Source organism: Cibotium barometz, chromosome 22 (genome assembly GCF_041138505.1).
Source record: "Cibotium barometz isolate CiBa-2024 chromosome 22, ASM4113850v1, whole genome shotgun sequence".
NCBI classification, from domain to species: domain Eukaryota; kingdom Viridiplantae; phylum Streptophyta; class Polypodiopsida; order Cyatheales; family Cibotiaceae; genus Cibotium; species Cibotium barometz.
In genome coordinates this window covers 26,907,608-27,051,786 of record NC_141067.1, presented here as the reverse complement: position 1 = coordinate 27,051,786, position 144,179 = coordinate 26,907,608, and the positions used below count along the sequence as shown (strand labels likewise).

Sequence of the window (144,179 nt, the reverse complement as noted above, 5' to 3'; positions counted from 1 at the left end):
AAATCACAAGTACTTAGTGGACCTGGAGAGTCCTCTAATAATGGATCCATTGTTAGTCCATGGTTAATAGGAAGGTTGAGGATAGATGTAGGTACACATGTATCATGCAAATGGAAGAAAAAGGTAGATCTACCTTTTATGCTTGATCTGTCATCATCAGTAGGTCACTCGTGTGTGGATGGTGAATATAGTGGCTCTAAGAAGATCCTTTGATGAGGAGCTTGGCATTCTATCACTAGTTACCCCTAGTGTAAGGAGAACCAAAGGACACCTAATATAGTGATTTAGGTGTATGAAAGTCTACAAGGGTTAGATACCCTATTGACAGGCTGAGATATGATGGATATACAAACCATCATTTTGCTTACATAATGAAAGTAATACAAGAGTTGGAGCCCACCTATTTTGAGTAGGCACTTAGAAATTAAAAATGGGAAGATGCCATGAATGAGAAGATGGCAGCATTGGATGCAAATTGAACATAGGAGTTAGTGCCTTTGCCTAAGGAAAAGAAGGTAATTAGATGTAAGTGGGTGTATAAGGTCAAGCACAATGCAGATGGATCAGTGAGCAAGTATAAGGCAAGATTGGTTGTTACCAAGGGTTATGCGCAAACCTATGGCATTGACTATGAGGAGACATTTAGCCTGGTTTGTGAGAATGGAAATCGTGAGAGCTGTTGTTGCTATGGCTATAGTAAAGAATTAGTCTTTACATCAGATGGATGTAAGGAATGCTTTCTTGCATGGTGATTTGTAAGAAGAAGTATATATGATGTAGCCACCACCAAGTAGTGATGCACACCCAGATTTTGTGTGTAGGTTGTGCAAAGCCTTGTATGGCTTGAATTAGGCACCTAGAGCATGGTCAAACAAGATCGGGGAGTATCTTGTTACCATTGGATTTTTGATATCTAATGCAAATTTTTCACTTTATGTGAGAAAGACAGATAGAGGGATCATGCTATTAGTCAATTATGTGGATAAATTAATTATCATTGGTGATAGTGATGCTGACATACATGATGTCATGAGATTTTTGAAGAAAAAGTTTGAGATGAAGGATTTGGGTGAGCTGCTGCGATATTTCTTGGGCATAGAGGTGGTGAGATCACCTCATGAATTTTTATTGTTATACAGGCAGTATGGCTTGGACATGTTGTCCAAGTATGGTATGATAGGTTGTAAGGCTATTTCAGTGCCATTGGAGCAAAACACAAAGCTTTCCACAAATATTGATGAGCTTTTGGAAGATCCCACTATGTACAGGTGCATAGTGGTAGCTTAATCTACATGACCATTACTAGGCCAGACTTAAGCTATGTTTTTGGACTTGTGAATCAATTTTTATGCAGGCCCCCAGGAAGCCACACTTGGATGTGGCTAGATGGATTCTCAGGTACATAAAGTCCACTATTGATTATGTACTTTTCTATGAGATTGGTATAAAGATATAGCTACATGGGTACACAGACACTGATTGTACTGGAAAGTGTCACACACAGGAGATCTACCACAACGGCTTTATGTTTGGGAGTGCTATTGTGATTTGGAGTAGCAAAAAACAACCGATAGTTTCTTTATCGACGACGATGAGTAAAAAAGCAGAGTACATGAGGGCTGCTATGGACAGCTTGTGAGATAGCTTGGTTTCAGAAGCTACTTGGTGATATGGGTGAGCCCGTAGGGCTATTGTCATTTATTTTGACAACATGAGTAGCATAAAGTTAGCCACTAACCTAGTATACCATGTTAATGAAGCACATTGAGGTACATTATCACTTTATGAGAGAGAAGGTTCTAGCAGGTGATGTAGATCTAGTATATGTCAGCATAAACAAAGGCACTTGGGATAGAGAATCTTTATAGTTTTAGGAGCTTACTTAGACTGCAGTGTGTGGAGTTGAGCTCAAGGGGGAGTGTTAAGATATCAAGCTCAAATAGTGCCGGAAATCTGCTTGCTGTTGGGTGATAGCTTCCACACTTATGCCCACCACTGGCATGGTTGGTGAGATTATGGTTGGTATGTTGCCAATGGGATGACAGGCTATGTGGCAGTTTGGAGTACTAGAGTTATGGCATAGTTATATAGTGCCAGCACATATAGTCGAGTTCACACTAATGTACTGACCATTGAATGTTATAGTAGGAGAGTACTTTTCCTTATAGTATGTACTGTTATCTCTTTATGTTAATGGTTGTAGAGATAGAAGAAAATTTAGCCATCCATCTCTCTCTTATGTGTGTGTTTGCTTGCAAGAAACTTAAGCTCTCCCTCTCCCTTGCATTCTCTTTAAGCCTCCCTCCTCACTAGAAACTCTCTCCAATACATGGTCTCTATGTATGGGAGTAGATAGTGATCACTTCAATGGAATTGCCCTTTTTATTTAATGTTACAACGCACTATGCGTTTTTATTCTTCTTAAGAATTGGGATAATCACTAGCACCCATTCAGTATGTTTACTTTTATAAACAATAACACCCATCAAGTATGTTTAATTTTATAAACAATAGCACCCATTCAGTATGCTTAATTTCATAATCACTAGCACCCATTTAGTATGTTTAATTTCATAATCACTAGCACCCATTCAGTATGTTTAATTTCATAATCACTAGCACCCATTCAATATGTTTAATTTCATAAACAATTGCTACATTGATGAGCTTGTCTAGCTAATATTTGACCATTTGTTTAGAATTAATGGAGCAAAATCTTTGTTTGAATGGATTTATACCTTCCATATAATATATCTACCTTCAATATAAAAGGGGTGATATGTTCCACCATTTCCAGAGTACTTCTGTCCATATTGGGATGGTGTGCTCCACCAATTCTGGAGTAATTCACTTCATATATGTGTATTTTTAGGCAAAGACATCTTGATATTCGCCAAGTAGGGCTATTAAATTTCTCTCTTACTCTAGTGTGAGGTCTTTAACAATGAATATTGGCTTAGGTTCTCCACTCGAGCTATAAGGCTTCTGCTTGGGCTTCTTTGAGCTCTTTGACCATGTTCCACTATGTCCCCAATATTGTAGGATGGATACTTGCATCCAATATTCTTCTTAAGGCTCACTGAGCTCTTTGAGATTTACTTCTCTTTTTGCTTCTACCTAAAGCCTATTGAGATTTCCTTTCTCCAAGACACTAGACTCTTTGTCCCACTTGATGGCCGCTATCTTACTTGAAAGTGTGACCAAATTAAGGCCTACTTTCCATTGCTTTATGTAGGTATCATGAGAGCCTATAGCCTTGACGTAGCAAAGCCAATGAAGGTCCATTTCGATGGGGAGGACATACTTCTTATGCTTTCTACTTGGCCAAGAAAAGATAGGGTTTTATTCTTCTATTGATGAGGAATTTTTTTTTGAACAACCGCTAGCGACCCCTAATTAAAAATCATAATTAGTTCCCAAAAGGATGCTATGCACAAGGATGTATCTTGGCCCCATGCAAGGAAAATACTATCCCAAGATTTTGTGGGGCAATATTCATGCCAAGATATGAATCCAATCCTCAATCATTAAGCTTTGAGAGTAGCTCATACTCTAGGCTCTCATCTTCATTATCTAATAACAATACGATTGGCAAACATTGAAGTGAAGCTTCTGGTCATAAGGGCAATTATCACTTTATTAGGAAATCTTATGTTCGTGGAAGTATGAAGACTTCCATAGACATATAAGTGTGTACCCAAATCCATAAAAAGGACTTCCACATCAAATGTTACAAATGCCCACCTTTCATAATAATGATAGGATTATAAGTAGTACTTCTACACGAAACGTCGTCTCAAATAAGTTCACTTTCACAAGCAAAGAAGTGGTACTTTTATAAGCATGGAACTGTGACTTTTATTGGCAATCTTATCTAACAAGTGGCAAATTTTTATTAGTAAAAAAATGATTTAAAATACTTGATACAGTGTGTAGCCATTTATATTGTAGTGATGTGTGGGCATAGGCTATTAAATGGACCATGACAAATTTTCCCTCCTTAGGAGGTTTTTTCCCCTGAGCGTGTATATGCACTCTTATAAGTGTGTGAAGTTACCTTATCATGTCACTTCACTTGTGTATTTTGCTCACTCTCATCAATCTACTTTGAGTGTTGTGCTTTTCTCCATCTCTCCTTGCTTGCTGCATTTGTTTGTGTGTTGCTATCTTTGTCCACTCCAACATTTGGTATCAGGAGTAGGTTCTCTTGGTCCTATCTCAGATTAGCTCTCCTCTTGAGTGGAGAAGGTATATCCTATAGTTTACTCATTTTGGGCTGTTAGTTTACGGTGCATTTTGGGGTGAATTTGCATGCTATAAGGTTTTCACAAACATCTTGGGGAAGTGTCAGTTCGAACTATCTTTGTTTGATTTTACATTTTTTGTATTACTACATCTACATTTGGTGTATAGATAGTGTCGTTCATCACCGTTTCATCGAATTTGCATCTTCAAGCTCATCACCAACAATAACAGCTTTGTCATCATCATTATCATTGTCATCGAATTTTTCATCCCTACTGGTAACATCTCTAGACTCTACCAAATTTCATGCACTTTGTAGAACTTTGTCATCTGTGATCTATTATAGGCATCTTGGTTGCATTCAATAGGAATTAATAGTACCTGCACGTTGTTGGGATATTTAGATTTTATGTCAAAGATTCACTATTTGCAAGCTTAAATGGCAAGTAGTGATGTATTTAGGATGCTTCCGCTAAGGATAAGCTTGACAAGACCAACTACCCATTGTTGTCCTATATGATGTACCTTGTATTGGTTACTAAAGGGCTTTGGAATGTTGTTATTAGCATTTAGGCACACATATCCTATCAGTGCAATATATTATAGGTTCTTTGAATGGTCATACTAGTTTAAATGTAATTATGGCATCCGCCTCTACACCTCCTATAATAGAACAAGCTAGGGAGATGGAAGGGATGCACAGGCACATGCATTGGTGGCACTTTTCATGGAAAGAAGCATTTTTCCTCATATTTTCTCATGTAAAACTATCAAGTAGGCTTGGGATGCACTTTCTATGCTTTGTCAACAAGTGAGTAACACAAGTAGGCGCATGAGTGGCCTACTTGTGCAAATAGTTAGATGCCAAGCATATGAATGAGGGAGACTTAATGAGTTTGTTGGAATAGATACAAAGGTAGAAACACACACACACAAATGCATTAAGCAAGGAGAGATAGATGAAAGCCCACCAGTCAAAGCACATTGATGAGAATGAGTGAAGTACAATTGAAGTGACATGATAAGGTTGTTTACACACACACTCGGGGGAAAAAACCTCATAAGGAGGGAAAAAGCACCCCGGCACATTATTAGCCTACATCTATCTATCACTACCATATAAATGGCTACAAATCTCCCTTGTAGTAATGATGTGAACATGCACAAGGATCATGTGGCTGATTAATCCCCAAATCATATAATAAGCCCAAAGATTTACAAAAAACTTTGAGCTTCTCTTGTGAGAGAACTTTCACAAACACGTCTGCCACATTATCCTATGTAGAGACATAAACCGTGCTAATCTCTATTGTAATATGCCTCTCCCTAGCATAATTTTAATGCACCCCAATGTGCTTTGTGTGAGCATGAAGTACTTCTAACAACTAATTCACCGGTTAATTCACTCTAGTTGTCAGTGAAGATAGAAGTGGGGGACTGCGTCGTCCTGCTAAAAGGCATTTGAGCCACATACACACTTGACTATCGCTGTAAAATTTGAGCCACACACTCCAGTGTCGTTGTTGTAAAATCTGTTATACACACTCGTTCTCGCTAAAATAATATGTCATGTAATTTAGCTTCAGAGCAGCCACCATTGGCTACTTCATCCTGAGCCATGATAACATGAAAGCAAAAGCCACTAGTGGTGGACACTCGTGTGGTGATAACATCCATAGCCCAATCAAAGTCACTAAAAGCATGCAGCTAAATATCACCCCCCTTGGTTTCTTCATGCTAATCCATGATGTACATGAATCACCAAGATGAATGCAAAAACCACTAGTAGACATTCGCATGGTGGTGTCATAGCAACCACCCCAATCTAAGTCACTAAAAGCATGCAATTGAATATCACCCCCTTAGCATAGAATAGCCCAAGGGACTAAGTGCCCCTGTAAGTATAGGAATACTCACTTGGTAACTTGCCAATGCTTACTTCTGGGACTGTGCACAAACTTGCTCAACTGGGAGACCCCAGACTAAATGCATGGCCTAGATACATGAGGCACCCAAAACAGCCTACGATAAAAGTGATGCATCAAATGCTTCACCTACATCCTAGAGATTAAGCCTAGCACATGTCTCCTACTGGTGTAGCAACATGCTTACATTGTTTAAAACCAAACCGTGTAAGAAATCTGTGTGTACTTTTTAACTACAATATCACAATACCATCATCATGCTGCATAAATTGTAGAGTAGCAGTCATCAACATATGAAAGAATGACAAAAAATATATTTAATCCTCTTTACATAGAGGGTACTATTTGTTAGACTGTTCCAAAAACCTTTTGCAACAAAATGTGCATTTATCTTCTCATACCATGCTTTAAGAGTTTGCTTAAGGCCATATAAAGATTTGCTTAACCCCTGACACCAACTAACTCTCTCTTCTTCTCTCTCCTCTATCTTGATCATGTTTAATCAGCATCTTGTTCTTAATCAAGATTAGGGTTGTGGATCAATACAGCAAGGCTTTCATGTATGCAACAGAATGGCAGCCATACAAGCATCCAAAAGTATGCTAAAATGGATGTGCAAACATTACAGGATACCAAATTGCCTAATCCTTTACCTAGGAGGACACATGCATGTTTTCTCTTCGTGTATCTTATTCTTTTGTGGATCATGTTCCTAATGCTAGTATATATAATGAGGAGAAATCTCTTTCCTTTGAGGAAGCACATGAAAATAATCATTAGATGCAGGCCATGCAAAAAAATGAGTACAACTCAATCGTAAAAAATGACACTTCGTATTTGGCAGATTTACCTTATGGTAAAAAGGCCATTGATATGAAGTTGGTTTATAAGCTTAAGTGTAAAGTTGAGGGTAGTGTTGATTGCTACAAATAAGGCTTGTTTTGCAAAGGGATATTAACTTAAGTGTAAATTTGGGGGTAGTGTTGAGATTACTACAAGCAAAGCTTGTTTTGCAAAGGGATATGATCAAGAGAAAGGCATAGACTATGATGAGACCTTTGTATCCACATCTCATATAACTATAATCAGGTGTATTATTACATTGGTAGTGCATCATGGTTGGAATATGTACATCAATTAGATATCAAGATTGCCTTCTTGAATGGTGATTTGCATCAAGAGATTTATGTATCTCAGCCTTGTGGTTTTGTTGAGAAGGGACAAAAGTCTAAAGTGTGGTACAAAAAGTGACATGAAAGTTTGTACATGGTCTAGGCCATTGGTCAACCCCAAAGCCCAAAGGGGTGACTTTTGGCCTCTTCTTCTATATGTTAGATGCTGGTGTCTAACTTTTGCAATGCTGAATGATGAGTGAATCAATTATATGCCAATGATTGTCTTATGCTTATATATTCTTATGAAGTGTTGATCGGCCTACATGGACTGCTGTCAGGGCTAGCTTTGGACAAAATATCCTCATAAAATAACTTGATAAATGTTATGCTTACTACCATGTTTGTCCAAACCTGCTGGCTGACTGGATGATGCTGGTTGCCTATTGCCTAGGTTCCCTTAATGGCTACCATGGCTGCTTGTGCTGGATGCTTCTAATGGTTGCCGACTGGGTTTCCATGCCATCCATACTACTTATGATGATGACGAAGCGCTAATGATGGTGCTTTTAATGTTATCCTAATTGTTGTGTTAGTCGAAGATTATGATGGTCATGCTAAAGATTAGTCATGGCACAAGCATGCACATGACATCCCCTCCTACTAAACTTGATGATGGGGTGGACACTCTGTGTCATCCTTCCTCCTTGGACTTCTAACTTTGACCTTATATTTTTGACTTTGACTCCAACTTTGACACTTTATCTGAACACCTTCCACTTCTGATCTCCACTTCCAAGTCTTGCTGAAGAACTAAACATGTGTTCCACTGTTGTCCCCATGCCTACTAAGCCTTTTTCTTAACACAGCGGGTCTTGGTAGGTCACCTGCCGAAACTGATCATCACATCCCTATTTCTAGGCCTTTGGAACTGATCAAAGAGCTTAATGATGTATTGGTTCTGAGTATATACCCTCAGAGAATTCTTTCCCTAGCTTTGCATGTTGTATATCACTCCATATGCTACCCTGACTATATTCTTATGTTGGATCTGTGCACCTCCTTAGGACTATGCTTCTGATTCCACTCCATGATTGTGCATCTGTTTCCAATGTTGTCCCCTTACATTTATATCCTTGTCCCTGAACGCACCAACTTATGATTGATGATTGAGGTTGATGAAGGAACCTAACTGAGGCTGCTCCTCCTGCTCTCAGGAAGCCTTTGAGGTACTTTTTTGAGGACCTAACTTCCATGGGCTAAATGATGAGGATTCACCTAATGCATGCCTAACCTTCCTGAATCCTAATGCTTCTTAACTGCTTGTGTTTACCTTGCTTAGACCTATACGCCCCTTATGACGATTTCCTTGAGAACTGTGACAATGCCCTTGTGGTGCAAGTATGATGCCTCTAGGGTGGAAGTCGGTACTCACACAACGAAGGTAGGGTAGGTGTGGCTACTAGTCAAGGAATGACTACTAGTCCGAGTATGGCAACTTTACATATTTTGGGGTGGAGCTGTGGGACCTGATGCTCTGATACCAACGTTGCATGCACAGAAGCCTTGTTGTATTAAGCCACAACCCTAAGCCTGATTAAGAACAAGATGCTGGAGAGAGAAGAAGAGAGGGTTAGTTGGTGTCAAGGTTTTTTGTATTTATATGATACAAAAAGGTGACATGAAAGTTTGTATGTGGTCTAGGCCCTTGGTCAACCCTAAAGAGGTGACCTCTAGCCCCTTCTACATGCTAGATGCTGACTTCTAACTATTGAAATATACAAGTGAATAGGGTGTGTGCGGGAACAAGCCCTTAGCAAGAAGCTATAAAAGAGAATCTGTAAATGTGAGAGAACTTGTGAAAAGGTGAGAAGTATCTACTGGGAGAGAATAAAGGGTAGCATGAGGAGATTTAGGAGGTGTGGAGATATTCTGGGAGAGGTGGAGAGAATCAAGCAAAAGAGGTGGAGTGAATCAAGGAGAAATCAGTGGGATTAGATGCTTGGATGTAAACTCTATAAATTGAGGCATTGGCCTAATGAGAATTTGTAAGTTTTTGATTATCCATGCCTACATTAAGCTATCAGTTAATTACTCACTAATCACGTCTTAATTGCTCACTAATCACATCTTAATTATCGTCTAATCTCTTTGTTAATGATGTTGATTCTAGCATTTGATCCACCATAGCTCATTACATTGCTGCAAATTTAACATGGTATCAGAGCCTAGTCTAGAATCCATCAAGTTTATGAGCCCATTATCTTGCTAATCACTTGGCTAATTAGGATTAGTAGATAATTAGATTTTTTACCTCTTTTTCAACTAACCTCTTCACCCCCAGCTGATGGAGAATCTCCCTCTCCCTCTAGGCTCAACATTAGCTCAAAAGCTTTCAGCCATAGCTAGCCATACTCATTAGGCTCCAGCCCATTCAAGAATTTTGCCAAACCGCCAAGCGCAGCTGCCATTTTTTGCTATTTGCAGGGGCCATTTTTTTAGGGAAAAATGATATCTCTTCTTCTCCAGTTGCAATGGGTCTAATTCCTCTTGGCCCTAGGGGTTTTCAAGGGTGCTCTACAAGCTGGTGAAGACAGATTTGGATTTGATCAAGTCTACAGTGAGATCCAAGCTCTTCATCAAATCTGTAGGTGACTTTGGTAAAACAGAGATTAAGTATTCAATGTTTAGTCAAATCTTGTGTTTCTTGGCTTAATCCTCTACTAGACTAATTGCTATTGATGGCCTTGAAAGGATTTGAGCTCATTTAAACTCTAAGGCCTCATATCTGGACTCCCCGCATACTCTGTTTTCTACACACAAAACAAAAGATTAATTTGTTAATCAGTGATTAATCAATACTAATCACTATTTTTTGGTGCAATTGAGGGTTCAAATTAACCATTAGGTATCTGATACAGATCTCTTTAACTTTAGATTGCAATTCGAAGATGGTTTGATACTCCAACCATTCCGTACAAATTTGTTACCCTTGGTTTAATGTAATTTCTGATGATTTTATGCTGATAAATCTGTTGTAATCATCTCCTAAACACCAGATTGAGTTGTAAAAGGGTAGGCACTGCCCTTGAATCTTGAAATTTGATCAAGAGTTAAGACCCCCTTCACTATCATCATGAGTACGGCACAAGAGAGCCAAATTTAATGGGGAGCAGTTTTACACATGGCAGACCAAAACCATGTATCTGCTCATGAGGAAAAATCTGTGGGGGCTAGTTGAGGGAAGAGATGCATACCCAGAGGTGAGAGGGAAAAATGAGTGGAAGAGCAAGAATAAAAAAGCATTGGGACTTATCGCACTCAATTTAAATGATGAAATCATTCATCACATCACAGGGATACAGTGGGCAAAAGATGCATGGGATGAACTCAATAAATTATTTGGCACACAAGCTAAAAATTCAAAGATAAATCTGTTAATACAATTCTACAAATTGGATATGAAGAAAAGTGAACCTTTAATCACACACTTGAACAGATATAAAAGCATTAAGCAACAACTGGCAGCTATTGGCAAAAAGGTAGAAGATGATGAGGCACTAGCAGTGCTTCTGACGAGTGTGGACAAAGGTGAATATGAAAACATTGTAGCAACACTAAAGAATGTACCTGAATTGAAGCTACACGAGATAGAAGGAGCTCTACTAGAGCAAGAGACCAAAGGCAAAGAGAAGAAATGGCTGGACTCAACAGCAGGAGAAGAAAAAGCATTCTTCACCCGAGGAGGATACGAGGAAGAGGCAGAGTAGGAGGAAGGACCTTCACTTGCCACAACTGTGGAAAGCCAGGACACATGGCAAGAGACTGCTACAGCAAACCCAGTGGAGAAGGAATGACATCGGCAAACTTCATGGAGGCTCCTAAGGAAGTAGAGTCAGATCATCTTTTCTAAGAGAGAGAGAGAGAGAGAGAGAAAACCCACAACCCAATGTAACCTGCCCTAACAGAGTAAAACCACCTCTGAGCCACCGATGATGTAGGCCATGTGGTAGATGTATGTGTGAGCACTTAGTCAAGGTCACGGACCCTTGTAGTAGCCTTGGACACATAGAGAGAGAGTGTGTGTCAAGGACTATGAGTTTAGGGACTTGAGGCACTGGTCGCGGACTATTAAGTAAGAGGAAAACTTGGTATAGGGTCCAGGCGTGCTAGGAGTATTCACTTGAGGGGAGGTGTTGAAATATACAAGTGAATAGGGTGTGTGCGGGAACAAGCCCTTAGCAAGAGGCTATAAAAGAGAATCTGTAAATGCGAGAGAACTTGTGAAAAGGTGAGAAGTATCTACTGGGAGAGAATAAAGGGTCGCATGAGGAGATTTAGGAGGTGTGGAGATATTTTGGGAGAGGTGGAGTGAATCAAGGAGAAATCAGTGGGATTAGATGCTTGGATGTAAACTCTATAAATTGAGGCATTGGCCTAATGAGAATTTGCTCGTTTTTTATAATCCATGCCTACATTAAGCTATCAATTAATTGCTCACTAATCACATCTTAATTATCATCTAATCTCTTTGTTAATGATATTGATTCTAGCATTTGATCCACCATAGCTCATTGCATTGCTGCAAATTTAACACTAACTTCTACCAACGTTGCATGCACATAAGCCTTGCTGTATTGATCCACAACCCTAAGCCTGATTAAGAACAAGATGCTGATTAAACATGATTAAGACAGGGGAGAGAGAAGAAGAGAGAGTTAGTTGGTGTCAAGGTTTTTTGTATTTATATAATACAAAAAGGTGACATGAAAGTTTGTACGTGGTCTAGGCCCTTGGTCAACCTTAAAGGGGTGACCTCTAGTCCCTTCTACATTCTAGATGTTGACATCTAACTTCTACAATGTTGAATGATGAGTGAATCAATCATGCCAATGATTGGCTTATGCTTATATATGCTCATGAAGTGTTGGTCGACCTACATGGACTGATGAGCCAGTCTCATTGGATGCCAATAATGACCGCATACCAATGCACCCTTCGTCTCTAAGCCTATATAGAGACATTACCAACCCCATCGAGTTCATCAATTATCAATTATCAGTATTAACTTTTTTTTTCCATACAACTTTGCATCTCAATCTTTCTGAATTAGCTATCAAATCTCCCTTCATACGAGCACATGGGTGTAGAACTTGGCTATCTACTATTATATCACATCGATAATACAATATTATTGTCTCTATCTCTATTTTTTTACAATTTGAGTTTGAAGTTGTGTTAAAAAGGATCCTATTTCTTGTGACACAATACCCAATGTATTCTCTTCCAATTTAGAATCTGCAAAGAGATCCTCGATATGGATATCTACGCATTTTTGGTTTACACTTTTTTTTGTGTTACTTACCTAGGGATTCCAAATGGGACTCGGACTAGGACTAGAACTACCTTGCGAAGAACTTAACATAACTTTGGCTAGTTTAGGAAAACCTATGGGGAAACCTTATCCACCATCACTCTCTTCCTCCATCTTTGCTCTAATACAAATAAAAGTGAGCATTTTTTTCATTAATGGTATGCTAAGCCATGACTATAAAAAATGTAGAATTTGACATGACTCTAACATCAAAAGTTTCTTTTAGCTATCATTCCATGTTTCCCAATAGAGGACATGAACTCAAACACCACCACCTAATATGAAATTTTATTCTGAATAAAAGCTACAACTAAATTTTCTTAAATTTTGCAATTTATTGAAGTTGAACATTTATATGTTGCACATGAAAATGAGAACCTTACAAGTGCATTGTACATCACTAACCTAGCATTCCATATGGAGATATAGAAGTCAAAAGCCAATAAAATGGGATTCATAAGTAACAATACATTTGAGTTGTAATCAAATGTATTTTCTTATGTAGAACTTTATGGATGGGTATAGAAATAGCAAAGCCTTGTTTTGTGATGTAAAATCCCATCTCCAATGAGCCTCTAGAAGTGCACACACAGATGCTTTCATGTAGCAACCTACCCTAATAAAACTCATCCTACTGTACACTCATAATCAATTGCTTGGGGACAATGTGCAAGAGATGGACAGTAACTCACACACACATTCCTAACTGAGCTCGAAAGCACGTGTAGAGTATGATTTGATGGTGTGGCATTGTGATCCTCTTCATTTATCAAAGGTGGAGAATGACTTGCATGTTTTTTTATGCATTTATTTTTTTGACAATTGCTTTACTCAAAAGTACTTGTGAAGAGTATGATTTGATGATGACAGCATCATGATGTGAGCATCGTGAAGTGGTGATGTCCGTACTCATTTCTCTTCTTTTACACTTGCAACGACCCCAGATTGCCAATGAAACAATCAAAGGGGATGGTCAGGGTAAGCACATGAATGGCTGCTTACACCATGTAAGATTGGTTGCATGCTTGGAGGCAGTATTCTAAGTTCAACAAGGTCTCTCTTTGACTTAGCCTTTGGCCACCCATGCTTCTTAAAATGTATTGGGAACGGTCATTTCACCGACCTTTAGTAGGCTGAGGTCCCTTAGTTTCTTGAGCAATAGCTTGTTAATGATCTTGATCACAGCATCTTCATAGTTCTTGGTGTCAAGACTTCAGGCTTTCTAGAGGCATCAACAATAAGGCACTTATTGCCTTTACCTTTGATGAAATTCATGAAGATCACGCTGGCCTCGAAATTTCAAGCAAAGGCAAAGAAATGGGCTACAAGTATCCTCTGATATGCATCTCTATTTTAAGATAATTCTCGCAGATATGCCCCAAACTACAATCCTTGTAGAGCGGATAAAAATCTTCATATTAAGCTCTTTTGATGGGACACAGCCACATAGTAAAGCCCACCCATATACAAAATGTGTGTGGATCGTTTGAATCCATCACGAGAAGGGAACTGTAAGCTCTTAGTTTCATATGTGCACATTCAAAAGGGGGAGATTAACCGGGGCTTTTAAACCCCCCTCGTGCATAAGATATTGTCATACTATGCAGCAGTCATCAGAGCTAGAAGGGTGACCTTTGGTACCTGCATTACATGGTCCTTGATCACAAGCTTTCGATCTCTATAATTTGATGCTCTTTCATAATTGGAAAAAAAAAATTCCTCCAATTTGGTTATTTACAATGCAGACTTAATTCCACAAAAGGTGTTGATAGCTTTATTTTACAACTCGAAGGCATCTTCCCCCATTCTTTATATGCAATAAATCAGGGTGACTTCATATGAAAATAAACAATAATCATCTGTAGGAAGACCAGTAGCCCTGAGCACATGCTCAAAAAGATACTTCATGCATATGCATTACCTTCCAAAGAATGTAAACACACCCAATGGTAATTAATTAAATTAAGGTGCCCACAGTACCTCTGCAGTGATGTTTGCAACCTCCGCATCATCTTGCATGACCTCTTTGATCTGCCTCAGAAACTCTCGCTTCAAAGCTCGCCTCTCCCTTTTCCTTAAGCCTATCCCGATCGCCAAGTTCAAGGCAAAACTGGTTACGGCATTCGCAAATATGAGGCTTGTAGTACCACCGCCCTCCTGCATTTGGGTAGTTGAAGCGGGCGGCCTGTTGCCATCTGAATCATGTGGGCCTGCATCCCTTTCTTGCTTAGCATACTTCTCGCAGTCTAAACTCTGAAGATCCCCGGTTGCCACATTGGATTGCTGCAATCTTGCGAGTTTCTTAACCACCTCCAGTTCAAACATTTTCTCTACCACCTCTACCCTTCCATAGTAAGCCAACTCAAACACGCAATCCATTGCTGCATGCTGCAACGCTTGAGAATTGTGATCCAAAAGATCTACAATCTTTGGGATCCCATGTTGGGAGTAGATCTCATCGACAATAATTGTATGGCCGGCTGAGAGCATGCTTTTGAGCACAGACACCAGGACAAAGACATGTTCATCAGACTGGGTGCTCATCAAGCCAAGTATGTTCTCCACCACTTTTGCCATGAGAATCAAACTCAAAAATATGTCCTTGTTGAAGTCCAAGAGTGCCGACAGTGCAAAAGCCACTTCCTTCTGTACTCTCCATGATGCAGTGCCTGGCTCTAGCAATGCTGCCAGTTTTTCAACTAATCCAGCCGACAAGATGGTCTCCTGAAGTACCGAATCATACCCTTTACGGACCACAGTCTTGAATGAAGAAATGGCCTTCACTTGTGCATCCTCGGAGACCTTGCTGATGACATCGGTGAGCTCCTGGACACTTTGTAGATCTAGATATGACTGCAGCTTGGATGCCATGGATTGTCCAATTCTACCCAGCTCATGGCCAAGCACTTTGTTTGAGATACTGGCCAAATAGTATTTCAAACCGCGCATGCAGGTGGCTTTCCGCGCCCTCTGCACCTGTGACTCTAAATACTGGATGAGGTTGTAGAGACTCTCGAGCTTTTTCCGCACCTCAGGCTTTTGGGGCATGAAAGCATAGGTCTGCCTCTCTTGGAGGAGGAGATGCTTCAACCTGTTGATGAGATTCTCCACCCCGTCGACACTTGCAGGATCCTCTTGCAAGCGTTGGACAGCCCCCAGCAAATCCATTACAACTTGAAACACATCTGATTTACCCTCTAGATTGGATGTGTCCTCTTCTGGGACACCCATGCTGGATCCAGAAAAGGGCTTCTTTTTCAAAAGTGAAAATGGGTCAATGGTACTGAAATCCTGCTGCTTCTTCAGGAAATGGGCTTCTTTTGTTTTCTTCAACAGCTAAATCATGATGGAAATTTCTTCAAAAAAATGAATTATGATGGCTAATGGTTCTGATAGTGGGGCAGGTTTCTGCAAATTTGGTCTTCTTTTTAGAAAAAATGCAGCCCATTTCTGTAATAAAGATCATGCTTTTTAAAAAAAACAAAAAATAAATAAAATCTGTCAACAGCAGAAGAAAACTAATACAGCAAAATTAAAGCTCCTGGGGAAATTTTTTTGGAAAGGTTAAAAGATTATAATAATAATAATAATCTAGCTATGCCCAATGCTACAAATCGAGCAATCAAATTTACTCAAAGCAAAAGTAATACACAAAATTAGAATATTATCAACAATTCAAAGATTAATTTCAGAAAAGGAAATGGGGAGAGAAAACTCTACCTTGGTGAGAGATCCGAGGAGGAGACCCTCCCCAATTCCAAAAATTCAAGCATTAAGCTAATGAGAGATCACGATCTTTTACTGTTCAACCTTCTGCGCGAGATAGCTCGCAGAACTGGGCAGAAACATACAACGAACAGTGGTCAAGACTGTGTTCTCAAGACGCAAAAATGTGACACACAGAAAATTTCATTAAAGGCATTTGTCGCAACGTATTTAAACACGCGAACCTTGCCCACACCGATATTGTTTCTTAGAAAATTGGAAAAGTTTGTTTTTTCTTTTTGTGAATTGATGAAAAAATGGGTAGATTATGTATATATATGGTATCTACTCTCGCATAAGGTTGATGGTGTATATTCACTCTTTTATTGATGGTGTATTAATTAATGCCCTCTATGCGCAGGCATTAATTAATAAACCATCAACCTTACCTGCTACCCCTCACATAAGTTTGTTTTTTCTTTTTGTGAATTGATGAAAAAATGGGTAGATTATGTACATATGGTATCTACTCTCGCATAAGGTTGATGGTGTATATTCACTCTTTTATTGATGGTGTATTAATTAATGCCCTCTATGCGCAGGCATTAATTAATAAACCATCAACCTTACCTGCTACCCCTCACATAAGTTTGTTTTTTCTTTTTGTGAATTGATGAAAAAATGGGTAGATTATGTACATATGGTATCTACTCTCGCATAAGGTTGATGGTGTATATTCACTCTTTTATTGATGGTGTATTAATTAATGCCCTCTATGCGCAGGCATTAATTAATAAACCATCAACCTTACCTGCTACCCCTCGCCGAAGCCTAAAGCCTTCCCCCTCTCGCCCACTTCACGGACTCGCAGCCCACCTATGACCCTCCCGGCTCTCGCTCCCTCTCGCCGGACTCGCCGCCCGCCTACACTCCTCCCCCCTCTCACCCACGTGCACCCTGAGAAGGGCAAGAGAGATACATAACATCATGACAACTAAGGTGAGAGAGAAAGAGGAAGACAGGGGGGTGGGTGAGGAGGAGAAATAGCAGAAGAGGGGGGTGACGACGACTCATGAGAGGAGGAGACTACTCCAGCAGCGCACAAAGCCAGAATCATGGTTGTGAGGACATCGGCGACATGAAAGTCGTTGCAACAGCTTCGCCAAATCATTTGAAACAAAAACAAGCACGCTTAAAAAGACCAAGATACTTTAAAAAGAAACTTCGAACCTTCTTCATTCATTTCCTTTTTGCTTGTCGTAAAATTTTGCTTGCCTTAACCTTAATAAACATTAGAAGATTTTTGCTGCCAACTAATTAATTAATCACCAAAAAAAACGTTTTGGGTGCATATTAGTGTTTGTATATAAAAACTTGCAATAATTTTGATAAAATTGGGTGCATATTAGTGTTTGTATATAAAAACGTTTTGGGTGCATATTAGTGTTTGCATATAAAACTTGCAATAATTTTGATAAAATTGGAAAATGGGTAGCTTTTTGTTGCTGAATTAATGAGAAATGGTCAGATGTAGTATTATATATCTACATGGTAGAGGAATAGTTTATGATGGTGTTTGTATATATACACATTTACAATAATTGCGATAAAAGACCCGAAATCTTGGATAGGTAGAGTCTAGAGCTGCTTGCCCATCGATGCCAGAGCAAACGATGACCCACCCTCACCATGCCACGTTGCAGCTTGTCCCCAAACAACACAACCCCCATGCCCCAAGCTTGATTTCTCTTTCGAGAAAAGGAAAAAGTATATTAACAAGTGGCCTCAACCCGCCGGTAATTGTTAACCCGTGTAAAGCACTCTACACACATGTTTGCATCCATGACACATGCAAATGTACATAGAACACATGCACGTAAAATACGTGTTTGTGTCTATGACACATGCACATGTACGTAGAACACATGCGCACACACATAAAGCACATGCACATGCACATAGAATACACATGTACATAGCATAGGCATGCACAATTATGAAAGAAAGACATTTCTCAAAACTCAACATACACACACACAAACATTTCTCAAAACTCAACATACACACACACACACACTTTATCTCTTACAAAAGCATGTATGTGTCAACAACAGCTTCTAAGAAAAATAATGATAAGCACATCTTCTTCAAACCAAGGTCATGACATGATCTATACCTTATAAACAAACAAAAGAGCTAATTAGTCAATGTTCCAACTTATAAAAGGATCAATCTAATTGCCAATAGCATAATGTAGCTTGCACTTTTGAGAGCACTGCACTATGGGAAATATTACATACTTCGAAGCCAAAATAATAATAATCAATAATCCAAAAAATGAAAGAGGTAAATAGTCGATGGCCTAAGCCATAAAAGTATTAATCTAACTACTATGAGAAGCATAATCTAGTTTGTGCTTTCGAGAGCATTCAACTAAGGGCAATGCATCACGTCCAACAACATAAGGTGATGATGCATCCCCATCACCATCAAGTGTAGACATCTTTTTCTTTCTTAAAATATTCTTTTATAGACCTACACACAAACACATAAGTATTAATAAAAAGACATAACATAAATATTAAGGAGCATACATGATGATTAACCTTACCAAAAACAAAAGAAGAGTTTGTCGAAGGTGCAACAGGCGCTATATAAAACACAAAACAAAACCCAAAGGTCGTGTATGAGCTATGTCAAATCGAGTACCCCTTAAAAGACATGACACAGGTCTCATGGTCACTAACACTCCTAAAAACGAACTCCTTTCTAAATAAGTTGACACCATCCTCAACCTCATGAGAAATGACCCCATACATTTGAATGGCCTCATCAATGACTTGTTTCACCATAAAGGAATCCTAAAATAAAATAGAAAACGGTGAACATATATAACAAAATGTATAAATATTCATAATCATATGATTTATGTATAGTTTGCTTACCCATCTTTATTGCTGTCAATCATGATGCCAATGATATGCATGTGAAGTAAATGTGCACACCAAAGTGGTAGCTCTATAGAAAACCAAGGTATATAATGCATGTTTCAAAAGCAATTTTAGCTTTGAATAAATAGAGAAATTAAATACAAAAATATTAACCTAGAATGTTACTCTCTCGAATATCTAATGTGAATATAATATGGGACATAATTCTTCCTAAATTGAAACAACAAATTAGTAAACATCGACATAAAAGAAATAGGCACACAACCACACACATTCGTACGTAAACACACACATAGACAATAATGTAGTACACACAGAACAATCCATAAAATGAGAGACCATTAGCATATATTATTATTTTAGATATCTGTCTCCAAATAGCATATAAACAATCTCAAATGCCAACACAAAAGAATAGACCTAAAACTACACACATACACATTAATAAATACATGTGTGTGTGTGTGTGTGTGTGTGTGTGTGTGTGAGAGAGAGAGAGAGAGAGACCTATTGGCATTGTTGTGGAAAACTTGAGCACCCTGGATAAAGCACTGGATAAAGCACTAGAGCACCCTGGATAAAGCATTGGAGCACCCTCGATGAAGAAATGTTTGGAGCATGGAGAGCAATGTGCACTGGAGCACCCTCGATCGGAGCAATGTTTGGAGGATGAAGAGTAGTGTGATGTGATTTGATCTAACATGGTCACCTGATCATGAGAAGGGTGAGGGTCAAGCATGAGGAGCACACGGGAGGGGTGCCACATGGTAGGTAGATCATGTCACTTAATAAAAAAAGGGGGAGCTACCACATGTGGTACCTGGGACCTACCATATGGCACTCTCCATCCTTCATAGATAGAAGATAAAAGATAAATATAGATATAGAAAAAAAACCTATAAAAATATTAACCTTCAACTCTCGACTCCATCATATCCAAAGTGAATATGATGTTATGCATTTTCCTGTTTTTAAAATAAAACAAAACTTTTCAAATTACGTACACAAAAGAAAGGATAAAGTGCCATGTGGCCTCATATGGAGGCCCCTTTTAGCATGCAACCTCCTCTTGTCACATGCGAGGGGGAGCTAGCATGCTTAATAGAATAGATATATAAGCATACAAAAAGGCACACATATAAAATTAGAACTGCTTTATATATTAGCTGAGTATTATATGTTTTCCATATTATTTACACTATTATATGTTTTTCATATAAAGTTATCTTATTTCCTTAAATAAATCTAATATATTCTTAAAAAATGATACTAAAAACAATGTCACATACTCTAAAAAGGCAACAAATTGCTTCTAGGCTACTCTTATTTCCAAATGCAAAACTTCCTTGTATACAACATTTGCAATACAAGCCATTTTTTAAGCCCTCACATTGGTCTCACATGCATTATCTTGAAGGAATACCCTTGATAGCATTCAATAATTGTACACATGAGAAAGTAACATACAATTGCCCATAACTAAACACCGGTGTTGCCAAGTATAATCCTACGAGAGATATCATTTGGTCTTGTGATTTTTTTTATTGTCATGCCAAACGCAAGTCGGCGGGATAGGGAACTCCCTTTGTCTCATATCGAATGGAAGCTGCAATGTACTTGGAATGAAAGTTATCCGAAAAATGAACACCTTGTCTCCAATATGGGTGCTGGTAATAATTTTGGCCACACCTTTGCGTGAAACTCCTTATATATTAATTTAGTTCCATTGCATAATCCCTTTGGGGATTTAGACTACACAATAAAATTATTGGAGCATTCCTTTTCAAAACCAACCAACGAGGTGGATACACACCACCAAGGTTAAGGTACTTTAGATACGCTATTGTATACAAAAAAGAACCTTCACCAGTGTCATTGACTGAATCAGCACTCATGTACTCCTTGCTCTCCCCAAGCATAATATTTAGTGTGGTGCTATTGAGGTTGATTGCATCAACCTCAAGGTTTTGAGGTGAAAGAATAGCAACCTCTATAAAATATGATGCATACTCTACAACACTTGAAAGTCCCCTACACACCCATTCAATCAAGTCTTCCATAGACCGCCTCTCTAAAAGCATTTTTGGTGGAATTGACACAATACCTTCTTTTACCTACCCCCCCGGTCTACTCTATTACTACCAATGTTTAGAACCCACTGTATGAACAAATGTGCAATCAAAAAGATAAAGACATTGTTTTAGATGTATAGAATTAGAAAGAGACACTATTTCAGAGTTGTCGGACAAAGGACGAAATTATATATCTTTAGTTGGCATTTATTGCAAGCTTGTGTGTCTTGAAAATACGTGATTGAAAGCCAAAACTTCATCATGTATTTTTATTACATACGTTGGAAAAAATTAAAAGGCACTTTGGTTCCACTTGATTAAGAGGCAATTGGGCTCCACTTGCCTAAGATTTGAATGAAGATAATAACAATCCTATAATAGAAATTTGGTTGGACAATGAGTTGGTGATAGTTATATCCTTGATGTGAGAGTATTTAATTGAACATTGAACAATTAAAAATTGATCCTCATAATGAAGATGAAGTTGAGTTACCACAAGGTAATATTTATGTTCTTTTCTCTTTTTGTTGATAAATAATTTTTGTTAATAAACTAACTTTTAAGCTAAAATTTTGACATTTTTGTTAATAAACTAACTTTTAAGATAAAATTTTGACATTTTAGATACCATTAATAATAAAAGAGAAGACTACAAAATGAAAATATATACTGAATGGCATTGTCCTTCTAACATGATGAAACAAATCCAATTTTCATACATGAATTTTACATATCAAGGTGTTAACTCCATTTTGGGTTTAAGAAAAGTGCTCTCTATTTTCTCTTGTGTATGTGAGGAATGAGGGAGAGTTGAGAGGAGATACTTGACTAGTCTTGGCACATGTGCCTCTTTATACATTGTGTGAGAGAGTGAGAGAGGTGTGAGAGAGTGTAGAGAGTAAAAGAGGTGTGTCTTGTTTTTGCAAGGAGGTGCAGCAAACCCCTTCTTGACAACAAGAGGAAGGCTTGGAAGATTGGGGCTAGCTACCACTAGTGAAGCTTGGAGGGCATAGAGATCCAAAGCTTAGAAGCCAAGTAATTGTCTCCATGATAGTTGTTGCCCATTTCCATTCCTTACTGAATGAGAAGAGTTTTTGAGGGAGTAGAAATGGGCTATAATGTTTTTGGCACTGCTATCATGGAGGCATTCTTGCTTCTTCCTTCTTCTTTGAGCACTTAGCTCTTTCCTTGAATGTTTCAAAAAATCAACATTTTCAATTTTGGTTAAGTTTTAGGTGAAGGCATGTGTGGATAAGGTTGTTGCTATGTGGTGAAAGTGTGATTTTTTGTTGTTTTTATTGAGGGATTGAGTTGTAAGTACTTGAGAAGCCTGGAGGAAAATACATCAATCATCTTACATTTGATTTTTACTATTCTAAGTATCCTTACTTGCTCACATGAAAAGTAAGGTTCTTGTTATTTTTTGTTTTTTTACAATAAAACATAAAATCATTTAAAAAAACAATGATATTTGAGTCTTGCTAAAGGTAACATCGCTTTAGCTTTTAGGCAAGAAGGCTCAAACTACACTTTTTGAGTAGGAAAAAACAAGTTAAATCCAAGGCTAAAATTGATTTTTCATGCCATGAAAAAAGCCCCCAAAATCATACCAAGATTTTAGAGATTTCTATGCTAAAAAATGAAAATCTTATCCCCTCAAAATGTATCCTCTTATCCAAAAAGATTCTTGGCTTGAAAAACTAGAGAGAAATTCACATGTAACTATCCCAAAGATATTCACGTGATGAATTCATTAAAAAAATCATGCCAAACTTTTCATCTCTATTAGGATTGTTAAGGTGATTGAGTGTTAAGGTTATTGGGATTGTTATGGTGATTGAGTGTTAGAAATTAACTATTAAAGTTCAATCTGAGAGATTTTGTACTCAAAAGTCCATTGGTTTTTCATGCCAATCTAGGGTTTTTTGGGAGTGACTATCTCAGAGCTATTCATGCCATGGTTATCTTCTAGACAAGATCACTTATGGATTGTGCTTGACCTAATCAATTTGTGAGAATAGTGGTAGTCCCTACTATCACCTTAAGTGGAACTTACCCCTCAAGTTTAAGTTGACTATTCATGCCGTGGTTATCTTCTAGACAAGCTCACTTGTGGATTGTGCTTGATCTAATCAATTTTTGAGAATAGTGGTAGTCCATACTATCAACTTGAAATTGAAGGGTAAATGAAGAACTTGCACGTTAAAAACGAGGCTTATTCATGTCATGAATAATCAACCCTTAGGCAAGACCAATAAATAAAGAAAAATTGGGTCCATGAAGTAGGATTTGGCCTAAACACCGAGTCATAAAAAATTAGTACGAGTCATGAGTTGTCATTTGCAAGGGCTCATCCAAAATTTCACAACTTAGAAAATGGCCACTTTTTCGAGCATGTAAACCCATTTGTAGTAAAGAGTTGCAATTTTATTTTGAAAAAGGCTAATTTTTTAAAGTAAAATTTTATAGCATTACTTGATGGTTTCTCTGTCTCGACAAACAAGCTATTTTTCTAACGAAAAGACAACACAGACACCACCTACAAAGCTCTGTTTCCAAAACTTAGCAAAAAAAAAAATGAGCCTTTTCAATCTCAATTAAATTTGTGACGCTAACACAACAACTTTCATGGTTTTGACGCTTATGTAGCTAGGCATTCAATGAATACGCCAAAAAACTTTAAGAGATATCAAGAAACTAGGCCTGCATGCATGCAATCTCCAAAGAAGCTTGATGAATTTATAACTCATGAATAAAACTAGCTTAAGAACAATTAGATCTCAAAACGTAAGGTATCAATGGATTCTATAATCCAAAGCAAAAACAAAAAAGAAGTGCTAGAAATCAAGCCAGTATTTGGTTATTAAAATCCTAATCCTTCAAAAAAGGGGGGTCATTTTAAAGATTCTATAAACTAAATCCATAAATGAAACACAAATAAAATTTCCCTTCGGATTCTAGAAACCAAAGCCACATGCACACAATTAAAAAATGGCATTGTCTTGGGATTCTAGAAGCCAAAGACACAACCCAAAAGACATCAAAGTTTTCCTCAAAGACCATGGTGGATGCACTTGAATTTTAGACATGTTACTAGAAAAGAGAAATAAAAGGAAAGATAAACAACTCACTGTGTTACCAAATAACGTGAACTTCTCCCCAACACTTGGGGTTTGCTTGAGTCTAAATGGTAGAGCATTACCTCATCCCAATTAGAGCAATTCAAATTTTCAATCATTATTCTCTGCATATGAAGAATGGTTTTTGCCTAATATGACAACCAAAGAAATTAGAGCTGATGAAACAAGTAAAACTCCTCAATTTAACAAACAAACCTTTTAAATTCTTCTCCCATTTGCTCTAGAGAGATGCTTCCACCCTTCACGCATGAGAGAACCGCAATGATCAATGATTTCTCACCAATTCCTTGAAAATGTCTCCACATTGTTATCTTCATTTCTTTAAGAATGGGCTAGCACGCCATCACTTGAGGTACCTTTGCCTTTGGAAGTTACAGGCGACTTGCTTAACTTTTGACCTTTTAATGTTCCCTGCTCATGTAGATTAAAAATATCTTCTTGTAGATCCCAAATTTCTCCATCTTCACGAAAGGCAAGTTGAAAATAGTTATATTGTTTCACATTGGGCTTTTGACTTGCTCCACGACCACCTTTCTTTTCCAATTCAAGACCACACTTTTCACAAAGTGCAACTCAAAACGTCTCATCAATTTTCTCACCACGCTTCAAGGAATCAATCCACTCATAATGAAAGAACCTTATCTTTTAAATGAAAGTCATTTCTATTCGAAAGTCTGAGTCAATATTTTGGTCAAGGGCAAGATGAGCAGAGTAAGACTCGCTCGCCATTTTGAGAGTCTTTACTTTCCTGATCCTCTTGAGCAACGTCGGTATGTGTGGTTCTGTGGAGGACGGTGTATTAACATCGGTACCAGTCAGCGTCAGAGGCTCAAGCAAAATATTTCCTTGGCCATGATTCTGATAAGACTAGGGCTTGTTCAGCACGTTCTACTCTGTGATCATTCACCCAGGAACTTCAGAACTTCATGCTGATTGTGATTAAGGTTGTGGAGACCTAACTGATAAAGTTGCAATAGCTGACGGAGAGTCAACGGAGGACGTCTCACGTAGCATGGTCGACCGAGGTCTTGATCAGCCTCGCTTCGATTTAAATGGTGAGCTTCCGATACGGTGGATGAGGGACCAAGGAAGCGGCCTATGAGTGAAGCACTAGGTGACCTGCGAAGAAGGATCCTAGAGGGTGCTGACCATACGGTGCTCGGGCTCTAGGTCACCGAAGATACCCACTCGTGCATCGTGGAAGATATTGGAACAAGGAGTAAGAGTTTTTTTCTGAAACCGGGCATGGATCTGGTTGATTGACCTTGCTGGTCCTCAACGGATGAATCCATGGCTCTTTTATATGGATCTATTGGTGGTTGATCTTATTGATCTTCAACGGAGATTCCATCTTGATTTCCACAGTTGTGGCAAGTGAAGGTCCTTCCTCCTACTCTCCCTCTTCCTCGTCCTCGAGAGAATCCTCCTCGGGTGAAGAATGCTTTTTCTTCTCCTGCTGTTGAGTCGAGCCATTTCTTCTCTTTGCCTCTGCTCTCTTGCTCTAGTAGAGCTCCTTCTATCTCGTGTAGCTTCAATTCAGGTACATTCTTTAGTGTTGCTACAATGTTTTCATATTCACCTTTGTCCACACTCTTCAGAAGTACAGCTAGTGCCTCATCATCTTCTACCTTTTTACCAATAGCTGCTAGTTATTGCTTAATGCTTTTATATCTGTTCAAGTGTGTGATTAAAGGTTCACTTTCTTTCATATCCAATTTGTAGAATTACATTAACAGATTTATCTTTGAATTTTTAGCTTGTGTGCCAAATAATTTATTGAGTTCATCCCATGTATCTTTTGCCCATTGTATCCCTGTGATGTGATGAATGATTTCATCATTTAAACTGACTGCCTAATCTCTGCCTGAAAATTCACATGGCCAGAAGTTGCCGAAGGGGCATAAAAGTTGAGGAACCAATGCAGGAGAGCCTTTTTATAAGTGATTATATTGCCGGGTACTATGAGCTAGGAACTATTGAAAATGCCCCTGAGTGGACACGTGGTAAGCGTTCTGGTTACCACTGATGCCATAGATACTCCGATGAAGGAATGATTGGAAATTAAGATTCAATCGGATATTTTGGAGGATTGTGATCAGTGATACTATGGTTTCATTAAATGATTGTTTTAAAGATGGCTGAATCTGTGAAAAAGGTAATTTTATATTGGGAGTGTAAGTGGCATGACTAATGTTAAATTTGTATGAATATCCGGCTAGGGGGCCTGGGAACTCTTTTCCCTGGTACCCGAGACAAAACCTATTTCCCTGGTACCCGAGACAAAACCTAACCAAATTCTAAACTAGATTCCATCACTACAGTGGTTGGGCAGTTGGCTAACCCATAGGACTGGCTGCACTGATGGATCCCTAAATCTGAGACTCAATTCTGTTTTGGTACGTTAGATAAAGTAAATCCTGGTCAAAAATTGTTCTATGGAAAAGTATCAATGGCTGTGCCTCTCAATGAGGAAAAAAGCGTTGATCTCTATGATCCAAGTGCAAGTTTCTTCCTTGATCTGACCAAGTGACTTTAGGTTCGGTCGGATCAGTTTGGTCAGTAATGACCTTGTCTACGTTAGAGTAAATTTTTATCCTAGAGGAATCGCCTATGCTTTTTTTCGAGCAAGGGAAGTTTTTCCGAGTTCGGTTTTGGAAGAACCGAGGACTTAGTCACCTGTCCGAATATCCGTGGGGCGAGGCCTCAAGTGTGGGACCCTGCCCTGCGCAAGATGTGCTACTTCCGCTGCTAGCACCTCGAATCCGTTTGCAAGGTGGGGACGGGGATCTCACAACTGGTATCACAGCAATTTGACTAATAAGGATCAACCAAAAAGCCAAAAATGTCAAAAATTTATGAAGTAGCAGTATAAGATCAGAATTGTGTGATGAAAGTCATACAAATTATTATTTGAACTGAAATTCATAAATTAGTAATTAGGTCTTCAGATGGAAGTACCACAATTGCATGGAATCCTTGACTTGCTTGAGGCCTAGACATGATGGTCTTAACCTTATAATTCCAAGGACCGTGACTACCCGTATATATCGAGGGTATAACTGCAGCTCTTTACTGGCAGTATATACGAGTAAATCTAAGACTTGAAATTATAAGCATTAATGCTATCCAGATGATGAATTCGAATGTGGTTGATTTGATTTTTAAATTCTGGTTGTGAACTGATGAGTTGATTTGGATTCTGATTGAAAAATGATGATTCTTGAAATTTGGTTGAAATGTAATAAGCTGAGCAAAACCACAATGAGGATGAACTGGAATGACGTTAATGACTTCAGCAAATCACTATGAGATTAGTGGATTGTGCTGGCAGATTACTACTGTTAACTTTTGATCATTGGATCAAGTTAAGGGTTGATAAATTAAAAATCTAAAAAATTGAAATCCCCATGGAGGACTGTTCAGATGGAAAAATTCAGTCTGATGGACCATTGTTGTGTTAAAGATATGAATGAGATATTCTGAATGAATTGTTATTTGATAATGCATTCTATATGAGTATCTTTACCCCATGATTATGTGGGGAGCCGACCTATTTAAAGAACCCCAGAATCAAGTGAATCAAAAATCGGATTGAATCATAAATAAAGAAACTTAACAAGAATTTTCGTATTGTGATAGGAACATGGATCGAGGTCGTCATGGTAGAAATGTTAACCCCCAACTCGATGAAGAAGAGCTCGACCTGGATGTTCATAAAACTCTTCATAGTTCGCAGCCTGGTCCCTTCAAGGGTGAAGGGGAACAGTTAGGTGAAGGGGAACAGTTAGGTGAAGTTGTAGAAAATTGGATTGAGGCCATGGAGGAATACTTTGATGTAACTGGCTACAATGAGAGAAGCAAGATGGCTCTCGCCAGGTTAAAGATTGTGGAAATGGCCAGGGTTGCATGGAGGAATCACTGCGAGGAGACAAACCGTCTCGATCGAAATACCCAAACCTGGACTGATCTCAAAATTTACCTAAGAACAAGGTTCTGTCCTCCCGGCTTTTTAGGAACAAAGATAAACGAATTCTTAGAGTTAACCCAGGGGAGTAGAACTATTGAAGCATATCACCAAGCATTTGCCCTCCTCCTCCTCAGATACTCGCCTCCGCTCGATGAAGAACAGCTGATGGCCAGGTTCATTCGGGGACTGAACGAACCTTTGAATATCCTGCTGAAGAATGCCAAGCCAGTTTCCATGGCCGAAGCAGTTCGGATGGCGAAGGATTTCGCCAAAGCCTTTGATGTCAAAATCCCGCCAAAGCCAGCACCATCACCTTTCAAAAGGTTTTTATTCCCAGAATATGATTCCAACCTTCCTCCGCCTAAGAGATATCAGGGTCAAACCCAGGATATGGGAAGTTCAAGAATGGAAGAAATGTCCTTTTCCCGAAATTCAATCCCCTGGATTTCAACTTCAGAAGTTCCACCCTTGAACAAGAGAGTGAAATGCTATAACTGTCAAGGATTTGGACATCGCAGTATAGATTGCCCAACTCCTTTTGGATCAGGGAAATCAGGGATCAAGATTCTAGACTCCAGCCCCCTTCCTTCCAGAGTAATCAGGGTTCTATCCGTTCCTTCCAGAGTAATCAGGGTTCTATCCGCCAAAATCAGGGAAATCCCAGAGGTAGACCTTCTATCCAACACCTTCTATCCAACCTACAGTTTCAATCCAAAGTAATGCAAGACCTCCACCTCAGAATAGGGGAAGTCAAAGAGGAATGAATGACGGCATGTGAATCGGATGTGAATGGATGATGTGGTTTGATGTGTGAATGATGTAGATTAATGTAGATTGATGTATGGATGATGTGGTTTGATGTGTGAATGATGTAGATTAATGTGGATGGATGTATGGATAATGTGGTTTAATGTGTGAATGATGTGGATTGATGTAGATGGATGAATGGATGATGTGGATGTGGATGTATGGATGTGGATGTATGAATGTGGATGTGGATATGGATATGGATGTATGAATGTGGATGTAAAAATGAATGTATGGATGTGGATGTGGATGTGGAAATGGATGTATGGATGTGGATGTATGAATGTGGATGTGGATGTATGGATGTGGATATGGATGTGTATGTATGAATGCGGATGTGGAAGTGGATGTATGGATGTGGATGTATGAATGTGGATGTGTATGTGGAATAATGAATGCAAATGTGTATGTGAAATGATGTGACGTCGATATGAGTGAATGGATGAGATATGATGACATTTTAATTGGGATGTGAATAAATGATGTGATTGGATGAGTGAATGGATGGGATGTGATGACATTTTAATTGGGATGTGAATAAATGATATGTGATGTGAATGAATCTGATGTGATGAGATGGAAAATGATGTGATTGGATGAGAATGAGTACACATATGAATGGAATGTGGACTGATGAGGGATAATGTGGAAACACGAGAGTTCATTATAGAAACTGTATTTGTGACCTGTTTGTAAATGACTCTTTTATGTCAAGACTGCTGGGAAGCATTTTGACCGTCTTGTGATTAAGGTCATGGAGACCTAACTGATAAAGTGGCAACAGCTGACGGAGAGTCAACGGAGGACGTCTCACGTAGCATGGTTGACCGAGGTCTTGACCAGCCTCGGTTCGATTTAAATGGTGAGCTTCCGGTACGGTGGATGAGGGACCAAGGAAGCGGCCTATGAGTGAAGCGCTAGGTGACCTGCGAACGATCCTAGAGGGTGCTGGACCATACGGTGCTCGGGCTCTGGGTCGCCGAAGATACCCACACGTGCATCGTGGAAGATATTGGAACAAGGAGTAAGAGTTGTTTTCTGAAACCGAGCATGGATCTGGTTGATTGACCTTGCTGATCCTCAAAACGGATGAATCCATGGCTCTTTTATATGGATCTGTTGGTTGATCTTGCTGATCTTCAACGGAGATCCCATCTTGATTTTTATAAGTGATTATATTGCCGGGTACTATGAGCTAGGAACTATTGAAAAGGCCCCTGTGAGTGGATAGGTGGGGTGAGCGTTCTGTTTGCCACTGATGCCATAGATACTCTGATGAAGGAATGATTGGAAATTAAGATTCAACCGGATATTTTGGAGGATTGTGATCAGTGATACTATGGTTTCATTAAATGATTGTTTTAAAGATGGCTGAATCTGTGAAAAAGGCAATTTCATATTAGGTGTGTAAGTGGCATGACTAATGTTAAATTTGCATGAATATCCGGCTAGGGGGCCTAGGAACTCTTTTCCCTGGTACCCGGGACAAAACCAAACCAAATTCTAAATTGGATCCCATCACTACAGTGGTTGAGCGGTTGGCTAACCCATGGGACTGGATAGGGTTATGGATCCCTAAATCTGAGACTCAATTCTGTTTTGGTACATTAGATAAAGTAAATCCCGATCAAAAATTGTTCTATGGAAAAGAATCAATGGTTGTGCCTCTCAATGAGGAAAAAGGCTTGATCTCTATGATCCAAGTGCAAGTTTCTTCCTTGATCTGACCAAGTGACTTTAGGTTCGATCGGATCAGTTTGGTCAGTAATAACCTTGTCTACGTTAGAGTAAAATTTTATCCTAGAGGAATCGCCTGTGCTTTCCGGGCACGGGAAGTTTTTTCGAGTTCGGTTTTGGAAGAACCGAGGAATTAGTCACCGGTCCGGATATCCCGGGGTGAGGCCTCGAGTGTGGGAGCCTGCCCCGCGCAAGATGTGCTACTTCCGCTGCTAGCACCCCGAATCCTTTGCGCGGTGGGGACGGGGATCTCAAAGCTGGTATCACAGCAATTTGACTAATAAGGATCAACCAAAAGGCCAAAAATGTCAAAAATTTATGAAGTAGCAGTATAAGATCATAATTGTGTGATGAAATTCATACAAATTGTTATTTGAACTTAAATTCATAAATTCGTAATTGGGTCTTCAGATGGAAGTACCATAATTGCATGGAATCCCTGACTTGCTTGAGGCCTAGACATGATGGTCTTTACCTTATAATTCCAAGGACCGTGACTACCCGTATATACCGAGGGTATAACTGCAGCTCTTTACTGGCAGTATATACGAGTAAATCTAAGACTTGAAGTTATAAGCATTAATGCCATCCAGATGATGAATTGGAATGTGGTTGATATGATTTTTAAATTCTGGTTGTGAACTGATGAGTTGATGTGGATTCTGATTGAAAAATGATTATTCCTGAAATTTGGTTGAAATGTAATAAGCTGAGCAAAACCACAATGAGGATGAATGGGACGAGTCCCTATGATGATGTTCATAACTGGAATGATGTTAATGACTTCAGCAAATCACTATGAGATTAGTGGATTGTGCTGGCAGATTACTACTGTTAACTTTTGATCAGTGGATCAAGTTAAGGGTTGATAAATTAAAAATCTGAAAAATTAAAATCTCCATGGAGGACTGTTCAGATGGATTGTGCTGGCAGATTACTACTGTTAACTTTTGATCAGTGGATCAAGTTAAGGGTTGATAAATTAAAAATCTGAAAATTTGAAATCCCCATGGAGGATTGTTCAGATGGAAAAATTCAGTCTGGTGGACCATTATTGTGTTAAAGATATGAATGAGATATTCTAAATGAATTGTTATTTGATAATGCGTTCTATATGAGTATCTTTACCCCATGATTATGTGGGGAGCCGACCTATTTAAAGAACCCCAGAATCAGTTGAATCAAAAATCGGATTGAATCATAAATAAAGAAACTTAACAAGAATTTTCGTATTGATAGGAACATGGATCGAGGTCGTCGTGGTAGAAATGTTAACCCCCAACTCGATGAAGAAGAGCTCGACCTGGATGTTCGTAAAACTCTTCATAGTTCGCAACTTGGTCCCTTCAAGGGTGAAGGGAAACAGTTAGGTGAAGTTGTAGAAAAGTGGATTGAGGCCATGGAGGAATACTTTGATGTAACTGGCTACAATGAGAGAAGCAAGATGGCCCTCGCCAGGTTAAAGATTGTGGAAACGGCCAGGGTTGCGTGGAGGAATCACTGCAAGACAAACTGTCTTCAACCGAAATACCCAAACCTGGGCTGATGGAGGAATACGTTACAATGAGAGAAGCAAGATGGCCCTCGCCAGGTTAAAGATTGTGGAAACGGCCAGGGTTGCGTGGAGGAATCACTGCGAGACAAACTGTCTTCGACCGAAATACCCAAACCTGGGCTGATCTCAAAATTTACCTAAGGACAAGGTTCTGTTCTCCCAGCTTTTTAGAAACAAAGATGAGCGAATTCTTAGAGTTAACCTAGGGGAGTAGAACTATTGAAGCATATCACCAAGCATTCGCCCTCCTCCTCAGATACTCGCCTCCACTGGATGAAGAACAACTGATGGTCAGGTTCATTCGGGGACTGAACGAACCTTTGAATATCCTGTGAAGAATGCCAAGCCAGTTTCCATGGCCGAATCAGTTCGGATGGTGAAGGATTTCGCCAAAGCCTTTGATGTCAAAATCCCGCCAAAGCCAGCACCATCACCTTTCAAAAGGTTTTTATTCCCAGAAGATGATTCCAACCTTCCTCTACCTAAGAGATATCACGGTCAAACCTAGGATATGGGAAGTTCAAGAATAGAAGAAATGTCCTTTTCCCGAAACTCAATCCCCTGGATTTCAACTTCAGAAGTTCCACCCTTGAACAAGAGAGTGAAATGCTATAACTGTCAAGGATTTGGACATCGCAGTATGGATTGCCCAACTCCTTTTGGATCAAGGTTCTTAGGGCAGGGAAATTAAGGATCAAGATTCCAGACTCCATACCCTTCCTTCCACAGTAATCAGGGTTCTATCCGCCAAAATCAGGGAAATCCCAGAGGTAGACCCTCTATCCAACCTACAGTTTCAATCCAAAGTAATGCAAGACCTCCACCTCAGAATAGGGAAAGTCAAAGAGAGTTGTTCCCAAATCGGCCGTCCACTTCCAAGGCAGTAACGCTGGAAGTGATTAAAGAAGAAGAAGATGAAAGAGATCATACTCCACCTGCGAGATGAGGACATCTCGAGTTTTTTAAGTAGGGTAGAATGTAAGATTCGATGTCCAATATCTTCCCCTGTAGTCAAATCCCTCTTCAGAAATATAAAAGATCTTGTTTATACATGTTTTGGCCTAGAGAGTGAAAATCTTCTAGAGAGAGGTGATTCAGTTATTAATTATTTTTAGATGGAAAAATATCTCATCTTATTAAAATAATTTCCCCTAAAACAGAAGTTTTCAAAAAGATTTTCAGAAGGTGCATTAGAAATCAAGTATAATCTGTTCAAGAGGCCTTATCCTAGGGGTCCAGATTTTTTTTGAAATTTTAAATTAAGGTTCCTATGGACCAATAAGATTCATCCTAATGTAGGGAGGAGATAAATGGAAGACTAAAAGGAAAATCCCCCAAAAATGAGTAAATACTCACATAAGATGAAGAGTTGACTAAGGACAAGGTTAATAGTTAAAAAAGAGAGATATTTAGAAGAAATGATGCATTTTTGACACCTCAGTATATGGGGGAATTCCCCTCATGAAGAAGGCACCTATTTCACATGTGTGGGAGAGTTTTAAACTCCCAAATAATGAGATATTTTTATCTCTCCTCTCTCCTATTTCAACTAGATCCAAAAAGTGTTACTCTACTTCTCCCCAGAGCCAAAAACTGTGAATTTACTCATAATTCATTAGTTTTTGACCTTTCCCTCTTCTAAAGATTGGTAGCCACTCTTATTCAAACAAGAGTAGATCCCTCAAACCATCAAGCCAAAGAAAAGCTCTCAAATTCTTCTTGTAAGTTAGAGATTCTTCTCTTTTCTATTTCATTTTATGGTTTTTTATGATTTTTGTCTTCTTTAAAGTGAATAATGATGTTATGCCTCATTAAAAAGGCATTCCCCTCTCTTCTTAGTAAATCCAACCCTTCTTTATCCTAGATGAATGATTAATGGATAGAATCAAGTTTTTCATAATGTTTTTCTTAAATAAGTAGAAAATATTAACATTAGAATGATTTAAATACTCTTGGTGAAATTCTAGTTGATTTTAGAGAGTTAAAAATTGAAAAATGGTCAGCCATACAAAGGAGGTTATGGCAAAATTTTCCCTAAAAATTGTGTAAAATAAGTTTTACCTTTTATTATTCAAAAAGAGTAATTCCCATCGTATATGTATTCTTAAAGTGTTATTTTTCATCCTAGGTATAAAAAAAAGCATACTAAAAATATTTTATTAAAAAAGTGTTACTTTCTTTAGAATTAAATTCTATGCATAGAAGGAAGTGTTACTTTCTTTAGAATTAAATTCTATGCATAGAAGGAAGCATATTGAAATTTTTATTTTGATTATAAAAGTGTTATTTTCATCATAAATGGATTTCTATGCATAAAAGATTTCTTTTTATATTAAAAGTGTGATTTTTATCATAAATGATTTTTATGCATAAATGGATGCATAAAAGAAATTCTTTTATATTAAAAGAGTGATTTTCATCATAAATGATTTTTATGCATAAATGGATGCATAAAAGAAATTCTTTTACATAAAAGAGTGATTTTCATCAATTTTGATTTTATGCATAAATAGATGCATAAAGAATTTTATTTTTAATTCAAAAGGGTTATTTTCATCAATTTTGATTTTATGCATAAATAAGATGCATAAAGAATTTTATTTTTAATTCAAAAGAGCTATTTTCATCACTTTTGACTTTATGCATAAATAGATGCATAAAGAATTTTATCTTGAATTCAAAAGAGTTATTTTCATCAATTTTGATTTTATGCATAAATAGATGCATAAAGAATTTATCTTTAATTCAAAAGAGTTATTTTCATCGATTTTGACTTTATGCATAAATAGATGCATAAAGAATTTTATCTCTAATAATTCAAAATAGTTATTTTCATCAATTTTGACTTTATGCATAAATAGATGCATAAAGAATTTTATCTCTAATAATTCAAAATAGTTATTTTCATCAATTTTGACTTTATGCATAAATAGATGCATAAAGAATTTTATCTTTAATTCAAAAGAGTTATTTTCATCACATTTGATTTTATGCATAAATAGATGCATAAAGAATTTTATCTTTAATTCAAAAGAGATATTTTCATCAATTTTGATTTTATGCATAAATAGATGCATAAAGAGTTATTTTCATCAATTTTGATTTTATGCATAGAAAGATGCATAAAAGATTTATTTTTATTTCGAAAGTATTATTTTCATTGAAATTGATTTTATGCATAGATAGATGCATAAAAGATTTATTTTTATTTTGAAAGTGTTATTCTCATTAAAATGGAATTTATGCATAGTAAAATGCATAAAAGGTTTATTTTTAATTCGAAAGTGTTATTTTTCTTAAAATTGAATTTATGCCTAAATAGATGCATAAAAGGATTTTTATAAAAGTGTTATTCCTACTAAAGTGGTCTTTATGCCTAATTAGATGCGTAAGGAATCTTTATATCAAAAAATTAGAATTCTCTTACATTCTATAAATAGATATGATGAGATATGATAGGAATCAGATAGATGTAAATGGATGGATGGAAGTGATATGAGATATGATAGGAATCAGATAGATGTAAATGGATGGAAGTGATATGAATCAGATAAATGAAAATGGATGAATGGATGTGATGTCCTGTGAATTAGGATGTGAATGAATGGTATAGGATGTGAAGGAATGTGATGGCATGTGAATCGTGATATGAATGAATGATAAGGGATGTGAATGAATGACGGCATGTGAATCGGATGTGAATGGATGATGTGGTTTGATGTGTGAATGATGTAGATTAATGTAGATTGATGTATGGATGATGTGGTTTGATGTGTGAATGATGTAGATTAATGTGGATGGATGTATGGATGATGTGGTTTGATGTGTGAATGATATGGATTGATGTAGATGGATGAATGGATGATGTGGATGTGGATGTGGATGTATGGATGTGGATGTATGAATGTGGATGTGGATATGGATATGGATGTATGAATGTGGATGTGAAAATGAATGTATGAATGTGGATGTGGATGTGGAAATGGATGTATGGATGTGGATGTGGATGTATGAATGTGGATGTGGATGTATGGATGTGGATATGGATGTGTATGTATGAATGCGGATGTGGAAGTGGATGTATGGATGTGGATGTACGAATGTGGATGTGTATGTGGAATAATGAATGCGAATGTGTATGTGAAATGATGTGACATCGATATGAGTGAAATGATGACATGTGAATTGATGTGACATCGATATGAGTGAATGGATGAGATGTCATGACATGTGAATTGGGATGTGAATAAATGATATGTGATGTGAATGAATCTGATGTGATGAGATGAAAAATGATGTGATTGGATGAGAATGAGTACACATATGAATGGAATGTGGAATAAGTAATGTGGGAACTGATGAGGGATAATGTGGAAAGACGAGAGTTCATTATAGAAACTGTATTTATGACTTGTTTGTAAATGACTGTTTTATGACTTGTTTGTAAATGACTGTTTTATGTCAAGAATGCTGGGGAAGCATTTTGACCGTCTTGTGATTAAGGTTGTGGAGACCTAACTGATAAAGTTGCAACAGCTGACGGAGAGTCAACGGAGGACATCTCACGTAGCATGGTTGGCGGAGGTCTTGACCAGCCTCGGTTCGATTTAAATGGTGAGCTTTCGGTACGGTGGATGAGGGACCAAGGAAGCGGCCTATGAGTGAAGCGCTAGGTGACCTGCGAAGGATCCTAGAGGGTGCTGACCATACGGTGCTCGGGCTCTGGGTCGCCGAAGATACCCACACGTGCATCGTGAAAGATATTGGAACAAGGAGTAAGAGTTGTTTTCTGAAACCGGGCATGGATCTGGTTGATTGACCTTGCTGGCCTTTAACGGATGAGTCCATGGCTCTTTTATATGGATCTGTTGGTTGATCTTGCTGATCTTCAACGGAGATTCCATCTTGATTTTTATAAGTGATTATATTCCCGGGTACTATGAGCTAGGAACTATTGAAAAGGCCCCTGAGTGGACAAGTGGTTAGCGTTCTGGTTGCCACTGATGCCATAGATACTCCGATGAAGTAATGATTAGAAATCAAGATTCAACCGGATATTTCGGAGGATTGTGATCAGTGATACTATGGTTTCATTAAATGATTATTTTAAAGATGGCTGAATCTGTGAAAAAGGGCCTATTTCACATGTGTGGGAGAGTTTTAAACTCCCAAATAATGAGATATTTTTATCTCTCCTCTCTCCTATTTCAACTAGATCCAAAAAGTGAGCTAAACTGATCTAAAAATGGTCAAAAATTGACCAAACTGATCTGGAAAATTCTAGAATCAGTTTGCTTGGTTAGAGGCTCACTTTTTCCTATAAATAGAAGCCTTCCCCTTTGTTGAAGCTTAATAGTGTTTTTGCACTGTTACTCTACTTCTCCCCAGAGCCAAAAACTGTGAATTTACTCATAATTCATTAGTTTTTGACCTTTCCCTCTTCTAAAGATTGGTGGCCACTCTTGTTCAAACAAGAGTAGATCCCTCAAACCATCAATCCAAAAGAAAGCTCTCAAATTCTCCTTGTAAGTTAGAGATTCTTCTCTTTTCTATTTCATTTTATGGTTTTTTATGATTTTTGTCTTCTTTAAAGTGAATAATGATGTTATGCCTCATTGAAAAGGCATTCCCCTCTCTTCTTAGTAAATCCAACCCTTCTTTATCCTAGATGAATGATTAATGGATAGAATCAAGTTTTTCATAATGTTTTTCTTAAATAAGTAGAAAATATTAACATTAGAATGATTTAAATACTCTTGGTGGAATTCTAGTTGATTTTAGAGAGTTAAAAATTGAAAAATGGTCAGCCATACAAAGGAGGTTATGGCAAAATTTTCCCTAAAAATTATGTAAAATAAGTTTTACCTTTTATTATTCAAAAAGAGTAATTCCTATCGTATATGTATTCTTAAAGTGTTATTTTTCATCCTAGGTATAGAAAAAAGCATACTAAAAATATTTTATTAAAAAAGTGTTACTTTCTTTAGAATTAAATTCTATGCATAGAAGGAAGTGTTACTTTCTTTAGAATTAAATTCTATGCATAGAAGGAAGCATATTGAAATTTTTATTTTGATTATAAAAGTGTTATTTTCATCATAAATGGATTTCTATGCATAAAAGATTTCTTTTTATATTAAAAGTGTGATTTTCATCATAAATGATTTTTATGCATAAATGGATGCATAAAAGAAATTCTTTTATATTAAAAGAGTGATTTTCATCATCATAAATGATTTTTATGCAAAATGGATGCATAAAAGAAACTCTTTTATATAAAAGAGTGATTTTCATCAATTTTGATTTTATGCATAAATAGATGCATAAAGAATTTTATTTTTAATTCAAAAGAGTTATTTTCATCAATTTTGATTTTATGCATAAATAAGATGCATAAAGAATTTTATTTTTAATTCAAAAGAGCTATTTTCATCAATTTTGACTTTATGCATAAATAGATGCATAAAGAATTTTAACTTTAATTCAAAAGAGTTATTTTCATCAATTTTGATTTTATGCATAAATAGATGCATAAAGAATTTTATCTGTGGGCGAGGCCTCGAGTGTGGGACCCTGCCCCGCGCAAGATGTGCTACTTCCGCTGCTAGCACCCCGAATCCGTTACGCGGTGGGGACGGAGATCTCACAGTTGGTATCAGAGCAATTTGACTTCTAATAAGGATCAACCAAAAAGCCAAAAATGTCAAAAATTTATGAAGTAACAGTATAAGATCAGAATTGTGTGATGAAATTCATACAAATTGTTATTTGAACTTAAATTCATAAATTAGTAATTGGGTCTTCATATGGAAGTACCACAATTGCATGGAATCCCTGACTTGCTTGAGGCCTAGACATGATGGTCTTTACCTTATAATTCCAAGGATCGTGACTACCCGTATATATCGAGGGTATAACTGCAGCTCTTAACTGGCAGTATATACGGGTAAATCTAAGACTTGAAATTATAAGCATTAATGCTATCTAGATGATGAATTCGAATGTGGTTGATTTGATTTTTAAATTCTGGTTGTGAACTGATGAGTTGATTTGGATTCTGATTGAAAAATGATGATTCTTGAAATTTGGTTGAAATGTAATAAGCCAAGCAAAACCACAATGAGGATGAATGGGACGAGTCCCTGTGATGATGTTCATATATTAGATGGAAGAAGAGGGCTTTTTTAGCTAGACTGGAGTAGGATCTTTATCAACTATTTTTGGGACAAGACTGCAAAAAGGCATGGAGGCCTTTTCAGCACCCACTGACCCATATCACCTCGCTGAACATATGGAGCCAGTATGCCGCCACCCTTTACCATATCCCGGATCAGCCACCCCTCCCATACCCACTAGAGGCCCGTCCTGAGACTTCCACCCCCTTACATTTGAGTATGGTGTGGGAGGCTATTGATAGTTTGCAAGCAAGAAAAGCCCCAGACCATGATGGATTAGTTGTCGAGCATCTTTCCTATGTGAGAGATACGTTGGCACCTCTGTTAACACATATATTTAACATGGCTACTTGTGAGGGCTTTCCCATCAACTGGACTACCCATCCTGAAATCCGACAACCCAATGGATCCAAGTCTACTGCACCATCATGATTGGTCATATTTTAGCCAAACTCTATGGATCCATTCTTAAGTATAAGCTTAGCAGGTTGGTAGAGAGCCAGGGCCAACAAGGCTTTTCGACTTTGGACCATATCCTCACATTGAGAGACATCATTGAGGAGGGGAGAGCACATGGGAGGAGGATTTACTGCTACTTTGTCAATCTTCATAAAGCTTTTGACATAGTACCACAATCCAGACTTGTGGAGAGGCTGCAAGACTTGAGAGTTTCCAATGAGATGATTTGGGGGATCATAGCTTTATACGAGTCTGTAACATGCAGAGTGTGGACACCATAGGTGTTGAAATATACAAGTGAATAGGGTGTGTGCGGGAATAAGCCCTCAGTAAGAGGCTATAAAAGAGAATCTGTAAATGAGTAAGAAGCTGTGAAAAGGTGAGAGGTATCTACTGGGAGAGAATAAAGGGTAGCATGAGAAGATTTAGGATGTGTGGAGATATTCTGGGAAGAGGTGGAGAGAATCAAGCAAAGCATGAGAAGATTTAGGATGTGTGGAGATATTCTGGGAAGAGGTGGAAAGAATCAAGCAAAAGAGGTGGAGTGAATCAAGCAAAAGAGGTGGAGTGAATCAAGGAGAGATCAGTGGGATTAGATGCTTGGATGTAAACTCTATAAATTGAGGCATTGGCCTAATGAGAATTTGCTAATTTTTATTATCCATGCCTACATTAAGCTATCAGTTAATTGCTTACTAATTGCATCTTAATCATCATCTAATCTCTTTGTTAATGATGTTGATTCTTGCATTTGATCCACCATAGCTCATCACATTGCTGCAAATTTACCATGGTATCAGAGCCTAACTTAGAATCCATCAAATCTATGAGCTTATTATCTTGCTAATCACCTAGTTAATTAGGATTAGAAAATAATCAAGTTTTTAGCTTTTTTTCAATAGCCTCTATACCCCCAGCTGGTGGAGGGGCTTGATCTCCCTCTTGCCATAACATTAGCCCAAACCCTTCTAGCCACATCTAGCCATACTCCCCACGCACTAGCCTATCATCTCAAATCGTCGGGCTGGCTGCTGCTGAAAATCGTGAATTTACAAGCGCCTGTTTCTGGAAGCAAAACTGAGATCTTCTCTTCCACAGATACAATTGGTCTAATTCCTCTTGGCCCCAGGGATTTTCAAGGGTGCTCTACATGCTGGTGATGTCAGATTTGTGAAATTCCTCAAGGATAAGTGGAATCAAGCTCTACATCAAATCTGCAGCAGGTGACTTTGGTAAAACAAAGATTAAGCATTCAATGTTTGGTCAAATCTTGTGTTTCTCGGCTTAATCCTCTACTAGACTAACTGCTATTGATGGCTTTGAAAGGAGTTGAGCTCATTTGAACTCTAAGGCCCCAGATCTGGCCTTCCTACATACTCTGTTTTTTTCACACAAAACAGAGGATTATTTTGCTAATCAGTGATTAATCAACACTAATCACTGTATTTTGGTGCAAGCAGTTTTATACATGGAAAACAAAAACCATGTATTTACTCTGATGAGGAAAAATCGATGGGGGCTAGTTGAGGGAAGAGATGAATGCCCAGAGGTGCAATGCTTCTGAAGAGTGTGGACAAAGGTGAATATGAAAACATTGTAGCAACCTTAAAGAATGTACCTGAATTGAAGCTGCACGAGATAGAAGGAGCTCTACTAGAGCAAGAGACCAAGGTCAAAGAGAAGAAATGGCTGGACTCAACAGCTGGAGAGGAAAAATCATTCTTCACCCGAGGAGGGTTCTCACAAGGACGAGGATGAGGAAGAGGCAGAGTAGGAGGAAGGACCTTCACTTGCCACAATTGTGGGAAGCCAGGACACATGGCAAGAGACTGCTACAGCAAACCCAGTGGAGAAGGAAGGACATCGGCAAACTTCATGGAGGCTCCTAAGGAAGTGGAGTCATATCATCTTTTTTGAGAGAGAGAGAGAGAGAGAGAGAGAGAGAGAAACCCCACAACCCAATGTAACCTGCCCCAAGAGAGTAAAACCACCTCTGAGCCACCGATGATGTAGGCCATGTGGTAGATGTATGTGTGAGCACTTTAGTCAAGGTCACGGGCACTTGTAGTAGCCTTGGATACAGAGAGTGAGAGTGTCAAGGACTATGAGTTTAGGGACTTGAGGCACTAGTCGCGGGGGACTACCAAAAGTAAGAGGGAAACTTGGTATAGGGTCCAGGTGTGCTAGGATTATTCACTTGAGGGGAGGTGTTGAAATATACAAGTGAATAGGGTGTGTGCGGGAACAAGCCCTTAGCAAGAGGCTGTAAAAGAGAATCTGTAAATGAGTAAGAAGCTGTGAAAAGGTGAGAGATATCTACTGGGAGAGAATAAAGGGTAGCACGAGAAGATTTAGGATGTGTGGAGATATTCTAGGAAGAGGTGGAGAGAATCAAGCAAAAGAGGTAGAGTGAATCAAGGAGAGATCATAGGGATTAGATGCTTGGATGTAAACTCTATAAATTGAGGCATTGGCCTAATGAGAATTTGCTGGTTTTTTATTATCCATGCCTACATTAAGCTATCAGCATCACTAATCATGTCTTAATCATCGTCCAATCTCTTTGTTAATGATGGTTATTCTTGCATTTGATCCACCATAGCTCATCACATTGCTACAAATTTAACAAGAGAGGGAGAGTTAGATTTGATACAGAGCACCATTAGGGTGAAACAGGGTTGCTCGCTCTCTCAGACCTTGTTTGGATTATACATAGATGAGATCTCTGATTTCATTGACCAAGGAGGTGGACAAGCAGCACCATTGGGCAGCATGAGTATGGATACCACTCCTTTATGCTAATGACATATTGCTCATTGTGGACACTTTGGAGGGGATACAGAGACATTTGGAGATATTACAAGACTTTGTGTGGAGGCAGATGGAGAGAACATTAGTGATGATGATTTCTAGACTGATCAGTGCCACATGAGATCATATTATGAACAGAGCTAGGAGTTGCACCTATATTCATAGAGGCTATCTTCCAAATAGTTACCTATTTATAGTCTATGGGGTCAGCCATGGAGTCCTCAAGATAGTTGGTAGAGTAGAGAGGAGACAATAATTGCTGGTATGCCTAGGCCACCACATGGTTTGGGCTACACAAGTCCACATGGTTTGGGCTACACGGTGTGATAGTCATGGGTGTGATGGCCTCTATAACACCACCAGTAGCCACACAAGAAGAAAAGATACAGGGATTAGAACTGGGAGACTCCAAAATCCCAGCTCCAAGGCACCAATAAACTCTGTTGTTGTTGTTAGTCTCTGTTACTCCACTAACATAACTAGACACTTGACCACCTTCTGTCTGAATCTACTAACTCCTCAAAATATCCTCCCAGGTCAGATATAACCTCCTACAATCCTGATCTTCCACCCTAGCACCCTAGCTGACCTCCTCTGAACATCTACTGACTTGATCTATCTCCAACTGACTTCTATCTAACACCCAACTATGCTGACAGTTTCATACTTTCAATCTATCTCTTGTCCTCTAGACCCTCAGACCTTCCTCTAAATCTAGCAGACCTGAAATTCCTTGCCTTAGAACCCTACTGAACATGTCAGCTGTCCTCTGTCGACCTCTTGTTGACTCCTACCTGAATGAATCCTGACAACTAATTCTATTGATCCAATTGATTCTAACTTCCTCACCTCTATGTCCTTTGACTCTTCCAAACTCCCAAACACTCAAGATCCTACAAAGATTTTGCTTAGCAGCCCCTAAACTCATAACAACGGGACACTAAAAGCATCCAGCCCACATCTGTCTGACTGACCCCCCTCAATCCTCTAACTGACAGACTTGACCCAGAACAACTTCCTCTCAACCCAAACAGAACATATCTATCCCTCTACCCCTTAAACTGCCTTCCTCTTTGACTCCAGTTGATACTATTAATTTTCAACTAACTTCATATCTGACTCAGCCCTGACTCTTTAGACCTCACCTTCACCCACAACTGATTTCTCTCAACAAATTCAACCAAAACAACATATCTAGCCCAAACAAAGAATCACATCATAAAACTTTATCATCCCATACACAACAGACTCAAGCCAAACTCTCTATTGTCTCCAAACTTGCAAAACAAGACTAGTTTCAACATCCCTAAGACATTAGTCTCAAACAAGAGGAAAACAAGACTAGTCTCAACATCCTTCTTCTTCAAACACAAAGGAACAGTTGAGCAAAGTTATGGAAACCAAGTTCTAACAGAGTTACTTATTACAAAGATCCTAGGATTTCTCTACATCATAGGTAATCCTCTGCCTCCCTTTGCACACCCCTTGCTCTAGATTTACCCAAACTTTCTCACATTTCTTGCTTCTTGTCTCTCTATGCGCTCTCGTGTCTTTCTTCCATCAGATTCTCTTTATCACCTCTGGAATCCTCAGCTTAGCCAAACATTACAGGACCTCAAACTTGCAAACCTACAAACCTCCAAGCCTATGCAGACCTCCAACTCTATAAAACCCTCAAATTGTCACCCCACACTCGCCTCTCATAATGGCTTCTTTCCCCCCTCTTCAACAAACTCGCCACCACCACCAAAAAGTGGAGAAAAACATGCATGCTAAGTAAGGAAACATTGAACCTCCTCAATTATAGATGGATGATAGCAGCCTTTTGTTGGTTTGGCAGCTAACCATCATTCTCCTGCCACATATATTTCCATGCGATCTACAATTGAGAAACACACAACCATGCAACAACCTCATGCACAACATCATCATTATGTCATCCTCCCTAACCACTCTATCATGGGTTCACATACCATCCCATGTCTTCTACCCCTTCCTCCTTCCAAGTCCATCCAAACCACACCATCTTTCTACACTTTGTCTTCTCCTTCTCTAGGCTTGTCCATGTCTTGACTCCATTTGTCCCAAAAATTCCACTCACAACGGGATCCGCATGGATGCACTACCCCCATTTTAGTATTCTATTGAGGCTCCCTCCTTTAACCTCAGTCAATCAAAGCTCAATAGAGTAATCAGACAGGATATTATTGTACTGGACACTTAGAGGACATGGAGCTCACCTACACCTTGGGTACAAAGATGGCCTTCTACCGAGACCATCTTCTACATCTCACAGAGGACGCTTCATAATCCGACCGAGATATATGGATACCCCACCTATCTCATGGGATCCGATGTGCGATCTACTAGCTCCACACCTCTTCCCATTAGTTGAGGATTGAGACAGTGAGGGAATTTTCAGCTCTCACTCTAGCTATAGCTAGCTAGCACTACAAGAAGCAGAATGAGATCGGGTATATAAGGCTCTGACTCTAATTGACCCTCCGCTGACCTACAAAGCTAACTATATCTGATTCAACTAACAATAGCTGGCTTCTATCAAATTCAGCTAACTGCATCTAACTTCTGTCAAATTTCACTCCTCCAGACTTTCATATTTTTCGGAAGACTGCTTGTTGACTCCTATCTGACTCATTTAACCTGCTGTGCTAATGTAGCTGATTCAACTGACTCGGACCTGACTACTTATGTGTCCTCTAACACTCACAAACACTCAAATACATTAAACTTCACAATGATTCAACCTCACAATCCCTAATCTAATATCAACTAACTTCCAGCTAACTCTGATGTCCTCCAGCTCACGAAAACTGTCTGAGTCAGACTGAACTCTAATTGTCAGATCTGACTCAAACCAGTTCTCTGTCATCCCAGCAAGATTATATCTACTTTTTTACACCTTCAACTAACTTCCTCTAACATATAGTTTTCTGTCATGTCCCCTAGCACACAGAAACTATGTGATTGAGTCAAAGTGACATCTGATTGTCATATCTGATAGACTAATCCAAAATAGCTTCCTCTCAACTTAGAAAGATTATATCTACTTTCTTGCAGCTTTAGCTAACTTCTTCTGATAGTCAACTGGACCTATCTGACATCAACTGATTCAGTGCTGATTGAGCAAAGATCAGTTCTTTGCACATAATTGATTTTCCTCTCAATAATTTCATTCAAAACAACATATCCATCATAACTGAACATCAAATCACAAATTCTAACATCCACTCATAACATACTCAAACCAAAACACTCTGTTTTCTTCATATTTACAATATAACTCCAGTCCCAACAACCCAATATGAAAGAAGAAACAACATAGAACAAAGGAAACCTAACAAATAGCTTCCTATGCAACAACTCTTCAAATCCTCATCTTCATCTCCCGCAACATCAAGCCTCTCTATCAAATTTTGTAGCTAACATATGCAGATTTCCTTTCTCTTTCTTACTCCCTCTCACAGTCATATTCTTCAAACACAAGCACTTCAGCTTATGATCCTTTCTTTCTCCCTTGTCTGCCTGTCTGCGGCGCTGCTACATATATCAATCTGCATTCCCTCTTCCTCTTTGATGTGACTTCTAACCAAAGTCTTCCCTATAAAAAAAACAAAATCTCCTTCTCTCACCAAAGCAAAAGGCCTCCCAACCTTTTCTTACCTTCCTTCATAAAAGAGGGACTTGCCCTGCAATCTCTCCTCGCTTCCCACCATGACCATTTCTTTTTGTAGTAGGAGAATGGCCTTCACATTATCGACCCATTATTAAGGTCGTTTGTGTTAGCTCTTAGCACCACCCTAAAGAGAGAGAAAAGGTTTTTTTTAAAACCGCATCAATGGCGGGTTGCTATGGGCCTAGTAGACTACCACCAGAGGAGTGCATCGGGCATCACTTGGAGCCCAAGATAGAGGAGCACTACATATGTCGATGCCCCGTATACTACTACGAGATCAAAGGGCAATTTCATTGTCTTTTCAAAGAGGGGTTCGGACCTCTGTCCAAGATCATGGAGTTCACAAATCAGAGATGCTTGGGGCTTTCCTATTAAAGCTTTGCAAACATAGAGAGTCTCTCATATGAGGTGGCCTAGCTAGAGGATCATCACAAAGATAACTTATAGACTTCTCCAACAGAGATGACCGAGGTCCTACTAGCCTACCAGGGACCACCAGTCATGGCATGAGAGGGATGATCCCATGTAATTACCCAAAATATATGTCAACTGCTGCAGGCCAAGAGGATGGCTTCTACAGGAGGAGGAGAAGGAGGCACCCGAAAATTGGTGGGAAGAAAAAAGGGACTAATGGCAACAAAGGTAACCTTTCTGCATAGAAGTCTACATAGAAGCTAATTTAATATAGTAATTTATTTTCATTATCTTAATAAATGGGTAACACAAGTGACATGCCTTATCTTATCTGCATTTATATGCTCTTCTTCACCAAAAAATGTATTCTCAATTCATAGTGCTCAAGTTAAAGACTTGAACCTTGGAGAGGAACTTGATGTGGAGCATGAATTCATTCATGATATGTATGTATTTAGTTTCAATTATCTTCGTTTCTGTCAAGAGTTTGTTTAATTTTGAATTTGTGTATGTACTTAGTTATCATTATCTTTATATTCATTATGTAGTTTGATTTTGAATGATAATTTATTGAATCCCCAGAGTTCCTCTTGAAGATTTGGTCAAAAGAAAGGGCTCTTCTTGGAGAGTTGGTTACTACAAAGACCAAAAGTTCTACAAGTATATCATTTCATTGTTCAACAAGCTTGGGGATACTGTTGTGGATTTGTTCTATGGAACTGGGACACTTGGTCTTGCATAGCAACACATATGAATCACAATGTGATATTGTTAGAGAAGGATGAGCGCATTTACAAGCAACTATTAGAACCCTACTCTGCTAAGGTCATAAGTATTTCCAAGCTTAAGTAAAGTTATTCCCACTAATATGCATTGAAATATAATTTCCTCTTGTTGAGCAAGGATCAATGGAGTGAAGCTATTGTTAATGCAGGTTGAGAGAGAGGAGAGACAGAGACACAGTATCTGGTGGTACTAAAGAGTACCTTAATAATCTTTTAGATAGGTATATAATGCATGTACAGCCCAGCCCTTAAGGGCGGGCATGGGCACTACACTGGGCACTGCCCTTTATCCCAACAACCTCCCCCCTAAAGGCAATGTGCCCAAAGGTAGAGGAAAAGAATCAGCTAAGTTTAAGTATGTACAAAGCTGAAGAGACTATACCTATCCAATACCCATCATCTGTCTGCAATGGTCAAACCGCTCTACTGGAAGACTCTTCGTGAGAAGGTCTGCAGGGTTATCATCAGTGTGTACCTTGAGCAGCTCAATGCTCTTGATGTCAAGTACCTCCCTGATGAAATGATACTTCACCTGTATGTGTTTTGTCTTTGCATGAAACACAGGGTTCCATGCTAACATGATAGCACTCTGATTATCACAGTGGAGGATAGGAACCTCAGTGATACCAAGCTCAGCAACCAAACGTGACAACCATAAGGCCTCTTTGCATGCCTCAATGGTGGCAGCCACATACTCTGCCTCTGTATAGTAGACAGTGCAACACACTTTTGCAGCCTAGATATTCAAGAGATAGATCCCCCTGTGAAGGTAAACACATACCCTGAAGTGGACTTCCTGCAGTCCACGTGTGGACTTCATGCAGTCCACATGTCCTGCATAGTCTGCATCCATAAAGCCAACGACAGATGCCTTCTGCTTACCAAAGCAGATGCACAAATTCCTTGTGCCCTTGAGGTATCTTATAATACCTTTCACTGCTTCCCAATGCTTCTTGCCAGGGTTTGCCATGTACCTTACTAACCACTCCCACTACAAAGGCAATATCAGCACGTGTAGCAACCATGGCATACATCAAACTACCAATAGCTGAAGCATACAGAATCTTGGCCATTTTAGCCTTCTCATCAGATGTAGGGCCGTCCTCTGCACTGAGTTTCACATATGGAGGCAATGGAACTCTGATTGCTTTCCCCCCTTCCATATTGAAACGCTGTAAAATCTTGGATACATACTCCTGCTAAGATAAATAGAGTAACCCCTTTGACCTATTTCTGAGTATCCGCATTCCAAGAATGTGATTTGCATCACCAAGATCCTTCATGTCAAAGCTACCATGTAGATTCTGTTTCAATGAATCCAAGGCATGAGCATCCCTGCTAGCAATCAGCATGTCATTAACATACAAAACCAAGATAATCAGGTTGCCATCTGCTGCCTTCTTGGTGTACAAGCAGTGATCAACTTGACTCCTTTGATAGCCCTGAGACTGCATGAAAGTATCAAACTTATGATACCATTCCCGCAGTGCTTGTTTCAGCCCATACAAACTCCATTGAGTTTACAGACCATCTTCTCTTTTGCCCTTAGCAATAAAACCCTCAGGCTGCTGCATATATATGTCCTCATGCAGATCACCATGTAAGAATGCAGTCTTTACATCCATATGTATGAGCTCCGTATCTTCAGCTATGCAACCAAGCCCAAAATGGTTCTTAGAGTAGTCATCTTGACTACAGGAGAGAAGATCCAATCAAAGTCAATTCCATGTTCCTCCTTGTACCCCTTTGTAACCAATCGTGCTTTGTACTTTGGCGAGGAACCAGAAGTGACCTTCATCTTGTAAACCCACTTGCATGGAAGGGTTTTTTGCCCTTTAGACAGCTGGACCAAGTCCCAGGACCAAGTCCCACCAAGTCCCTTTAGACACAGCTGCACCAAGTCCCAACAAGTACCATTCTTTTTAAGTGATTCCATTTTCGAAAGCATGGCCTTAAACCACTTCTTGCTGTCCGATCTAGTCATTGCTTCCTGGAAGCATGACAGCTCACCACAATCAATAACCATGACATAATCAGCAACATACTGCGCACCAAGAATAAACCTGTCAGGTGGCCTTGATGGTCGGGTCGACCTACAGAGCGAATGATCAGCATTTGCAGGCTGTGGAACTTGCAATCCTGCATTTTCAGCTTGCTGTCCTGAAATTTCAGTAGCATGCTGTCCAGCCCCTGCTGGCTGTCCTAACTGCATATTCTCTTGCTGCAACTGTGAGACATCATGGGCAATATCTTGCTGGTCATTTCCAACACCATTTCTTGCATTTTCAGGGTCATTTATAGCAGGTATACATTGTTGTCCACCACTGGGCACTAACTGCTGTCTAACAGGTACATCCTCCCTGAAAACAACCTTTCTAACCTCCTCAGTCTTCTCGGGCTACTTATGCATGCGATCTTCACAAAAGATGACATCATTTGCTGCATACTATCTTTCTTTTTTCGGGATCCCATAGTCTGTACCCCATCTCACCCTCGTCACCGTATCCTAGGAATATGCATTTACAAGACTTTGGTTCCAGTTTGTTGCGTTCTTCTTTCCGTATGTGCACAAAAGCCTCGCAGCCAAAAACTCTTAAATGAGCATAAGAAGGTGGCTTGCCCGACCACTCTTCTTGAGGGACTCTCCCCCCCAAAGACCTGTTCAGTGACCTATTGATCAGATGAACGGCTATCATAACAGCCTCTGCCCAAAAGCCATGGGGTAATGTAGCATGAGACAGCATCGTACGGACCTTATCCTGTATGGTCCGATTCATGCGCTCTGCAACTCCGTTTTGGGGTGGATTATGAGGGGCAGTGAGCTCCCTCTTTATCCCCTTACTGTCACAAAATGCCTGAAAGGCTTTGGACACATACTCCCCACCATTGTCAGAGCAAAGACACTTAAGTGTCTTATCAGTCTGGTTCTCAACCAATGCCAGGAATTTCTAAAACTTGTCAAGCACTTCGTTCTTGCTACGAATAGGGTAAACCCATACCTTCCATGTAGCATCATCGACAAAGGTGACAAAGTATTTGTTTCCCCCTAGAGATGACCCTGGCATCTGACATACATCTGAATGTACTAACTCTAGAGGCAAAGATTTCAATGAAAGAGACTTTTTATGAGACGTCTGTGCATGCTTACCATAAACACAATGATCACAGTGCTCAAAATCAGCATAACGAAGACAAGGCAAGTAACCCAAACGAGAAAGTACTTTCATTCCTGTCTGACTCATATGTCCCAACCGGCCATGCCACAAGGAAACACTTGGCTGCTCAGTCACGGCAACAACATGGTCACGCACACTAGATACATGAAGTGGATATACAAGGTATCACTCTTGCAACCGCGCTGGCAATAACCCTAGATCCCTTAATAGATCTTCCATTTCCCATCGCCAAAGGTGGTATGAAAACCATCATCATCTAGTTGCCCAGTACTAATCAAGCTCTTCTTGAGCTGTGGTACATGCCTTACATGCTGAAGAGTGAAGATAGATCCATGTTGAAACTGCAGCTGCACACTGCCAATGCCTACAATGTCACATGCATGATTGTCCCCCAAATGGACAACACCATGTCTGCCCCCACCAGTGTAGTCTGAAAACCACTCGCGATGAGGGGTGACATGAAAAGAGGCACCTGAATCTAAAATCCAAGTGTGCATGTCATCATCCGTATCTGCAATCAAGGCATGTGCACTGAAGCAAGAAGAGACAAAGAGTACATCACTCCCACTGTCGCTCTCATGGGGGCTAACTACATTCACTTCTTTGATCTTTACACTGCTCTTCTTAGCAGCTGACTCTCTTTCTTCTCTTCCTTGTTACTGTCATCCGTCTTCTTGCCCTTTCCTTTCTCTTTCTTCCATCTATAGCAGTCACGCTTGAAGTGACCCTTCTTGCCACAATGATGGCATTCAACATCCTTACCCCACGAGATTTACTGCATCCCTTGCTATTAGATTTCCCTTTCTGCTGTGATCTGCCTCTAGTATGCAAAGCACTGGAAGACTTAGTAGATGCATTATTCTATCGATTCATTTCTTCCATGAGCAGAGAACTCTCTACATTAGAGTACATCAAGTACAGCAACATAGCATTCGAGTTGCTCATAGCTGTTTTGAAAGTATCCGAGCTTTCAGCAGGTAGAGTGCATAACAGAAAGGTAGCCTTGAACTCATCATCGATATTGAACTTCAAGGCAGCCAACTGGCTGACTGAAAATAGAATTAAACTCACTGAGGTGAGTAGACATGGTAGTGCCCTCTTTCATGCACAAATCCATGAGTTTCTTCAGCCAATAGACTTTACTTGCAGCACTCTTCTGAGCATACAACTCTTCTAGTCTCGTCCACATAGCATAGGCAGTGTCCAATCCCTCTATGTTAAATAACAAAGTCTGCAAACTAATAGTTCAATGGTAGAGCATGCAAGCTCATCCAGATCATCCCAATCGTCATGTGCTATGTCGACTGGTTGTATTCCCTTCGCCTTATTAGGCTTCACCTTCTTCTTCTGCACCAGGATGTTGTAGCACTGCTTTTGCCAAATTGCAAAGTTATGTGCCCCTTCAAGCTTCTTGATGTGCAGTAGATTGCTGGTATCACTGCTACCAGCCATAGTTGCAGCCCAAAATGACACAGATGCAAGCCAAAAAATGTCAAGACAAGTGACCAAGAAGAGCTATAAATTTCAACTAGCAAGAGATTCCAAAGTCTTTGATTCAGTTCAGTTTACTGATCATATCCCAGCATATCAATGGCATATGGACTCAGTTCAGTTTACTGACCATATCCCAGCATATCAATGGCATATGGACTCAGTTACATACATCAGTGGATATCCACATTTGACAGTTCCATGTATGACCTGTCTCTGCAGACAAGACCTGCTGTCAACTGTTTACAACTTCAAAATGTGTGCAAGAACTGATGCATTTCAACCCAAAGATGACATATAAAGCATGTCCAATCATTGCCCAGAGTGTATGCGGGTGATCCAGTACCAAAACAGTGTCAACCAACTCAATCGAGAAGCACAGAGTTCAATTAAAACTCTCTCAGATTTGTCCCTGTGACCTGCAATTTTATGACAGTCAGAAGCAAGATTTCAATCCCCTAAAACAAGCACAAGACATTCACAATGTCATTTCCAGGTATGTGACATCAAGGTCCAGCATCAATACATGATTTAAAATGCTCGAGATCAAGTTTGGAAGCAGGACATAATGCATAAATCCTCAAAATGGCATTCAGCCCTATTCATTACAGCCAACAAATCCTTGTAAAATTGCAGGCTATAATCAGTGTATTCCAGTCACACATATGTCTGAAACTGAGCCAAATCTTTGCCAAGATTAGCTCCAAATGGCCTCAAGATAATGCCACATGATCCCCGAGACATCCAACATCAAAATACATCCAAAAGACCATCACATAAGCATCAACCACATAGAGGTATGTGCTGCCCTGTAATTTCAGACCTGTGAACAGTGTATTTCAGCCACTGTACTGAATATTCAGCAGCTCCAATGAAGATGTAACACCTCAATGCTCAATGCTAGACATTTGGTGTAGTGTCGGGAGCCCAAACATGATGCCAATGATGCTTCTTGAAGGAGTATGATGTTGCCAATGATTAGATGTTGCTGTTCATATGCCTACAGCAGTAGGCATATGAAGGAGTATGATGCTGCCAATGATTAGATGTTGCTGTTCATATGCCTACAGCAGTAGGCGCAAATAGCGTGATGCTGTCTTGGGTCCTACTGTGTGTGTTCAAATGGGGGGGCTCAAGGAAGGCACCAGAGGTGGCCAAAGAAGGCCCACACAAAGCCTAAACAAGCTTTGATAAGTTGCACGTAAGATAGGGAGAGAAAAGCTCCAAGAAGTATGAGCTATGGCTGCCCACAACCTGTGAAGTTTCAAACAGACTTGTTCTTCCTGTTGCCAAGTTCTAGCTTCACAGTGCCAAGTTCCAGCTCCCGAGTCTCGCGCTCTGATACCACTTTGTTGAGCAAGGATCAATGGAGTGAAGCTATTGTTAATGCAGGTTGAGAGAGAGGAAAGACAGAGACACAGTATCTGGTGGTACTAAAGAGTACCTTAATAATCTTTTAGATAGGTATATAATGCATGTACAGCCCAGCCCTTAAGGGCAGGCACGGGCACTGCACTGGGCACTGTCCTTTATCCTAACACCTCTAACTAACATATATATTTCTTTTGTATACTCTAGAACAAAGCCAAACAACTTAGAATACCATTGATGCCTTCTTGTTTGGAACATCATTCCATGTTTTGATTCTTAATATGTTTGTTTATTTAGATTCAGAAGCTCCTCTTACACTTAGAGCTTCGAACATTATGGACATTATCTCACTTTCACTATTGTAGACATTTGTTTACGATCAATCTAGGTTTCTTGCTTTTGTTTATTATGACTAAGAAGCTCCTTTTACTATTACAGCTTCAAACATTATGGGCATTATCTCGGTTTTGCTATTGTGGACATTTGCTATGATTTAAGTAGATTCACGATCTTAAACATTGCTTATTTGAGAATGTATTGTCAATATTATTACATTTTATAACTTCATTTAATTTTATGCCATACATTTTTCACATTAATGAGCAGAAAGTGGTACATGGTTTGTGAATTAATTTGTTGAATTCACTATTAACTTTGGAATGTTACTTAATACTTCTATTGGCATTCTCTTCTAGAAACTTCATAAAAGAGTGTAATCAATCACAAAACTCAAATATGCTTGCTCACAGACCCAAACCATTTTTAAAAAAAAGGAAATCTGCTCGCTGAATTGTGCTCGCTTTTTAACCATCCCCCCGTATGAGTAACTTTTGGATGGAACAAAAACCTGGCCACACCATCAGAGATGTGTCTCAATATGTTCACATATATCTATGAAAAGATACAGGGGAGAAGAGAGCTTGAGCTCTTGCAAGCACACACACACTCACAAAACCCTAATAGAGAACACACAAAGTGAGAGGCTGAAAATCTTCTTCTTCTTCACTCAACACTCAACACACTATATACAAAGATAAGAGTACACAATATGAAAAGGTACTCAACCAAATACATACTAGGGTTCTCTATACTGTGAACCCAACTAAAATGAGCTGGCGCTATAACTATGCCAATCTCTAGAATGGCTGTCACAACCAAATACATACTAGGGTTCTCTATAATGTGAACCCAACTAAAATGAGCTGGCGCTATAACTATGCCAGTCTCTAGAATGGCTGTCACACAGCCTGTCATCCCACTGGCCACATATCACCCATGATCTCACCAACCATGCCAAAAGTGTAAGTGTGGGCGGGTCATCAATGTCCACCGCATCACTAGATGAGCTCGATATCTCAACACTTCCCCTCAAGCTTAACTCCATCTCATGTACACCAAGCGAAGCCCTGAATCTGTGGAGCTTCTCTGTACCCAATGCTTTGGTGAAGATGTCAGCTACCTGATCCTGTGTGCTGACATAAACAAGGTCAACGTCTCCAGCCAAGACCTTCTCTCTGACAAAATGGTAGTGGACCTCTATATGCTTCGTGCGAGCATGAAAAACTGGGTTCCTGGCCAACTGTATACTGCTAATGTTGTCACAAAAAATGACAACTTATCTATCCAACTGATAGACCCAAATCTGCAAGTAGCTTTCTCAACCAAGCTACCTCACATGCTACCATAGCGGCACCTCTGTACTCGGCCTCTGTACTGAGATACTACCAGCCCAATCAGCATCTGTGTACCCATGTACACATATCTCTGTCCCAGTTTCATAAAATAGTCCACAATGCAGAGTAGACCTCACATACCTCAGTATGCGTCTCAATGCATCCAAATGCGGCTCAATGCATCCAAATGCGGCTTTCGAGGAACCTGCATAAACTGACTCACCAACCCAATAGCATAGCTCAAATCTGGCCTGGTGATCGTCATGTAGATCAAGCTTCCTACTATGCACCTATACATAGTAGGATCCTCCAAAATCTCTCTCACTCAACTTGCCATTCTGATCCAATGGCACTAAGATAGGCTTACAGCCTATCATACCATACTTGGACAACATGTCCAAGCCATACTGTCTCTGCAGTAATCCAATACCGTGTGGTGACCTAATCACCTCAATGCCCAAGAAATATCTGAGCTCCCCCAGATCCTTCATCTCAAACTTCTATCTAAGCAAGATCTTTACATCAAAGATCTCTGCATCATGGTCCCCCGTAATGATCAAGTCATCTACATAGATGACAACAAGCACAACCCCCTCTATCACCGCGTCTCACATACAGCGAGAAATCTGCATTGGCTACATGAAAGCCAATAGTGACAATATATTCAGAAATCTTGTCAGACTATGCTCTTGGTGCTTGTTTTAAGCCATACAAGGCTTTCTTCAACCTGCAAACATGCTCAGGGTGACTCACATCCTCATAACCAGGTGGCTGCAGCATATACACCTCTTCCTACAAATCCCCATGCAAGAATGCATTCTTTACATCCATTTGATGTAAAGACCATTGCTTTGACGCAACCACTGCAAACATGCTCGGGGTGACTCACATCCTCATAACCAGGTGGCTGCAGCATATACACCTCTTCTTGTTGCAAATCCCCATGCAAGAATGCATTCTTTACATCCATCTGATTTAAAAACCATTGCTTTGACGCAGCCACTGCTATCACAACTCTCACTGTTGCCATCCTGGCAATTGGGCTGACAGTTTTCTCATAAATCAATGCCATATGTCTGCGCATATCCTGTGGCTACCAATCTAGCCTTGTACCTGCTTATGCTTCCATCACTGTTATGTTTTACTTTGTACACCCACTTGCATCCAATGGCTTTCTTGCCTTCAGGCAATTGCACTAAATCCCAAGTCTCATTTCCATATAATGCATCCATCTCCTCATCCATAGCTTTCTCCCAACACACATTTCCAACAGCCTCATCAATGCATGTGGGCTCTACAACCTACACAACCTTTGCCATGTATGCATAGTGATGTGCCACATAACCATCATAGGTAAACCTCTACACAGGATTCTTTACCCTCCCAGATCTTTGCAGCTTTGCATTCATGGCTTCCATAGCCTTCTTTACACCAGGTGTTCTCATAGCTGGTATCCCAAGCTCCTCATCATCAAGGCTCATCTCTGAGCCACTAGACTCTCCATCAACATGAGAATGCCTTGCAGAAATGTCAGGCATACCAAGGGGCTCAACCACTTTCTCTTTTCCTTTATGTGATGTACTAATCACATTTGCAGTCTATCAACAACTGAACCACTAGATGAGGACTCTCCTCGTCCACTCAAAGACTGTGATTGCTGACTTGTATTCTGTGCAACCACATTTCCACTTACATCAGCCCCAATAGCTTCTTTTTTAGCAGCATACCAGCTACTCATCTCATCAAAAACAACATCCTTGCTTACCCTCAACTCACGTGTAGCAGGGTTATAACACCTGTATCCCTTTTGCTCAAGGGAATATCCAATAAACACACATTTTTTAGCTTTTGGATCCAGCTTAGTTCTTAGCTCATCTAGCACATGCACATATGCAATGCATCCAAAGACTTTCAGATGAGACAAATCAGGTTTTCTGCCATAGTAAACCTCTCCTCTGGAGTTACATCATGTATGGCTGTAATTGGAGTCCTGTTCATGATGTAAACTGCTGTAGAAACAGCCTCAGCCCAATAGCTATGCGACATATTCTTCTCTTCCATCAATGCTCGCGCAATCTCAGCAATGTGCCTGTTTTTCCGCTCAGCAACTCCATTTTTCTCTGCGGAGTGTATCTGCATGTAAACTGTCTCTCCGAATACCATTCTTCTTCAAAAATTCAGAGAACTCATTAGAGAAGTACTCTCCCCCTCCATCTGACCTTAGGCACTTTACATATTTCCCTATTTGATTTTCAACCATAACTCTGAAATTCTGAAAGTGAGTGAACACCTCATTGGAGAACTCATTGGAGAAGTACTCTCCCCCTCCATTTGACCTTAGGCACTTTACATATTTCCCTGTTTGCTTTTCAACCATAACTCTGAAATTTTGAAAGTGAGTGAACACCTCACTCTTCTCCTTCATGAAGTATACCCACACTTTCCTTGTATGGTCATCAATAAATGTCACATAATACCTGCAGCCTCCCATAGACATGGTCTTCGTAGGACCCCATACATCTGAATGCACAACATCTAGTGCATTTCTGCTCACATATCTGTTACATGGAAATACATGCTTGGTTTGCTTTCCAAATTGGCATGCTTTACATATTCTCTGCATACCTTCAACTTTAAACTTTGGCAGCCGTGTCACGATTTCGTTAGTCTGCATAGACTTCATTCTCTGCACATTCACATGTCCAATTCTTTTATGCCAAATGTCTGTGTCTGCAACAATTCCTGAACCATTTGCAAACATTACAGCACTCACTTCAGGCATGTTTACATTCAACGTAAACATTTTGCCCACTCTGTTGCCTTTTGCAACCAACCTGCACTTGTCTTTAAAGTCTTCAACATAACAACGATCAGGGTTAAACCAAACCTGAAAACCCTGCTCAATCATCTGGCCAACTGAAACCAGATTCTTTGTTATGTTCGGAACATGAAGTACATCTGCAAGGTACTTCACTTTGCCATCCTGCATAGATAATGGCACATCTCCAACATGGGCAATTGGATGAGCAGTGTCATCCCCTCCACAAAACCTGGTCTTTCAAGGTTTTTCATCTCCTTGAACCACTCCCCATGACTTGTCATGTGGTTCGAAGCACCTAAATCAACGTACCATACATCATCTTTATGTGCTGCTTCAACATTTTCAGACATGGCATTAACGACATGCTGCATAACAAACAACCTTTCATTATCCTCATTGTTTCTGCTCGAGGATGCATAGTTGTTTTGCTGCAATTTCCCATTTTGCATGTCAGCTTGCTTCTTATAACAATCTACCTGCACATGTCCAAGCTTACCACAATAAAAGCATCCACGTGTATCATTATACTGCCTTTGCCAATTTCCACGACCTCTTTGACTCCCCCTGCCTCTGAATTGGCCTCTTCCACCTACGTGTTGTTGTTGTTATTGTGAATTCTGGGACTGTTGTTGTTGTTGCTGCTGGCCATAATTCTGATTACCTGTTCGACCACCTCCTTGACCGCGTCCATGGCCTCCTCTACCTCGTCCTCTTCCTGAACTTGTGTAGAAGGCCTATTGCTTTGAACTATTTTTGTTTTGTGAAGACTGTTGGTCTTCACCCAAGCTCTTCTCTTCTATAATCAACATAGACACCAAATCTGTGAAATTGGGAATGTTTTTCCGTGTCTGAATAGACGTCTTGAACACCTTGTATTGTGGCCCGAGTCCATGTAGACAGACTTCCACCTTGTCATCATCATCTACTGAAACGCCAATAGATGCAAGGGATTTCACAATACCCTTGATCTTCAATGCATAGTCATTCACAGACATACTCTTTTTCTCCACAGTATGAAGTTCATTCTTCAACTGTATCTTTCGTGCCTTGGTATTTGTTTCATAGAGTTTTACCAAGGTGTCCCACGCCTCCTTGGGGGACTTGGCATCCTGTATGTGCCCAATCATGGTGTCATGTATACTGATAGAGATCCAATACATAACTTTTCTGGCTCCTTGGTTCCAATCCTTGAACTCTTTCACATCTGCAGTAGTCGAATTGATGTCCGGTATCTCCGGTGCCTCTTCATGCTCACCTTCTATGTAGTCCCAATAACCCTTTCCCATTAGGAAATTCGTCAACCTGAACCTCCAAGCATGGAAGTTGTTCTTATCAAGCTTCTCAGCAACAATCTGGTTTATGCCATCATTTGACATCTTGCCAGACACACAAATTTACCAGAAACAACACTCTGGTTTGTCCTGCACAAACTACTGTATTTTCTGCACAACGATACTGTAGTACACTCAAATGTCACAACCAGTGACCTCAATGTGCATACATACACCCAATGGCAACTGTTGACCTCCTTGCATAGCTTACACAGTGTCTGCACAACCAATCTGTCTTCCTGCAATTCAAGTCTCCTTCTAATTATATAATCTTTCTTTATTACATAGTGTAATGAAAATCATTCCTTTTGTTTGCAAGAAGAGACATCTATTAAGTCTCATTCTAATTATATTTTCTTTATTACATAGTGTAATGGAAATCTTTTCTTTGTGCTTAAGCTTGATGAGGCTTAAGTTTTTAAGCATCAAAAGATGGAACGAATAAGCATTCCATTAATGAATATAGCTTTGGTTTACTCCAAATACAAGATTGATTTTCTTGGGTTTAGTGTGAAATTTGAAATGAAGCTATGGCGGATAGCATCAGTTCAAGTGCCAAATGAGAGTCACGATACCCTCAAATGTATATTCTAATGCTTTGAGCATTGGATGCTCAAAACAGAGGTGAGTTATACAAGTGGAAGGTATAGGGACCTTCATAGTAGAGCGGCATATAAGTGCAGCTTTAAAAGGCTTGAAATGTATGTTTGGCATATCTAAAGGTCCAAATACAACACACCCTTGCTTGTATTGAATGGAAACTATGGAAGACACAATCAACAAGTCAAGTTGTATGATGGCTCAAGAAAATCCTCTAACTAGAGATAAGATGAAGCTTTATCTAAGAAGGTCTATCTAAGAAGAAGAAAAAACCTTTATTTTAAGTTTTTAAAACCATCAAATTTTTACTAATCACTATAGAGGAAGTTCAAACCATATCTTGCAGCACACGGTGATGTGTTTAAAGGGTTGGATGACTTACAAAACTTAGAATCTTCTCTGCCAATTTAAAGCTAACGGAAAAAATTCTGTTGATCACAATAAAAGATGACAGTGCTCTTTTCCTTCTCCATAAAAGGTCCATACTTACAAACCTAAATCTCTAAAAGCAAAGAAGGTAAGCCATAATAAGAGGAGGATTCCTGGTCCCCCCGAAGAGATAGAGCAACCACAAGAGCCCCACAAGAGAAACTATAAAAGCAACCAAATAAAAAGCAAAAAACTACTTCTACGGACAAAGAATCTCCTCAACAACAATGGGTGTAAGGCCAAGGAGTACAAGAACCTCCAAAAGATACCATAAGGAGTATAAGAACCTCCAAAAGAGACCATAAAAAAGGTACCCAAGAAAGGAACAACGAATGGAGAACAATGGGAAGAACCATTTCCACCACACAGAGTGAGAAAGAAGTCCCTTTCGCCCAAGAAATTCTCTTAAAAAAGACAGAAGAAGCCTACAAAACCTCCACAACATAGAGTAGAAGAAGAAGTTGGGCCATCTAGGCCTTGGGGAAAAGACAGCTTCAAATTAAGAAGCTAACAATTACACTTAAGGTGAAGCTACTAGCACCCCCAACATTTAAGAATAATCAAAAGACCAAGCTTGTGTATCAATGCACTTAGGGAAATAAGAAAAATGTAGAAAACTTGTTAGTTACATTAGAGAGCACCTTTCTAATGTGTGGTTTGTGAAATAGCTCAAGACTAAAGTCTTGAGATAAGGTTCATCCCAGGTACACTAGAGGCTATGCAAGAAGTTGCAGAGCATATATACAAGCCTTTTTGAAGATACCAACTTATGCCATCCATGGCCATAGGGTAATAATAAAAGACAAAGACATGCAACTAGCCAAGAGAGTTCATGCTTCATTTATACTTTGTAACCCTTTGATTTTAATGAAAGTATTGCAATTGATTTGGTCTCTTCAAAATCTATACTTGTATACATTTGATTTGATATGAAGTATAATTTAAGGTCGCACCCTTTGAGGGGGACCAACAACTTAAGCTACCATGTCCCTAGTCCCAACACGACCAAGGTTGTGCTGGTGAGGTAGGGAGTAATTTAATAATTTAAATTTTTTTTGTTAATTTTCATGATATAATAATAACAACAAGGTCAGTAGAGTCACATAGGTCAAACCATATAAAAAAAATTACAAACACACCCCCAACTAGCATGGCACAACTAGGGCCAATCCGGTACTCCATATTAACTTTGGTCATGCTATGTTGTTTGGGGGTGGGGTGACTCTTCAAACTTAGTACATGCCTCGAGGATAACAAAAAATAGCTTTAAAAGTTTAAAAAATCATCCCAAACTAGTCTTTCACTTCAGTTAAGTGAAAAAATATTTAATTCTTTTTTTTTTTGCTATTTTTGTGAACTAGTAGCTCTTCATACAATCTATCCTCCTTGTGTGCCATATGCATTTATGAGAAGCATTATATAGTTGTATAAAGTTACAGATGCATGTAGACTTGTAGAGAGAGAGAGAGAGACAAAGAGACACACGCGCGCACACACACACACACACACACACACACAGAGTACAAGTCTACACATCTCTCTCTCTCAATGGGGTGACTCACATAGGAAGCATAAAGAAAACGCATTCCCATTCCTAGTTGGAATTTCTTATGTGCCCAATACCTCTTTCATAACTCTTCCAAGAGTGGCCTTGGAACACACACATAAGGCATATATACCTCTTGTGGAGTAGCACATTTCGATAAATAAATAAATAAAAATTTTAAAGACCCCTCCAACTAATCGTAGAGTTACCCCACAGACATTCCGAAGCTTTGTGTTGGTTGGAAGGTTGTTTAAGCTTTTTTTAAATTGTGTTTGACATATGCTAGCCCTAGTTGCTCCATGTTGGTTTCAGGAATGTATATAGGCCTTATGTGTGTAAAATAGTGTTAGGTTAGATATTATATGTATGAGAGAGAGAGAGAGAGAGAGAGAGAGAGAGAGAGAGAGAGAGATGTGTGTAAACTTGTAAGCTCAATGGTGAGACACACATAGTAAGCATATAGAAAAGATCATTCCCATTCTAAGTTGAAATTTGTTATGTATTATTGCCATTTCTAATTGAAAACTAACAACCACATCATTATTCTTCATAGGCAACTGTGGACTCCACATAGGATAGACATTGGAGTGAGGACATGGAAGAATACCCCAATAACTCTGTCCCAACTCTTCTAAGAGAGTGGACCTCGAATACACATTATTTCTTATGTATTACTACCATTTCCAACTAAAACCTAACAACCACATCATTATTCTTCATAGGCAAATGTGGACTCCACATAGGATAGACATTGGAGTGAGGACATGGAAGAATCCCCCAATACCTCTTTTCCAACTCTTCCAAGAGTGGACCTCAAACACACATATAAGGCCTTTATACCTCGTGTGGAGCAGCACGTCAAAAATTGAACAAAAACAAAGTTTGAACAACCCTCCAACCAACACAAAACAACCCTCCAACCAACACAAAACAACCCTCCAACCAACACAAAGCAACCAGGGCCATTCTAGTGACCCTAGTTGCTTTGTGTTACTTGAAGGGGTGTTTAAACTTTTTTTTTTAAATCATTTGGCATGTGCTACTCGACAAGAGGTATATATGCCTTATGTGTGTAATATTATAAGATAACTCCCGCACCCTTCCTTCATTCGAGGTAGGGAGGGATCTCATTAGTAAGTAACACCCCAAGATTTCTTTGAAGATCGCCTAATTGAGAGCCAATCCTTGATTATTTGATAGACAAATACATTCATGGTATTGGGGGTCTTACCTAATATTTATATTTCACTTGGAAAGTACCCAACTAATCGGGTCCACCCTACTACCCACTTTCTAGATTTAGAATACAGTCATCCACACGAGGTTTTTTAATTACTAAGCACATTGTTAATACACATGCATCACATAACAATGTTCCTTAACTTCATTCTCTTTACTAGTTCCTTTATCCTTTAATGCTAACAAATCATTTAGAAAGCAATACATTTATAATCATGAACTTGAATTACAACCTCGGTGCACCGAGTTACATATAATCTAGGCATTACGACCATCGTGGGCGATAAATTCTCACATATTAGTAAGGTGAAATGTCTGCTCATTCACCTACACTAACATAAAACCTATCAAGCTAGTGTTTGTAATGCCAGAAGGAATCCTCGCCCTGCCTTGTGGTGGTGGGTTAACCATCATAGGCAGTTGCTCTAACTCTGTGAATACTTAAGAGTTGGTTGCCCTTGGTGGGAGAATACCTAGTTGCCCTAGACTGATCACTTTGGAATGGTTATCCCCAAGAGAACACATCCCTTGGTTTATTTTATAATGTGTGTTTTACTGTTGAGAGGAGGTTGACAGGAGGGTGAGTGCGGGAGAGGGAGAGTATGTGAGGGAGTGGCTGGCGAGGGAGTCGTGAGAGGGAGGGAAGCCGTAGGTGGGGTGTGTTTTACAATTGAGAGGCGGGGCTGTTTTTATAGGATTATGAGGGGCTAGGGTGTGTGTGTGTGTGTGTGTGTGTGTGTGTGTGAGAGAGAGAGAGAGAGAGAGAGAGAGAGAGAGAGGGAGGGAGTTAAGGGAAAGCAATGTGGCTAGTGTGGCCAGTGGGAGAAGAAGACAAATAAGAGAGCAGACGTGGTATCTAGCTGGGGTGTGAGTGAGTGCGAGAGAAATAAGAAGGAGTCAAGAGAATGGGGGGAAGTAGTGCGGTTGGTGTGGACGATGGGAGAAGAAGACAAACGGGAGAGGAGACGAGGTAGCTAGCCGGTGGGAGAAGAAGACAAGTGAGAGAGGGAATATCTGCACAACATGGATGGTAGGGAGAAAACCACGAGGGAGAATGATGTGGGGGAGTTTGTAAGCTAAAAAATAAAAAAATAAAAAACTTGAGATTTAACATCATTTCCCCCTTAAAGAAATCAAGATGTCCTCATCTCAAAAATCGAGATGTCCTCATCTCAAAAATAGGTAAGAAAAATCTTGATACAACTTAGCTCATCTTCCCAGGTAGAATCTTCTACTAGGAAGCCTTTCCACTAAACTAGATGTTCCCTAATGACTCTATTTTCGAGAGTCCTTTCTCTAAAACTAAGGATTCTATTTGGTTAAATTTCCAAAGTTCTTTAGGATGGCATAACAATTTGTTCATCATATAGGATATGGTCAAGATGAAATACATAGGCTTACATGGAATACATTATGGATTTTTAAATGAGGGGGTAGCAATAGCTCATAGGCTTAGTCATTGATTCTTTTAGTAGTGACATAAGGACCACAATAGCAAAGGCTCGGATTTTTGTACTTTCCTAGAGATATAGAGCTTCTTTTTGGATGTACTCTTAGAAAGACTGTATCTCCTTCTTTGAATAATCGCTAAGTTCTTCTAGCATCTACATAGTGCTTTTGTCTATGCTATTGATCTCTTTCTGGATAGCTTTCATTTGTTGATCCATGTCATCTAGAACTTGTTTGGAGGCTTCTACTCTATTCATTAGATCAGACCATTTAATGGTGTTATATAATCTTGACCATATAAAGCCTTGAAAGGGGACATACCTATACTCCTATAGGCTGAGTTATGGGAAAATTCTACAAATGGTAGGTAATGAAGCTATAGGTTTGCCTCATGATTCTAATAATCCTGAGTATGTCTTCAATGACTTGATTTACCCTTTCTATCTAACCATCTGTTTCTGGATGATAGGCTATGTTGAAGTTTAATTGAGTTGTTAAACATGCCCAATGTACTCATCTAAGGCTATTTTGTCCTTCACTTCCATAAGAGTAAAGGGTTACCTAGCATAGAGATTGCAGCCACAAAGGACTTCTGACTCAATGCATTTGTCTATATTTGATTTCAAAATCAAATTCTGATTTATCTTTGCCATGTCTGTATTTGATTTCAAGATCAAATTCTAATAAGATCTCTATTCTACGCATTTGCCTCATGTTGAGATCTAGCTCGGTAAAAATCCACTTTAATGGTCTGTAGGTAAGAATGAACTTTTTGCCGAGTAAGTAGTGTGACCATAGCTTAAGATCATGAATTATAACCAAAAGTTTTAGATCATGAGTAGGATAGTTTCTCTCATGATCCTTGAGTTTCCTTGATGTGTAAGCTACCAGTTTCCCTTCTTGTGATAGTACTCAACCGATCCACTAACATTAGTGACTACTTCAAAATCTATATCAAAATTTGGTAGTTGAAGGATGGGTGCAGTTGAAGGATGGGTGCAGTTGTGAGATCCACTAACATTAGTGACTACTTCAAAATCTATATCAAAATTTGGTAGTTGAAGGATGGGTGCAGTTGTGAGATCCACCTTGAGTTTGTCGAAGTGTTTTTTATGCTCCTTAGCCCAAACTACTTTGCATTCTTTTTAAGTAGCTTGGTTAAATGTGTAGCCATCTTCACATAATCCTGAATAAAGATACAGTACCACGCTGTGATACCAAGAAATCCTCAGATTTCCTTGATGTTGGGACACTTGAGGCCATTCCAAATATCTTGTACCTTTGTTAGCTCTACTAAAATTCCATCTTTGGAGATAATGAATCCCAAATATTCCATTTTATCTGCAAAGAAAGTATACTTACTCTTTTTAGTAAAGAGTTGGTGCTCACTTAGGATTACTAGAACTTCTCTAACTTAGGTTTTGTGCTCTTTCTCATCCTTAGAGTAGATTAGAATATCATCAAAGAACACCAAGACATGATTGTCTAGTTGCTTCTCCTGAATATATCTTGCATAAGCTGTTGAAAGTTGCTATGGCATTAGTTAACCCAAATGTCATCACGGTGTATTCATCATAATGCTCGTATCTGGAGTTTAATGCTATCCTTGGGATGTCTTCTTCCTTGACTCTAATCTGATAATAACTAGACTTCAAATCAATATTTGTGAAGACTTTGGCTCCATGAAGTTGATCTAGAAGTTCAGAAATCCTAGGGATTGGATACTTATTTTTCATAGTAAGTAGGGTTTTAACGTCTAGAGGTAAATACCTTTCCTTGACTCCCTTGTTCCCAGGTGAAGGTGCTTTCTTGGACATCCTTTTCCCTACACCACTCCTTCCACCATAGCTTAGTATTATTAGTTAGTCGAAAACAGCCAACATATATTGGTTGGCTTCATTAGTGCCAACAAGAGAGAAATAGTCGGTCATGGTCTCTATCCACACCTCAACATCTTTGCAACATCTTTTCCTTCCCATGAGAAGGAAAAGGGTTGCATCTACTTAAGCATGAATTTTCTTTCAGCTTCATCGTCCTGTTGGTGTGAAAAAAAGAGAGAATAAACTTTAATGCCGAAGAAGTGCAAAAGATAATATTCACTTTTTATTACGTTTTGTGGACAAAGATTGCATGCTAATTTATAATACTTTCTCAGAGATTGTTTATCCCTAGGACAAACTTGGGAGGCTATTTGGTAAGATCCGGGGCATAGATTTTTGTGGAATCAGTGATCCCAAAAAATCCGACTACAACAATGAATCCTACACTTAGAGTGATCTGATTGGGATGCATAACAAGTCTCCCCATTCACAACTATAGTTTGATCCTACGACAATGAATCCTACACTTAGATGTGTTGGGATGCATAATGAGTCTCCCCATTCACAACTATAGTTTGATCTGGGGAAAGAGTCCTATAGAATATGAAATATTTTAGTACACTAAGCTTCTCTAAAATTTAAAGGATACATACTGGCGAATATATATTTGGGAGTAGAGGGAAATTGTAGAAACTTTATTCTCGATGTTGATGATCAATAGAAGTCTAAAAAGTAACTTGCCCGAGCTCTTCATTTGTCAATTGTTTTGATCATTAAGCGATCGAAGGTTAACTTGACTATTTCTACTCATCTGAGGTCATACCTGTAATTTAATTATCAAATTTAAATTATCTCTCTACTCTCAACCTTGCTTTGATAACTTCCATACCCTTCCTTCATTCGAGGTAGGGAGGGATCTCAGGGGGGTAAGTAACACCCCAAGCTTTTTATGAAGATTGCCTAATCGGGAGCCATTCCTTGACTATCCAATATGTGAATACATGCATGGTCTTGGGGGTATTACCTAATATTTACTTATATTTTACTTGGAAAGTACCCGACTAATTGAGTACACCCTACCGTCCACATTCCAAATTTGGAATACGGTCATCTATGAGGTTTTTTAATTACTAAGCATGTTGTTAATACAGATGCATCACATAACAAGGTTCCTTAATTTAATTTCCTTCATTGGTTCCTTTATCCCTTAATGCTAACAAATCATTTATAAAGTAATACATTTATAATCATGAACTTGAATTACAACACAGTCTAGAAAAACATCCCTCGATGCATCAAGTTACATATAATCTAGGCATTTGCGACCATTGTTGGCGATAAATTATCACATATTAGTAAGGTAAAATGTCCCCTCATTCACCTACACTAACATGAAAACTATCTCAGGTTTGCAATCCCAAAAGTAACCCTCGCCCTGCCTTGTAGTGGGTTAACCATCATAGGTAGTTGTTGCCTCAACTCCGTAAATACTCAAGAGTTGGTTGCCCTGGGTAGGGGAATACCCAATGGCCCAAACTGATCACTTCGGAATGGTTATCCCCAAGAGAACATAGTTTATTTTATAATAACTTTAGAATATATTACCGAACTTGTCTCATAATCTTGCATCCATATTTCATGGAGCAATCCATGCAATAAACATTCTCATATAAGAAAAATAACATTTTCTATCTTCTCTTTATTTAATAAAAAATTCCCTAGTTAAATGCATCAGACAATTCTTTCCTAACCACAAACTTCTAGGGTTTGGTCCCACCTACATGACAAGGTGGAGGCCCAATAATCGTGGTTTTATGGGGAGGTGAGTCGGTCCTCCACTTCCTTGGGAGTGGAGGACCAACTTACATGACAAGGTGGAGTCCCAATAACCGTGGTTACAGGGAGGTGAGTCAGTCCTCCACTTCCTTGTGATTTGCGGCTATCATCACTTGAGATCTTGTTGTCACCTCACCATTGTCCTCCTCCACTTCCTTGAGAGTGATTTGCGGCTACTATTACTTGTGGTCCCATTGTCACTTCACCATGGTCATCCACTCTTGAACAACCCCTCCCACCTTGCTTCGCATGTCCACCACAAGCCATCCCATTGTGGTCCCATTGTCACTTCACCATGGTCATCCACTCTTGAACAACCCCTCCCACCTCGCTTCGCATGTCCACCACGAGCCATCCTCTAAGAACATAAACCGAGCGCTTTCTTGTTTGGGTGTGGATCTCCTCTTAAGGGCAGAATCTTGGTGGGAACCCTCTTGCTTATTGAAGAGTTAATCACCCCCATTAAATATATTTGATATGAGAATTAAATACTCCACTATCAGGTAACTTTGAAAGAGAGCCTTTTATTTTACGCTATCTTACATGGTGAAAGGGAGAGGAAGTGATATGAGGGAAGAATAAAGAGGGAGAAAATCCCGGTAAAGGAGGAGTGTGGGAGAGAGATAGAGGGAGGGGGAGAGAGCGCGAGGAGTGTGGGAGAGAGACAGAGGGAGGGGGAGAGAGCGCGAGAGAATGAGTAAGGGAGAGGGAGTGAGTGAGAGGTTGCGAGCAAGTGAGGGAGGGCTATGAGGGAGTGAGAGAAGGTGGGCGAGGGAGAGGAAGTGAGAGGGCTAGTGAGGGGGAGAGAATTCAAAAATAAGAAATATTCTAGAAATTATTTTTAGAAATCCTAAAAATTGGTATTTATACAAGTATTTTGGCAAAATTAATTGCTTTTTTTTAAAAAAAAATATAGGTTTGGAATGCCATAAGATAGGTTTGGTGGAATTCAAAATTAGGGATACGCACCAACACCTTCTTCTACATAATAATAAACCTTGCCATCATTATGGCATTCTAAAAAAAATTGATATCATATGTGCACATTTGCATACTCTACTAACATCATTAGTATACGATTAAAACTAAGAGTACCCTTAATTTCCTAAGGAAGAGGATCTGCATGCCCTCCATGATTACTTCATGCAAGACACAATCCCCTTTTATACTAATTGAGTTTAGTCTTATCTCCTTGCTCTCTTGTGTCTATGGTGTCAGAGAGAGAGTTAAGAGGACATAGAGCTTCATTCTTGGTGCATGTTCCTCTTATACTTGTTGTGTTCATGATTGTGAGAGTAGAGAGGAGTAAGTATCCTTGTATGGGTAGAAGCAACCTCTTGGTGATAGCTTGAGGAAGGAGGCAAAGGAGTGGAGCTAGCCACCACTAGTGTAGCTTGGAGTCTCTAGGGATATAAGCTCAAATGCTAGTAAGTTCCCCATGACATTTTAAGGTAAGCATTATCCGTTGCATTTAAAGAGGGATAGTGTAGCATGTAACATTGGTAGATGTATGTTTATGTGGGCTGGCTCACATATAGTTAGAGTATAACAGGTTTTACAGTAGTACTGTTGTGTTAGAGATTCTGCAAGTTTATTGTAAGTGTAAAAGTTTTATAAAAGCACCATTTGGTAACTTGCTACAAGTAATCATGTCTGGCAGTCTATCCCAAATTGTGCGTAAGAACCTAGACAAGAATAACTTCCAAGCATGGAAGGATCCCACCTCTTAACAAGTGTAGGCATATAAATAAAGCATGGCATGAAAGAGCCAAAAAGGTGTTGTATTGGTTGGCTATCAATGTGATAGATTTTATGATTGTGTATATATAGGATGCAAAAAAATGCCTAAGGAGGCTTGGGACACCTTAGTGTACAGTACAAACACCCAAGCTTAGAAGATGCAGCTAAAGCATGGCTACATAATGTGAGTAGAGGAATGTGAGTAGAGGGGAGCTAAGCATAAATGATTGCTCAGTGAAGGTTAAAGGGTTGCCCTTGCTTCTATTGATCACCAGTAGATGACGATGATATGGTTTCGATGACCTTGAATGATCTTGGCAAGGAATATAGCCAGTTTTAGACCTCTACCATTGGATTTTGAAAGAATTTTCTTGATTTTCAGAAACTCTCCTCATCCCGCGAGAGATGAATATTGGGGGAGGTTCATCCTCTGGAAATTCACATGATCATGCCTTCTACTCAGATATAGGTAGAGGTAGGCACATCATCATCATCTAGAGACTTGGGTGTAGGCAATAACATGAATCTAATGTACAAACATGTAGAAGAGGCCACTCTAGAGACAGGGGGAGCCAGAGAGACTGAGCTGGTTGGCAAAGAAATCAAAATGTAAATAGCATACAGTGCTAAAACTGTGGCAAACCAGGGAACATAGCAAATGACTACTATAAAAAATAGAATGATATTAAAAGTGGAAAGTTACAACAAGGTAACTATGTATGATTAAGTAAACATGGTAATTAGAGTGATGACAAAAGTGAACAGGGTAATCAGAGTGCATGATTGAGTAAACAGGGTAATCAGAGTGATGACAAAAGTGAGCAGCTATTTGTGATGCAGCACATGCTCAGCTCCATGATAAAAGACGTGTCAAGATCAAGAGATATTTGGTATATGGATTGTGGTGCAGTCTTGGTTAGTCTCCATACATCACAATCCATATTTGGTATATGGATTGTGGTGCAGTCTTGGTTAGTCTCCATACATCACAATGTATAACATCCCAATGGCCTTGTACTAATGTGCTTTTCATTCGAGAAAAGCATGTTTGGCATGCTTACCAAGCTAGCATGCTTTACATACTTCGTGCATGCCATTAACCTTAAACTTCAACAAACCTACAATAATATTTTGTGCCTTCATAGACTTCAACTATTGTATATTCACGTGAACAATGTGCTTATGCTATATGTCAATATCTATAATGACACCTGTCCCTTACGCAAACATGGTTGTCTTCACCTCAGACATGTTAACATCTAAAGTATATATCCTAAAATTTATGTTACCTTTACAACCACACGGCACTGATTTTTGAAGTCTTCCACAAAGTACCTTAAGAATTGAACCTCACTTATAGACCCTACTAAACCATCTATCCAATAGAAACTACGTTTTTTGTAATATTAGGAACATGAAGTACATCTGCCACGTACTTCATTTTGCCGTCCCTGGAGAGATCATGGTGCTTTACCAACATGCATATGAGTGTAGTATCATCACCTGTTTTTCCTAGTTTTTTCATTTTTTGCATATCTTTAAACCACTCACCCCATGACTCGTCATGTGGTTAGAGGCGCCAAAATCCACATACTAAATATCTCCCAATCCTAACATATCTTTTGTCGTGGGAGGAACTGAGTATGTGTTGCATCACAAATAGCTACTCACTTTTATCATCACCTTGTTTACTCAATGACGCATGGCTGCCTTGCTGCAACTTTCCACTTTTGATATCATTCTACTTTTTATAGGTGTCCTTTGTAACGTGCCTTAGTTTGCCACAATAATAGCACTCCATTGCTATTTGCATTTTGATTTCGTTGTTGCCAACCACCTTGGCCTCTTTGGCTCCCCCTACCTCTAGAGTAGCCTCTTCCACCTGTATAAGACTGATTTTCTTGTTGTTGTTGTTTCTGGTTTTGATTTCCAAATCAACCACGACCACCGTGTCCTTTAGATGGTGCTCTGCCTCAGGGTGTGAACACTGCCTCTCAATAAACACAAGTAGAAAAACAACAACATAAGCAGGCCAGGTCGTTTGTTATGCTACTATCATGCATACCACCACCACTTGTTGCTAATCCAAATGCCATAGATGACCACCATAATGGCAAGTACATCTCAAAATCATGACCGAGAACTTGAAGAGGAGTCTAGAACCAAAGAAGGGACCAAAAGAAGAAGATATGTAATTAGACATGAAAGGTTAAGCTACCAAATCTGCCCACTAATCCATCATGTGGATAAACTACCCGCTCATTTCACTGAAGACTTGAGATTTGCATCTAGAGTGATTAGGGTGTGTAGAAATGAATTAAACTCATTACCTTAGCATGCTAGAAAGCAAGAAAGAGATTAACACTAATGCTAATGCTGATGATAAAAATGTCACCGAAGACTTAAGATTTGCATCTAGAGTTGATGAGGGTGCGTAGAAATGAATTAAACTCATCATCGTAGCATGCTAGAAAGAAAGAAAGAGATTAACACTAATGCTAATTCCAATGATAAAAATGAAGCATAATGACAATGACAAGAGGTTTAGCTCAAAAGCTCATATTTTTGATCCATTAGATAGAGTGCCTTTTTATAAGCTTAAGTACATCTCCATTAGCCATAAGCTTAAGTACATCTCCATTAGCCATTAAACATGGACCATAAGCTTGGTTAACCTACTTAGTCGTCCATTCTTATTAACATCCGTTGTTAATAAGAATGGATGTTAGAAACATACCTAGTTAGTCATCCATTCTTCTTAACATCCATTGTTATATCTACTAACTTTGTTAAAATTTGAAGGCCTACAATGTTTGAAAACAATAATTACATCCTTTCTCACCTCCTCATGATGATTTTCCGACTAACCCTCTTGACCCTGAGGAAGAACTAACAAGGTCAAACCTAGAGATCCTTGGACAACTCCAGTTGTACCAATCACCCTGACCATGACAGATTCCACGTGGAGATCTCTGAAAATGGATCACACATAGTGGCAACCAACTTCAAATTTACGTGGCATAGTTTCCCTTTAGCGAATGGGCTAGGTCCAAGTGGTCAGACCAATAGGTTCAAATCTCACAAAATAAGAGTAGCTGCTTGATTTGTCTTTATGTGACTTTTTCGAAGGTGTCCATGCCGCTTGGTCAAAGGTTTGAGGTTAGGAGCGTTTTGGAATCCCAGACATCTCTCTGACATGCAAAGCTCGTGAATGAGGTTGCGCAAGTTTGTAGTTTTGCAAGTAGGGCTCTATCTTTTCTAGGAAGGTCTCCCATGAAGTTGCCCTTGGCAAAGATGGGCAATTTTTTCACTTTGCCTTTCATGAGATGGGTCATCATAAAGTTTCCCCTTCATAGTTAAACACTACACGTAGACGATCACAAGTATTACTTGTATTTAAATCTATGATCCACTAACTTAATGTCATAAAGAATATTTAGTATTCATAACCCTTTCATCTCACAAGAATTGAATCCTTGATTTCATTAACTTGCAACTTATTACTTAAGGTATCCCATTTCATGTGCAGAGTCCAGAATCTAGCCGCTAGCCTCCAGGTTTCCCTTTTGAAAATGAGCATATATTTAAAAACCTTATATTATTTAATATTAATTAATACTTTTTTTAAAAAATGAGTGTCCTTCATGTGCAAGGTTCACCCTTTTGTGGCCTTTCAAATTCAAGGGCAAATTTTTTCCCCCACACTTCTCTAGCAATACTTGTATTACTATGATACTTCTATTGCAAGTCAAATTACCTTTACAAGGGCTCTGCAACCTTCAAAAATAAACCCTAGGACTCCGACTCCGTCACCGTCGCGCCATCTCACGTGTAGATGGCATGACATTTTGGGCTTAAATTTCAAGCTTTCCTAGTGTGTAACGAGCATTCTCATGCTCACACACACACATATACGACATCTGCGATGCGGTCGGTCGCAAGACGTAACGTGTAGATGGCATGACATTTTGGGCTTAAATTTCAAGCTTTCCTAGTGTGTAACGAGCATTCTCATGCTCACACACACACATATACGACGTCTGCGATGCAAGAAATGCCCCTCTCTCACACACTCTCTCTCACCCACACTCTCTCTCTCTCTCTCTCTCTCTCACACACACACACACGCGCGCGCGCGCGCGCACCACCGCGTCGGCGGTCGGCCGCAACAAGCTTGACTTCCATGTGGTCGTACCGCCGTAACCATGCGTTTTTCCAAAGCTCCTGGTCTAGAGTTATAAGCAATCGCTTCATTGCAACCGTGCAGGCATACTTTTATGCCCCCTTTGCGTGCCTATGGAACGCCAAGAAATTGAAGCTCTAGTTTCAGAGGCTTACAAAAGATCCCCTTTGAGCGTTGATCTGGTCGTCTCAGCGTTCTTGCAAGCCCTTCACAGCCATAGACGCCCTTCTGGTAAGTACTCTCGTGTGTGCGAGCATATGTATATATGTGTCTTGTCTATGTATGCTGAGAGAGCACGTGTGTGTACCCATGTATGTGCATCTGCATGCTTATGCATGCATCATTGTATGCTTATGCATGCATCATGTCCGTGTACCTGTATATGCATCCTGGATGTGTCTACATATGCCCTACTGTGAATCTGGCTTGTCACTTGCAGAATTTCTTAACATTTCAGTTTTTTTGTTCCAGTTTGTACCCCTTTCCCAACTTCATTATTCAGCAAACATGGTGAGAAGGATTTCGCCGCAGCCGAAGCTGCAGTACAGCATTTTTCTGATATTCAATTGCACTTCTGTGGGACGGAAGCAGGACCTTCACATGAGCCGGTGGATAACATAAACCGCTTCGCCGCACTGCCTGTGGAATCTCTGGAGCTGCTGCAATGGTTGCTAAGGTTTCGGTTCAGTGTGCAACTGGTGGTAGATCCAGCCCTTGAGCTGCCAAATGAGATTTCTGACAAATTGTATGGATCCCATGGATTCATGGCTGCACGCGCAGGACTTTTACCAGATTACATTTTAAAGGTGTGTTCACTTGCTCTTAAACACATTAGAGACTTTTTTCCACCCTTCAGAATGGCAAGACTGTTTGCGTAACAACACGGATGCTACGAGTACTGGTGGGACAAATTTGAGGTTGATCTCAAACACTGTTTGCTGCAGGCACATTTACCTCAAGTGTAACATGCATGCGAAAGCCTGCGTAGATAAACCTAATTAAAGATGCTGATTAGATGCTGCTGCAAATACACAAATAGACCAGAGAGTCGACCTAATCTACTCTGTATATTGCAAAACATGAATATTCACAATGATGAACTTGGTTCTAGACTCATATCTTGACGCCTATCATGCAAGCGTTAAGCTCCATGCATGAACAAAAGGTTTTTGTTGTCTCCGGACTTGTGCATGGCTGAGATCCGCACTTTGCAGCTGCCTTCTTGCTAATCTAGGCACTTACACTGCTGCATATGACTTTGGCTTGGTAGATTTGGTAGGGAATGCTCTCACGTGACCCTTAGCTGCCTATTTATATGCAGCTAAAGGGTTGGTTGTCGCCAGATTTGCTGGCTATCTGGGTGAGGATCATGACTCGAGATAACTATGCATGTGAATCTTGTGTTTAATGACTCTAGGTCATTTGGCCAGACTCCAGGCCGGGCTTATCTTGCGATAGTCTTCCTCGACACATGAAGCCTCCTTGTTATTCCATCTGTTTCATGCGGTGTAAATCCCCAAAGGGCCACGTGATACACAGGCTAAACACACAAGGTTAGAACATATAGAAGGGTGCAAGCAAAATCACCGTCCAACCATAGATTCCATCAGGAATCTCCCGCGAGCTAGAGGCTAGGGTTCTACTCCCCTAAGGCCAGGCCAACGTCCCATACCACGAGAGCTTATATTAAGGGACCTTCGGCAAGACTACCTGTGAACCGCCATGTCCATGGAAGGAGTTTGGTCTAGGCACAGACCATTAGCCAAACACTATGATTGTAGGAATCACAACCCATAAGTCACTTATAGAGTGACTATTGCCGCTATAAATAACAATCTAGCTACTATAAATATCTAGCAACCATGATTATCACTAATAATGAACCCTAGTCACTTGTAACTTGCTTGTGGCCCTCCCCTAATCCCAAGGCTCTCCAACCTGACCAAATTAGGAACTAATCTTGAGGATTAGTGTTAGGTACATAACATACTTCCCCTCCTAAGACCTTTTTTTTATAGAAAACAAAATCAGGGAAGCTTCTTCAAACTAGCAATTGTCTCCCAAGTTGAGTCCTCCATAGCCCTTTCTTTCCACTCGATCTTATACTTAGGGATCAACTTATTCCTAAGCTTCCTCTCTTTGAAATCTAGTATAAGCTTTGGCTCATGTGGAACAAAGACAACTCCTCAATCGCTACCAGTTCTTGAGGTGTAACAATGTTATCCTCAGCTCCCAGTTTCTCCTTGAGTCTACTCACATGAAAAATTGGATGAACTTTTACATTAGGAGGCAATTCTAATTTATAAGCCACTTCACCAATCCTTTTTAGGATCCGATAAGATCCACAGTACCTAGGGAACAACTTCCCAACCTTCCTCATCCGCAACATCTTAGAACTCTTGGGTATTGTCACATGCGGAAGCTCTAGGAGTCTTCTTTCAGTCCTAAACACCATCCTGGAACATGCTTGATGCAAAATGCTAGAGAAGAGAGAGAGAGAGAGAGAGAGAGAGAGAGAGAGAGAGAGAGAGAGATAGCTGAGTTTCAGTATATTCATATAGTACAAAAAGGTGTACAAGTCTTGGCCAGCCAGGCTGCCTTCAGAAGTTAGAAATACCTAGTCTAGTCCTAAATCTAAGAGCTAGTCCAAGGAAGGACTGCATGCCTAAACAATGAGCTAGTGTGCCCCTTTTATAGGGCATGAAATTCCATAGGGACTGACCGACTTGCTGTTGGCTAGGTCCTGGACAAATGCCCCTTCAGTTGCTGCAGCCGATAGATGTATATTCCTCATATAACTGACAGCGTCCTGACTCTTCCATAAGGTCTTTCTGCCCAAATTAGCAGCACTAGCTCCTAAATCTGGTCCTAATTTGACTCTTTTTCTGTTGCCTCTAGGGATTAGCCCTGGGGTCAGCCTGCACATGTCTTGTACATGACATCCTCCTCTGCTAAACTTGATGATGGGATTCCAACTTCGGTTCTTGGATGACTGTCATCATCCCATTATCTATTCATGGAGGCCCAACTTGTCATCCTTCCCTTCCTGGCAACCTTTTCACTGAAAACCCTGCCTGGTCTCCAAATCCACTCTAACTCTGATGAAGGTCTATGCATCTGTTCCATCTTGTCCCTTTTTCCTTCGGAACACTTTCTATGGTCTTCTTTTCCTGAGTATTGAGTCTGGCACTCTCACTCCATCCCTTTGGAGGATCATCCTCCCTTGGAACCGTTGCCTAAAAGCCTTTCCTGGAGTGCCGCAAGTGGCACTCGACTCACAGGACTGCCATTCCCCTTGGATGTTGTGGAACACCACCAACCAACCTAGTGGGAACTTCTTCCATGTCTTGTGTTCCTTTCCTTGGATTGTGCACGTTCATTTGGGACTGAATCAATGTTTAGCCTTGTTGAGGGTAATGCTCTGATACCAATGTCACATGTGGAAGCTTTGGGAGTCTTCTTTAAGTCCTAAACATCATCTTGGAACATGCTTGATGCAAAACGCATACAAAAGATAGAGAAGAGAGAGAGAGAGAGCTGAGTTTCAGTAAATTCATTTAGTACAAAAAGGTGTACAAGTCTTGGCCGGCCATAGGCTGCCTTCAAAAGGTAGAAATACCTAGTCTAGTCTTAAATCTAAGAGCCAGAGTGTGCCCCTTTTATAGGGCATGAAATTCCATATGGATTGGCCGACCTGCTGTCGGCCAGGTCCTAGACAAATGCTCGTTGAGTTGCTACTGCCGAGAGATGGATATTCCTCATGGAATTTGGCTGACGGCCTACTAACTCTTCCATAAGGTCTTTCTACCCAAACTAGCAGCACCAGCTCCTAAATTTGGTTCTAATTTGATTCTTTATTTGTTGCCTCTCCAAGGATTAGCCCTGGGGTCAGCATGTGTTAAGACATCATCCCCTACTTGCTGGCTTCCTATTTGGTGTCCTATTTTAGCCTCTAGGGCTGACCATGTTAGTCTAAGGGGCTGGTCACCCCTCACATATACTTTCCCATATTTTTTCCCATTTATGGAGTCCTGGGTATTTTCCTAGTCGTGTAGGTATTTTAGCTTCAGTCGGCTGCCTTCATGTAGAGGTATATATAGCCGGCATGCCTCCCTCATATTTCACTGCTTATCATTGCTTGTCTAGCTTGTCCAGCTGCAGTCCCTCACTTACGGGGTTCTCCCCTCTTGCTCGGGACAATGTATTCCTTTTGGTGATGATATTGAGAGCAGGTTCTCACTTGTGTTTCCACTTTCCCTTCGTCCGCTGCACATTCTATCATGGTATCAGAGCGCCGGTGATTTTCAGCATAGGATGCTCCCTCCTCTACCACTTCAGTTCTGTGTTTTTACTGCCCATGGACAGATCTGCGTTTTTGTGTTCATGCGTTGAAGCTTGCGTTTCTTCAAGGGCTGATTGATACCCATTCAGTGGGCTGCAGTTTCCTCTCTTCAGGGCGTCAGTTTGCAGCTTCTAGGCAGCCTGACAGGGGCGTTTTTCTGGACAGCATACCTTCCCATCTTGGCAACACCTTCCAGGGGTTCTCAGGCGGTTTTTTTTTTCAGGTCTGGACAGCAACATAGCTGTCCCAAACAGGCTGCGTTTTTGGCCTGTTTGGGCTTGCTTTCCCAGCCCTGATCTTGGAGCTCTTTGGGCTCCCTTTTTGCCTGTACCTTCTGGTTATCTTGTGCCATCCTGCCCCCCCCCCCCATTGTTCTCTGCAGCAGTTCTTGATCTGAGGCTTCAGCGTTTCCATATTCAGCCTATTCTACAGCCCCTTATACCTCTGCGTTTTCAGATTTGCAGCCATGGTTGCTGCGTTTTTCTGAACCGATCTTGCTGGTAGCAACCACCCAACCACCCCCGAGCCCAAGGGATGCACACATGAATAAAGAATGAAATACATCATACCTCTACCTTGATGTCCCATACCATCAAGAGGTATAATACAAACCAATAGCATGTAGCTATAGTGTGAAATGGTAGGTGAGTAGATATGGACCTCTACACAAGAGACCATAGCATAGCCTTGGCCTCATGGAGCCCAAACCTCCAAGCCCCCTTGAGTGTGCCCCATGCCCCTATTATATAGGAGGGCCCTCAAGTGACTCTTGACTTTCCATTCCTCATGTGTGACCCTTGGATGCCTGACCCTAACCTTAAACCTTAAGGTTAGTCCTAACCCATGCTCCACTAGAGCTTGTTCCCATGCTCCCATGCTCACAAGCCTAATGTGGGTTAGCCTCCTAGTATATGCACACATAATGTGTATATAACATAGAGCACATAATGTACATATAACATACTTCCCCTCTCTCAAAACATTGCACTCTTGCAATGAAAAGAAGGAGAACTGCGCTGAACAATCTCAACCGACTCCCAAGTCGAATTCTTAATTTCCCTATCTTTCCACCTTACTTTAACCTCAGGGATTAGTCAACTACAAAGTTTCCTTTCCCTGAATTCAAGTACCTTATCAGGTTCATGTGGAACATAGGATAATTCATCGACTTCAACGAGTTCTTGAGGAGTAACAGTGTCGTCCTCACCTCCCAGTTTCCCTTTCAATCTATCGATATGAAAGACTGGATGAACTCTAACAATTGGAGGTAGTTCTAGTTCATACGCAACCGTGCCAATCCGATATATAACTCGAAATGGACCACAATATCTAGGAGATAAATTCGAGCATTTTCCCATTGACAAAGTCTGCGAATCTTTAAGAACATTAAAATAAACCAACGCTCCTGGTTCAAAAGACCGAGATGAGCGTCCCCTATCAGCATAAAACCGTGCCCTATCATGAGCACTCCTGATAGAATCCCGAGCTTCGGTCAGGATTTCCTACATATCACGCAAGAAATCCCTCGATGCATCAAGCTCGATGTCCTTAAGACCGACATCAATAGGTGCCCTGGGTTAATACCCATACATAAGTATGCACGGACTAAAACCAATAGCCGTATATTTAAAACTGTTATAGGCAAATTCCATCATTGGAAGATATTTTTCCCAATATGATGATTTTCTAGAGACATATGCATGAAGCATATCCTCTACAATCTGATTCATACACTCTGTTTGCCCATCAGACTACTGCGGATGATCAGAACAATTCACATTCAAAGTAACTTTTTCGTTGTAAATCTTTCGGAATAAAGTAGGAAAGCATGGCATTATAACAGCAGAAACCAGGGATTCATCGGCGCCCCGACATACCCACATCTGCATATGGAATAATCGACGTCTCGAGTTACCCATATCAACATAGAGTCATCAACGTCTCGATGAGTCACATATGTCCATCCGTAAACCTATCAGGTTGATTGTGTAAATCACCTAAAGTACGGAACTAGAGAAAAAATGCCAACAAAGGAAGAATCCAAATTTCCTTATCCGAATACAACAAGATAAACTTGTTTGAACTCTAAAGAAAGAGATTTCAACAAGTGAAAATGCCGACGAGATTACCCTCATCAAAACATGTAGGCTATAGATAAAAGAAGTTTATCTATAGAATGCCCACACTATAACTTCTAGTGAATTTAGAAAATAAGATTGTCTTTGAATGTTGAGGTCAACATGCTAAGTGATGTAAGCAAAGCAACAATCTTGAGCCCAAATTATCCCATAAGATAATATATGTGAGGGATCACTAGCGTCCCATACCACCATGATACCACCCATACATACCTTAACAATTTGAAACTCCCTAGTATGCCGTCTAGGAAAATATGAATAAAATCCTGTATTAAAGGAATAAGATGGCCTTATCCAGACTTTCACATACTAAACCTGTCTCTATACACTTGAGACTACATCAAGGAATAACTCCTTCTGATTACATCATTAGAAAAGAAATTGAATTATTGGCGCCTTTCTAATGATAACTACCCAAAACACAATAAAGTTAGGGTAGAAAAATAACTCACCTAGATATATAAGCAACTAGGTATCCGAGTTGGAATATGTACAAGAGTACAAAAATATATACTCCAAAATTATGTGCAAAAAACGAAGGCAAATGCTACCTTCAAAGCACATGCAATTATTCAAAAGATCAAAAGATCCTTATAAAACCATGGATAAAAGCATAGAAGCTCCTCGAATCCATAAAAACCATAGTTGATCATAAAAACAATGCATACCATCTAATGGACATAAATCATGCCAAAAGAAGCATTTAAATTGGTGGCCAACTCATCAATCCGGAGTATATGAACGTTATATTGTTCAAATAAAACTCCAAAGTAAGAAAGTGAAACACGTGTGTGTAGCACTCAATAAGAAAAACCCCTAGACACAAGTGATCTAGGCAAAACCTGATGAGTCCTTGTAAAACTTGGAAAACATCCAATAGAAATCCACCAAAACAAACCGATCAACTAATCCATGATAGACTTTGTCTTAGGCTTAAGAAATTAAGCACAATCCACACTTTAATAAGTGCAAAATAAATTATCATGGAAAAGTGTCAAAGGTGAAACACACTTTGAACGAAAATTATAGCCAAATTAAGGAACATGTCCAAAAAGAATGGCTAAACAATGGTCAAAAATCATGAATACATCGTTTAGAATTAATCCAAACATAAATATCCATTAATACGAGGTATAATCGTATTAATAATATGCGAATAACACGCATCTATCTAATGTCAGCACGAGAAAACGTACTTCAACATTAAATAACCCTCGAAAATATTAAATTCTCGAGAAAAAAAAAATTATCATGATTTTTTTCTAATTTTCCCAAATTTATAGGGCCTCAAAATATAATAATTTTGAATTCCACCAAACCTATCTCATGGCATTCCAAACCTATATTTTTCCAGAAAATTTTTAGCAATTTAATTTGCCAAAATACCATTGATATTTTAAAAATACCAATTTTTAGGATTTCTAAAAATAATTTCTAGAAATTTCCTAATTTTCCCTGAGAATCCCATCGTTCACGAAATTTCCAATTTCGCCCGACAATTCTCAAATCCAATGAAAATTTTCAATTTTAATGGATTTTTCTAATTTTCTGGGTCAAAAAATATATTTTTAAAGGAATTTGAATGGTCACGGGCGCCCGAATGGACACACCACATGCCAAACACCAACCCCACATTTTCCAAAATTTAAAATAACCTTTGTCTAATTTTCCACTAATTTTCATGAATTTTTTGAAATTTTTAATCAACCCCGAACGCATTTAGAATACGAACGGTCAAAAAATTTCGGAATTCCAACGGTTTTCCCGGAATACGGAAAGCCAAAAGTTTTGGGAAAATGAAAAGACAAAAAAAATTCGGAATGTGAAAGGTCAAAGGTTTCCGGAATACGGAAGGTCAAAAGTTTTTCCGGAATTCGGAAAGCCAAAAGGTTTTGGGAAAACGGAAAGCCAAAGGTTTTCCGGAAGTTGAAAAGCCAATATTTTTCAATAAGAAATTTTCAGGATTTTTTCTGAGATTTTTTACTCAAATCCAGTAATTTTCAGAAACTTCCAGGCTTTTTCCCAAGCTTTTTCCTTGAAATAAATTCAAAAGCCTTTTTTTTTTAAATAAAAAAAACTCATTTTTTTAAAAAAAATGAATATATGTTTTATTAAGGCTTTTAGCCTTTTGATTTTTTTAGGGGGGGAGGCGATTTTTCGCCGGCGGCTGCTGCGCAGCCCCCCCCCCTCCCGTCGCCTGCGCATGGACCAGAGAGAGAGAGATAAGATTCTCTCTTCTCCCTTCTCTCCTCCCTTTCCTCTCAACTTTCATTTTCATTCTCTTTCTCCAATCTCCTCTCTCTGCTAAACAGAGATTAATTTAATCCATTGATTAATTTTTTAATTAATCATATCTTAATCATAATTATCATTAATTATGATTAATGTTTAAAAAAAATCATTTTAAAGAGATTTTCTCACGGAAAAAATGAGAAAAAATCAGATTTGAGAAACGGAGAGGACCCCACGCACACGGGAGAGCATCTCATGCATCAACACGCTGTCCCCTACTGAATTTCAGTAGAAATTGACAGAATTTGATCGCATTCCCGCGGAAAAAACCCGCAAAAAATGTATAAAAATACATTTTTAATCAAAAAAATGCTCAAAAAATTCCTAAAAAATTAGGAAAAAATTTCTAAAAATTCTAGAAATTCAGGGAATCCATCCTCTCAAAAATATCCACCATAAACTTTATGGTATTTTTGAAAAAAAATCCATTAATGCTCAATTTTAACCATAAAAAATAGGGAAAAATAGCATTAACTCACGGTATTCCCCCGCAACGTCGATTCGTCCATTGAATTGAAGTACCACACGTTCCAATCACCATAACGATGATCCATGTGCATTTCATCAACACAAATCAACAAAAGATAACATTTTATTAGTAAATATTAAAATTTACTAAAAAAAATCAACAATTAAATAGAGATTGCTCTACCTTCACTTGAGCTTGATCTGTTGGACCCGAAGGTACCTTCTCTTCAGCGTTTTTCCTCATAGGAGGTGTGGACACTAGTTGACCTAAATTTTCAGGTTTGTAGCCCTTGTTTGGCTGTGTTTTCTTCTCCAATGGACACAAATCACTTGTAGAGGGGGTTTCTTGTTTGGATTGTGGCTTTGGAGGCAGTTTGGTACTTGAGGAGGATTCTGAATTTCAGATTTTAGTCAGCGTTTTGCTGATTTTGGAGCATCTATACCTGTGTTTTGTTCCTGGCTTACACGGTTTCCCGGTTTCTACATGTTCCTTGCCTTCTGTTGGCGGTGGAGTGCTATTTTTGCTGGATAGCAGTGTTTTGGCTGCGTTTTGCTTCCCACAGGAGTTTTCTACAGTGAGAGGGGGCCTTTCTCCAGCTACTTCACTTGAGGATCAGTTTCGGGAGCTGTTTTGTATCTGTGGAGACTTTCTTCTGTGACAGGAGTTTTCAGTTTTTTGGAGGAGAGCAATGATCTTTTCAGAGATAATGAGCAGAGTTTATTTCGTCCGAGCTTGTGTTCTTTGCAGTATTTGCAGAACAAGGAGGGTGTTTTTGCCCTTGCGGTGTGATCCTTTATTTGTTGCTGATTCTTGGGATTTGATTCTACTTTTGGAACAGTCTTCTGCTATCTGTGATGCTTTTGAGGACTTTGTTAGCATTGCAGTTTATATTCCTGCTTCCCTTCCTCATTGTGAGGAGTCTTATCTCTGCATCTCTTTGTGATGCTTCTGAGGATACCCCTCCCCCTGCTAGTTCTGCAGGTTTATTGTTTTGGAGGATGGTTTTTTGAACCCAGTGGGATGCTTTGGATCTATGGTTGCTAACCGTGCCTGGGGCACAGTGGTACTTCCAGAGTTTTTTGGATTTGGATCAGACTCAGGTTGGGCTTATATCAGTCCGATGATATTTTTTTTCAGAGGGGGATGTGGAGTCCTTTGATCTTGCGATGCCCACCTCAGTGGTGTGTACTTTGTTAGAAGTCATCTCCTATCTATTTTTATACACCAGGGCCTTTGTTGTGGGTGTGCCCGCCCTTATGAGGTGTTTTCTCATTTTTCCCCACTCCGTATTTTCCCCCCATTTTTTCCCTATTTTCTGTGGCAAGGGAGGCAGTCTAGTAGTGGCAGGAGGACCTTGAACCTGGCCGACTTCATTTGTGGAGACTCTGGAAGTGGCCGACTGCATTGCATGAGTTGTGGACTTCCCTGCTCTGCTGGCCGACCCCCTCTGCTGCTGGCTGACTTTGGATTTTTAGTTGTGGGGGTGTTTTTGTGTCCTATCGGCTGCCCTACAACAGGCCGACTATTGATGGGGGGCCATATAAAATGGCCCCCAGACCTCTTGTCATTTTTGTATCATTCTCGGGATCTTCTTGTGTGTATAGAGTAGAGTTACACGCCTCTACCACTCTATCTCTTGTGCTGTGATTTTCTGCACTGCGTTTTGCTCTTGTGTTCCCAGATCTGGTCATCATCTCCGCTGCGCATTCTGACATGGTATCAGAGCCTAGGCTCTAGATAGTTCTTGGGATTTGTGTGAGCAAGAGGGGGACTGTTGTGTTGCTGATTGGTGGACTGTTTGGGACTGTTCGGGAATAGGAGAAGCAAGAGGACGGCAGGCTGATTTGCTGGACAGCCACTTGCAAGTGTTAGTTCTTCTTTGTTCCCACCCACCCACCCTTTTCAGAGTACAACCCCGCAATGGCAGATCTGTTTGAGATGGCCGAGAGACATGTGAAGATCCCGACACTCCCCACGTTCCCGGTGGACCGTTAGTTGGACGAGAACAACTACGGCATATGGAAGGTTATGATGGAATCTTTTCTGGAGTCTTACGACCTCGTTGATTTCATCGTTGTTGGGGTTCCACGAGGCTTATTTGCTTGTCTGCTATAAGCTTCTTGTGCTTTGGTCAAGCGGTCTTTAATTGACTCAATGATTTCGGAAAATGCTTCCATCGTTTTGTTAGCCTCAAGAGATGGAGACACCAATCTCATCAAAAGAGAAGAGAAACGACGACCAAAGGCTGCTTAATACGAAGTCTGTCCGACACTGGATGAATGAGTATCGTTCAAGATAGCTTGTACCAATGGAAGATAATGTTCCCATTTGGACTGCTAGTCATGACAATATGACTTGAGAACATCAAAGGTCAACTGGTTATAGATTTCTGTCTGTGGATGGAATGCACTAGACAACTGTAACTTGATTCCAAAGTTTTCAAATAATGCCCTCTAAAAATGCGAGGTGACCTTGGAATCCATGTCTGATGTAATGGTGCTAGCAAACCACAATTGGGGTACCAATGTTTGAGAAAAAGATGGGCTACGTCCTTAGCTGTGGCCGTATGCTTGCATGGAATGAGTATGCAGAACTTACTGAAGCGATCCACAATGGTAAAACACTGAGTGTTACAGGATCTGGTGGATGCTGGTAGAGGCCCTACAAAGTCCATGGAGATGTCGATGAAAGGTCCATCGGGGATAGGCACAGGTTGAAGTAACCCCGCCTTCTTTGTATGTGGAAGCTTAACTTTTTGACAAATCTTACAGGCTTGAACATGTGAATATACATCTTGTTGTTGGTGTTGGACTCACACACTCACACACACAAACTTGCACATTAGGGTTAGGTGCAGAATGGAGAAGCTCACATAGAAAATGAGAGAGAGAGAGAGAGAGAGAGCCAAAAGTGTGGTAGTCACAAAATGCAAGTCAACCCTTGCATGTGTGCCACATCCATATAATATAGAAGTACAAAATATTATATGTAGAGTGTCCTTTCACACTTGATATCCAAGGGGAAAAATCACATGGGAAAAAGTGCCCTTGGTTAAGCCCTGTTCACACATAGCACTACCATAAGTGAGCATATGCCTACAAATCCCCCCTGTAGTGGAAGTGTGAACCTATACAAGGTAGCAAATCACTCTCTGTATGAGAGTAAGCCCAAAGCTTTGCGGAAAGCTTCAAACTTTTCTTGAGGTAAAGCCTTTGTGAATAGATCTGCAACATTATCCTGTGTAGGGCATTAAGATAAATTGATCTCCCCTGCATGTAACCTCTCTCTGACATAGTGATAATGAATCTCAATGTGCTTGGTACGTGCATGAAATACTGGATTTCGTGCCACGGCCATAGCACTCTGGCTATCAGTGAGAATGGTGGTGGTGTCTGCTGACACTCACGAAGATCAGTCAATAATCTCCTCAACCATACACAATCTACTGTAGCTGTGAAGACTGCCTTGTACTCAGCCTCACAAGTAGATGTGGCAACAGTGGGTTGCTTTTTACTCAACCAAGAAATCACTGTATGCATAAAGCTGCAAGCTGCCCTCCCTGGGATAGAACAAACCAAGATCTAGGGTACCTTGAAGATAACGAAAAATGCGTTTGACTGCTTGCCAATGCTTTGTGCCTGGGCTGTGCATGAATTTGCTCAACAAAGACACCCCAAAAGATATGTCTGGCCGTGTGTTACACAAGTAAATGAGACATCCCACTGCCTGGCTGTAAATGCCGGCCTCAAAAGGCTCTCCAATATCATGCATAGTAAGCCGTACACTTGGTTCTACTGGAGTAGAAATGGGCTTACATTCATCCATGTGAAACCTTTTTAGAAAACTTTTTATGTACTTAGTTTGCTGCATAACCATGGATGGCATAGGATGCATAGAAGGTAAAAGTTGAACTCCATTTGTGTTAGTAGGCGGGGTGGAGGCTTGCTCCGCTTGCCATTTGTGGCAATCCTTCTTACCATGCCTAATACTATGACAGAAAAAGCATTTGTTTTCTGATTGGTATTTTCTTTGTTCCTTTGGAGGAAGATAACCTCCAGTGATGCTTGCTTTAGCCTTTTTCTCAAGGGTTTTCTTAAGCTTGGATTCCTTATCCTTCTTACCCCCTGAACTAGAGCTAGAACTGTCGTCCTTCTTAGCATCTTTAGAAGATGCATTATGTTTCCCTGATTGCGTAGCAGATTGCTGCTGCTGGGGTTTGGTACTAGACTGCGGTTGCTTAGGCTTGCCTCTGTTCATCTTCATTTCTTCATTTTGAGCCAAAGTCAAAGCCTGGTCATATGTACTGGGTTCAAAGTTACGAAGTGTGAACCGGATGTTAGGATCTAATCCACGAATGAATTGATCCATCTTGGCCTGCTTAGATAACCCTAACTGTTATGCTATAGTTATAACCTTACCGGAAAACTGAAGCACGAGTGACCCGTTTTGTCTCATTCCATAGAACTCATCTACCAGGTTGGTCAAACACTAGGGAGGGAGAAATCTGGTCTTAAGGTCATAGACAAAAGTATCCCAGCGAAAAGCTGTGACACTTGTGGTCGGGTCTGTATGAAGACTAGACCAATGCTGCCACCAAGTAACTGCCTCACCCGTAAGGTGGGGAGCCGCTACGTGGACTCTATCTTGAGAATCTGTGATCCTAGCTAAAGGAAAATGAGCATTAAATTGATGAATAAATTGATTAACAGCCAAATGATCACGCTTACCATCATACTTACTAAAGTTTGGTTGAGTTCAGATGACAGTAGTCGATGTCGCGGGATTCTGGCTAGTGGCACCTATGGGTGGGGAAACTAAAGAGGTGTGCCGATACTTCAGATGTATGGCCTCCTTTTCCCTTTGGTGTTTAAGTAACATGCGCTCTCGATCGAGCTCTCGTTGGTGCTCCCAAGCAGCGAGTTCAGTTTGACGCCAGTCTTCGTCGATCTTGCGTTGGCTTTAGTGATTAGCGCAACTTATCTAGCCTTTCGGTACTCCGTTTGGATTGTACTACTTATCTAGCGATTAATGCTACTTATCTAGTAGGTAAAGATCTCTTCTTTTGGCTTGCAGAGGTAGTGGCTCTTCCTCATAGTCCCGTCTGTTTGCTTTTTCCTCTCGCCGTCTGCCTTCATCCTGTCCCCTTTGGTGTTTCATCTGAAAGAAGAGGGTGATGAAGTTGGGGATAACTAGAGGAGTGGGTATTGTTGTTGTTGCCTCCAAAAGTTGGGGACGCTCCATAAGAAGCTGGTTCTTTGCTCGAAGTAGAGCTATGGTATCTGTAGTAAGCGGAAGAGCAAGGTCTCCTTCGGGGGAGACGTCTTCCTGCTGATGTGTACTCTCCTCTGTAGACATGTTATTGAAGTGAGTGGTCGTGCCAGAGCGAAGTTTGACCATCCAAGGATGCTCTCACGCTAGGATGCGGTGTCTGTGGACAAGCTGAATCTGATACCAATGTAACATGCAGTGGAATTATGCATAATGCAGGATCCTGTCACACACAGTCTCACACCGTCTTCTTTATCTTGAGTTTCGTGAGTCTTTAGCAATCCACGTTTCTCACTTCAAACTTTAAGAGATGAGAGAGAGAGAGAGAGAGAGAGAGAGATCTGTACACCTTATTGGGTCGCAAATTACCCACTGAAGGGCCCCCTCCTATTGCTAGGAGTATTTGCTTTATTATCTTTGAAGAGAATGACCGAGGGACTGACTTTGGATTGTAGATAAGCCAAATGCAAGATCTCTGAAAGACCAAGAGTATGCACTCTTCTAATGGAATGTAGGAAGGCTGCAAATCTGAGGGTGAGAGAAGAGCAGCTTTGGGACTGTTCTAGGCTGAGTGTATGTATGCTGAAAATGATTGTATGAATGTGTTTTACCTTGACCAGAAGGGCTGTAGCAAAATGATGCTATGAAGAATGCTGAATGGTGCTGCGTTTTGACGATGAGGGGTTGGATGCTCAATCGTTAATGCTCCTTGTGCTGAAGGATAAAACGCTTGAAGGCTGATGATTGAATGATGATGGGATGTGTAACTCGCGGCGGGTGCCCGGGGGACTAGGACCTTTTACACACTTGTTGATACCATCAATGCATGTTAAAACACTTAAACATGGCCACAGCCTTAACACATCCATCATCACTTTGCATAAAACATAAAGCTGGACAAAACATCCACAAATGCTGAAAATGCAGCTTGCACGTGTGACACCGCATAGAGGCCGGAATGGGCCGACCCCTCCCCTTGGAGTATTTTATTACCCAAGGAGAATAATATCATGTACAAGCTTTGAGGGCCTTACTCTCCCCACGGGAGATGCCGGATTATCCATATACAAATGCCATAACACAGCCCAACACGAGGCTACCAAGCCGGAACATAGGCTGTAGAAATGCCGAGCCAACAATATAATCCATATACCTCCGTGTGGGTACTGATTCTTCCCCAAAAACCACGGGTCTTCATGCAATAGAGCTGGTACAGCAAGTACAACTCTCCATTCAGTTGGTACAATAGGTACAATGGTTGGTATAGCAGGTATAGTGGCTGGTACAGTAGGTACAATGGTTGGTACAGCCAGTACGGTGGCTGGTACAGTAGGTACAGCAAGTACAAATGTTGGTACAGCATATATAGTGACTAGTACAGTAGGTACAATGATTGGTACAGCAGGTATAGTGATTGGTACAATAGGTACAGTGGTTGGTACAGCCAATACGGTGGTTGGTACAGTAGGTACAACAAGTACAAATGTTGGTACAACATGTACAAAGGCTGGTACAACAAGTACAATGGCTAGAAATCATAATAAATGATTAAATACCCTTGCCTTCAGTATTTCTTCGCGATGGAAGCCTCCAAAACAGTCCCCAACAGCCGGTATTCTTCATGGGTAGCCTTCAAGAGAGAGAGAAAGAGAGTAGCCATCATTAGGGCAGCCTGTAACGGTGGTAGAGGCTAGTGTGCAACAAGAGAGCCTCCATTAATGAAGAGAGAGGGCTCCAATTTATAGATTTGGGCCTCCCATGATCTAAAATGGCAAGAGAAGGCTACAATGACAAGTGGAGAGCCACACAATAGCTGAAGTGACAAGTGTGAGGCCACTTGTCTCACTTTGATCCATTTTCTAGCGCTTCTTCGCTCCACGCTGAAGGGCCAGCGCTGCCTTCGCCGTGTAGAGCTACCACACTCGCCTATCAATGGCCAGCGTTTTTGCATGCCTTGTAGCCTACGCTTGATTAGCTGCGCCTGACTCCTTGCTAGCTGAGAGCAATTGTGTGGGGTTACGCCTTGTGGCCACCAACACTTTGCTGCGAGCCGGTGCCTGCTATCAAGGAGAAGAGGGAAGAGGGAGGGATCACTAAGCTCTGATACCAGTTGATGGGGAGAATTAGGGTTAGGTCATGTGGGAGACATAAACAGAGAGAACAAGGGAGAGAGAGAGAGAGAGTTGTGGGGATAAGTCAACTCATGAGGCATGAGTGTGTGACTCCCCTATCACACATGTATATTGCACTAGTACACATAGTGCACTTAGTACATTAAAAGTACTAAGTGTACTATGTACTATAACTTATGGGCTTGTACACACTATAAGGGTGGGCATAACGCCTTTACCCCAACACACATGACCCTTGGCATAGACATAAGTCCCATGCCAACCAGGTATCATGTCCACTTTACCACTTGCACTCCGTGTTGGTACTCTGACCACACACCTTGGATGAGAGGTGGACTCAAGTAACAAGATAAAACAATCACTCGCAGGCATAGATAACCTGGTGTTCCATAAGCATTTCTGCTACACATAGTTTATAGGCATTTCGGCCACCAACTCGCACTACCCTCTCAAGTGCCCATGTTCCCTTCCATCTGCTCTCTATTGTTCCACCCACACATGGTAGAAACAATCTTCAAGAGAGCACGTAGGACAAGAGAACACTACACAGGGTATGTTGTGCTTGTCACTACCCTTTGAAGTGCCCATGTTCCCTTCCATCTGCTCTCTATTGTTCCACCCTCACGTGGTAGAAACAATCTTCAAGAGAGCACGTAGGACAAGAGAACACTACACAGGGTATGTGAATCATGAGTTTCATAAGTCCAATGCATCCCAAATAAAGGGAGCCAAAAGGAATAATCTATAAACCTGAGGATGGATTCAAATCCCTAGAAAAGAAGTCCAGGAATCCATAGACCTGTATACCATAATCCTTGTATACCATAACTCTTACCACATACTCTGTGCTAACCACACACCTTGGAGTAGAGGTGGACTTTATCCATAAAAGCATCATATCCATGAGATATCCAAAGATTTCTTCTCTATAGACTCGGACAGATTTGTCCATAGAAATTGCTTGTGAAGCCCAATATCTATATAAATCTCGTCCAAGAAAGAAATCTCCATGATATAATCCATCCCAATAAAGGGAGCCATAAACAATGTTTCCTTGAAACCATCTCAAGGCAAACAACAACACCTTTCTCCTTGCATGGCTATACAAGGGTTAGTGAATATCAAAAACACTTCATAGTAAATAGCCAAAGCACCAACTTTGCAAACTCAAAGTATACTTAGCTTTTCTTTGCCAGGTTGGTCATGAAGCCAAAATAAATATCTCCTCACCATATCCTTAAGATATCCTGAGATATATCTCCATATAGCTTGCCTATAAGCTTGATAATATAATCCACAATATCCATATGGAAAGAGTGCTAAACGTGTACACATAAAGCCAACTCCATACTTCCAAGATAAATTTTGTGAATTCATAAATCCTTAGATCAACAAGCTATCTACTGCCCATGCTCTTGCTTCATAAGCTATGAAGTGGTTGGCCATGCTTAACAGCAATGATGGTAAGTGTGGTCCCCACTTGAGATCTTTTCTCTTCCTTATTGATAGAAGGAAGCCTCCGCTTCCAAGGAAGTCTATGCTCTGATACCAATGTAACTCGTGGAGGGTGCTCGGGGGACTAGGGCCTTTTACACACTTGTTGATGCCATCAATGCATGTTAAAACACTTAAACATGGCCACAGCCTTAACACATATCCATCATCACTTTGCATAAAACATAAAGCTGGACAAAACATCCACAAATGCTGAAAATGGAGCTTGCACGTGTGACACTGCATAGAGGCCGGAATGGGCCGACCCCCCCTCCCCCTTGGAGTATTTTATTACCCAAGGAGAATAATATCATGTACAAGCTTTGAGAGCCTTACTCTCCCCACGGGAGATGCCGGACTATCCATATACAAATGCCATAACACAGCCCAACACGAGGCTACCAAGCCGGAACATAGGCTGTAGAAATGCCGAGCCAACAATATAATCCATATACCTCCGTGTGGGTAATGATTCTTCCCCAAAAACCACGGGTCTTCATGCAATAGAGCTGGTACAACAAGTACAACTCTCCATTCAGTCGGTACAACAGGTACAATGGCTGGTACAGCAGGTATAGTGGCTAGTATAGCAGGTACAATGGTTGGTACAGCCGGTATGGTGGCTGGTACAGTAGGTATAGCAAGTGCAAATGCTGGTACAGCATATATAGTGACTAGTACAGCAAGTACAATGACTGGTACATCAGGTACAATGATTGGTACAGTAGGTACAGTGGTTGGTACAGCCAGTACGGTGGTTGGTAAGTAGGTACAACAAGTACAAATGCTGGTACAGCATGGACAAAGGCTGGTACAACAAGTACAATGGCTAGAAATCATAATAAATGATTAAATACCCTTGCCTTCAGTATTATTTCGCGATGGAAGCCTCCAAAACAGTCCCCAACAGCCGGTATTCTTCATGGGCAGCCTTCAAGAGAGAGAGAAAGAGAGTAGCCATCATTAGGGCAGCCTCTAACGGTGGTAGAGACTAGTGTGCAACAAGAGAGCCTCCATTAATGAAGAGAGAGGGCTCCAATTTATAGATTTGGGCCTCCCATGACCTAAAATAGCAAGAGAAGGCTACAATGACAAGTGGAGAGCCACACAATAGCTGAAGTGACAAGTGTGAGGCCACTTGTCTCACTTTGATCCATTTTCTAACAAGTGTCAGGCCACTTGTCTCACTTTGGTCCACCTCCTTGCCACATGTCCCAATCGAAGAGATGGGTCCTTCCATAAACTTTATCTCTAAAAATATCCCAACTGGTAGACATTCTGTCATAGGCACTTTGCCAACTCTTGGTATCTGCTCAATTCCAGATGTAATGACGCGAACAGAATTTCCATCGGAGTCAGGCCAAAAATAGCAACTCTCCTAAATTTTAGGAGTGTGGTCCTTTGTATTCTAGGATAATCCCCCATTCCCAAAGCTTGTACTTTCCAAATATTTAGACATCTTGGAGTCCACCAGACCCCTTTCATACTGGGAAATGTCCAGGCTGGTGACATGATGCAAGACGCGATGCTATTTATATGGGTATGTTGGCTGGTCGGTTGGTTTGCAAGCCCGGTGAACTTAATCGCATTTACTACACTGAACTTAATTGCATGTGGCCGACTAGTTTAATGAAGCTACACGACTGGATAACAGGTGAAATAATGGTAATAAATGCTGGAAAAATATGTGACAAATGCCAAATATATAGGATAAAATACTGGATGATATCCTGAGGCTTTTGCAATGGTCTATATGCATATGGGATGAATGATATGCAAAATGCACACATGATCTAATGCAAACCCTAAGGCTTCTAGTGACTTCTATATGCATGAATGATTCTCTCCAAGTGGGTTAAGGGACCCGATTGACTGACGGACTGACTCTCTAAGGCTGAGGAATGACCTACGTAGCTCATGCCTAACATATCCTGGACTGAGGATTACAATGGGGTCACAGCATACGACAAATAATAAATCCTAAAGGGTTCTACTACTGTACAGTGTTGCACTAATGATGAGCCATCTTGTTACCATGCACTACAATGCAAAGTGCATGTGACACTGTTGGTTGGCCAAGTCCTAGACAATAATGTTGTAGCCGACATGTCTTCCTTTCTTTAAGTGCTGGCCGATAGCCCTCCATGTCCACCTTCAATTAAATCCTTTGCCAAGACAGCAACCTATGCTCCAAAGTCAAGTTTTGATTTGTCTTTATCTGGTTGCCCTCTTCAAGACTAGCTCTGAGATCAGCCAGTGCATGTCTTGCACATGACATCCCCCTCTGCTAAACTTGATGATTGGATTCTAACCTGTTTCTTGGATGATTGTCATCATCCCATTCTATTCCAGGAGTCCCTCTGTCATTCTTCCTACTCTGGCAACCTTTTCACTAAACATCCCGCCCGATCTCCAAATCCACTCTAACTCTGATGAAGATCTATGTATCTTTTCCATCCAGTCCCCATTCCATTTCTGCCCTCCTTGAACACTGTCTTTGGTCTTCTTTCCTGAGAAATGAGTTTGGCACTCTCACTCCATCCCTTGGAGGATCAACCTCCCGTGGAACTGTTGCCTGAGAGCCTTTCCTGGTGTGTCCCAAGCAACACCCGACTCACACGACTGCCATCCCCTTGGGCTTTGTGGAACACCACCAACCAACCTCGTGGGAGTTCTTCCTTGTCTTGTGTTCCTTGCCTTGGTGCACTTTCCTGTACCTTGGACCTACACACCTTCATTTGGGACTGAATCAGTGTTTAGCCTTGCTAAGCCTGATGCTCTGATATACCAGTGTTACATGCGGAAGCCTTGGGAGTCTTCTTTCAGCCCTAAACACATCTTGGAACATGCTGATGAAAAAACGCATGCAGAAGAGAGAGGAGAGAGAGAGAGAGAGAGAGAGAGAGAGAGAGAGAGAGCTGAGTATTCAGTATATCATATAGTACAAAAAGTTACAACTGTTCTTGCAGCCCTTGGTTGCCTTCCATGAAAAGGTAAAACACCTAGTCTAAGCCTATATCTAGATCCAGCCCCAAGCTAGGGCTGAATACTGAAAATGATGAGCAACAATGCCTTTTATAGGCTTGGGAATAACCACATGGACTGGCCGACTGCTGGTCGGCCAAATCCTGGACAATAAATCAAGATAATATATCTTCCTCCCTTCAAGCACTCACCGACAGCCCTCCATGTCCACCTTCAGTTAAATCCTTTGCCAATGCAGCAACCTATGCTCCAAAGTCGGGTTCTGATCTATCTTTATCTGGTTGCCCTCTTCAGGACTAGCTCTGAAATCAGCCAATGCATGTCTTGCACATGACATTACCGAAGTTCTAGGTTGGTAATCGTACATCAGCATAAACAGACTGTAAACGGTAGCCGAATACTTAGCACTATTATGGGCAAACTCAACCATCGGGATGTACCTCTCTCAATCAGATGGTCTCTTAGAGACGTATGCATGAAGCATATCCTCTAGAACCTAATTCACCCTCTCCATGTGCCCATTGGATTGAGGATGATCAAAGGAACTCATACTCTCCAATTTTTGGAAAACTCGCTACCAGAAGTGTCCAGAAAACATGAAGTCCCTATCACTCACTGTCACAAGGCAACCCATACAATCTGAACAATTGCTCAACAATCTGCTAAGCCAAATTAGTTTCTCTAACGGTGGTTGACCTTGTAAGTAAAAACCCTAACATCTTTGTCAGCTTGGCGACCACCATATTTACCTAACATTGATGACATTTCACCACATAGTCCTGAACTTCCACCTTCATCTTAGGCCAATAAAACGTAAGTCTATCACAAATATACTTGATCGTCCGGGTTTGGGAAAAGTACTGGACTTCCACCTTCATCTTAGGCCAATAAAACTTAAGTCTATCACAAATATACTTGATCGTCCGGGTTTGGGTTCTTTCTGGTAAATGCGGCGTAGGGTGACCCCCCTTATCCCACCCACCCTTTCTCAATGTGAAAGGCTTTCATCCTTCGCCATCATTATTTATCCCTCGTTTTAGGTGACTTGTTATTCCACAGAGCTTGCAGATTTACTCAAGGGTCTCAAAGCAAGCATGGTGGCCATGTCTAACCGTCTTGATTGATAGAGTCGGCGCACGACGAGTGCCTAGTGTTCCGGATTTGGATTCTACCAGGATGTGGGAGATTTCCAAGTATGGAACTCTGCTGAAAGTCCAGCAGCAAAAGGGCAAGGAGATTCCTAAAGTGGAGTTGTTTAGGCCATGGAGGATAGCAACAGTTCACTTGATGGCAAACCATGCTCCTGATGAAAATCATTTGTGCAGGACCAACAGTTCGTAACTTTGTTGGTTCCTAAATATTTTTTTCATGGTCTATATCACATTTCACTGAAGTATGATGCTCCATGTTATTTGAATAAAATAACTTGAAGCCAACCTTTGTGGCAGCATCAAGAATCAGATACAAGGGCTTGCACGGCTTTTGAAGAGAGTAAATCCCAGTTTGGAAACATTTTTACATTCCATGGAACGTCTGCAGAGAATCTACATAGCATTCTGTGGGGTTGTCCAATACTATGTTGTTGCATCTTGTGTTTTGCATATAGTCAGGCATGCGATCGCAAACCAATGCCCCTGATGCAAAGCTTTTGTGCAGGACTAACAGTTCGTAACTTTGTTGGTTTCTGATTGAGGACTAAATATTTTTCATGGTGTATATTACATTTTGCTGAAGTATGATGCTCCATGGTGTCTGAACAAAAGTACTTGAAGCTCACCTTTTTTTTTTTGGCAGCTTCAAGAATCAGATACAAGGGCTTGCACAGCTTTTGAAGAGAATAAATTCCAGTTTGGAAGCATTTTTGCATTCCATGGAACATCTGCAGAGAATCTGCATAGCATTCTACGATGTGGTACACCTATTTTCCCTTTTTCTTGGTGTGCTTTGTTATATTTACATCAAACATAGTTTTCACCAGCCTAGTTCGGCCTGTCTGCAACTCTGCTTGTTGTGTGGACTTGAAATTCCAGTTCTTTCATTTGGCTTCCCATAATCCATTCAATTAAATCTTGTCTGCTTATGGTCAACTAGATAAGGACGTAGTAGTGCTGGCTGTGTGCACAGTGTACAAGAAAGGTTTTAGATGATGTATTGTAAGTTCAATGCTGATAGATATACGAAAAACGCTTGAAATAGTGCCATAGGCTTAAGTGGCCATTCCCACACTAGGCTTAAGTGTCCCTTCCCACGCTTGGACGTCCCCATGGAAGAGGCCCCTTGGAGGCTTTGGGGGGTGCAAAACAATACCCCCCATCTCTTTATAAAGCATACATCCTCGTGGTGCTGGACATCATGGTAAGGATTTTGTCTGGTCAGTTGTCTCTGGTCCACAGCTTTGGTAATCGTGCACTCCTGAAAAGTGCGCTTAAAAAGGCCAGCTTGAACCTCAGAAGAAAAACCTCAGTAATAATCCATCAAATAATGTGCATGTTTTGGTATCCCACCAGCTGCCCCAGTAGATGTTGAGGCGATCACCAATTGGGCTTGGGAAATGATTGCCACACAGGAGGCGTCAGGTGGTTTGGATTGGTTCCAATTGCACCTCTCCTGAATAGCTTTGACTGGTGCTGCCTTGCTATGGTGGGATGACTATTTAAAGCATCATGGGTTTTGGACATGGGATGACTGTCGTTAGGGATCCTGAACAAATTTACCTGTTTTTTTTTTGTTTTTTTTTTTTTGGGGGGGGGGGGGGTGGGGTGGGGTGGGTAGGAAAGGAATACCCCTCACTTCTACATCCTATGCGGCATTGGACATCATGGACTGTTCAGTCAGTTTTCTCTCTGCAGCATGGTGCCGTGCTTCTGAAGGAGCACCTCCTTCGAGGAGCCACACTGGAGGCAGAAAGAAAGAAAGAAAGATTTTATTAACGTCTTCCAAAAGACCGAACTTGGCCTATGAGACAAATCAGTGTACCTGTGTGGGGTATCCTCTGTCATCCCAACAAAATGAAAAAGTATTGAACTAAAAAGCTGAATCTGGGTGTGCAATAAGTACAATGAGTGGGGGAGGGGATGGAGCTCTACTACTAGGAGAATGCAAAGCTATATGCATGGAGTATACAATCAGAGAGCCTCTTAACATAACTACGCTGTAAGATGGCATACATCATGATCGTCTTATTGAAATACTCGAGACGTCAACCGTTTTTGATGCTGTGTTGGCAGTTAGATATTTTATTATAAGAATTTACTGCTTTTTTGGATATGATTGTTTGATGTTATACAAGTCCTTGTTTGAAGGAGTAATAATTATGATAATTCTGTTAAGTAGTTATCTGGGTGGTACTTGGTTGCTCATAAATCTGTTGGTTTTTCAGGCCTGCTGATTTTAAGCAATTCCAGTTTACAAAGGAATGGGGCCATTTTTGGAGAAGGCATATACTTGTCTTCCGATCCTGCTGTTGCTCTTGGGTTTTGCAAGCCTGGCAAGGGTTGGGAACATTCATTTTTTGGGCAGAAGGCAAGATTTTTACTACTGTGTGAAGTAGCAAAGGGCGATAAAGTTTTGTGCTCTGCTTCTTCCAACTCTGGAGCTTCACTGAAAAAGCATGCCAAGGATTTGGGCACGTACATTATTGTTCAGAATTGTGATCTTGTAAAGCTTCGCTTTATCTTTCTGTATGTGGAACCATCTCGCTGTAGAGCTGCTGCACAGGATGTGAAGGAAGAGCTTCATCCAATGCAAGCTTCTCGAACTGACTTGCCTACTCTTTCGATGGTTAGGAGGATAAATTGGTGTAAGATGATGATCCTTTTGTATGCCATGCTTCTTTTGGGCATTGCTAGCTTCTCAAAATTTGCCACAAAGATGCCTAGAAGATAAAGGAAATCAAATAATTGAGCAGCTAGCTAGCTCTTTTGGTTACACTAGTCCTCATGTATTCATCACATTTTTTGCCTTGACCACTTGGCCCTTATAGAATATGATCGAGAAACATTATACACAATCCAACAGACTTGGGAAATATCACCATTGCCAATGTATTACAAAGAAATGCTTGCATTTCTATTTTATGTCAATGTGGTAAAGCTTTAACAAATAGCTCCTATATAACCGATGAAGGGTTGAAGACTTTTGCTCCTCAATGCTAGAAAATCTGAAACTAATGTCCCTTTTCCACCAATCTTAATGATGGCTTTTCCTCCTCTCACACAAGGTCTTGAGGTTTCCCAGAAGGAGGGAAAACCCTCCAATAGGGTCTTACACTTTATACCTTCATAGTGTTGTCCATAGAGTGCAAGGCTATTGCAAGGTTGTCCATACCTTCACAAATTACTATCACAGCTCGCTCAAAATATCTTTTAGCACACAAGCCATACAAGAGCGTTCATGGCCAAGTCAAAGGGAAGAGAAGATAATGAGCATCCTCATCTAGCACTTCTCTAGAACACAATTGGGAGCGATAATTATCCGTTGATATCTATGTAAGAAGTTACACTTCCTCACAATGTCTTTCATCCAATCCCTTTAATCTTATTTCTAGGACCTTAGCTAGGATCTTATGCTAACCATTGTGAAGGTTTATTGGTCTCTAATTTCCCAAGGTTAGCTTATCCCCCGCTTTGTGTAGAAGTTTGATGACCCCTTTGTTATGTCCATTTGATGAGCAATTATTTTCACCGTTGAATTGAACCATTTGCCAATGATCTTGATGTCCTAGGCCCATCTGAACTACTCAATGGTGAGTCCATCTAGTCTTGAAGGTTTCTCATTCTCCATTTCTTTTAGAGTACCCTCTACTTTTGTGAGGTGTGAGAAACAATTTGGGCTTTAGCATAGTTGGACATTGATATGGGGAATATTCATGGTGTATCTCATCCAAATCCTTGAGTGGGCATAGAAAAAAAACAATTGTCATGGAAGGAGACAAAGGCATGGTGAAAGAAAATTTCCCTCAGGTTCTTAATCCCAATAATATCTTCTCTATGGTGTTTGCTTTTGAGACATCTCAAAAAATCTTTTCCATGTATTTCTCCACGTGTTCTCCACCACCATCTCAATTGAATTATGGATTTATAGGCTTCTTTCTATTGTCATTGAAGGAGCTTACTAGTAACCATCTAATTCAAGATCCCACTTCTTTTATTCAAGATCCCATTGCTAAGAATTATTTTACTTTTGGCAACTTATTTGCCCCATTTGATGAAGAAAAATTATACTCTCTCCATCTTCTTTTTCGAATGTCATCTAGTCTTTGGTTCACAGTTTCTTGCTTCCACAAAATAGCAAATACATGCTTCCACAAAATAGCAAATACATGTTTAACGTTGTTGCTCTCGAGGAGACAGGAGTTTAGCTTGACACAAACTTTCCTCAAATGAATGGACTTTTTGCAACATCACAGCTTAGTAAGCTTAAATTCCCTACCTTAAGTTTCTAAGTGAAATAGAGTAGAGTGGTAAGGTATTTAATATAAGGTTGAATTTGGAGAAATGGCTCAACCTATAAATAATGTAACCACAAGGGCTCGATCATCACCACCAGAGTATCATCATCATTCAGTGATGTTAAGTGGATGGAACCAATTATACACTCTAGAAATTCAAGTTGAGGTCCATTTTGGACTCTTATGAGTTGTGGGTGATAACCATAGAGTTGATGTGAAGCAAAAACCAACTTTGGATCTAGAAGTTCCAACATAAATAATTTCACCAGATCCAGCTCTTTCTTTGGCATGGAAGAGGAGGAATGCAAATTCTATGTGTGCCATTGGCACCAACGTCAATGATTTTGTTATGACTTTGATTTAGCATACGACTGGCAGTAAAGGCATGGTGGTTCTATGGAACCAGTATGAAACAAAGAATTAGACAAGGATCCAAAAACTTAAGAATTAGCTAGCTTTGGAGAGACTCTCTGAAGGAGAAGCAATGGCGTAGTTCACCACCATGAGGATCAAGAATTCGAGAGATTAGATGGCGACTACTAGGATCAATAGGAGAAGCAATGGCGTAGTTCACCACCATGAGGATCAAGAATTTCGAGAGATTAGATGGCGACTACTAGGATCAATAGGTCAAGTCAAGGTTTGGCATGTAGGTGCACCAGGATCTTGCCTCAGAAATATAATAGCTTAGTCACTTCATTGAAACACTCATGTGAGGAATCCTCCTTTGACTTTTGAGTTTAGTGCTATGCTCTTGGAGGAGGAGATACATCAAAAGGCTAGTGATGGTGGTGATTTTGCCTTCTCAGTAAGCATAAAGAAAAAGGTAAGGGAAAGGACTTTGGTAACCCCTTTCTTCGACTAAGAAGAAGACAATAAAATGCTTTTAATGCGGCAAGTCTAGTCCATTATTGTCGGAGTCTAGTGTTATCTGCTTGCTCTTATCTTTATGCATGGTGTGTGAGAGAGTTAAAAGCTCATTGATTTTTGGTGTATGTTCCTTTCAACTTATTGTGTGATATTAATTAGAGAGTGAGAGATCTGTGAGTCCTTGTAGGTGGTGGATACTTCTTGCATTATTGGAAGTGACAACTTATTGGAAGTGAGACTGAGGAGGGTGGATTTTCAATAACAAATTGATCTTGTGGACTTTAAGAGGATCAACCTTGAGAGAAAGGTAGTTTCCCATGGCCATTATATTCCTTTCTTGCATTCCTTGAATGAGTAAAGTTAAGGAAGGGTAGGATAGGGGTATAACATTTGTGGCCCATGGCCATTACGTTCATTTCTTGGTTTCCTTGAATGAGTAAAGTTAAGGTGGGGTAGGATAGGGGCATAACATTTTTGGCATGCTCCTTCCACACTTCTTTGGAGTCTCACCTTCCCATTGGAAGCTCTCTTTTTCCTTTGCCATTTCTCCTAAAGTGATGTTAAGCGCACGGTTCAAAAGTGGATAAGACTTGGGTGGAGAAGAGTGAAAAGGAGAGAAAATATGTTGTTTGTTGTGTTTTTGTGTAAAATTTTGGTCTGTTAGTGCTTGGGAGAACCTAGAGGAAGGCAAATAACTTGTTTTTCTTTTACATCTTTCATTTTAATGCTACAATCTTCACCATGAGAAGTTGCATTTTTTAATGTTTTGTGTTTTGCTTTCAAAAACCATTCAAATTTTCCAAAATGTGTAAACATGCTATGAGAATCAATCTTGATATTTACACCCATGAGAATCTTAGAAAAATAAAAAATTAGGCAAAGGGTAAATCATTATCTCATTGAATTGATTGAAGTAAATGTTAACAACCAACAAGATCAAAATCAAACTTTTAGTCCGTTCGCGCGTCTTGAGAGAACTTAATAACTTCACATCATGCCGATGTGAAGCAGTCATAATTAGGCCAGAACCCAAGACAGTGAAAGAAGATAGGGGATTCTTAGGATTAATGGGGTGGTACCGTATCTTTATGCAACGGAATGCTCAGATATCGTCTCCGCTAATAATCTCTCTTCTAAGGAAGAATACCCCTTTTCAATGGACCCACATGCATCAAAGTGCCTTTGACAAGTCATGTCCTCAAGTTGCCAGATTTCAATAAACCTTTTGAAGTGGTCACATATGCAAGTGGTTTTTCCATAGGTGGTGTTCTCATGCAAGAAGATCATGTAGTGGCCTATGAGTCCAAAGAGCTTAGACCATATAAACAGAATTATGATGTCCATGACTTGGAGCAACTTGTAGTATTTTATGCACTAAAATTATGGAGACACTATCTCCTAAGTCAAAGATTCACTCGAATGACTGACCATTAGAGCCTAAAGTGGATCTTCACCCATAATGATCTCAATATATGCACCAAAGAAGATGGATGTAGACTCTACAAGAATTTAATTTTGAGATCAAGTTCAAGCCACGAAAGGAGAATGTAGTTGTTGATGCACTCAGTAGAACACCCTCCTTTGTTGCAATTACTTTGGTTACTAACCCCTTGATATGGGAGGAGTTGACTTGACCACGATAACTTCTTCGAGATAACTTCTTCGTGCCCATCACTGCCTTGCTCAAGCATGAGAGAAAAACTCTCAGGAGTTAAAAGAAAGTGCAAGGGTATAAGTTAGAAGAAAGATACCTGTATTACAATAATCGGTTGTGCATTCCAAATGTGGATAAGTTAAAGAGGAGGATTATGTATAAAGCCCATGATAGCCCAATTTTGGGACACCCAACGTATATAAAGATCTATGTGTCAATTAAAAAAAGTTTCTTATGGTTGGGACTCAAGAGAGATGTGTTACACCAATGTATGCCAATGCTTAGTATGTTAGTGAGTCAAGGCTGAGAGAGTCAAGGTGCCGAGTAGATTGAAACCCTTGGATTTACCCCAAATAAAATGGGAATGTATAAGCATGGATTTCGTTATCGGGTTATCGCTAGTCAATGTAGTCAAGAACCCAAAAGGTGGATGAATTACTTGCATTTGGTAGAATTTCCTTATAATGCTTCCTATCATCATAGCATTAGAATGAGTCCTGTTAAGGCACTCTATGGTGAGGATTGTCTTACACCATTGACTTGGTGTCAGACCCAATGATTAGGAGAAATTACAAGATAAGATGGATCACCAGATGTAAATCATGATTAAGGACATTAAAAGTACCTAGGATAGACTGAAGCAACACATGGACCAAACGAGGTCTAGCTAGGCATTTGAAGAAGGGGACGTGGTGTTTCTCTAGGTGAGACCCAAGAGAAGTTCCTTATCCTTGGGGAAATACAAAAAACTCTCCTAGATAATGTGGACCTTATGTGAGCACTAGGAAAATAGGGGATCAGGTCTACAAACTTCTATGACCCCCTCATTTGAAGGTTCACAATGTATTTGACATGAGCTTGCTCAAAAAGTATGTGCCAGACGCCAACCATATCCTAGATGATGAGCAAGTCATTTCTCCAACTCAAGCACAGTTAGAGCTAGATCCTAAGACAATCTCGGATGTTGGAGAGAAACCTCTAAGAAAAAGAACTCTGAGAGTGCCTAGTCAGTTGGAAAATTTTCCATGTAGAAGATGCCATCTAGGAGAAAGAAGAGACGTTGCAAAGAGATTATCCCCAATTTACGAGATGAGGGCATCTTGATTCTTCAAGTGGGGGAGGATGTAAGATGTCTCCTCATAGTTTCCTAACTGGTTTGATTGAAATCTCTCCATTTACTGGATCTAAAAAGCTAGAGAGAGAAATTAAGTCTAGAGAGAGAAAGTTGAAATTCAAAATTTTGTTTAAATAAAAAAATCTTTTATTTCTAGGACCCCATAGGAACAAACAAAACTCTGATCGAATATTTAACTAAAGGGATTTTTAGAGCACAAGTTGGTGAGATGAGCATTATAAAAGATGCCTAGTCTATGGAATTTTTTTAAATTATTTTGAGGTTATGTAACCTATCAACTTTATTTTCCAAATATTTAAGGAAAATTAGAAGTGTCGGATCAGGGAATAAGTTCTCAATATGTTCGTGTAGAATAAGGCCTATAAATGAGCTTTTTAGTGTAAAGACTGAAATAGTGAATGATTGTCCCCACAGGTCGTATAAAGAGTGAAATAATGAAAGGTTGTATAAAGGACCTGCATGGATAAAAAGTTAAACTTTGGATGAATTATTGAATATTTAAGGCTCTAAACCATTCATTTAAGGTCCCCTCTAAACTTGAAGTTAGTCTCTCTCCTTCCACGACCCCCCATCTCCACAAGTCTCAAGGCCAACCCTCCCCTTTACCTCATCTAAGCTTGGACCTCCTCGCTTTTGGGCCTCATACAAGATATTCTTCCATGGCCTTCCACTCACCATCAATGGCCCATAAGTTGTGGCATGTGACTACGCCATCCCTGCACCTCAACGTTGATTTTTAGGATGGAACCGTTACTAGGGAGGGAGTATGTTAACCACACTGGTTAACTTTACCCTTAACGCATGGTTTGACTTTTTATGCCATATTTTTATAACTCTAAAATGCGCTTCATGTAAAAGATTTTGGAAAATCACTAATCTTGTAACGTGTGTAATGTCGAGTGACTAGTATTTACCAAGATTACGATGTGTGTAATGGTGATTGATTATCATTTTACCAAGGTTATGATGTGTGTAATGTTGGTGATCAATATACAGCCTAGGACATTAGTCCTATTTAGCATGGGCCCCTAGACATTTGATTCTTGGGAAGCCGAACATTGTACATATGACGCTTTATATATAAGTTATTTTTATCTTATGAGAAATCACATAATCCCGTTATCACAATTGTGATGATAGCATGTGTGCTTGCTCGCTTTTTCTTTGATGGTTGCATACTTGTGGATTATGTGTGTACATGTTCTTTGAGGGAAAGGATTATAGCTTCTCTTCTCCCTCTCCTTCTCCATCTCCATATGTCCCTCATTCCTTGCATACACAAAGGTATTAAGCTTGAGATTGAGCTCTCCATAGCTCTTTCCCTCATTTCCCCTTACCCATTTTCATAGCTCCATTAAGGGTAAGACAATGAAAAGGCAAGTAATGTGGATGGGAAAGCCAATGGGAAGGATTCAAGTACGTGGGTAATTTAATAAGGTATTAACTTGGTAATGAGAGCAATGTGGTTGATGGGCATAGGTAGGGGCCTATCAAACCATGAGTAAAATTGGTATGATAGAAGAAAAGGAAGACGGTGCAAAAAAAAGATACATAAATGTGCATGGCCAAGGAGGTGAAACATTGGCTATCAAAACTGTTAGCAATTTGGATTAACTATATTATGGACCAAATCTTTATTGGATGCATGCCCTAATGGTGTGTTTGCACAACATTGCAAACATGGTGCTAAGGATGGAGTAAGGATGCAGAGAATGATATGAAAATCAATTATAATAAGTGTATGAGAAGATGTAGATACTTTCAACATGGAAGGAATACTGCAAGATAAGGGAATGATTTATGAGAGGTGCATGCATAGGAAGCTTAAGCCAAATCCTTGGCATGAGAATGGAAAAAGACAAAGAATAGATCAAAGGGGAAACCACAAAGTTCAATAGGTATTGAGACATCAATGACCTCAAACAATGATGATGCAAAGTGACCATGTAGCAAGATAAGAGCATAAGGAGCCAAAGGCATGGGGTCCAATGCTTGGGGGATGTGTTACTCATAAGAAAATTCAGGGTGGGCCCATGGGTGCCTACTACCTAAGTTACAAGACAAAGGTATTGTGTCAATTTTGAGGTACAAGGACAAAGGACAAGTTGAAAGAAGAGAGTAATCCCCAATGTGTTAGATAAAAAAAGAGATCTATATTGGAAACTTAGTGGGGTGCAAAGTGGATGGTGATGGAAATCATTCAAGGATTCCCAAAGGACACTCTGTCAAGGTGCATGTGGAGGAATACCTAAGGGGATAGCATACTACACAAAATAAGAAGGCTAGCCCTAGACATAAACTTGATAAGAAGGATAAAAGACAAGTTGAAATAAGACATAAACTTGATAATAAGAAATGTGTCAATAGTGGTAACTTGATTGGTGATGATGGTGGAGAGTAATAGATTTCATTTAAGGATTCCCAATTCCACTTAGTTCAGCTAATTTCCGCTGACAAAAGCGAAAGGAGGGTGGGCATGTGTCACCTTGTATCAAAAGCCAATCAATGATTTTGCTAAATTTGGAAAAAAGGTGATTTTTTTATAATTGAAGGTTTTAAAATTGCAAGATTTTGAGGAGTTTTTTCAAGAAATGCCTCCAAATTTTCCATAATAAGTGTAGATTATTTTAATAGGATTTCACCCTTCTGTCTATTTTTTTTGGCATATGCTCAGTCATTTGGTTCTTAAGTCCCAAGTCACCCATGTGCTACCTACATGGGTGTGCCCTTCTTCTTCTTCCCTCTTTGCACTCCTTCCTTCCCTCTATCCTTCATCTTCCTCTCCCAATCATCTTTTAATAGTTTTCTACACCCTCCTTATCAGTATTTTCTTTGGAATCCTCCCCTTGTTGTCTCCTACCTCTTGCTCCTCTCACATCCCTTGGCTCAAACGCATCTCCTTCGTGTCCATTAATTGATATATTTTTAGCCTCCTCGAATAAAGGTATTGCTCAATGCTAGTCAAGGGACAAAAAAGGTCGAGGAGTTGTAGCAACACCTTATTTTATTCATAATACTTAATGCCTAAAGATAATAAGCTAGTGAAAAGTGGATGCCAATGGTGCCAAGGGGCAACAAAGAAAGTGGTATTTGCAAAAGGTAGAGCTATGGATGGACATTGTTCAATTGGTAGAGGGAACCTAGGGACAGGTACACATGCCAATAATAAGGTCAAAATGCCAAATCAAGGTGGCTTGAAATGCCACATCAACCAAAGACCGATTTCCAACACCTAAATGCTAGAACCCAATGGCATGATTGAAATACATTTTTAGCTTGGGATTCAATGTAACAGGAAACTATAATATTAGGAGCCCATGATTGCACTAGGATATGGCCAATGATGTGCCTATGCCAACATCTACATAAGGAGTTAAAGCATAAATAATTAGATAATATACTAAGATAGAATTGGGTTGTGGACAAAGGACAAGTGCGAAATGCTCATAACTTAATTTATGAGCGTGTGTATAAGTTGATTTCTCTATATTCTAACAACGGACTTTTACATACAATTCTTAACTTTGCGAGATACTTTCCCTCTTGTTGATGCTTCTCGCTCTATTGTGAAACGATCACTTCTAGCTCTCATATGAGGTAGTTTTGCACAAGTTTTGTGGTACCATTAAAAGATTTGAGGTTTGTGTGCGTGTGCGGAAATCTTAAATAAGTTTTTTTTAGAGTGAAAGAGCAAACAATTATCTGAAATATTAAGCTAGATGATATACTAGGTTAAAGAGAGAGATTTTGTAATTCTCTCAATGGTTAGGAAATCTTTATTATGCTCTTTCTTATGTAGCTTGGAGGATGAATAAGCACAAGAAACCATGGTTCTTGCACAAGAAGGAAGATAACTAAGTAGTCTAGACTGTCTGCACAAAACTTGAGTGAACACCCACCATCACTTCAATTTACTTCACCCCACCTCTTTTCACTTTAATTCACCTCACGTCGCTTTGTTTCACTTCACACCATATCATGACTTCATCTCACCTCACCACTTTTCTTCTAACCATGTTATCTTACTTCATCTCATTTCATCTTGTCGGGAACAAGTAACGTCTATGAAGCTTGGATCTTGGATTCACCAAGCTTGGTTAGTGAGCACTTGACTTTAAAGACTGCAAGTAGGTGGATGAGAGCATGAAAATAGGTAGGTTTGTGTTGTTCTCACTGCTTCCTTAAATAAGGTGCAAGCTCTTCTAGGTGAAAAGTGGAAGAGGAAAGAATGAGTGCATCTAGTGAGTTATCTTAGCCCTTGTCCAACCCACCATAGTATTATAGTTACCCATGTATTTAGTGACTACAAACCCTGAGAAAAACATTTATGCACTTGTAATAAACATGTTAAAATAATTTAACACTTTTAGATATAGTCTTTTCCAAGCTTGGGTGATACTACTCTGACCCCAAGCTTCTTCCATTGATTTGTAAAAGTTTCTAACAATGTTCTTAAAATTTAGTGCATCATCCATTATAAAGATCATCTTTTGTGAAAGAATTACCAACTGGTCAAGTGCAACCCATACGTTTTCCTTTGCTAATCGAGTCTTTCCTCCATTGTCCTGTCAAGAATAACTATATGCAACTTTTTCCATGCATTGTATTTCTCCGGTTACTTCACTAATAAATCTCCCTTTTCATTACGTGGTGGAGAAAGAAGTTTTCTCACCTTTGCTCCACCAAAGCATAGCTCACAAGGTAAGTTTCCACTTACCCCTGACATCTTTTCATCGTTTTTAATTTCCAGTTGACCTCTGTGTAACCTAATGTCTGACAAAACCTCTTATACTTTCTTGCATGCCTCTTGAGCATCACTCTCTGGTTCCATCCTCCTATAGGCAAAACATACGTACTTGTATACCAACTTTTTAAGCATCCTTACCATGGCATGCAAAGTGAAAAAGTGAACCCTTATTAAGGGTATCTTTAGAATAGGATCCCACTTTGGATCCAAGTAGGTTGTTTTTCCTTCGCGTATTATAAGTTGGTCACGAGTTCGGGTACCCTCGTTTTCTGTCTTGGCAATCCAATTTTTATTTTCATCCATCGACTTTTTTCTGGATTTCATGCAGTACATGCATGGAAATTCTACATTGGATCCACACAGCACACCAAACATGCACTTCAAAGTTTTTAAACTCCTGGGAGATACCGTTGTAGATTGTATTCACCAAATTTAACTATTTTTAGGACTTCTTCCCTTGTCTGATATCACATTTGGTATACTTGTCAAGTTAAAGAAAATCGTTAACATTTCATGGTCTTCTTTTGGAACTTCAAAAGCAGCAAGCAACTATATATCATTTTCTGATTGAATACTAAAATAATATGAATGCTCTTTTGTGATGTCCGGACTCAAGGCTCTATTCTTATAGAATTTGACCATTGAACATTGCACCTTATATACATCTAGCACAAAATTGTTAAATTGCATTAGGTTAAATATAGCCTCTGACTTACATTTATGTGTATGGCATAGATACAGAGGCTCGCCAATAAGCTCCAAAACTTTACCATTCAATAATTTTCATACTTGTCCTACATGATATGGTTTTGGAAGAGAAAAAATCCTTTTCCTCTTCATAACCCTCTTAAATCCTATCTAATCGCTTGTAAATAGCAACATATGATCTCAAGGCAATCTTATCTTTATCACATATGCCTTGGGCATTATTGGGCTGTAAATGTCTTGGTCACTTCATGCATCTTATCTCTAGTTATATCTTCTGACATTTGCTTTAAACTTCTTATCTTGGAGTGCAGACCTTACCATGTCCTTTGAGAGCACTCTAGCAACTAAGCTATCCATTTTATCATTTTATGTTGTAAGCATGTGTTGAATATCCTTTCAAGCCCTGATTTGTCACTTCCATTGTCCACCTCCAATGACCAACCTATCTATTGGTATTAGCTCCTTCAGACGTGCTCTTGGCCCGAATGCAGTGTTGTTCTCCAACATTCTTTACATCTTCTTATTCGCTTTCTCAAGAACATGCACCCTCTCACTTATTTAGGTATTCTGTACTTCCACAATATGCATTGCACCCTACAAATTTTCACATTCCTTCTCTTTCTCAATTAGTGATTTTAAGAGTTGTGTTATTCTCTTGCATTATTAATTGTTACACCAAGGTAACCTTAGTCTTCTTATACGTAGGTGCATACTCAACATCAAATTGAAGGTGAATGTCTCTTTTCTTACTTTGTGTATCATGTAACTCGTCTCTTTTCGTGCTTTGTGTATCTTGTAACTCCATTATAATTATCCATATACATAAGTAATTCATAACAACAGTGACTCAAAATTAGGTACAATGATCAAAACCATTAAACTTTGAAAATCTAATGTTTATCTCAAAACATTGATAAAAGCATTAATATTACATATCATTAAATAAAATATTTTATTGAATCCTTCAAATAAACAACATTCAAAACTATAAGATTTTTAAAAATAAAGAATACCAACCTCCATAGATATGTTATTCTCTGAACTTGTAGTGTGACAAGAAAGATCAATGATGATGAGTAAGACGGTTTTTTTTGGCTCCAGCTGTGTGGCACTAGAAAACCAACACACACCTCATCTTTAATCCTTTTTTCTCACCCTAATCTCTACTGCAAATGGAAGCATCTACCACCATTAATGTGAGAATGGAGGGAAAACAAAGAGAGAGCTATCTATAGAGAAAGGAGGGAAAGTAAAAATTCATACTGCGAAGTCAATAGTCTTTCACAACACCAAACAGAAACATCGGATAAACCTTGCAATCAAAGAATACGCATAGAATTGCTCAAACTAACAAAATACTCAAGTAGATTATATAAATTGTTTAAATCCGATACATTTAAGGTAGTTAGAATGTCAATAGCATCAGAAGGTAGAATTCACCATAGACTTGGTTAAGATATACAATAACAATAAAATATTCGATGAATCTATTACAATATTAGTAAAAAGTGATCCTAGAGAGTCTACAAAAGAGGGAGAGATTCAATATCTTAATATCATCTTTTGTCTCCCTCTTATCTACGTGGAAGAGAGAGAGAGCTCTTCCACGGTCCTTTTTTAATGCAAATTTTGCCTAATGGAACTTGGGATGAGTAGTTTAGATCAGCATTTTTGAATGAGGATAGAAGAATAGCCTTCATAGTTGAGGAGTCTAGACATCTCGAAAGGAGCCGCTCAATGTGGTCTACTTTTGAGCATTATGAAAGAAATATAACTAGAAGAATCATTCAATAAGGATTGTTCTAGTTTGACCGAGGGAAGTTAACAGAATAGAGCGTCAAGATGATGTGATATGAGGCCCCGAGTGAGTCGCTCTACCCTCAGTGTGATTGCTGCTACAAGAATATTATACAAACAGAGACATAAGCAATCTCACACTCTTCACCATTGTTTGGCTAAGGCCTCTCGTATCCGATTAATATTGCATTTCAAGGAGGGATTTCAGCCTAGTGAGGAAACATTCCTCATAATGAGCAAAATAATCCATAATGTTAAGGTATAGTGTGATACTTGGATGCACAAGTACAAGAGACAACTTGGAGGTAATTCTTTCAATGCTATTAGACCAACTGAGGAAAGTTTACATACTCTCTTAGTGGATTTCTTGTGGACTGATTTTTAAAGCACGGCAAGGATCAGACATCAACTCAAAAGAAGAAGTTATGATGTCTAGGAACACACCAAAGCCATCGAATATCACCTAACACATGCAAAATTATACAGGGTCAAGGTTGTGCACTAAAGTATGTGCAACAATTCAAGACCAACCGTGGAGTGGTGGTGGATGGATTTAACACATTCCTCATTAACGCAGAGAGGAGGGAAATTATGCAAATACCATTGGAATGAGTACCAGGAAGGAGCAAGAACACCCAAGGCTTGCTTTGTGGTGTTCTTTTTGCAATGCCACCCTATATGACCAATGAAGAAGGCCCTTGCTCAAATATTGTCAAACATACAAGAGATGCAAGAACAACTCAAAAGTAAACCCTCCCTAAGAAGATACCAGATTGTGTGAAAACATATAACCAATGAATGTCCTTGCTCAAAATATGTTGTACATTATTGTCAAACATACAAAAGATACAAAACAACTCAAACCAAGTGGTAGCAGCCCTCCTCCTCAGCTACAATCACAATAAGATTGTGTGAACTGAAAAGTAAGCAGTGGCAATCCTATGCTACCATGACCATTATGAGACTGAAATACATCACTTTTTAGACATGTTACTCACTTTTCCTAACAACTTCCATTCTTTAGTTTTATAGACATTCCTCTATAGGGCAGTATGAGCCACAACTAGGAATATAACACTTCACAACTCACAACTCACTCCCCCCCCCCCCAAAAAAAACAAGATTCCTAGCCGACTTCTCAGTTTTCATACATTGGAACCCACTATTCCCCACCCTCAACACACCATTTCTAACAAGTTTAGTATTGCAACCCCCCTATTCCTGGTCCTAGACATGCACCAAGCCGGACAAATTTAGCAGTGATTGCATTCCCCTATTCTTCTCCCTCAAAATAAAAAAAACAGCATCTTGGCCCATGACAGTTATCAAACATTGGAAACGTTCCATATTCGTCTTGTCACATTCTAAAGAGTACAAAAGATACGAGAGACCAATTCCTGTCTATACATTCAACAGGCACTAGGAATTATGAGAACTCTTACATGGGTAAAGACCTTAAAGAAGAATCAGTAAACAAAACTTTACCCCTGTATCATTTCAGTCTTGAATTGTAATATCTACTTAAATCCATTAAGTGGATGTCGAGCCTTTCTGCCAGTTGACATTGAACAAAACATTTCATTCTAACACTTGAAAATCTGTACAAGCATGATTACCTTATTACTATGAGAATGATTAACTTTTTAAACTAGCAAATCATGTGAACAACCCTTCAAAAGCCACTGTTCAAAAACCACTGGTCAGGTGTTTTGGGAAGACATAACTGTGCTTGGTGAAATGAAAGATGAGATGCTAAGATTCAACACTGGTCAGGTGTTTTGGGAAGACATAACTGTGCTTGGTGAAATGAAAGATGAGATGCTAAGATTCAACACTTAGTTTAGTTACAACCCGTAACCTTACATCCACATGAAACAGTCGTCTCATATCAAAAATTCAGGGACACGGGCACAAGGCTGGCTTTTAGATGAATTTGTGGTTCAATTCAGTTCCAAACTAAGTATGCTTGAGAAATATCTAGTAGAATAGTAAATCAAAGGAGCTTCTCTTGCTAATGTTAGACTTTCCACAGGCCCCTGTTCTGTCTAGAATCCTCCCCGGAGACACTGAAATTTCTTACACAAACAAGTAGTGCACTAATTCTTAAGTGCCGAACAGACACCAATCATGAATCAACAAGGTCAGCTTGTTTACTGTTGAGCACACTGCACTCTTGGCCCAGCTGCTTCCTCATCTTCTTCATACGCTTCGTGTGCAGCCTGCTGCTTCCTCCTCATCTCATCCTCAATATTGACATCCTGCAGGATTGTTTCTTCACATTCATCAAGCTCCATCTCTGTCATTCCACTGTATGGTCTGGGGGGCAGGATGGTTTCCAAAGCCCGGCACTGTTCTTCAGAGAGTGTCCCAGATTCTGGAAAATCCACAGAGAAGTGGATGTACAGTTTCCCCTTCATGAAAGGTCTCTGATGAATGGGCATTCCTTCATCATTTATGGCCTTGAATTGACCTGCAATAAACATAAACTGAATGTCAATTTTATACATGCCAGAAACAACTCTGGATGTTTCCCGCATCTAACCATAGGGAAAAAGATGCAGAGTTGCTAACCTGGCTTCACTATCTCCCCTGCACTAGACTTGATCAGCAGCTGTCGGCCATCAAGGTGAGTGAGAATGAATTGGAAACCACAGAGAGCCTCAGTGAGGTTCAACGTGTGTTCAACAAAGAGATCATCACCCTTTCTCTTGAACTTTGCATGCTCCTTAAGTTGAAGGACGAAGACAATATCACCAGTCACAGTATCAGGCTGCACAGAGAATCAAACACTCCTCATTATAAAATCTAACTGTGAGTGTATTCAAATAGAGCTAAGAAGAGCTGAAATAAGAACTTACTGCCTCATCAGCTTCACCCTGGAAAGTAATCTTTTGAGAATGTTGCATACCCTTGTCCACATGTACTTCAAGCACCTTCTTGTCTTGCACTACCTTCTCACCTTTGCACTGTGTGCATTTGTCCTTCTCAGTAATAGTTTCCCCTGAGCAGAAAACAGTAATCCCAATGAAGCCTTTATGTCCTATTACTAAGTTTCACAGATCGAAATAAAGCTGTAGCAGCACCTACACCACCAACGTACCAGAACCTTTACATTCAGGACACACATGCTGCATCTGCTGAATCATACTAGGACCAAGCTGTCTAATGGAAACCTTCATTCCGGATCCTTGACAGCCAGCACACTTCATAGAGGCACCTGTTTTCGAGCCTTTCCTGCAAAAAAGTACACGCAGGCTTTGTGATCAAGATAAAAGTTGTAACTACATTAACATATCTTGAATTAGATCAGGCTTAGACATTTCAAAGTTGATCGCCCGATCCCAAGTGCAACAATGGGTTGGTAACCCAGACCCTCAGTTGGCTAATATGAGGGACAAGTACACCAGATAGAATCTGCCAACTATCCCTTGAAATGCATCCTAAGTGACCCACTACACGGTTCAAATAGAAGCTTCACAACATGTGAACAAGAAGAATGGAGCTTCTATCATGGAGGCCTACTGCTTCAAATTCACAGCATAATATGTCCATTATTTACTCATTACACCTACAGTTTTGAATATTTAAGCAATAGGCCCACTCTTTCCACAATATTTCAAACGTACCCTTTGCACTTTGGGCAGAGAACATTCCTTGATAAAGACAACTTTTTGGAAGTGCCATTGTACAAGTCTTCAAGTGAAACCTTCAGTGGGTGCACAACGTCCTCTCCCCGCCTCTGCCTCCTACCACCCCTGCTACTACTGCCACCTGTATATTAAGAAGGGTGAGTAACAAGCATGAAAATTGCTAATTGTCATTAAAAATGAAAGTAAAGCTGAAGGAAAATAGGCTACCTCCACCAAAAGGACTAGCACCTCCAAAGAAGGACTCAAAGATGTCGAAAGGATTGTGTCCACCACCACCACCACCCATCCCTTCCTTGATTGCATCCTCTCCATATTGATCATAAATGTCCCGTTTCTCTGGATCACTCAAAACCTCGTATGCCTGTGCTAATTCTTTGAACTGCAATGCCAATGTAACAATTTGAAGCTTACAGGTCAAAAACCTTGTAGACATGTGACATTTTCTGAAAATAGCTAAGTGCCTTCTGAGCATGGCAAGAGCAAGACCTAACATCCATCAAAAAGAGGGCAGATTTAGATACGGGGCCCTACACCAATTTTCAAGGAATAAGCTGTCAACTGGCTGAGGGCAAGCACGCAGGGAAACCCACGCCCATTTGACCAAATATTCTGACTTCAAAAATGTTTGCTTGCTGGCACCATTGGAGCTGGGGTGAATGCAGCAGCACTGTGTATTGGAGGTTGGGGCTTGACCTCTTACCCCAGATTACGAGCCACAAGGACATCGTCATCCACGGTCCCGTTGCAAAAGAGTCTCTGAACACTCTGTCCTGAGGCTAAGGAAGAATTCCTCTCCATTGTGAGCTCTCGTCGTTTGAAATTTATCCTCTGACGTTTTAGAGCGAAGAAACCAGTCTAACAACCCAAGATGAGTTAATATCTTGGGTTAACCCATAGAGGCCACTATGCCCTAGACTACAAAAATTGGAAGTGAGAAAACCCTCACTGAGACCTACTCAGATGTCACAAGCTCTGACTGCCCGAACAATTACACTATCACACCCTTCAACTTTTGAAACCATAAAATTGCGATCATCAAACCCTGGTTAAGAGAACGAGAGGCCATCTTACCATAGCTACCGGTATCTAGCACTAATGACGCAAATCCCGATGAAAAATACCCACGGTGAAAGAAAGCAGGCCAAAGCAGGCCACGGAACCCTAACTGAGGAAAAGGAATGGAAGGCTTGCTTAGCATCAAAGCCTAACTGAGGTCAGGTCATCAAAACCTAGGCCATCAAATCCTAAACAGAACGATTAACAGAGCATCAACACCCTAACCGACTAACAAAGTAGAACCCACCCTAACTAAGAAAAACAGCGGGCCATCTGAGATAAAACTGTGGCACGTTATCAAACCCTAAAAAACGTTGAAGTCTCTCAACCCACAAGAAAGCCTATAAAAAACCTAACTGTGCAGACAAGAAAAATTAAGGGTTACCTTCTCAGGATCACCCCCTTTGTCCGGATGATTCTTGATGGCAGCCTTGCGGTAGGCTTTCTTGAGCTCATCGGCGGAGGCATTCTTGGTGACGCCAAGGATCTCGTAGTATCTGGTGTTATCACTCTTTTTGGGAGCGCGGCCGAACATGGCGACGAAAAGCCGGAGGCAGCAGAGGCTAAGGCAGAATCAGATCTGGAAAATGAAGGTTTCTGCTGCAGGGTTAGGGCAAAACCAGATCTGAGAGGAAGCTTTCTGCTGCGGACGGCAGGGCAAAGCGACCGTCGACAGCAAAGATGAAAATGGAGAACCCTTGCTTTCCTGTGCTCAACCGTGCTCCGATCGGAGCAATGGGGCAAGGTAAAGCAGAGCTTCTTCTGCGGAACAACTAGGTCTGTGGGAGTTAAAAGCAAAAGAGAAATCGACTCTCCAGCCACGGATTTTTAAACGTAGGATCTGCCCATCAATCGACGGTGTGCCTTTCTCTCATCTAAACCGTTCGCTCGGTGACCTATCTGACGGTCCACATGGGCAGTGCTTAGGTCGTTATTTTGAACCCGGATTAAGGCATGTAAGGCAGATCCCTTTTAGAGTTTTGCTTAAAGAGTTGTTCAACATTATTGTAACTCTTTTGCATTATTGTAACTCCCAGAGCCATTGTGGTGGGTCGCTGAAGAGAAAATGGCAAGACAGAAGAATTCCTATGTTCAATTTCTCCGGTTTCTTTTTCGGGACCCCCTATTAATCAATCAATAATATTCTTTGGCTTTATTCATTTTTTAATTCAATAATAACTTCCCATGATTTTATCAAGCTTAATCACCCTTCTGTACTCTGATGTTTCCCTTTTTCAGCAAGAAATCGATGAAAATAACCCTAGTTTGGAAGTTTGGATCGCTTGTTTAGAGTCCCAATCCAATTGTTATAAACAAGAGTGATGTTTCCTTTTTTTAGCAAGAAATCAATCCAATTGTTATAAATAAGTCGAGGTGCAATATTGGGCCCTTGTTGTGTGAGAGGAGAATTTAGTGATGCAACACTTGTAGGTTAAACATAATGCACCATTGGGGTCCCCGGGTCATTTTTTTGGGACCCCTATTATTAATAATCAAGAACTTATTCAGTTTGTAAGGTTCTCATTATGATTAACTATCGCATTAGCCATAGATCTAGAGCGGGCAATAAGCAACTCATGTATAAAGATTCTCTCTTCAATGTATTCAATTATATGCCTCTCGCTCTTCGTTCCTCCTCTACTTGCAACAAATGGGCTAGCATAGCTAGTTCTCTCTCTCTCTCTCTCTCTCTCTCTCTCTCTCTCTCTCTCTCTCTCTCTCTCTCTCTCTCTCTCTCTCTCTCTCTCTCTCCGCCCCATTTTTGCTTGCATAAATGTCCACTTTCACCATTACCTAGATAATGTTTATGAAGGTTATCTTGAGTCCCAACTCATATTTTAGCTCCACTATACATTATTATGGCACAGCTCATCACCTTTTAGCTCCAGTATCCATTATTACGACCCAAATCATCACCTTTTTGCATGATACATGCCGCATCTCTTTCCCTTCCACACATTTGATGTTTTTGGTCATCTTGAGTCCCAACTCTCCACTCTTGATATTTGTGCTTCACTATCCATAATCATGACCCAGCTCACCACCTTTTTGCATGATACAACCTACATGTCTTTCCCCTCCACACACCACTCTACCACCAAGCCTCCTCTGTGTGGATCCCTACCTCTACATAGTTGGTATGATGACAAGTGCAAGACCACATGCCCACAAATCTTACATGATAAAGCAACATGAAAAATCATGGAGCACCAAGCGCAAAGGATGTTTCAATGCCTCGTCCATCATAAGAAGGTGTGGGCTTGGAGGAAACTTATTGAGCACAGCCACCCACCCCCCATCACAGATGTAAGACCCCTACCCATTAAGTTGCCTCTAAGAGTCGGTCAAGAGAAGACTAATCTTGGGGAGGAGGGATTCTTACTCTCGGGGTCTCACCTTGACAATATCTCGATTGGTGGCCATCTCGAGCATCTCCTCTTATTGGCCTCGAAAATTCCACTCACACCTCCAGTTGGGTTTTAAGTGAGCCTATATGAAGGAGTTATTATTTATTTTTAAATCTATTCACAACACATATACTTATCGGTGGTGGCCACTGAGACGTGTGCAGCATTGTCTAATCACACTTCAAAGTTCATGTGTCTCGGGTCTTGATAGCAACTAATGTTTTAACATGTATCTTCTTCTGCATCTGTTTAAGTTTGTGTTTTCCTCAAGTCTCTAAGTTAGCCTTTTCAACACTTTGGAAAATAATGATATTTGAACATACTAAAAGTCATTACTATGGTCATTTCTAAGTTTGTACTTGACAAGGATATTCATGTGAGGTAGCTTGTGAAGTTTCTAAAGCGTTTCTAGCTATTATTTATGGTCTCTATGTTCTCTCATTCCTTAGGTTTAATCATGTAGCTAGGGTTAACAATATAGACTTTTCTTTGTTATAATAGTGTGATGGTTTCCCTCTTGCTTAGCAAAAGCGACACTAAATATTCCCCCTTCTAGGTCTCATCTCAATGACAATTTCCCTCTTACTTTGGCAAGAATGTCATAATCTAATTTGGAATGTTTTAATGTCTCTAATTTGGAATGTTTTAATGTCTCATACCTAAACTAATAACTATTATCTAAAGAAGGGTTACTAAAGAATCTTGTTTTTCATCGTATAAGTGTTTACTAATGTTTCATGTGGAAATGTTAAAGATCTTGACATCTTGATTGTACCTAAAGTTTATTCTAGAGAGATTATTATGAATACTAAAGTCTTTTGCCAAAGTTGTTTAACTATGACAAATCTCTAGCAATTATGTCAAGTCTCAATAATTTATGGTATTATTATAAAACAAAACTTCTTGGTCAACAACATGATATATGGTCACCTTACCTCGTGCTAGAAATTGGGTTGATCCCCTTTTTCCATAATAGTCCTCTCATTTGAGGAGCAACTATTCTCAGTTACGTTGAACAAAAGAAAAACTTTGTAGATGGCATGTTTTGCGAGGTAAAATTAGAGGTACAATGATCGAGCATCACTGAGAAGCACAATGGCATGGCTAAGAGACTCGGGCAAACATGGAATGATACGATAGACTCAAAGGCCAAGAAATAGTGGAAAGTGCCCCTTCTATTTTGTGATTAAGTGTCTAGCCTTCCTATATCAATGTTAGAGCTTCATGCACTCGCGTGTCATTGTTTTAATCGGAAAAGAACTTCCTTTAGTTGGTTAAGAATGCGTTCCATCTTGTAGCCTTCCCATTCAATGAGTACACATTCCTTCCTTTGCTCAACCAATAAATCTTTCAGGTGATAATCAGAATCTTTTGGGGGGGTTACTATTTGTGGGTTCTTCATGTGTAGATTTTGAAATGGGAGGGTTCTCTGAGTGGCTTCTAAAAGTGTTCTCTAAGTGGTTGCTAAAGATGTTCTCTAAGTGGTTGCTAAAGATGTTCCTATAGGGATAAATGACCTTGTCTAACAGCTTCTTCTCCTTATCCACATTAGCAGGGGCTTGTGTTTTATCTCTAAAATGACTTTCCAATTCATCCTCTTCAATAATTCTAACAAGCTAGAGATGGTGATTTAGACTCTTTTACCTGGGCCGCCTGGAGTTCTTAGATGTGCTTGCTCATTAACTTTATATACTCCTTCTTCTTCTTCTCAAGCCTTTGTTTATGCATGTTTTAAGAAGTTTAAATCAAACTCCTTGAGAGTGTCATAAGCCTATCATCCTGATCTTCTGAGCCACCTTCTTGCTTTAGATTAAAAAGGTTTGTCAATTACATTCTTGCCTCCTCTAGTTTTGGGTCTTCGTCATCCCTTCTTTGCCTCTTTTCAAAATCTGTTTGTTGATTGAATGTTGTAACATATGTTTCTTTTAATCTAGAATCATTGCCTTCTTCCACTGCACTATGTCTTACTAGATCTGACTCTCCTATCAAGGTTGGTGTCACCTCCTTTGCCTTGCTTTGTGAGACCTTCAATCTCTTCTCTGATAAAGTGCTTGCTTGAGAAGATACTTCTTCAATATTACCTATTTCTCTATCACACTTCATAACTTCTGCTCATGACTTTATTGTACCTTCTTTTTTAATCTCTTGAGTGCTTTGAGGAAAACCTAGAACTTCTCTAGCTTTTTATGTAAAGATTTGATGCAGCATAAAGGGGTTTGTCACTACCTCCCTGTGGTCCTTACCCTAAAAGTAGTAACTTAAACTTCCATTTTTTTTCTTGACTGTGTACATAAGCACTATGTCTCCCTCGTTAAAGTCCCATTTGACCAAGTGGTTATTAAACCATTTCTTTTTGTAAAGCTTCTTAACATAAATCCCATAAGCTACTCGTACCCTTGTTTCATCCAATTGCTCAAGTTGAGCTAAACTCTCTAAAAGTTTATGGCATGTCAACCTTGTGCTTAATGTAACTCAAAGAGATGGCACTATAAAGTTTATGGCATGTCAACCTTGTGCTTAATGTAACTCAAAGAGATGGCACTATAAATTCCATAGGCATAATAGGTTTCAGCCCATAGACTAAATGGAATTTGATCATTCCTATCAAATTTTTGTATGCAGTTCGATATGCCCATAGAGTTTCTGGCAACTTTTATTCCCAGCCATTTCGTTTCTCATTTATTATTTTTGTCAAAATTGTACACAAGATCTTGTTGGTGCTTTTAGCTTTGCCATTTGCTTGTGAGTGGGTAATATGGAGAAGATTTCCAATGGATCACTGTGAATTCATCCAAGAGGAACTTGATCACTTCATTGATAAAATGAGTTCCCATGTCACTTACTAGTTTGAGTGGGCATTCATATCTTGAGATAATGTATTCATAAAGAAACTTAGCCGTAGTCTATGTGTCAGCCTTAATAGTGGCTTTGGCCTCTACCAATTTAGAACAATAGCAAGTAGCTACATTGATTTACCTTGCATGGATAGATTTCATTTTAAGGTTAATGGGACCAACAAAGTCTAAACCCCTTTTTCTGAAAAACTTATAAGGATACTATGTTGGTTAGAGGCATGTGATTCTTTATGACATTGAATTGTTGACATTCGTCACATCTTTTAATAAATTCAGTAGTATCTCCAAATAAAGGAGGGCACCATAACCCTGATTGAAGAACTTTTTTGCCATGGTTTTAACTTGAAAATGTCACCAGCTATGTCATTATGTGCTTCTTCAAGTACAACCATGTATTCAGACTCAAGGACTCCATCTTTTCCTTATCGTGTCCAAAGATGAGTTGAAACAGGACAGCTAGCCAAATAAGCTTTTAGACTTTGTCGAGGGCATATCAAGATTAGTGGGTAAACTGTTGCTCGAAAAGTGTACAAGATCTAAGCGCCATTTAGGAATCAAGTCAACTTTAAAAAGATGAGCATTAGGAAGATGATCATCAACTCCCACTAGACATTCACCATTTGTACCTCTTGACAAGTGGTTTGCATGCACGTGGGTAACTCCTTTTTGAAATGTAATAGTGAAATCAAATTCCACGAAGATAAGGAGCCACCAAGTGATGAATCCCATTGTGCAAGGTTTGCTAACCCGATAGAGAAGAGCTTGGTGATGATTAATAAAGAACATAACTTTTTTTACCAACAAATAGTGTCTTACCTTTTTTTATACATACAACATTCCTAGCCCTTCCTTGTCAGTTGTTGTATTATTTTGCTCAGTGTCATTGAGTTGTCTACTAGAAAAACTGATAGGAAAATCCATATTTTGTTTAGCAAGTTGTGCTAGTATACAGCAAATGTTGATGCACAATGTGGACATGGAAAATCCATATTGTGTTTAGCAAGTTGTGCTAGTATACACCCTATATCAAATGCTGATGCACAATGTGGACATAGAAAATCACATCCCATTTTGGTGCTCTAAGAGTTGGAGTTGACACAAGTGCTATCTTCAGTTTCTCATAAGACTCTTAACACTCATCAATCCAAGCAAAGACAATAAAAAGTTGGTATAGAGGATGAGAAGTATCAGCATACATGATGAAAATAAATCTTCTATAGTAATAACCGACGTCCTAATATGTGTCATTGGTTGTGCATTACTAGATTTATCTATGGAGGGTCCAATACCCAAATAAGCCCTATGATTTCTGAATACGCCACTTTTGGACTCTTCTAGGACTCTTATAAGAGTTGTGGGTCATGACTATTTTATGGTTTGCATCTCAAAAACCTTGTCTTGGTCACCTAGTGGGGGACTCGAGGAGGGGGTCACAGCCCCTCTACTCCTCATCAAAATCTAGGGTTACCATCGCACACACAGAGACTAGAGCCCTTAGGTTCACTATCCCCCATGCACGAAGACTAGTGCCCTTCCCTCAAAAATTAGGCCATCCCTAACCGGAATCCAATTTCATTCATGCAATCAAATGATGGAATATAATTATACACACATTTCTTTTATTCTTCCCACTTCTTACATTTTAAACATGGCTCTATTCTTGGGAGGACAAAGTCTCCAGCAAAATATTCAACTGGGGGTTCATTCTTATTTCTTTAGGTGCCTTTCAAGACATGCAAATCCCCCATTAAGACTTCCTTGGTAATATTCCTTATTTGTATTCGAATTTGCATTTGAAGAAGTCTTACATGGATCCAAAGTCACATGTCTATGTCTCAAAACTACATGCTCATGTCTAAGTTTGTGTTCCTTAAGATTATCTAATCCCATAGTTTAAAATCACAAACATATTGGTTCGCTTTTTGGGGGTCAACCCATGTATAATATTCTTTTCTTAATAAATTACTTATAATAACATCAGCTTACTTTTTTATACTATTCATTTATGAAACCATGACTTCAAACTACAATGATCATTAGAAGCAATGTGACTTTTAATTTATTAATCAAATAAGATAAGGCACATCTTATAACATTTGAAGGCCTAACTTTCTCGCTTTAGAAGCAATGAATTTTTAGTTTAAAAGAAAAGCCATTCTTTTCCTAAGGTAATTAATTTAAAAATCTTCATTAAATAATGTGCAAGTCTTAGTTCTTTGAATGATCTAAACTACTTCTTATATTACAAATCTAAGCATTTCGTGCATCATATGCATGAATATCTAAATGTGAAGCATTCATTAGTTTAAATTATACATGAATAAAAGGGAAAATTCATCATGTCTTTCATTAGGCTTGAAAGAAATGAATACTATTTCTATGCATGTAACAAATCCTTAACAATTGCCATAACAAGATTAACAAAATATAATCGAATACTCCACACTCTATACTTGTTTAAATCTCATGCATGAACCATAAAGTATATTTTTATATTCTAAACCATTATGCATTGAGGAATTAAAGCAAAATCAAACTTCAAGCTTCAATAGGACAAGAGATACAGAAATACCTTGAGGGTTTTTTGATAATTATAGTTGAACCTTGAGGAGATAAAGACCTTGCCTTGAGAATAATGTAAAAGCTATTCACCCCCACCACTTCAAATTTCCACCAACGAAGCCTTGAAAATCTTCAAAGTACTCCAATTTTGATGTGGCTATTAGAATCAGATACATTCTCAAGTACCATAATTGGAGAGTAATGGGTTGACTAATCCAAGTAATTTGAAGAGGCAAGAATTCTTATTTTTGCTACAAACTTTGGAGGTGATTATGGAGCCTTAGGTTCACTCAAAATCAAGATCTTATATGAGGTAATCCATCCCTTAGCTAGGGGGTTGATAACCTTTAATGGAAAGCTTCAAAAAATGGCAAAATATTGGTTTTATAATAGAGATTTGGGATGAGAATAAACCATTCATTTCACCATATGGAGGCATAATTTCATAGAGTAATTAGCTAATACTATAAACACGATTGGGAAAGCTATGGGGCCATACCTCGACCCTTAAAGATAGAGAAAAGATAATTGAGTAGCAAGGAGATTACCAAAGTTGTTTTGCAAAAAAGTGCACATCAATAAATCGGTCATAACCGAAGCTAAAAATATTGAATTGCTAATTTTTTTGATTCAAATTAAATCTTGAAAGTAGAGGCATGTTTGATCTTATTTTCTCATAATTTGCTTCAATCGTCGGCAACAATATGTAAAATGTGGTGAATGACAAGAGGGTATGAAAATCAGGATTTTTGCATGAAAAATGAAGAAAATATCCATGATTTTTCCTAAATACCCTACAAGTCTAAGCTTTGGCCCATACATGGTAACTATGAGAAGGATTAAACCAAAATAGCAATATCATGGCCATGAGATGGGATGGCTTCATTCAATTAGCATGGAGAGAGTCACATAAGATCTAGAAGGGGGCCAAGTGTCCATAGGCTAGATGAGGTACCAAAAATAATATTCTCTCACTTTTATGATTTTTGATAATTTCCAACCTTAGGAAAGATAAACTAATTTAATTTTCACATTTCATTATTTATTTTTCAAGGGCTAGCTCAATGTTATAAATGAAGCTGAGGGTCTAAGGTAAAAATCAACTCCCGAGTAGGGGCCACCAAGACAGGCTTTGACTCTAGTCATGGGAGTGGTCATAGATTTTAATCACAAGCAATAGCCTGGCTAAGTCTAATGTTTTAAATTCTCAAAATTAGCTATTTATTTAAAATCTTGCTTTAGAACAAGGCTTTGGCAAACCATTTACATGTTAATTAACTCACAACTCACCACAACTGGCTCATATCTATACATGAGCTTATACACACATATAAGAAGGATTTTCAAATACCTAAGATCGCTTGAAAAATTCCACACACAAATACATTGGTCCAAATACATAAGATCTTTAGAAAAATTCCACACACACATATACACTAGTCCAAATTAACAAGAAGAGAACTTAGCAATGGCGCAACCAGTAGTCAACTTAAGTTCCAAAGGATCAGGTTTTTCTCGAAGAATCTGGATCAAACAACACACCAACAAGGTCCTAGTCATAATTTAGGTTAGTCTCTATATTTGTTAGTTTTAATTTAACTAATCTCAAATAAATTCGTGAGTCCTCATATTCTGGTGGCTGTTAAACTTTTTTCTATTCCTTAGCTACATATAGTAAAATGACTACTCTCACAGTTTTCATTCTAGTAATCGAGTTGAATGTCCCCTCATATTCAGTGCTATATTTTTGTGCATATCCCTTGGCAACTAAGCTTGACTTGCACTTGCTAAACCATCTAAATTATGCTTCACTTTTCTAGACCCACTTACATTCAATTCCCTTCTTTTTCTTAGGCAAAGGCGCAAAATCCCATGTCTCATTATTAGCATCTAATGAAACCATCTGTTTATCCATGGCATCTTCCAAATGGTTATTTCCAAGTATCTCCTCAAAACATATATGCTCCACCTCTTGTATAACTTTAATCATATATGCATAATGATCGACTATATAACCATCATATCTCAACCTGTCTAATGGATGTTTTACTCTAGTAGACCTACATACACCTGGGTCACTGCTAGGTGCTCTCAATGTTGCTTTAGCACTTTGTTGTAAAACAATTGAGATCCCAAACTCCTCATCAAGGCTCTAAAGTAGAGACATAAGATGGGTTAATCTCTCTTGTAAAATGAGCCTCTTCCTGGCATAATGATAATGTAGCTTAATGTGCTTTGTGCGAGTATGAAACAATGGGTTCTTTACAAATGGCTACTAATGCACTCTAGCTGTTTTTAGTGAAGATGGAGGTGGGGGGCTTTTGTCCAACACTAAGATATGCTAAAAGTTGCCATGTACTTAGCTTCATAAATCGGTTGCTTCTTGCTAAGCCATGATATACATGAAGCACCAAGATAAAAGCAAAATCCACTAGTGGATGTTTATGACACTCGCGTCATAACATTGACTGCGCCGGGGCACTTTTTTCCTCTTTAGGAGGTTTTTCCCCCCGGCTTGTATATACGCCCATCATTCTAGGGCTAACTTATCTTTTGTACATTGACACAATCTAATACATTGTGTGTTGTGCATTCTTGCTTCTTCTTCTCCAAGCTTTGTGTGCTTTCCTGCAACCCTAATTCCAATAATTGATATCAGAGTAGGCATCGGCTCCCAGGGCTACGTCGCTAGCACCCTCCGACTCATGTTCTCCGATTAAGGTGAGCTTTCACGAGTGCTTGCAGGTCCCTATGCTCTGCAAATAGATCCGTAGGACTTTGCGTTCTCAGAAATTGCATCTGAGGTCGTTTCGGGCTCCGTTTTTGCATTACAAGTTCTGTACAAGTGTTTTCGTCACTTTGTGCAGAAATTTTGATAGTGTAGTTTTCTGCAAAACAGGCATACGTATTCTATTGTGGACCGTGCTACATAGCACGAGTTGTTTTCTGTTCAGTCTTTGCTTCATTACATGTAGCTTTTACATCAGTTTCAGTCAGTGGCCATGGTTGATAACAACAATGATGTATTTCGCATGTTGTCTGCTCTAATGACAAATTGAATGGAGACAGCAACTACCCACTTTGGGCATACATGATGCAGCATGTTTTGGTTGCAAAAGGAGTGTGGAACATTGTGCAGGGTATGGATATACGTCCAGGTTCTGTGGATGTAGGATCTGTTGAGGATGTTGCAGGTTCTAGTAGCTCTACTGCTGTTGCTGCTGTTTTACCCACTGCTGAACAAGCTCGTTGGAATGGTAAAGATGTGCAGGCTCATGCCTTGATTGCACTTTCTGTCAAACGTAACATCACTCCACATATTCGTTCAGCTAAAAGAGTAAAACAGGCTTGGGATATTCTAGCTGGTTTGTATGCATGTCGTAACGAAGCAAAAATCTCTTACCTACGTAAAGAACTAGAATCGAAGATTATGGAGGAAGATGATGATGAATGTTTTTCTTGCTGAGATTAAAGATCTCAAGGAACAGTTGATTTCTACAGGTGAGATTATTCCTGATCATTCTCTTGTGCAGACTGTTCTTGATGCTTTACCTGAGTCATATCAGACTTTTGCTTCCACGTGGAGACTTGTTTACTGAGACCTGATGTTGTCAAGTATGATACTTTAGTCAACAAGCTCTTGCAAGAAGCGCAGTCCAGGCAAAACAGGGCTAGGCAGCGTGTAGTTGATCAGGCATTTGTTGCTGCCCAGCAGAGGCAGTCCCTTCCACTATTTCTTCTCCTATTAGTAGATCTGCAACTTCTTCTCCTTCCACCACAGGTAGCAATAATAGGTCTGAGAAGGCTCTTGATAAAGGCAAGAAAAAGATCAGGTGTAACTATTGTAAGGCAACTGGTCATGTCATTAAGAATTGCCCTAAGCTAAAGAGGCAAAGAAGAAAGACTCAAATGCAGCCACAAATAGCGGATGCTTCTACAAATGCAGATTCTGCAAATGTTGTGCAGGATACAGAATGGGCATTTAGCGTATATTGCCAGTATGACCCATCTGTACATGATGCATGTTTGGCAGTTTTTGTTGACTCTGATGTATGGTATTTTGACAGTGGTGCTACAAAGCACATTACCTCGCATCGTGATATGTTCACTTGTCTTGAGGCTGTCCCTAATGGGAATACTGTCACATGTGCCAATAATGCTTCTTACCCAGTGAAGGGCGTTGGTAAAATTATGCTTACTGCTGTAAATGGCAGTGCTTTCACACTTTCAGATGTTTTGTATGTGCCAGGGATAAAGAAGAATCTATTGTCTGTCTCTGCGCTTGCTAGACTTGTCAAATTTGTGGATGACAGATGTACTGTTCATGATTTGACTTCTGGTGATATGATTATTGTATCTGGCACCTTATTTCGTGGGCTCTATAGGCTCAATTCTTATGACAAGTGTGTGGAAGATTCAGCAAATGCAGTTTTTGATGAAAAGACAGTTTCAGATGCAAAACTATGGCATGCTCGTTTTGGTCATCTGAACTTTGCTAGTTTGCTGCATTTGCAGAAATTTGATATGGTTGCTTCATTGCCCCCTCTTGAGGCACCATTGAAACATGTTTGTGAAGGCTGTATTTTGGGCGTTCTGCGTTCCAAAGGATGGTTCTGTGAGGGCCACTCGCAAATTGCAACTTGTACATAGTGATGTATGTGGGCCTATGCAAACTCCGTCATTTGGTAAACACTTGTACTTCGTGACTTTCATTGATGATTACTCAAGACATGCATGGGTATATCCACTGAAGGCAAAGTCCGAAGTGTTTTTGTGCTTCAAACAGTTTTTGCTTATGGTTGAAAATGTATCCAATTGTACTATGGGCACTCTCCATTCTGATCGAGGGGAGGAGTACATGTTTAAAGAGTTTGATGCATTTCTGGCTAGTCGTGGGATAAAACACCAATGTACAGTGCCGTATACCCCTCAGCAAAATGGTGTTGCTGAGAGGAAAAATAGGTCACTTATGGAGATGGCACGATGTATGGTCAAGAGCCAAGCTTTGCCACATGCATTTTGGCTTGAGGCTGTCATGTGTGCTGCATATGTACTCAACAGGTGTCCCACTAAGGCCTTGCAGTCTGTTACTCCATACAAAGCTTGGCATGGCAGGAAGCCTTCTATTGGTCACTTGCGTGTCTTTGGTTGCTTGGCCTATGCTTTAGTGCCTATTCAACAACGTAGAAAATTGGATGATAAGGTTGTCAAATGCATTTTTGTTAGTTACAGTACTGAGAGCAAGGGTTACAGATTGTATCATCCACAGTCAAAGCGTATCTTGATTAGTCGAGATGTTTTTGTGGAAGATGCTGTGCAGCCTTTGTTATCATGTACCAAAGAGATAGGTTTGAGCTCACGGGATGTATTTGATACGTTGTTGCCTCTGTTTATAGGTGGGAATTCAAATGTACGTCCTAAGGAGGTAAATATTCAGCCTATGTAGTTTTCAAACGATATCATAGATCAGCCTATTTCTGATGCAGATTTACAGGATGTAATTTATGAGGATAGGGCTAAAAATGAGCAGGCTAGAGGTATGCCTAAATGGTTGGTGCAAACCTTACGTGATAGGTAAAACTGATGCACCAATGTCTAGTCGTACTCATTCAGGTTTTCACCATGCCTCTTATGCATCAGATTGTTATGCTTTGGCTGTGTCTAGTATGTGTGAAGAGGAAGAATCTCTTTCATTTGATGAGGCACAAAAATCAGAAAATTGGTTGGTTGCAATGCAAAGTGAATATGATGCTATAATGAAGAATGGTACATGGTCTTTGTGTGATTTGCCTATTGGTAAAAAGGTCATTGGATGTAAGTGGGTTTTTAAGTTGAAATGAAAGCCAGATGGCAGTGTTGATCGCTATAAGGCTAAACTTGTTGCAAAGGGTTATGCTCAGGAAAAGGGCATTGATTTTGATGAGACCTTTGCTCCCACTTGTCGTATGACTACCATTCGTAGCATTTGTGCATTGGCAGCTCATAATGGTTGGAATGTACATCAGTTGGACATAAAGACTGCGTTCTTGAATGGAGATTTGCATGAGGAGGTGTATGTATCGCAACCTCGTGGTTTTGTTCAAAGAGGGTAGGAAAACAAAGTGTGCAAGTTGAAAAAGGCTTTATATGGTTTAATGCAAGCTCCACGAGCTTGGTATGAAAAGATACATGCATATTTGACTGCACATGGTTTTCAGAATAGTCCAACAGAAGGCACTTTGTATGTTAAACGTGTGGATGATGTACATCTAATCATTGCTCTCTATGTGGATGACATGCTGCTCACAGGACCAAATGAGAGTCATATTACTGATTTTAAGGCTGATTTGAATGCCTCTTTTGAGATGTCAGATTTGGGACATTTGCATCATTATTTGGGGATACAATTTAAGCAGTGTGATGGAGGTATTGCTTTGTGTCAGACAAAGTATATTGAGACATTGTTTTGCGGAGATTTGGCCTTGAAGACTGTAAGCCTATTGCTACTCCAATGGAGACAGGTTTGAAGTTAAGTCTTCATGATGCTGGAGATCACTTTGATGTCACACTCTATCAGACAGCTGTTGGTTGCCTTATTTATGTATGCATTACGAGGCCGGACATTCAGTTTGCAGTCTCACAGGTGAGCAGGTTTATGCATAGCCCAGGGTCTCAGCATTGGAAGGCAGTTAAACGTATCTTTCGCTACTTGAGTGGCACCATACATCTTGGGTTGTTTTATCCCAAGGCGGGATCATTGCCGCCAGATTTACATGCTTTTTGGGACTCAGATTGGGCTGGTTGCTATGACACAAGAGTGTCCACAAGTGGTTTTTGTTTCATGCTCGGTAGCTCATGCATATCTTGGTTGAGCAAGAAGCAACTTACTGTGGCCACTTCTAGTTGTGAAGCTGAGTACATGGTAGCTTTCACAGTTACGGTTGAGTGTGTGTGGCTCAGACGGCTTATGGGGCTGACTTGGGTGTTGGACAGGAGTTTGCCACCTCTATTTACACTAACAGTCAGAGCACATTGGCAGTTTGCGAGAAACCCAATTTTTCATGCTCGCACAAAGCACATTGAGGTGCATTATCAGTATGTTAGGGAGAGACTCTCAGCAGGAGAGATCAGCTTGGCCTATGTGCCAACACAGGACAACCTCGCCGATCTTTTCACAAAGGCGCTTCCTCGTGAGAAGTTCGAAGCTTTCTGTAAAGCTTTGGGCTTGCTCCCCTTTGTGGACTTATCTACTTCGGGCATGGCACTTCCCTATACATGAGTGCCAGCTCTCATTCACACCATCACTCCCAAGGGAAATTTGTTGCCATATATATAGGCAGTGATGTGTGTGAACACACTTAGGACCGTCGGGCACTTTTTTCCTCTTTAGGAGGTTTTTTCCCCCGACTTGTATATACGCCCATCATTCTAGGGCTAACTTATCTTTTGTACATTGACACAATCTAATACATTATGTGTTGTGTGCATTCTTGCTTCTTCTTCTCCAAGCTTTGTGTGCTTTCTTGCAACCCTAATTCTAACAAACATCCAATCTAATCAGAATCACTAAAAGCATGCAACTGAGTATCACCCCCCTTAGCATAGAATGAGCCAAGGGACTGAGTTTCCTGTAAGGATCTGAATACTTGCTTAGAGCCTACTGCCAATGCTTACTTCTGAGACTGTACATAAACTTACTCGATTGGGAGACCCTAAATTGAATGTTTGGCCTCGTATTACATATATAAATGAGGTACCCAATAGGGTGTTGATAAAGTGAATGGTTCACCACCATCTTAGAGACTAAGCCTAGCACCTGTCTCTATTATTGGTGTAGCAATAGGCTTACAATCTTCAAGATCAAACCGAGTAAATAGCCTATGTATGTACTTTGACTATAATATCACAATACCATTTTCATCTTACATAAACTATATGCCCAAATAATAATGCAACGAGCCCAAATTTGTCATCTCAAATGCCACGTGTAATTCAGCCTAAGGCTAAAATCTTCTCCTCATTAGGGCGTGTGAGCTCAACGTATAAAACGATGACCAAAAAATAATCTTTACTTCTCTTTTTACAAAGAGGGTACTCTTAGTTGGATTGTTGCAAAAACCAAGTATGCATTTATATCTTCTCATACCATATTTTGGGATCCTGCTTAAGGCCATACAAAGATTTTCTTAACGTGCATACTTTAGACTCATGTCCCTTCTCAACAAGATCACAAGGGTGAGATACACCTCCTTATGTAAATCACCATTCAAGAATGTAGTCTTGATATCCAACTATTATACATTCTAATCATGATGCACTACACTTGATTGTAATCTTATGTGAGGTGAAGCAAAGGTCTCATCATAATGCATCATAATCTTGTAAGGCCCCCCCGCCGACCCGTAGGGCGGGGGAATCCTTTAGATAGGCGGTCAAGTCTCATGTTATTTTCCGATTGACGACACCTCGATCTCGTAGAAATACGAGGTTACGAGCAAACGGACGGACCTAACTCTATCTCGCAAGGGAAGCGTAGTCATCCTAAAGGAAATTCTAATCCCCAGCACGAAATGTGCGTGGAGATGGAACAAGACCCACACTTGGTTCAAGGAAGCCAACGCCTTTTTCCCCCGTATTCATGAGGCATGGCCGCTGGCTCGGTCCCCTAAAACAAGTCTTGTTCGTGACTCTACTATTCCCTAAATATCGTAGGTTACGACTAGTAGAAAGCTACCCGACTGATCGGGTCCACCCATCCTTAGAATGGTACCGTCAGGGCATCCATTCTCCCACTTTCCACACACTCACCCGTTCAATTGTTTCCTAATTAAGTCCTACCACACTGTGAAACACTTAAAAACAAATTCCTTTGTTAATTAATTACACTTGATTCCTTAAAGAAAATCTTCCTTAGCACAACATTGAAATCAACGAGCATACTTACAGTGAAAAATATTTATAAATACCCTGAAACCGGGCCGATATCCCAATCCAAACTTCATGTCCATACCATAACCATAACCACAATCCAATCACAGTCACAACCACAACCACAACCACATCGATGATCTAGAATTCGATCTTCCAGCCTCAACCAGCTGGGTAAACCTCACGGACCGTCTCCCCTCGTCGTCAGCCAGCCGGACGAGGGCCAAGCCGTCCTGTCACCCCCTCAGGTGTACTGACGCTTGTACCAAACCCTCTCGCTCTTCGGAGGGGACGTCTCCTCATGAGGTGGGGGTTAAGTCACCGCACTAGCCTGGACCCACAGAACTAGGCAGCATATATACATCACCCTGGTGGTGAAAACCAATTCCCAGTGGCATAGGAGGGGATTGCCCTGGGCCGACTCCCGGCCTCGCTATATCCTCCGCCCGTCTACACAGGCAAGCACGGAGTTAGCTAAGGGGGGGAGAAGCTGTACCTGCATGTTAGCAATAAACCAGCAGTATATCCAATAAAAAAAAGACAGCCTTTATTCAATGAATTCACACATTAACAAAAACCATCGTTTTGGAAAGACAATGATTCAAAAGCAAGATTATTTTCCTATAACTTTACTTAAGAGTAACCATAAGGTACTTTAGTCCATCTATACTAGGGGTTTAACCTTGGTTTCTTTCCTATTATTTCGAATCTTTGCATTAAGCTTCATAAGAGAGAATTTTTACTTAAACTTGTTAAATGACCAACCTGGTTATCGTTTTCATGCCTATTCACTTCAAGAGGGGCGAAGTCGATTTGCAGGGACGCGATTTGCTTCATTCCCTCCTTGGGCAGCGCGTGGTTCTTCAATTCGACGGCGTTTCGGCGCCATAGGAGCACTAGAGTTTTAAGAGGATAGAGAGAAAACGAGGTGAATATAAGAGGTTGGGAGCGTGGAGAGAAAAGAGAGAATTCTACTGGTTCAAACGGATTCGAAAACGGAGTCCGTTTGGGGTAGGAAAAGCTTGTTGGGCTTATGGGCTCTTAGCCTAAGTTTAAGTTGCCGCATATGGGGGGGGGAATTGAGAGGGTGTCCTTAACTTGGAGAGCTCTTGAGAAGAGTGTACGTCTAGGGAGGCCTAGGGAAGAGTAAGGCAAGGGTTGGAGGAGAGGCACACTTTAAGTCTATTCACACGGGGGGGGGGGGGGGGGGGGGGGGAGAAGAGTGTAGGACATGTCCTAGAGCTTGAGAGAGGGCTTGCTGGTGGGGGCTTGTCTGGAGAAGGGGGCTGGGAGGGTCCTTTTATAGGTGCTGGAGGGTGGACGTCCAGGTGCGGGAAGGTGACACCTGGGTGGTGTAGGTGTCCGGGAGAGAGTGTGGGCGTGAGACACCTGGGGGTGGAGGTGTCTCGAGGAGAGAGAAAGTGTGACACATGGGGGTGGAGGTGTCCCCAAGAGAGAGAGAGCGCGACACCTGTGGATAGAGGGTTCTGGGAGGAGGGGGTACGTGTAGGGGTGTGCTGGAGGGTGCGTCTAGGTCGTGTACACGCTTGGGTGTCCCGGGCGAATCGTCGGTTTTTTTCACGAGCGGCGCCCGTGGTGGTGGGGCCCACGCCGGCCGCCCGCCGTCGTCCGGGGGGGTCAAAAATATTTTTTGACGGAAATGTCCGGCCTTGCCCCGTGACCATGGGGGCGTGTTCCGTTCGTTGATTAGACGCCTGGATAGTTACTATTTTTGGTCGGAAGTTCGCAGATTAAAGGCTTAAAAGCTTAATTAAACCCATTCCGGGTGCCCGTTTTTAGTTCAGAAAAAACTATTTAAGCGTAAAATTACGCGTAGATTTCAAATTTGGATTCAAAATTACATATTTCTAAGCAAAAATGGCTCATTTTCCAAAAATAGAAGTTTTTTGATCGTAAAAATGACAAACTAAGTTATATTTTTCAACTCTGAAGCAAGTACATTGTTATTTACAATGGGTATGTTACATCCTTCCCTACTAAAAGAACTCAAGATGTCCTCATCTCGGCACGAACTCTGGGTAATTCTTTTGGAGGGTTGACTCTTCCTCCCAAGTGGCATCCTCCTCAGGGTAATCTTTCCATTCCACTAAATGTTCCCTAAGGATTCTATTGCGAAGCACTCTTTCTCTAGAGTCGATGATTCTATTAGGTCTCATTTCAAGGACTCCCTGAGTTGGCATTACAATTTGTTCATCATCAAGAACATGATCAGGATGAGGCACATATGGCTTTAGTAAGCTTACATGGAATACATCATGGATTTTGAGGTGGGTTGGGAGGCGAAGTTTGTAGGCATGTTTTCCCAAACATTTGATGACTTCATAAGGCCCACAATACCTTGGACTCAGTTTCCTAAATTTTCCAAGAGATAAAGAACTTCTCTTTGGCCGCACTCGAAGAAAAACTTTGTCTCCTTGTTGAAAAATTCTTTCAGATCTTTTGGTATCAGCATAATGCTTCTGTCGATCCTGGGCAGCTTTAATATCCTTACGAATAGCTTTGGTTTGTTCTTCCATTTCTTCAAGCATTATCTTGGAGGCTTCAACCTTTAGTGTGGGGTCAGAGAAATTTAAGGGAGACAAACATTCCTGACCATAAAGAGCTTTGAATGGTGACATCCCTATGCTTTGGTGAAGGATGTATTGTAAGAGAATTCCACTAGAGGGAGATACTGAATCCACTTCTTTGGTTCACGCCCACAATAGGCTCTCAGGATGTCTTTTATAACCTGATTAACTCTCTCAGTTTGACCATTTGTTTCTGGGTGGTAAGCTGTACTGAAACAAAGTTGTGTTCCAATAGCCTGGAATAATGATGTCCAGAACTTTGAAGTGAAGTCAGAGTCCCGGTCTCACTGACTATTCTTTTTGGCAATCCATGAAGCCTAAAGATTTCCTTGATGAAAAGGCGGGCAATATCAGAAGATTTAAATGTCTTCTTTACTGGGATAATATGGGTGACTTTGGTAAGCATATCCACAACTACTAATATAGAATCATACCCTCCTTGTGTTGTGGGAAGACTTGTGACAAAATCCATACTGATACATTCCCACTTCATCTGAGGAATGTCCAGAGGTTGGAGTTTCCCGGGCATTTTGATTCTTTCAGCTTTAATCCTTTGACATGAAAGGCATTGTCTGATGTATTGAAGGATATCTCTCTTCATTCCAGGCCAAAAATAACTTCTCCTTAAGGCATTCAAGGTTTTTGCATAACCTGGGTGTCCTGCTACTACGGGGCTATCATGAGCTTCATACAAGATCATCTTCTTTAGTGCAAGATCTTTGGGAATACATAACCTATGCATGAAGTAGAGGCATTCATCATCGAGGGTGTATCCCTTGATCAATATATTTTCCTTTTCTGTGGGTGCCTCCTTGTGAACCAGGCTTACTAGCTTTTGGTAATCAGGGTCATGAAGTGAAACCTGCTTTACCTTCTCTAGGATGGGGTTATTTGGCATAGAGATTGCACTTAGGAAGGATTTGCGACTGAGGGCATCTGCTACAACATTATCCTTTCCAGGACGAAATTTGATATCAAAATCAAACTCTTGCAGAATCTCAATCCACCTTCTTTGCCTCATGTTGAGATTGGGCTGGGTGAAGATCCACTTTAAACTCTGGTGGTCAGTTACAAGCAGAAACTTACGGCCTAGGAGATAGTGTCTCCATAACTTGAAACAATGAACAACTGCAAGGAGTTCCAAATCATGGGTGGCATAATTGACTTCATAGGATTTAAGCTTACGAGAAGTGTAAGCCACAGGCCTTCCTTCTTGAATTAAGACACCACCAAGTGCAAGGCCACTAGCATCAGTGACAACCTCAAACTCTTTGGTGAAGTCAGGGAGCTTCAGAACTGGTGCTGAGGTGAGGATAGCCTTAAGTTGGCTAAAACTGATTTGGTGGATTGGTAACCATACTATCTTACATTCCTTCTTGAGGAGATCAGTTAAGGGTGCGGCTATCTTGGCATAGAGCTTATGTTCGCACAGTATTTGCAATACTTTGCGTACATGCTCCTCATGTTCCTCTTTTGACTGAGAATAGACCACGATGTCATCGAAGAAGACAAGGACAAATTCATCCAAGTAGGGTCGGCGGAAGATATCCTGCATTAGGCGGTTGAAGGTGGCGGGAGCATTGGTTAATCCGAATGGCATGACTGTAAATTCATAGTGGCCATAGCGGGTATTGAAAGCGGTTTTGGAGATATCTGATTCCTTGATCCTAATTTGATACTAGCCAGACCTTAAATCCATCTTGGAGAAAACTTTGGATCCATAAAGTCTGTCAAGAAGTTCGTCGATGCGAGGAATGGGGTATTTGTTTTTGACAGTGGCCTTGTTTAGGCCTCGGTAGTCAATACAAAGCCGAAGCGAGCCATCCTTCTTTCTCTGGAAAAGAACAGGCGCTCCCCATGGGGAATTACTAGGGCGAATGAATCCTTGCTCAATGAGCTGCCTAAGTTGTTCCTTGAGCTCTATGGCTTCGAGAAGAGACATTTTGTAAGGTCTCCTTGAAACTGATTCAGCACCAGGGATTAACTCAATCCCATGATCTACTTCTCGAGATGGGGGTAGTTTTGTAAGTTCCTCTGGAAAGATATCTGAAAACTCCTGGAGCCAAGAGGGTTCTAAATCTGGGTTGCTTTCTTCTACCTTGTTGAGTTTGACAAGGAAGATCTGTTGGCCCTTGCGCACTCCCTTAAGAAGATGATTAGCTTTGACCAAATGAAATTTGGGTTTACCTGTTTTTCCCTGGGTGATACTACCTGTCCTTGACTATTCTTAAAGGTGATGCTTCCTTCAGCACAGTGAATGTCAGCATTGTTTGCAATTAACCAATCCATACCAAGGATTCCATCATAAATCCCTAATGGTAAGCTTCTAAAATACCCATGGGTTGATTCACCATCCAATTCAAATTCAAGATCTCCCACACAATGTCGGGATACTTCTTCTTTTCCACTAGCTAACTCAACAATCATTGCTTGGGCTAGTTTTTGATCTAACTGTAACTTACGCAAGCATTTTGGAGAAAGAAATGAATGCGTACTACCACAATCAACCAAAAGCTGGAAAGATCTACCTTGATAAGTAGCCGGAGCTTGGATAACAGAAAACTGCTGATTAGGTCCTTGATGTTCTATAGCTGCATGAATGGTGGCTTGCTCTTCTTCTTCCATCTCTAAAGTCGGTTCACCAATCATAGAGCAGACACGGGCAGTCACTCCACGACCTCTACCACGTCCACCACCACCTCGTCCAGCCTGGCGGTTATTAGGAATCCCACGACCTTGAACTACTCGGCCGCCTTGTGGAGCAGCAATGACACTAGGATTGAGAGAGGGTTTTGCAAGTTTGGGGCATTCATTCCGAAAGTGGCCAACTTCATTGCAATAAAAGCACCTTTGGTCCCCATAGGATTCTGAAGTGGAATTAGCATAACTGCGGGGGACAAAATTATTGGGGTACTGACCAATAGTGTTGTGGCGGAAATTCGATTGGTAATTCCTCTGAAGGCGCCCCCTTGGGTTAGACTCAGGATAGACTCTCTTCTTTGCTTGACCACTCTTTACTTCTTTAGCCAGAGGTTTGGCTCGGGTAAGAGCATCTTGCAAGGTAGTTGGCCTCATTGCTTCAAGGCGAGAATCCAAAGGTTCATTCAGCCCTTGGCAAAATCGGGCCACTTGTTGAGTGATCGACATAGGTGGAGCATATTTGCCAAGTGTGACAAATTTTGAGTAGTATTCCTCCAAGGTTAAGCTAAGCTGCTTGAGGCTGAAGAACTCGTTCATCTTAATAGATTCATGAGATGGGGGAAGATAACGGCCCTTCACAGCTTGCTTAATGTCACTCCAGGTTTGGGTATCTTCAGTGACGCCCTTATCTCGGCACCATTGCTTCCACCAAAGTTTGGCGTCCCCAGTAAGACGGAATCTGGCAAGCATGGATTGATTCCCAATTCCTGTACCAACAGCCAAAAAGTAATCGTCCATGGCTTCTATCCAAACTTCTGCATCCCTTTCAATCTTTGAACCTGCGTCCCATTAAATGAGGGAGGTTGCATTTGTTTGAGGAGAAGCTTCTTCTCCTGTGTATCTGTATATAATGCATTGGGAGCAAGAAGTTGACGATCCTGGTTATCGATAAGAAGCTAAATTTAGAATCATGTCACCTAGGCGGTTTAATACACATAAGACAATGAGTGTGAAAATCAAAACCTTTTATTCCAAGCTTTAATATTTACAAGTAAACCAAGCCATTTACAAGTAAACCAAGCCATTTACAAGGATTGGACTAAATCCAATCTTATTTATTTACATGGTAGTCCTCTAGGGAACCTAATAAAGATCTGCGGTGGTAGCATTGAAAAAGTAGGGGGGTTCTCCCATGGTTTCAAGAACTCGATAAGTCTCTGGTAGGGGAGGTAAACCTCGTCTAGAAAGACGGGTAACGGCTACTCTATCAGGGGATACAACTTGAGTCACCTTATCATAAACCCAACGATTCTGCAGCATGCGATTCCCATCGATAGTGACATAGGTGTTACGAGGAGTGCCAATAAACCAGAATAGGCGAACCATCCGCAACATCTCGGCATATCGGATCCGCCTCAAGTCGTTGGTGAGATTGCCGACGTGCTCAGCTCGAATGATGAAATAGGTAGATCGACGATGCCAATACTCAGTTCTGTTCCATCCCCTTTCGATGCGAGTGTAAAGAGGAAGGGTTAGCTTGTCTACAATGTGCATCATAGTGTCACGGAACTCGAATTCGGAAGAGCGACAAGCAGTCATGAACATGCATTGGAATACCAGGAAGCGAGAATAGGGATCCATCTCGTCCTCCTGCATCCAGCCGTAACTAGATTAGTTTAACAAGAATTCCTAGAGCAACAAGAGAATACAATATAAAATCTCCCAACCTGCTCTGATACCACGTGTAAGGCCCCCCCGCGACCCGTAGGGCGGGGGAATCCTTTAGATAGGCGGTCAAGTCTCATGTTATTTTCCGATTGACGACACCTCGATCTCGTAGAAATACGAGGTTACGAGCAAACGGACGGACCTAACTCTATCTCGCAAGGGAAGCGTAGTCATCCTAAAGGAAATTCTAATCCCCAGCACGAAATGTGCGTGGAGATGGAACAAGACCCACACTTGGTTCAAGGAAGCCAACGCCTTTTTCCCCCGTATTCATGAGGCACGGCCGCTGGCTCGGTCCCCTAAAACAAGTCTTGTTCGTGACTCTACTATTCCCTAAATATCGTAGGTTACGACTAGTAGAAAGCTACCCGACTGATCGGGTCCACCCATCCTTAGAATGGTACCGTCAGGGCATCCATTCTCCCACTTTCCACACACTCACCCGTTCAATTGTTTCCTAATTAAGTCCTACCACACTGTGAAACACTTAAAAACAAATTCCTTTGTTAATTAATTACACTTGATTCCTTAAAGAAAATCTTCCTTAGCACAACATTGAAATCAACGAGCATACTTACAGTGAAAAATATTTACAAAGACCCTGAAACCGGGCCGATATCCCAATCCAAACTTCATGTCCATACCATAACCATAACCACAATCCAATCACAGTCACAACCACAACCACAACCACATCGATGATCTAGAATTCGATCTTCCAGCCTCAACCAGCTGGGTAAACCTCACGGATCGTCTCCCCTCGTCGTCAGCCAGCCGGACGAGGGCCAACAAGCCGTCCTGTCACCCCCTCAGGTACTGACGCTTGTACCAAACCCTCTCGCTCTTCGGAGGGGACGTCTCCTCATGAGGTGGGGGTTAAGTCACCGCACTAGCCTGGACCCACAGAACTAGGCAGCATATATACATCACCCTGGTGGTGAAAACCAATTCCCAGTGGCATAGGAGGGGATTGCCCTGGGCCGACTCCCGGCCTCGCTATATCCTCCGCCCGTCTACACAGGCAAGCACGGAGTTAGCTAAGGGGGGGAGAAGCTGTACCTGCATGTTAGCAATAAACCAGCAGTATATCCAATAAAAAAAAGACAGCCTTTATTCAATGAATTCACACATTAACAAAAACCATCGTTTTGGAAAGACAATGATTCAAAAGCAAGATTATTTTCCTATAACTTTACTTAAGAGTAACCATAAGGTACTTTAGGCCATCTATACTAGGGGTTTAACCTTGGTTTCTTTCCTATTATTTCGAATCTTTGCATTAAGCTTCATAAGAGAGAATTTTTACTTAAACTTGTTAAATGACCAACCTGGTTATCATTTTCATGCCTATTCACTTCAAGAGGGGCGAAGTCGATTGCAGGGACGCGATTTGCTTCATTCCCTCCTTGGGCAGCGCGTGGTTCTTCAATTCGACGGCGTTTCGGCGCCATAGGAGCACTAGAGTTTTAAGAGGATAGAGAGAAAACGAGGTGAATATAAGAGGTTGGGAGCGTGGAGAGAAAAGAGAGAATTCTACTGGTTCAAACGGATTCGAAAACGGAGTCCGTTTGGGGTAGGAAAAGCTTGTTGGGCTTATGGGCAGGAACGACCTCTTAGCCTAAGTTTAAGTCGCCGCATATGGGGGGGGGGAAATTGAGAGGGTGTCCTTAACTTGGAGAGCTCTTGAGAAGAGTGTACGTCTAGGGAGGCCTAGGGAAGAGTAAGGCAAGGGTTGGAGGAGAGGCACACTTTAAGTCTATTCACACGGGGGGGGGGGGGGGGGAGAAGAGTGTAGGACATGTCCTAGAGCTTGAGAGAGGGCTTGCGCGCGTAGGGGCTTGCTGGGGGCTTGTCTGGAGAAGGGGGCTGGGAGGGTCCTTTTATAGGTGCTGGAGGGTGGACGTCCGGGTGCGGGAAGGTGACACCTGGGTGGTGTAGGTGTCCGGGAGAGAGTGTGGGCGTGAGACACCTGGGGGTGGAGGTGTCTCGAGGAGAGAGAAAGTGTGACACATGGGGGTGGAGGTGTCCCCAAGAGAGAGAGAGCGCGACACCTGTGGATAGAGGGTTCTGGGAGGAGGGGGTACGTGTAGGGGTGCGTCTAGGTCGTGTACACGCTTGGGTGTCACGGGCGGATTGTCGGTTTTTTTCACGGGCGGCGCCCGTGGTGGGGTCCACGCCGGCCGCCCGTCGTCCGGGGGGGTCAAAAATATTTTTTCACGAAAATGTCCGGCCTTGCCCCGTGACCATGGGGGCGTGTTCCGTTCGTTGATTAGACGCCTGGATAGTTACTATTTTTGGTCGGAAGTTCGCAGATTAAAGGCTTAAAAGCTTAATTAAACCCATTCCGGGTGCCCGTTTTTAGTTCAGAAAAAACTATTTTAAGCGTAAAATTACGCGTAGATTTCAAATTTGGATTCAAAATTACAAATTTCTAAGCAAAAATGGCTCATTTTCCAAAAATAGAAGTTTTTTGATCGTAAAAATGACAAACTAAGTTATATTTTTCAACTCTGAAGCAAGTACATTGTTATTTACAATGGGTATGTTACAAATCTATACCCTTCTCTTGAGTTGTCCTGACCCCCCAAAGATCCAAGCAGTCGCGTCGTAGATTGGCTGGAACGCAAGATGGTAAAGGAAGTCAGAGGATTCCTAGGATTAATCGGATGGTATAGGATCTTTATACCCAGGTATGCTCAGATAGCATCCCCTTTAACTAACCTTCTTAAGAAGAGTACCCTTTTTCAGTGGACTGCTATGTGTCAGAGTGCCTTTGAATAACTGAAGACAGCCTTAGTAACCAACCCTGTCCTTAAGTTGCCAGATTTTACCAAACCTTTTGAGGTAGTTACTGATGTTAGTGGGGTACAGAGGTGAGTTGAAAAAAGAGGAAAAAATTATAATTTTTTACTAATCCTAATTAGTAAAATAATTAGCAAGATAATGGACTCACAAAATGATGGATTCTAGGCATGGCTCTGATACCATGTTGAAATTAGAGCAATGTGATGAGCTATGGTGGATCAAACACTAGAATCAACATCATTAACAAAGTGATTAGTAAATAATTAAGATGTAATTAGTAGATAATTAATAAATAGATTAATGTAGGCATGGATACTCAAAAACCAACAAATTCTCATTAGGGCAATGCCTCAATTTATAGAGTTTACATCAAGCATCTAATCCCACTGATTTCTCCTTGATTCACTTCACCTCTTTTCCATGATTCTCTCCACCTCTTCACTTTTCCCAGAATATCTCCACACTTCCTAAATCTTCTCATGCTACCCTTTATTCTCACCTTTTCACAGGTTCTTTCACATTTACATCTTCTCTTTTACAGCCTCTAACCAAGGGCTTGTTCCCGCACACACCCTATTCACTTGTATTTTTAACACTACTATGTAGAGGTGCATTGCAGGGAGTTTGATCTACATGACTAACATTAGGCTAGATTTGAGTTATGTTGTTGGATTGGTGAGTCAGTTTATACAAGTTTATACAGGAACTTTGAGGAAGATGGGGCTAAAGAAGATACTAGTACAAAATGTCCGGTAGTGTTGTTTTGGGTGTCCTTTGTGGAATAGAACGAAAACAACAAGGAATATTCTGATGGCTGTTTGATCTTTGACATAGGGAGATAGAGGTTGAAGCTATGGCGGATCATGC

The 144,179-nt window shown here is 40.2% G+C and overlaps 3 protein-coding genes and 1 long non-coding RNA gene across 7 annotated transcripts; 2 read left to right on the top strand and 2 right to left on the bottom strand.

The window, feature by feature from the left end:
* Positions 1-14,406: 14,406 nt before the first annotated feature.
* Positions 14,407-16,684, bottom strand: LOC147626478 (uncharacterized). Of its 4 annotated transcripts, none has more exons than XM_086816541.1 (3): positions 16,607-16,684; positions 16,377-16,491; positions 14,407-16,123 (listed from the first exon to the last, which is right to left on the bottom strand). In XM_086816541.1, exon 3 carries the CDS (start codon positions 15,885-15,887, stop codon positions 14,619-14,621), a length of 1,269 nt encoding a protein of 422 aa, XP_086672667.1. In that variant the 5' UTR covers positions 15,888-16,123; positions 16,377-16,491; positions 16,607-16,684; the 3' UTR covers positions 14,407-14,618. The 4 variants fall into 4 exon arrangements, with proteins under 4 accessions (XP_086672667.1, XP_086672666.1, XP_086672668.1 ...); XM_086816540.1 differs by having other exon boundaries at positions 14,407-16,106; XM_086816542.1 differs by having other exon boundaries at positions 14,407-16,064.
* Positions 16,685-74,509: 57,825 nt separating this feature from the next.
* On the top strand, positions 74,510-99,782 carry LOC147626477 (uncharacterized). Its single transcript, XM_086816538.1, has 4 exons — positions 74,510-74,864; positions 75,105-75,439; positions 97,548-97,665; positions 99,133-99,782. Exons 1-4 carry the CDS (start codon positions 74,747-74,749, stop codon positions 99,636-99,638), a joined length of 1,077 nt encoding a protein of 358 aa, XP_086672664.1. The 5' UTR covers positions 74,510-74,746; the 3' UTR covers positions 99,639-99,782.
* A 13,889-nt stretch (positions 99,783-113,671) lies between these two features.
* LOC147626476 (uncharacterized) lies at positions 113,672-114,293 on the top strand. Its single transcript, XR_015268597.1, has 2 exons — positions 113,672-113,817; positions 113,887-114,293. It is a non-coding gene; the product is annotated as an uncharacterized LOC147626476 (long non-coding RNA).
* LOC147626475 (dnaJ protein homolog) lies at positions 113,907-117,626 on the bottom strand. The gene is made up of 7 exons (XM_086816537.1): positions 117,205-117,626; positions 115,971-116,142; positions 115,740-115,884; positions 115,214-115,347; positions 114,972-115,114; positions 114,685-114,883; positions 113,907-114,583 (listed from the first exon to the last, which is right to left on the bottom strand). Exons 1-7 carry the CDS (start codon positions 117,352-117,354, stop codon positions 114,264-114,266), a joined length of 1,263 nt encoding a protein of 420 aa, XP_086672663.1. The 5' UTR covers positions 117,355-117,626; the 3' UTR covers positions 113,907-114,263.
* Between the last annotated feature and the right edge of the window lie 26,553 nt (positions 117,627-144,179).

Excerpts from the sequence above, each read along its gene's own strand:
- LOC147626478 (XM_086816541.1), bottom strand. The coding sequence starts at position 15,887 with ATGGGTGTCCCAGAAGAGGACACATCCAATCTAGAGGGTAAATCAGAT.
- LOC147626477 (XM_086816538.1), top strand. The coding sequence starts at position 74,747 with ATGGAACGCCAAGAAATTGAAGCTCTAGTTTCAGAGGCTTACAAAAGA. Across the intron at positions 74,865-75,104 it reads CAGCCATAGACGCCCTTCTG|TTTGTACCCCTTTCCCAACT; the intron begins GTAAGTACTCTC and ends TTTTTGTTCCAG. Across the intron at positions 75,440-97,547 it reads TACCAGATTACATTTTAAAG|CTTCAAGAATCAGATACAAG; the intron begins GTGTGTTCACTT and ends TTTTTTTGGCAG.
- LOC147626475 (XM_086816537.1), bottom strand. The coding sequence starts at position 117,354 with ATGTTCGGCCGCGCTCCCAAAAAGAGTGATAACACCAGATACTACGAG. Across the intron at positions 115,885-115,970 it reads TGCTAGTCCTTTTGGTGGAG|GTGGCAGTAGTAGCAGGGGT; the intron begins GTAGCCTATTTT and ends CTTAATATACAG. Across the intron at positions 114,584-114,684 it reads AGGGGAGATAGTGAAGCCAG|GTCAATTCAAGGCCATAAAT; the intron begins GTTAGCAACTCT and ends TGTTTATTGCAG.